Genomic DNA, 118,429 nt, shown 5'->3' on the forward strand with positions numbered 1-118,429 from the left:
AGAATCTGAATAACGATTCTCAAATGATCAGACACATGCAGGCTTACCTATGAAAGATTTGCAATTTACAGTCATGTGATTGGCTAATAATGGAGAGCGAGAGAAACACTGGCTGCAGCTGCGCTCTGAAGCTGCGGTCTGCAGTGCTAAACTGGTTACCAGCTATTTCAGCAAAAAGAGGGCGCTGCTGAGCAGGTAGAGTTTAAAGCTGTTGTAAACCGCTGCACATTTTTTAAATGGCACTATGCCTGTAGGTAAATAAGAGAGCCAGAACTTTTGCTAAGTGGAAGAGTGGGTTTGATAATAAAGTTGTCAGTGCCCCCACCCAGGACAGGGCGTTTAATCTAAACAAAGTAAATGAGAGCTGAGAACTACTGCAACCAGCATATAATATTAACCACAGGCATGTACAGTACTGTGCAGGTGTGATAAAACACTGTAAATTGAGAACGCTTTCAGAAATAGAAGTGCTAATAGTTTATTTTTATCAATTAACAGCATCAGTTCTTCTAGGTAGGCTTCCACACAGTTTTTGAAGGAACACGGCTGGTAGGTTGTTCCAAACATCTTGGAGAACTAACCACAGATCTGTGGATGTAGACTGCCTCAAATCCTTCTGTCACTTCCTATTTTTTTGTGCATAGGACGTGGAAACAAGCGACTCAGTTATGCGTGAAAACATAGGAACCGGGGTGCAGAAAAATGTCAGCAGGTGCTCTGGACTGATGGGAAATATTTGGCTTTATCAGGAGGCACCTTGTTGGAGAAGGGCTGGATAGTGGTACAAAAGGTGTCTGTAGGCAACTGTGAAGCATGGTGGACATTCTTTGCAAGTTTGGGGCTGCATTTCTGCAAACAGCGTTGGAGATTTGGTGAGGATCAATAGTGTCCTCAATGCTGAGAAATACAGGCAGATACTTATCCATCATGCTATACCATCAGGGAGGTATGTGATTGGGCCCAAATGTATTCTGCAGCAGGAAAAGGACCCCAAACATACAGCCAATGTCATTATGAACTATCTTCAGTGTAAAGAAGAACAAGAAGTACTGGAAGTGATGTCTTGGCCCTCACAGAGCCCTGATCTCAACATCATCGAGTCTGTCTGTGATTACATGAAGAGACAGAAAATCTGAGGTTAGCTCTCCAAGATATTCGGAACAACCTACCTGCCAAGTTCCTTCAAAAACTGTGTGTAAGTGTACCTAGAAGAATTGATGCTGTTTGGAAGGCAAAGGGTGGTGACACCAAATATTAATTTGATTTCAATTACTTTTCTGTTAATTTACTTTTCATAGTGTTAAACTATGAAAGCGATTACAGCCCTTTTTCACACCTGCCTAAAACGTTTGCATAGTATATATATATATATATATATCCTTTAAAGTGGTTCTAAAGCCTTAAAGGGTAACTCCAGTGTTGTGGGGAAAAACATTGCAAATAAAGAAAAAAATATATAGTGTATACCATTGCGACACAAATCATATTGTAATTGAATGTTATTAAAAATTACCTTTCCTTTTCAGTCTGGAGCTCTGTCACTTTCTGTAAAATGCAATGCAATATGGCCGCCTGGAGGTGTTCTGTACACAGAATGTATACTGACCACACCCCAGAAACATCATTTCCTGCTTGTGTGATTGGCTCACCAATTTTCCCAGAAGTCTGCACTAAGATACAAGTCAGATTTCTGGCATCCCCTGCAACAATAATGTCATTTTTGGTGAGATACTCCCAATAGGAACACGTCTAAAGGGATGCAGGCCCAGCAGCTTTCCTCATTAGTGCTCTACAGTGCTCTACAGCTGCCACAGCTGATAGATAATTATGAAACCACTCCAATTTGACCCACTCAGCACAGAAGTACAGAGGAGCAAACAATGATTTCTTCAGAATAACAAAAGGTAGGAATCTGCAACAAAGTTATTTACAATCCCTGCAATGTACAGAGATCACCCAGAGGGGAATGTTTTTTTCTCAACAAAAGTGGAGTTCCGCTTTAAGGGTTTTCATCATAATGCATTCTATGCATCAAGGTGAAAAACCTTCTGTGCTGCAGCTCCCCCCACCTTATCCTTTTTCTTAGCTTAGACCGATCCGATCCTGCAATGTGCATGAGCGCAGCGACTCCAGCCACTGTCTCTCTCCTCATTGATCAGACTGATAGCAGCAGGAGCCATTGGCTTCCCCTGCTGTCAATCAAATCCTGTGAGACAGGAGCAGGGCGGACTCCCGCTGTGTGTCAACAGATGCAGCAGCAGGCATGGGAGCGAACCGGCATGAGTGCCCCCAGGGAAAGCACCCGATGAAGGGGAGGGGCTTGGAGCATTGGTGGGGGATTGGGGCTGCTCTGTGCAAGAGTATTGCACAGAGCATGTTTCTTATTTTTATAAAAATAAAAACCGAAAGGTTTACAATTGTTTTAATGAATATTACCCAAGATAAAAAAAAATCTGTTTACAGATCATCAAATCATTAAAAAGTAATATTTAGATCCCTCCCAACTCCAAAACTATTTATTCAGTGTAAAAGTGAACATCACTCCAGCAATCAATCAACAGACTAAATTTCATCTGCAAAACTGACAAGATAAATAACACCGGATTCGATGCGTCAGACTGCAGAGTGTTCCAATATGGAATCATGACACCACTCACAGGAGCAGTAAAGTTATATAGGGATGTATTTATAAAAACAAATTGCACAGCAGTTACCCCAGTGAAAGTGCATGCACATGTGTTCTGAGCAAATGGGGCAAAAATAAAAGCAAATCAAACGTTATCAGGCAATTTGCTGTGCTGGACAAATGTTTTTCATTGATTTAAAATGCATTTGGCCACTAGAAGGTGCTAAGTACCATAGGCATCTTCTAAGACACTTGGAGCCATCTAGTGACCAAATGTTGTATTTTATTTTTTAAATGAATGAAAGACATTTGTCCAGCACAGAAAATGTCCTAAAAAGATTTGATTTTATTTTGCCCCATCACAGGATGCAGCAGCGGGATTTGGGATCAAACCCACACGAGTGCCCCCAGGGAAAGCGGCTTTCCGTGGAGGCATGTGTTATAGTCCTATAACATTATTTTTTTGCCTCAATTGCACAGAACGAATGCACTTTTACAAGCAAATTGCGATGTACATTTTTTATAAATACACCCTGTAATAGAACCGCGACCCACAATGCGCTTGAGGGCTTCCGTCAGAATACCGCTTCCTTCTGTTTTGAACATAGATATCAGATATTCTACCCGCCTCCCATACAAAACTAGCCGACAATATATAAGATCTGGAACTTTTATTGAACAGGAATACAGGATTTTTATACACTTGAGAAGTATGTCAGTGACCGCCCAAATATTTACCCAAAACCTTACACAATGGATAGATCAGCCATTTTCAACCAGGGTGCCAAGGCACCCTGGGGTGCCTTGAGGTTTATTCAGATGTGCCTTGGCAAAATGCTTTAAAATTGCCTCAAAAATGGTTTACAAGCCAGCAGATGCATGAAGCCTGCCTTTAGATAAAGCCACACAAAGCCACAGGTTTTCATTGTGCACCATTGCAACCTTCTAGCCGCCGGCATCCTAACAACCAATGACCCTCCCCTGCCCTTCTCTGTCAGCACTGGGGTCCCATTAGCTGAGTGATGGAGAAAAACTGAGGGAGAAGAGAAACATTGGAATACTAGTCTATGCTAGTGTGCAAAACTGTATTGGATTTGGAAGAAATGACCACCTTTAATGTTGGGTGGCCTACGTGTGTGGATGTATTATGTAAAACAATTAGAATAGTTTTTTTACATTTTAGAATGGGGTGTCCATCATTTTAGAGGGTGCCTTGACTGTAAAAAGGTTGAGAAACACTTGATTAGATAACGAGGTACAGCTGACACAAAGATAATCCCATCATAGAGCATCCTCCAAGAGTTAACCAAATTAGCCACCAGACAGAAACAATAGGTGAATGGGAATCCACACCTAAGCAATGCTTTGATTATTTAGGAGTCACAGACCTCACGGCAATGGTCTACAACAGGCCATAGGTCTCACAGTGTAAAGTGGGACTAGATCCCCACATATTTCTTGAGGTATTTTGTTGACAAATATTACTGTCCCATTTAAAGTAATCCAAACCATATTCTTAGTATCCATCAAGCAGCCGTCCATCATTTTCTTGGTCACCCTGTGCCCCTAATAGCCACAGGTTGACTTACACATAAGAGAGGCCCAGGGAGCTGAGAGAGGGATTTCTAAACCTCTGAAAGGAAAGCTGGGTTCTACAGGCCCCCCCACCCAACAGTGCCATCTTAAGAGCATTAAAGGGCCCCCGGAAATGCAGTGCACTGGGGCCCTGCCTACACAATCACCCACGAGAATAAAAATGCAAATTATCGATAAGTCGATATTTATTGGTACAGAAGTGCCAGGCTAATGACAGCTTCCAAGTTGGGCAGCTGGGTCCGGTGAACACACACAGACGGGAGTCAGACTCGACTGTCCTGTGTGTGCCTGTTCCCGTGGAGGCAGACAGGCATTCCTGTAGTTGTGGGATCCCCCCTCCGTGGCCCAAGTGGCCTGACAGCAGCGCCGGGCCGACAGGCGCTTGCCATCTGCTAAGTTCGGCGGTGAAATGAACAAGGGAATTGGGACTAATGCTTGGCTGGGGCTAGGTCGCTGGTCAGGTGGGGCCTCCCAGGCAACTGTCCAGCGTGAAAGAAGAAAATGGTCACACACCACCACGGAATCCAATGAAGAAAAGTTCTTTATTCACATAAGTGGTGCAAGGTACAGCGGGGAAGGACAGTAGACGCTTTTCACACGACTGCTACGTGCTTGTAGTGAACAAGAACTTTTCTTCATTGGAATCCGTGGCTGTGTGCGACCATTTTCTTCTTTCATGCTTCTCCTGGTGGCGAGCCGAGGTTCAGCACTCACCTTGAATCGCGGACCTTGACTAGCCTGAGCTAGTATCTCTCTTCATTGAACTGCCCAGCGTGCCCATTCGGTAAGATGGCCCTGCCACCCAAAGTGACTCCCGTCCCACACCCCATGAAGTAATATACTGTATATAATAATACACGGGAAAGTCCTTCTGCCTGAGTTGCATTGGAAATAATTGACACTTATGTAACTTTTCTATTGTTCATTAAGCTCCGGATTGCAGCTCATTACCAATGACTCCAGCGGCGGAGCACGTCTATACCCATTATTTTGTTTATGAAGGAATCAGTTTAGAGCCGTGATAAACAAATCTTGATTTGCATTTTTTGTCCTTTTATATGATGCTTCTGTCAGAATGACAGCCAACCCAACGGCTCTGCACCGACACGGCGGAATATCAGAGGTGACATCACAGATCAGTGGAGAAACAAGAAAGGCGCCTTATTATTGTCCGGCCAGATAACGCAGACAATGTTTTATCTGCCCACAAGGACACGGACAATTTATAGTGTGTTATTAGGAGCCTGACAGAGGAAAGCGCGTGATTTACAGAGCGGCAATGGCAATGCTTTGTGTGTACACAAGCAGCGGGAGGGCTGCACAATAGCACACTGATATTACATTAATAGAAGGAAAGAAGATGTGATTAAATGAGAGAGATTATCCAATCAACATGTCTGAAGCTCTCCCCGGGGGATTCACCGAAGAATCTATGTAAGGAGAATTCAATGATAGCAGATAAGATTGGTCAATGCCTCTAGCAGGCTTTTAGGAGAGCTTTCAAATACCGTACTATTCATTCAAAGGGCGAAGGGTGAAGTGCTGGAAATAAAGACTTACCAAAAAAAAAAAAAAAAAAAAAAAAGGACAGTTGATTTAAAGGAAAAAAATAAAGCCTTAAGCTGGACATACACTAGTAGATTTTCCTATTACATACAAAACGTCTTAATATATCCGAAGACTTGAGGAATGTCGTTTGAGAGTACTTCAAAATTTGATTTTCTATTAACATTTGATTTTGGAATAAATTGACTTTCCCGAATGAAAAACCACATCGCTCTTAGGGTTCATTTACACTAGCAATGGGGGGGGGGGGGGTAAAACCTCATGGTTGAGCCACACTTTTAAGGGCCTCCCCCCAACTGCTACCCCCTTTTGCAGCAGAGTCAGTGGCCGGGGGTGCTGCAAGTCATGATGCCTTGCCATGGCAGCCATGGCAGGAATTATACCCAATCAAATTTGGCCAACACAGCCCCCCCCCTCCCCCCAGATGCATCATCAATGTCTAAAAAAAAAAAATAACTGATTAAATGTATAACTTGAAGGAGCCCCTGCCCCATACATTCAGCGTGTGCACTTACATACAAATGCAACAATTGCACTACACAATACAGATCACCATAGTTACATAGTAGTTGAGGTTGCATAAAGACAATAGTCCATCCAGGTCAACCTGTGTAGGTGTGTGTAGCTGTAATCATCTCACATACCCCTGAATATTCTGATCCTTGAGATGTAAGTCTAAGAGTCTTTTGACAGCCACCATACTTCCCGCAGAAACCACCTCTTGTGGTAGAGAATTCCACAATCTTGTAGCCCTAACAGTAAAGAACCCCCCATGTTGCCTGAGGTTAAAACGCTTCTCCTCTAATCGCATTGTATGCCCTCGAGTCCTCATGCAATCCTTTCGACTGAATAGCTTTTTTTCTATGCTGAAATCACCATTGAGATATTTATAAATTGCTATCATGTCCCCCCTCAGGCATCTCTTCTCCAGGGAGAATAAATCAAGCGATTGCAGACGCTCTTCATAATTAAGGTCCTCCAATCCCCTAATTAGTTTAGTTGCCCTTCTCTGGACTCTCTCCAGCTCCAACACATCCCTCCTGAGGACTGGCGACCAGAACTGGACAGAATACTCCAGATGCGGCCGGACCAGAGTTTTATAAAGTGGAAGGATAATAGTCTTATCTTTGGAATACATCCCTTTCTTTATCCATGCCAATATTCTGCATGCTATTGCCTAGTCTATCCTCTACCAAGACTCCCATGAATGTAGGAATGTGAACAATTCTAGCACCATCATTCAAGGCTAACTCTAAAGTGATAATATGTAAAGGCTTTCAAAGGGTCACCTACAGACAATTTTGGGTACCATAGTTTGTCAGTATTTTACAGGAACATGCCATTTTAAAGTAATTGTAAAGCGAATTTCTTTCTCTTTTAAAAAAAATAAACACATTTACCAGAAGGTTTTACCCCCTTAATAACCAGACTATTTTTTGCGATACGGCACTGCATTACTTTAACTGACACTTGCGTGGTCGTGCGACGCTGTACCCAAATAAAAAGGTCCTTTTTTTCCCCACAAATAGAGCTTTCTTTTGGTGGTATTTGATCACCTCTGCAGTTTTTTTTAAAGAATTTTTTATGCAAAAGAAATACAGAGTAAAACCACAAACAAAAGGTTGACAGGTATGTAGGAAATAAAGCAAAGAGAACATTCGTACATAAATATCAGTATTACAAACAGAAACATTAGAGTTGTAACGGAACTCAGGAGTGTTGAGAGCAATATTAGGAACGGTTTATGAGGATTAAGGGGTCCCCGTAACCCAACACAGGAAAAAAAAAAAAAAGGCAAAAAGAAAGCGATAAATTGGGGGATTCACACACCAGTAACAATAACTTGATTATGTGTGGAAACACGGTGAATTCCATTTGGGTAATCCAAGGTGGGTGGTAACACTTATCCGAACCTAAATTAGACAAAATTGAAATCTTGAGAACATGTTGCGTCTGTAATATGCTTGATTTTGACCTCTGCAGTTTGTTTGTTTTTTGCGCTATAAACAAAAAGAGCAACAATTCTGAAAAAAAATAAATAATACTTTTAAGTGCCGGTTCACACTAGGGCGACCTGTGAGGCGACCTGGTCGCCTCACAGGTCGCCTCCCATAGGGAAGCTGCGGACCCGTTCTAATAGGAGCGACACAAGTCGCTCCGACCTAGAAAAAGGGTCCGGAGCTTCTTTGGGGCGACCAGGAGGCGACCGCCATAGACTTCAATGTTATGAAGTCCGTGGCGGCCGCTCCTAGGTCACGGCACGCTGCTCGCACCGCGACCTCGGAGGTCGCGGTATGAAGTAGCGTCGCTGCAGTGTGAACCGGCGCTTACTTTCTGCTGTAAAACATTCCCAATCTAATTTCTTCATCATTTTAGGCCAATTTGTATTCTGCTACATACTTTTTTGTACAAAAAATTGCAATAAGCGTATATTGATTGGTTTGCGCAAAAGTTATCGCATTTACAAACTATGGGATATTTGTATTTATTTATTTTTTACTAGTAATGGCGGCGATCAGCGATTTTTAGCAGGACTGTGTCACTGCGGCGAACAAATTGGACACCAAGTGACACTTTTGGAGGGCACCAGTGACATTATTACAGTGATCAGTGCTAAAAATATGCATTGTTACCGTACCGACACTGGCAGGCAAGGGGTTAACATCTGGGGGTTATCAAAAGGTTAAATGTGTCCCTAGGGAGTGCTTGCTAACTGTGTGCTTAGAAGGAACACAAGATCTTTATCTTCTCCCCTGTCAGAACGGCGGTCCACCTTGTTTACATAGGCAGACCACCAATCTGCCTCTCGGGAACGATCGCATCAAGTCCTCCTCTGTCCAAGCGTCGCACAATTGCCTCCAGAGACACGTGCACCCCCTAGTGGCTATAGCACAAAATGACATACAGGTACATGATTTTGCGCAATAGAGCCGACCTGCCGCAATACATGTACGTTAGGCTGTCGGCAAGTGGTTAAGCTTACTTGCTGGGTACAAAGGTTTTGCAAAGAGCAGCCCCAATCCTCTTCTTCTGGGGTCCCCTGCTGGTGCTCCTAGCTCCTCCCCCCTACTGAGCGCCCCATAGGAAGCTGCTCGCTATGGGGGCAGTCATGCGGGCACAATCCAGAGTTGGCTCTGTGTAGACATACACAGCGCAGCTTGGCCCCGCCCTTTGTTCTCTTCTCATAGACTGTGTTTGGCAGCAGGAGCCAAAAACTCCCTCTGCTGCCTCCATGTCCAGTGAGGAGAGCCACTGCTCTTGGGCACAGCGTTGGATCGAGTTTGGGCTCAGGTAAGTTCTTATGGGGGCATATTAACCACTTCTGGAGCACCTGCCAAATATACACTGTGGCATGGCAGTCTGGGTGTGCAAAATCACATACATGTACGTGATTTTGTGCAGATGTCGGGGCGCTGGAGCGCCACTCCTGCTGTGATTTGACATAGGGGGAGCATATCAGCAGGTCCGGTGGCCCCCAGCACCCGCCGATCGTTCCTCAGAATGACAGAACGGCAGTCTACCTATGTAAACAAGGCAGACCACCGTTCTGTCAGAGAAAGAGAGATCTTGAGTTAAACTGAAAACACAGATCTCTCTTTTCCTCTATTGCATCCACTGCCCCCTACAGTTAGAAAGCACTCTCTAGGAGCACACTTAACCCTTTGATCACCCCTGGTGTTAACCCCGTCCCTGCCAGTGTCATCTATACAGTAACAGTGCATTTTTTTTTTTTAAGAACTGATCACTGTATTGGTGTCAATGGTCCCCAAAAAGTGTCACTTTGTGTCAGATTTTTTCGCTGCAATGTCACAGTCCTGCTAAAAATCGCTGATCGTCGCCATTACTATTAAAAACCATAAATTAGTCCATAAATCTATCCCATAGTTTGTAGAGGCTATAATGTTTGTGCAAACCAATCAATATACACTTATTAGGATTTTTTTTTACCAAAAATATGTAGAATACATATTGGTCTAAATTGATGAAGAAAATTTTATTTATGTGCTTTATAGCAGAAAGTAAAAAATATGGTTTATATCGCAAAAAAAAAAAAAAAAAAAACAGCAGAGGTGATCAAATACCACCAAAAGAAAGCTCTGTTTCTGGGGGGGGGGGGGGAGGCCATCAATTGTATTTGGGTACATCGTCGCATGACCGTGCAATTGTCAGTTAAATCAACGCATTGCAGAATTGCAAAAAAGGGCCATGTGATGTGCCGCCGGCCAAGGAGAGCTGCATCATTCCGTCAGCTCTGCATTACTGTGTGAATACAACCTTAAGGTAAAAAAAAAAGTTCTACCTTTACAACCACTTAATATTTGACATGTTGGGCGTCTATTTAATCATCACAAGCTCATCTTTTATATTGTACCAAAAATTAGGTGATATATGGTGCATGCACCAAAATTATGTTCAGTGTATTTTTTTTTTTTTTTTGTGCACGAATATCACATGATATTAAAAAATTCAAATACCATCACTTTATTCTCCAGAGTCTCAGCTTTGAGAAAATATATAATATTTGGGGAATTTCCACAAATTTTCAGGCCCAAAATGTGCATTTTAACATGTGTGCAAAACGTGAAAAAATGGCTCTGGTAGAAAAGTGGTCAAATAATGCAACAAACAGATATGAAAGAGTTTAATTCTACATCAAAAACTTTATTTGTATTAAAAAAAAAAGCAATACAGTCACAACACAAAAAAAGTAATGTACAAAACTACTATTTACAATGATATAACAATGCAATATTCAGCAAACTACATTTTATTTCAATGTCACAGCAAACTAAATTAGGAATACTTCCACCGAGCTCCAGCAAAGGATTGTGGGAAACAATCAATATGGCCTCCTAGAGGCTATTTGTGAAGGAGTGGGAATACTGAATATAACAGAAAAAGGAGACAGCTGGGATGGAAGTGTTGTAGAATTAACCTGTACCTGTCACCTGCAGACAGCGGATATGACAATTGGAACGCTGCTCGGATACTCGATGCATGACTCAGGCCTCAATTACACCAATTATGCCTTCAGTTTCTCGTGAAGTGATAGGATAAATGCTGGGGAACAACACAGCTCCGAAATAATAAATTGGAGGTGATGGGAACTTTTTCTTTTTATATGTGAAAGAAGCCAAAGAGTGACCTAGATTGGTAAGAAAGAAAGGGAGAAGGCGCCTCTAAGGGCAGCATAAACTACTATGGATGTCTAAAAGGATTGGAGGCAATCAACAAGCCTTATCGGCGGAGACGTTCACATCGATGCATTCGGCTGAGCCAGCCTGCCTGCGCTGATTGGTCTGAGTAGGTGCGCGTGCATGTAAAGGTTAGAGGAAAGAGTGCAGAGCAGGTATCTGCACATAAACAGATCCCATCATAAAGTCATATTAAGGCTTCTTGATTGCCTCCAAGACTTTAGACATCCATAGTAGTTTATGCTGCACTTAGAGGCGCCTTCTCCCTTTCTTTCTTTCTTACCAATCTAGGTCACTCTTTGGCTTCTTAAACACATAAAAAGAAAAAGTTCCCCTCACCTCCAATTTATTATTTCACAGCTGTGTTGTTCCCCAGCATTTATCCTATCACTTCACAAGAAACTGAAGGCATAATTAGAGGCGCCTTCTCCTTTTCTTGCCTTGTCAGTTGGAGACGCTTCTACTTTCCAGAAGAGCTGCCCTAGTGTCGGCGTGGCACCCCCTGCATGACCACACCCCCCCCTTTCATCATGGAGGAAGCGCCCTAGGTTCCATGTACTAGATTGGTAGGAAGATCTCCATCTGCAGGTGGTGATCAGTCTACACTTCCAAATTTTACCAAGCACTCTGTAATGTTGGGTTTGAAGGACACAATACACGTTTTTGCTTGACTTGGCTGGTCTTGCAGCAATGCTTGGACGATTGTGTCATCAAATACTATAGCTGTTGACTAAGGACACTTACCTGTCCAGGAATCCAGCATTGTCCTCCTCCGGCCGGTCTTGGGGCCCCTGGTGCCACCATGCCAACGGTGGGAAGCCAGTAACTCCTTGCAGCTTCACAGTTGGCTCCCCAATTGGCATGCACCCTCTGAATGGTCCTGCAGACTCTTTGAACTTGTGATGTGTCCTAGGAGGCTACAGGCAAAGGAGGGCTGAACATTCACTTGAAGGCAATCTGGGCAGAAGTCAAAACCAAGTGCTGGCTTCCCCTAACCCCCCCCAAAAAAAAGTCTAAGTTGAAAAGGAGAAAGAATCTCCTTTTCACTTTAATGAAAAGGTCTCCTGTTTTCTTTGTATTGCTTCCTTCCTGTGAAATCCCTGGTGTTCCTGCCAGTCCCTCTGCTTTCCTATTAAAAACTGACCACACTAAGCTAGAGAGCACAGCGTAGTCAGTTCTTTAGCTATGCTGGGAACTCAGCCTGTTCCCCCTTTTATGATCAGACTTCCCCTGACACCCCCCCCTGCACAGTCATTCACTGGGAAGCTCAGTGTGCTTCTGCTTCTCCCCCCCCCCCCCCCCCAGCTCTTATGCAGCTAAGAACAGAAACAGAGGGAATGTGATCACCTATAAGAACGTGATAAAAAGGTTTTTTTTTTTTTTTTTATCTATACACAAATGTTTGCCTTTCATTTATGTTTCAAAGTGAATGGGATGTTTTACAATCACTTTAAGGCCTCTCTCACAGGGTCGGAAGTCCCTACCGCCCCTCTGAAAAGTGATCTGCTAAAAAGTGGTCAGTTGAGGGTCAGGAAGAACGCAGATCAATCACCTAAATTTACTGCCCCCTAGTGAAAGGGGCTTAAAGGTTTAGAGCAGGGGTGTCAAACTCAATTTGATGGTGGGCTGCATCAGCATTATGGTTTCCCTCAAAGGGCCAGTTGTATCTTTAAAATTAGCTGTCCAGAGCACGCCACTCCCCCTTACATCAGATATCAAGATCCCCCACCATCAGAATTCAAGAGTGCCCCACCCCCCTTACCTTGTGCTGCTGCTGGGGAAAATTTTGGGACCGAGCTGGGAAGCAAAAAGTGCAGGGTCTGGAGGAGGACCAGAAGAGGGCTGTAGTTTTCTGAATGCGGAGAACAGGGAAGGTGGAGACCAGTGAGTGTTGTGGCTGCACAGAATCTGTACGAGGGGTTGTTTGTTGCTGACTGCTAAGGAGGGGAGAGGAGTGGGGGATAGACAAGCACCTCAGCGTCTCAGAGAAGCACAGGATCTGGAGGAGTTCTGTCTCTATGATACCAACTGCTGAGACGAGGTGGGGGTCAGAAATGTGGGGGTTGCCGCAGCTGCAAGAGAGAAGAGAGGGCACTGCCAAAGCATGGGTTCACCTTAAATATTTAACACTTGCCAGGTGACTAATGTGATTTAGACTTATTCAATCAATTAAGGGAGTGTGTTGTAATAAAAACCATTTGGAGAGATCATCCCTAATAAAATACAGATTATACTAAAAAAAGAAAGTTTTTTCATATGTAAAGAGAGGGACTTTCAATATATCTCCAATGGTATGCATGAAGCATAAACATCATTTAAAAGTGATTATACATCTTTATTGATATATATAAAAAAACACAATATATAAAATCATTACAAGCCCAAATAGATTTATTAGGGACTTGTGTTGCAGGGTCCCTAGAGACCGTTCAATAGAGGTCAACGCGTTTCGCGGGCTACTCAGCCTCCTCAGGACCTTTGATCTCGACTTAGTAAGATGATGTTTATGCTTCATGCGTACCATTGCAGATATATATATATATATATATATACACACACACACACACACACACACACACACACACACACACACACACACACGTGGAAAAACCAATGTAATGTGATTTAGAGTCATTTAGTATGCACCTAATGTTACCACCGTCTAATGTTCAAAGACGGGGGTATGGGCAAATATGCAAGATGGAGACATCAGGCCCATGAGTGACTAATATTTTTTTAAACCCATTTTGATTATCTAAGTCAAAGCTTATTAGGCTGGAGATTATTAGCGCACACCATTTACTGGCAGATTAAGTCTAACCAATCTAACCTGACTGTGTATGAGGCAGAAGAACACAAAATTATAGCTGCAAAGGCATACTTGTAACAGTAATTCATGGGTTCGATCGGGTCTGCTACTGTATAATATAGATCTCATGGCCTGACCAAAAAGTAGACCCACCCAAATTTAGCAATCAGTCTGGGCTCACACTGCACATGATGCACACAGGAATCGCAGGGCATTCCTGTGAAAATCACATGCGATTCTGATTAGGGCCCATCCATTTTGAATGGCTCAAATTGCATGGCATCCGCATTAAAAGGGGAGCCGGCAGCTTTTTTTGTTTGCACTGGATCTGGATCGCATGGGTGTTTACACCCAGTGATCCGGTTCAGGCAAAACGCACTGCATTTTGCGACCTGCTTTTAGTAAAATCAATAACTTCTAATTAACACCAGCAGCAGATTGCGGGGAAACACGCAGGAATCACTGAGTTTCCCACACCACATCAGTGTGAACCAGGGCTAAGTTTAAATCAGCAAAACACATTTCAGGTTTAAGCAAAAGATGTTCAATGTTTTATAATTCTATCAATGCCCTTAAAGTCCCAAAAATAGGGGAACTCCCACTTTGTTTGAATGCCTTATAAGTCACTTTTTTTCCCTAAAGCAGCCACAGCCTAAATAGAAAAGCCTGTCCCCTGTAAGCATTCTGAAGAGTGGGACCCTCTATGTGGAAGCAGCGGACTCTCTACAGAAGCCTGTCAACTGTCAGACCTACAGTTTTGCAGGCAGCAAAGTTCATGGCTCCCTGCCAATTGTAGAACTCTCAATCAGCAGGAGGCATGTCCGACCTCTGTAGAGAGATCATGGTTGCTTGTAAAAAACTTACTGAACTCTATATAAAAGTTAAAAAAAACACAGGAGGTTGTGGTGCCACCACTGGGCAAACACCATGTGATCTAGGCCACCCAAGTTTTAGGTCTTAAAGTGTTACTAAACCCAGGAGCCTTCATTCACTATATCTGATGTCCCACAGTACACAGAACATGGAAATGCAATAGTTTTAGTAAATATAAACTGCTAAATACCTTTTCTCATCAGCAGTATATAGCAGTCTTATGACTATCAGTGTTCGGCTAAAGTTTGTAGGAGGAGTTTTTATTCTACTCCAATTGTCCTATGAGGCTGCAGGGCCCCTGACCTTCTGTCTGGACAGTGCTGATTGGCCCTTTGCTGATCACATGCACCCTCCTTAGACAAGAAAAAAAAAAACGCTCTAGCAATGCACACCAAACTGAGCATGTGCAGGGCGCCCCCAAGACTCTTTACTATCAGCAGTCAGATTGGGGACTGTAGAATAAGGGGAGGATCAGAGAAGACAGGATCAAACAGCCTTTTTACACAATGGGCAGGATCAACCCCTTAGGTTCCACAAGGAGTATAACAAGCATGCTTTACTGCATATAAAGACCGATTTTACTTTTGTGGGTTCAGTAACACTTTAGGACAGAGTTTGGGAACAGTATATTTTTTTTTATTCATGACCCTTATTCATTTTACTAAAAAATGTAAAAAATGATTCATATGCATTGTGTGATTGTTTTGATCGGTCCACTTTAAATCTGATGTTCACTTCTAATCCAAATACATACACAACCTGAGATTATGCAAATTCCAATGTAACGGATGTTCTCCTTTAAGGGATGCTGGGTGCTTCATCACAATGACAGATAAGGTGGGCTGAACGCAGGCAGATGATTGGTAAGCCATGGACAAAAGCATATTAAGAAAAAAAAAAAAAACACTTAGTAAGTATAAAATAATAAGGGGCCAGGAGAATTCTTTCTAGCATAAGGAAATAAAGGTTAATTCAGATGTATGTACAAAGATTCCTTCCAGGATGAAGCAGCTGAAGGTCTCCTTGGTCACGATTTGGAATATCTCCTCTTCACAGAGTCCCTGTAGAACTGGAAGATTTTTTGGGCAGAGATCTGGGCAGCGGCAATACACTGCTGGAGCTGGAAGGAGAGAGGAAAGCCAGCTATCTGTATTACACATGAAGTAGAAGACACATTATTAAACCCCCAGGCTCCCCGCACCCACCGCCCCCCTCCCCCCCTCCCCGTATCCACCCGCTCACTTTATGAACTGCCAGAGGGAGCTGCAGCTATTCGTTCAATTTTAATGATTCTCTTAACATCATTTTATTAAATTGTCTCTCACTCTCTTACTGCCTAGGGGGGGCGAGTTCTACTAACACAGGAGAGCGAGAATCTGTACACATGGCACACAGACAAGTGGGAAAGATGAATACCACAAGTGCCTCCCCCACTGCTGGGTGATGGAGAAAAAAGGTATGAGGCCAGCAAAATCAGCCCACTGCAGGGTGACATCGACTGAAAGGGGCTAAGGGACAGGGACTCTATACCCCCAATGCAGGGTGACACCCACAGAAGGGGGCTAAGGGACAGGGACTCTATACCCCCAATGCAGGGTGACACCCACAGAAGGGGGCTAAGGGACAGGAAATCTTTACCCCCACTGCAGGGTGACATCGACTGAAGGGGGCTATGGGAAAGAGTCTGTACCCCCACTGCAGGGTGACACCCACAGAAGGGGGCTATGGGACAGAGTCTATATCCCCACTGCAGAGTGACACCCACAGAAGGGGGCTATGGGACAGAGAGTCTATACCCCCACTGCAGGGTGACACCCACAGAAGGGGGCTATGGGACAGAGAGTCTATACCCCCACTGCAGGGTGACACCCACAGAAGGGGCTATGGGAAAGAGTCTATACCCCCACTGTAGGGTGACACCCACAGAAGGGGGCTATGGGACAGGGAGTCTTTACCCCCACTGCAGGGTGACACAGAAAGAAGGAGGCTATGGGACATGGAGTCTGTACCCCCACTGCAGGATGACCAACAGAAGAGGGCTATGAGACGTGTGTGTCTCTTTCCCTCTCACTGCAGGGTGACACCGACAGAAGGGGGCTGTGAAACGTGGAGTCTGTCCCTCCCACTGCAGAGTGTCAACGATAGAAGGTAGCTATGGGACATGGAGTCTGTAGCCCCACTGCAGGGTGACTCCAACAGAAGAGGGCTATGGGACATGGAGTCTCCCCCCCCCACTGCAGGGTGACACCATTGAAGAGGGCTATGGGACATGGAGTCTGTACTCCCACTGCAGGGTGACACCGAAAGTAGGTAGCTATGGGATATGAAGCCTATACCCCCACTGTAGGGTTACACAAACAGAAGAGGGCTGTGAAACGTGGCTTCTGTCCCTACCACTGCTGGGTGACACCCATAGAAGCCACCAGAGTCTGTCCCTCCCAGTGCAGGGTGACATCCACAGAAGGGGGCTATGGGACATGGAGTCTGCACCCCCACTGTAGGGTGACACTGACAGAATAGGGACTATAGGACATGGAGTCTGTCCCTGCCACTGCAGGGTGACACTGATAGAAGGGGGCTATGGGATATGGAGTCTGTACCCCCACAGCAGGGTGACACCCACAGAAGGGGGCTGTGAAAAAGTGGAGTCTGTCCCTCCCACTGCAGGGTGACATAGCTGTGATATATTGAGTCTATCACTTTCATCACAGGGTGAAGGAGGAAACAGTGACACTGAAGCTGTTCTGACCATGACAGGGTGACAGACAGAGACAGACACAGACTATGAGACATGGTGGCTGTCCCCATTCTGTACTGGAGGGTGGCACAGAAGGGAATTATTAGATATGGACTCTATCCCTCCCATTGCAGGGTGACACAGACAGTCTTTCTCTCCTACTGCCTGGTGACAGAAGCTATGATTCATGGTGCCTACACTCCCACCCCATTGGAGGATGGGCTATTTATCCTTCCCAGAAAGGAGCTTTAAGAAATGGAGTCTGTCTCTCCCTCCGCAGGGTGACACAGAAGGTAGCTGCGACATTGTAGTCTGTCATTGCTACTGCAGGGTGTCACAGGCCAGAGTAAGCATTCTTCTTGCAGCAAGGTGACAGCAGGGAGCTGTGAGACAGACTCTATGCCATCTGCTCAGGGTCACAATGACAGACGTGAGCTATTGCAGGCAATGATGGGCGCCACATACAGAGGTTTATGGTCCATGTAATCAGAATTCAGCAGGGACAATCTATAAGTTATGAGATAAAGCAAGATGGACTCTAGCAGAGAGAGATTTGTACAGAGATTACATATGATAGGATAGAAAGAGGCAGCAGTCATTCTGAATGCTATGAATTTTTTGGCACCCCACCAGGACTATAATAGGTAAAAACATGGCCGGTGTATTATCAGTCGGAAATTCATCAACAGCTGGAAGTCAGATATTTGGCAGAGATTATTTCCATGATGTATAGGTGTACGGACAGCAGTGTGAGGAATCAGAGGAGCAGGAGAGAAGGACTACAGTATAAAACAGAGGTCTAGGGCTACAAAGTGGTGCCAGCAGCACCAGTAGAGGAACTGAGTAGTCTAAAGCAGCCCATAGATTATGCGATTTTCTTTCCTTCCAAACTCGTTCGATTCCCCCATTACCATAGTCAGTGTCGATGTGGAAATCACTCCCTATTGTATTCTAAACACAATGAATACTGCAGTGGCTATAGCTGCCGGTAGTAATTGCATCTAAAAATCCAACAGGCTGGTTGTACCGAAGCCAATCGATAGATCGACTTGGGAATAGCCAGCCTTCTCATAGATGGATGGAATCCTTAGACAATCCCTGCTGAACCGGCCAAGATTCAATCTGTCTATGGCTGGATTTACAGTTCACCCAGGAACTACAAGTTCAGTTCAAGCACAGCCTAATCGGCCACCATTTACAAGGGAGACTTGTAATTACCTGGGTTTGAGGTTACCAGTTTGGGTACGTGAGCACAGACAGAGCTGTGTGATGTCAGTATGGAAGTTATATGGAGGTAAATGGTATTCTGCAGGTGTTGTAATAATGCTGCAAATGAGTAGGACAGATGGATGTAAAAATGTATGCATGGTCAGTACTGGAACAGCACATAAAAGCCAATGTGTTGCTCCAGAGCATAGTAAAGGAGGGAAAGATTCACTTTGAAAACAATACCCAATCACATGTGGGGAAAATAAAAAAAAAAAAAACAATTTTTGCTTGCACATGATTGGATGATGGAAATCAGTAGAGATTCTGCTCATTTACTAAGCTCTGGAGCAACTGCAAAGTGCAATCTATTTGCCTTTAGAAAATCAACCCCACTGTGTTCTCATACTCTCCATTGCAAAGATGTTTTAATTTTTGCTTTCGTATGCAGCTTCTACAAGTGTTCCATTTCGTACGGCTCACCAAGGACTGACCCAAGAAGTGTCTGCAGCATAGTGCATTCTCCAAACCACTCAGCAGAGCAGCCATGGGTCATCTGGAGACGGCATTACTGCGCCGACTGAGAGACTGCCAGAAATCTCATCACTCTATAGAGGCCACTCAGTACTGTCCAAAAATACAAATGATAGCATAATGCAGCACCATGACCATCCAAGCATTTCAAAACGACACATCCGTCTGCATAATACAGAGGAGCCATCCACACTCAGGAGCCAAACACTGCAGCTACAGATCGCTCACTTTACAGTTGTGCATGCTAGGATTATTGTTGCAGATCATAACCAAGGCTGGATGTATTAATACTATGGTAAGATGCCTGTGCATCAGAAGGCAAGGGGCCCCATTGGTTTAATAAGGGAAGGCGTGTTAGTGTCAGGAGCCAAACACTGCAGCTACAGATCGCTCACTTTACAGTTGTGCATGCTAGGATTATTGTTGCAGATCATAACCCAGGCTGGATGTATTAATACTATGGTAAGATGCCTGTGCATCAGAAGGCAAGGGGCCCCATTGGTTTAATAAGGGAAGCAGTGTTAGTGTAATAAGAGGACAAAGAGGGTCAGCACTTCCAGAAGTCTTGTGTATTAGAAGGAGAAGTCTGTGTCTTGATATCAGTGCATTATAGTACTGTGCGTTTTCTACAACATAAATGTACTAAGAGGAGGGCAAGGGGCCATTATGTGCTAAAGTCTGTATATTAGGGTTACATGAGAGTTCTGCAATGTCTGTGTATTAGGAGGAATGGAGAGCTCTACATTATGTCTGCATTAGGAGGAGGGGGAAGCTTGAACTCCCCTTGTAATAAAAAGAGAAGTATATAAAAATCATATAACCTTACCTCTGCAGGTGAAAACATGCCTCGGGAGGAAACCATTAACACCTTATTCTCTGTACTCTCTATTGCAAGGGTTAACACCGCACGGCTCTCCTGGTAATACAACATAACACCTAATATTACATCAAGTTTTTTAATACATTTCAGTTTACTGAATAAGGTGTTCGCTTTACAGAAAGGTAAAGGCAAACACAAAAACGACTTAAAGGATAAGTTCACCTCTGGGAGCATATTACACGTTACACAGGGTGTAACAAGCTCCAGCAGTATCCCCACAACACGCAACACCCCCCCCCCCCCTTCTGACAGAGGGCGGCGGTTCTTCTTCCCGCACTCACTGTAACAATTTAAAAACAGAGCGGCTGTGCAGGGCTCCGCCCACACAGCTGTGTCAATTATTCACAGAGTTCCGTGAATGAATGAACTACAATTAGCATTTTTCACTGCAGCAGACAGCTTGTAGTTCTCAATGAACTGTGAGGGCACTGATGGGTTAACTTCGCTTTTAAAGCCCAACTCCAGGAAACTTTAAAATTATCCCTTGCAATGGCTTTTGTCTAGGAGAGAGGAGAAGCGCTTTTACTTACCTGATCCTTTGAACCGTTAGCACATGGTGCTCCTCTATGCTCCGGTGGTGAACTGTCCCTCGGCGTCATCATGTCTGATGCAAGGCTATAGACATTTGGTTTTGAGGATGCCAGGACCATAGACCATTGGAGCACAGGGGATAAGATGTGGTGAGGACCAGTCTACTAGAAGGGAGAAGCAGAAGACAGGGTAGGTAAATCTCTTTTTACATCCCCTAGACCAGTGGTTCTCAACCAGGGTTCCTCCAGGGGTTGCTAGGGGTTCCTTGAGCAATGGGCAATTTCTGCCTCTCAGATAAGTTCCCCTGACACCATTGATCTTTTTAGCTATCTGGAAGAAGGTAATTCTTCCCAATGCCCACAAGTGTACGGAGCATTCTTCCCACGAACCATCACACTAATGTATCATGAGTTGTAAATAAAGTCATTTTTAGCAGGGGTTACCTGAGACCTGAAAATTATTCCATGGGTTTCTCTGTGTTAAAAAGGCTGAGAAAGGCTGCCCTAGACCCAAACGAGTGATTAACCTTTTCAGTGCAGGTGTAGCCCCACAAAGGATAACTTTTTAATTGCCTGAAGTTGAGCTCTAAATTTAGGGTGCTGAAAATATTCATCAGACAAAGTCTTACTTTTCTGGGTTCTTGCAATCCCTACTATCTTACTATATAAAGTACAAGTGTCTCAGCGTCCAGTCCCTGTCTCCGTGGGATTGCGCTACTGCGCATGTGCCTCACGGACAGCTGTTGGGACTTGCTGCGCAGAGACTTCGGGCGGCTGGGCGAAAATGTAGAAGCGGCGAGCGCCTTCGCCCCGCCCTACTTCAGTCTGTTAGGGCATGAGCTGAGCCCCGCCTCCCCCCGTAATGCCCCGCCCAGGCTGCCCGCGCTGCTCTCTGGGAGATGTAGTCCCGACACCTCGCTCCCCGGGGAGAAGCCGGCGCTGTCGGCAACTACAACTCCCAGAGTTCCCCCCACGCGGGGCCGCTCGGCCAGTGTGTGTGTGTGTGTGTGTGTGTGTGTGTGTGTGTGTGTGTGAGTGTAAGAGAGAGAGAGAGAGAGAGAGAGAGAGAGAGAGAGAGAGAGAGAGAGAGAGAGAGAGAGAGAGAGAGAGAGAGAGAGAGAGAGCGCGAGTTGAGGTGGGGGGGGTGGAAGGTGCACGGTGCTGAGTGTCAACATGGCGGCCGGGAGACAAAGACGAGTCAGGCAACTGGGATTTGAGCGGCAGGGGAGCGCAGAGGAGCTCGGGCGAGGAGGGCGGATATCACCACCCGGAGAGGGCCCGCCACCGCCCTGATATAGGGCTGTACACCTCTACTGTACAGGTGAACGACATCCCCTCCCCCTTCCTCCTGTCATATCATCACACAGGTGAGCGGCCCGACACAACTTCACCTCACCGTCACCATGGAGACCCCCCCCCCCATTACACAGACAGGTCACACCCCCTCCCCCCCATTGTAATCTTATCTTATACTATATAAAGTACAAGTGTCTCTGCGTCCAGTCCATGTGTCTGTGGGATTGCGTTACTGCGCATGTGCCCCACGGACAGCCCTTGGGACTTGGAGCGCAGAGACTTTGGCGGCCGGGCGAAAATGTTGAAGCGGCGGGTGTGCGCGGGCACGCGGCGGGTGCGCGCTAGCACGCGAGAGCCGCATGGTCAGCTCTGCGCATGCCCCCGATGTTGCTAGGGCAACAGGGACGCTACATATGTTCTAGCGCCCGTTAATTTAACGGGCTTAATGTTTAGTAATCTATAAAGTCAGAGTTAGAGCTAGTCAATCAGTAGCAAGCAGGAGCTCTATCTCCAATTGTGTTGATGGGGGAATAAAGCAATTTTCTTTACTTCAGCCTGTGGTTGCATAACGTATGGCCTGCCTTAAGCTGGATATCAGCACATTCAATTACTTGACAAATACTATTAAAAGTGCTTCAGAAAACGTTTGCTTTTAACATTCGATTTTGGAATGAATGAATTTCCAAAATTCACATTCCCTGTTAGAAATTTTCCATCCTGCTCCTTCAAATTTTTTCTTCACTATAGTTGAAAACAAACGTTAAAGTTTGACTCCACTAGCTACTAGAAAATGAATGAAGGTTCTGAAAACAAAAACGAAATTCTACCAACGCATTGGCCAAGCTTTACACAGATAGCAGTGGTCCTGTCTGCAGCCAGAAATCAATATCCTTAAAAAACATATTACAGAATAATTAAATGTTCACCAAAATGGTTTATTGACTGACCTTTTGCTGTTTAGAACCGGGGTCGAGGGTTAACTGATCATCGGCATCCAGTGCACATGTGATACCACAAAAAAGGGTGCGCATAGGGATCCCTGCATCCATCAAGCCCATGCAGGCCGCATTAAGACAGCAGGCAAGTAACTGGCAAGAGTTAAGGCTTCTGAATCAACAGTACAAACTGACAAAAGAGTATGAAGAAATAAAGACTATAAGCCAGAGCGTATATCAGTGCATTACAATATTTTTTACAGAGTCGGTGTTTTTCACTGCATAGGGCATAAAGGGATCTGGTGACTAGTAAGAAAATACTGTGCTCATAAAATCTTTATAGAAACTGTATTCACTCACACTGTCTTCATAGGCTGCATGGCAAAAAAAAAAAAAAGTCATGCAATCTTATCAATCTAGATCAGGGGTCTCCATACATCCTAAACAAAGGGCCAGTTTACTGTCCTTCAGACTTTAGGGAGGCTAGACTGTGGTCTGTGGGAGTAGAAACTTCCCCAGCGTCGGGCTTGGTGGCCAGAGGAAAAAAAAACATTACATAGCACCTATGGTCAGTAGAAGGAAATGTGCCCCACCATTGTTGTCAGTGTGAGGCATAGTGCCCCATCTTTGGTGTCAGTGAAGGAAGAGTGCCCTATTGTTGGTGTCAGTAGAAAGAATTGTCCCCCAACCAGGGGTGCCATCAGGGGGGGGGGGGGTAAAGGTGATATACCTGAATGGGGCCTGAGCGTCAGGAGGGGCCCGGACCCCAGCAACCAGGAAGTGTGCACAGTGCAAGAGAGAGGAGACGGGATGGAGGCGATAGGATTGGAGGAGGAGGACATGGGATGGAGAAGATGAGACTGCAGGAGGACTTGGGATTGGGTAGATGGGATGGAGAAGGAATGGGATGAAAGAGGACATGGGATGGGACTTGGTGGGACAGCCAGTGGGGGGTCCTGCGGAATATTGTTGGTCAGGTCCAGGCCTAAAGCTGTGTAAGGGGCCCCAAAATTTCCGATGGCTGCCCTGCTCCCAACAATGGTGTCAGAAAGAGTAAGGACTCATTTACACTTGCTTTAAAATGTGCCATTGGACATGCTTTTTTTTAAGAGTGGTGTGAGCAGGGATCTGCTAAACGAGGGTACCAATGAGCTGGAGATCTACTGAATGAGGGTACCAATGAGCTGGGGGTTCCACTGGGCCCCTTTAAAACAAATAGAAAATTAACTCTCACACACAGCATTTTTCAAGCTGCAATAAAGTTTCAAAAAAGCATCAATGAAGCATCACCAAAAGCAAAAAAAAGCATGTTGAAGCAGTAGGCGCTTTATGTGTGTTGAAGTCAAAGCAAGTGTAAATGAGCCCCATCTTTGGTGTCAGTAGGAGGAACAGTGACCCATCATTGGTATCAGTAGTAGGAATAGTACCCCATCTTTGGAGTTACTAGGAGGAATGGTGTCAGTGGAAGGAAACTGCCCCATCATTGATGCCAGTGGAAGGAATAGTGCCTCATTGTTGGCATTAGTAAGAATAATATTGCCCCACCACTGTTGTCAGTTGGAGGACTAGTGCCCCATGACTGGTGCCAGCGGGAAGAACAGTGCCCCACCCTTGATATCAGTGGAAGGAACAGTGCCCCACCCGTGTCAGTGGAAGGAATAATGCCCCATCGTTGGTATCAGTAGGAGGAATAGTGCCCTATCTTTGGAGTTACTAGGATGAACAGAGTCAGTGGAAGGAATACTTCTTTATCGTTGGTGTATGTGGAAAGAATAGTGCCCCACAACTGACGTCAGTGGGAGGAGCAGTGCCCCTTTTGTCGGTATCAGTAGAAGGAATAGTACCTCATCGTTGGTATCAGTAAGAAAAATAGTGCCCCATCTTTGGTGTCATTGGTAGCAATAGTGCCCCACCACTGGTGTCAGCGGGAAGAACAGCCCCCCAACTTTGATATCAGTGGAAGAAACAGTGCCCCGCCATTGGTAGGAGAAATATTGTCCTACCTATGGTGTCTGCGGAAGGAATAGTGTTCCTCTATTTATTTTAGAATTAAGTCCCATTGTTGGTGTCAATTCAAGAATAGTGCCTCATTGTTGGAGTCATTTCAGGAATAGTGCCTCAAGGCACGCAATGGGTCAAAGTTTGGAGACAACTGATCTAGACACAACGGTCAACTATGTATGTCAACAGAAGACATGCAGGTTATGGGAATAGAATTGAACTGCCTCTTCCAGCTGAAGTCTTACTTCTCCATGCTGCAATCTATAAAACAAAAGTAAAATATCAGCAGGGAAAGTGACACTCCAATGTAGAAAATGCACCACTGTAGTCCGTGTGTGATGAAGTGGGGAAAAAACAAAAAAAAACGATTTAACTTTTGTAGTGGAGGAAAAGTATCTTCTTATTGGCCACATATATTGCCTCATCTGTGATAGCAAACACTTGCAATGTTCCTGTGTACACATTTTTCTGCATGTAAATGAGTACACATGACCTGCTGGACAGCAGCCAGACTCTGAAATTTGTTGCACTCTTTGTACAATTGCTTCCATTTGTTGCAAATAATAAAATGCTAAGAGCGGTAATAAACATTGTTCCAGCTATCAGCAAACAATGCTTCACGCATAGGGGACAATAAAAAGAGCTTCGAGCTAACAGAGGGCTTTCTTATTGCAGTTGGGAGTCTAATCGTTTGCATAAAAACAAGATCTGAACGGGCAGGGCTCGATTCTCCAATCTCAGCACTGGCTGAAGGATGGTCCCATAATTCCCCACTGCCATTCTTAGCCAATGTTCTGCACATTGCCTACAATACTGCAATACTACAATCCAATGCCAGCAATACTGTATTCTCATTATCAAGACAGCAAAAACCAATATGCGCCGACTCAGCACTCTGGGAGGAAACGTGAATGCCAGAGGCGCCAAGGCCAGTAAGAATGATGGGAATGGCATTCAGACTAATTAGAAAATAACATTTCTGACAAGTCTCTCCCCGCTCCTATTTTAAGAGTGTTTACTGCTGCACAGACGTCTTCCATTCAGGAGTTTATGACATCCTAATTTCTCGCTCTACCTGTATGGTGTTAATTGACTTGCTAATTTGTGACAAACTGCAGGGAAAACGATTCTGTGTCTTATGGGTACAAGTCTAGAAGGACCTGGATTCTAAAAGTTTTCTATTTCACCAGAATCATCTAATGCACAAAGATCTCTGAAATCCAGGATACTTAAACCCAGGGCTTGACAAATGTGCTCTGAACCCAGCTAAAAAAAGTAGGAGTCAGTTTTTTTAACCACTTTTTTATCAATTTTCTTTCCACACAAATAGAGCTTTCTTTTGGTGGTATTTATTCATCACTGGGTTACTTTTTTGCTAAATACATGAAATAAAACAAAAAATTAAAAAGACAAAAAAGCCTTTTTCTTCATTTGTTATAAAGCTTTGCAAATAAGTAATTTTCCTTCTTCACGGATGTCCAGTGAAGAGGCTGCAGTGATGGGGAGTTACTAATGAGGCTGCACCGGCTTCAGGCTGTCCAGGTAGTAGCGGGCTCCTGGGCTGCCCAAACTGCACTCACAGTCAGAACCTGTCCGGGGAGGAACTGGAGCGTCCAGGGGTTGTCCGGATCACAGCCATTAGCTGACCCCATTCAGTGCCACCTGTTACTACTCCGAGGTGAGATTGAATCAACCGCGGACAGCTTGGCCTGGACTCGCACCCAGTGTATCCTGTAGGAGGAGCTCCAGAAGCCCGGAGCAGGAGGCTGGAGTCTACACCCCCATGGTCTCACTGAGAGCTACACAGGGGAAAGTTCCTGCCAGGGCCTCTGCTCCGCCCCTGTCAGCTGCGCTCTTGCCCCTTACTCACCCTTTCTACATCCTTACAGCCCCGCATCTCCCCTAAACCACTCTTGACAGTCTGGTCCCTCTCCTCCTTTAACCCACCCTCACAGTGCCCATCCCTGCCTGTTTCAAGAAGTGACAGAGGGCATGGAGAGAAGATCTTCGGCTCGCTGTCACATGGTGGGAAAGGGGAGGAAGAGGCTGTGGCTGCTGTAACATGTTCCGCCATAAATACGGGTGTAGAACGTTCCCCCATAAATACGGGTGTAGAACGTTCCACCATAAATACGGGTGTAGAACGTTCCACCATAAATACGGGTGTAGAACGTTCCACCATAAATACGGGTGTAGAACGTTCCACCATAAATACTGGTGTAGAACGTTCCACCATAAATACTGGTGTAGAACGTTCCACCATAAATACTGGTGTAGAACGTTCCACCATAAATACTGGTGTAGAACGTTACACCATAAATACGGATGTAGAACGTTACACCATAAATACGGGTGTAGAACGTTCCATCATAAATACAGGTGTAGAACGTTCCATCATAAATACGGGTGTAGAACGTTCCACCATAAATACGGGTGTAGAACGTTCCACCATAAATACGGGTGTAGAATGTTACACCATAAATACGGGTGTAAAATGTTCCACCATAAATACGGGTGTAGAATGTTACACCATAAATACGGGTGTAAAATGTTCCACCATAAATACGGGTGTAGAACGTTCCACCATAAATACGGGTGTAGAACGTTCCACCATAAATACGGGTGTAAAACGTTCCACCATAAATACGGGTGTAAAACGTTCCACCATAAATACGGGTGGAAAATGTAACATGTTCAAAAAGTGAGCTTCTGCTTTAACTAATTGCTGACTGAAATACGTATATATTACATGCAGATGGTTTACTGGGGTTATGGCTGAAGCTATCAGCCATAACCCTGGTATTTTTCTTTAGCTGGTGGCTGGCTTTTTCATGAAAGGGGGCAGGGACATATCAGGGGGGGACAACCCCCCCCCCCCTTCCGCCAGGCTTTCTCAGGCTTACCGTTTCCACCGGCGCACCCCTGAAAAGATCTGATGGTGCGGCCAGCTGGTCACAGAGGCGATAAAAGATTACATCATCTTTGATCACCAATATGGCCTTGGAGGACCGGAGCAACATCATGACATCAATTCCGGTACAAAGTGGAAGTAAACTATTTTTTTTTTTTTTAAAGCCAAAAGATCAAAAACATTTTTTTTTTTTTTTAATCTTTTGCTTTTAAAGGTAAAGGAGAGATTTGAGTTTTTTTTTTACCCTAGATGTCTCCATATAGAGGACCTGCCATGCTTATTTCTATTACAAGGGATATATACATTCCTTGTAATAGGAATAAAAGTGATCAAAAAAAAAAATGAAAGGGGCATTGTAAAAATAAAAAATAAAATAAATAAAAAAAAAAAAAAAATGTAAGGCACCCCTATCCCTCCGTGCTCGCACTCAAAAGCAAACGCATACATAGTTTGCACACAAACATGTAATTGATGTTTGCACCATCCATGTGAGGTATCGCCGCAAACAGAGTGAGAGCAATAATTCTAGTACTAGACCTTCTCTATAAACAGGTAACCTGTAAAAAAAATTTAAAGCGTCAACTGGGCAGGGCAATAACTGCACAGCATGAATCCGATATCCTACAGAATGACCTGGACAAAATAAGAGTGGACAACGACATGGCAAATGAGGTTTAATGTGGAGAAGTGTAAGGTTTTGCACTTGGGGACTAAAAACATAAAAGCACAATACACTTTAGGGGGGGGGGACCTTTGGGGGAATCAAAAATGGAGAAAGATCTGGGAGTCCTGGTAGAGGATAGACTAAGCAATAGCATGCAATGTCAAGCGGCAGCTGCTAAAGCCAGGAGAATATTAGCATGCATAAAGGGATCTATTCCAGAGATAAAACTATAATCCCTCCACATGATAAAACTCTGGTCCGGCCACATATGGAGTATTCTGTCCAGTTCTGGTCGCCAGTCCTCAGGAGGGATGTGATGGAGCTGGAGAGAGTCCAGAGAAGGGCAACTAAACTAATTAGGGGATTAGAGGACCTTAAAAGAGCGTCTGCAATCGCTTGATTTATTCTCCCTGGAGAAGAGACGCCTGAGAGGGGACATGATAGCAATTTACAAATATCTCAATGGTGATCTCAGCATAGAAAAAAAAGCTATTCAGTCGAAAGGATTGCATGAGGACTCGTGGGCATACAATGCGATTAGAGGAGAAGCGTTTTAACCTCAGGCAATGTGGGGGGTTCTTTACTGTTAGGGCTACAAGATTGTGGAATTCTCTACCACAAGAGGTGGTTTCTGCGGGAAGTATGGTGGCTTTCAGAAGACTCTTAGATGTACATCTCAAGAATCAGAACCTTCAGGGGTATGAGAGATGATTACGGCCACACACACCTACACAGGTTGAACTAGATGGACTGTTGTCTTTATTCAACCGCATCTACTATGTAACTATGGAGATTTTTAATTACCATAGTTTGGCGCCATTCCATAAGCGTGTGCAATTTTAGCGCGTGACATGTTAGGTATCCATTTACTCAGCGTAACATCATCTTTCATATTTTACAAACAAATTGGGGTATATATTGTGTTTTGTTTATTAATTCATTAAAGTGTTTTTTTTTCCCAAAAAAAATTGCATTTGAAAAGCCGCTGCACAAATACCCTGTAACATAGAAAATATTGCGATTTTATTCCCTAGGGTGTCTGCTAAATTATATATAAAGTTTGGGGGTTAAAGGTAATTTTCTAGCAAGAAATATGGATTTAAAATTGTAAAAAAAAGTGGCAGAAAAGTCTTGGTCTTCAAGTGGTTAAAGTAACCCTACTAATTCTAGGGTTAACTTTACATTATTTTTCGGTCCTTCGGCGGCGGGAACTCTCTTCTGTTGTCTGATGCTTTCAGGTGGGCGGGCCCTCAGTGTCCTTCTGTACAATGCAGGAATCCTGGCCCTGCATTGTACAGGTAGACATCAGAGAGCTGCGACTGGTTGGGCAGCCAAGGAAAGCGGCTTCAGTGGATCGGTCGCACAAAGAGAAGAAAGCCTGCAGGAGCGAGAAATCAGGCAATTAACCCCCGCAGTGGGGCAAAGGACCCACTCCAAGGGTACCCCCCCTCCAGAGTTCAGCTTTAAGCAGCCTTTTTTCTCCAAGTTTTTGAGTATGTAATAACTAAAAAAAATCTTCTCAAACTGTTCCAAGGATAATGTACCATAATTATATACTTCCCATCTTACCTTTGATTACGGTCTACACCACTGAAGTAGATTACACGTATTTGTACTAGAACTGTGTTTAGTGTGTGCATGAGACTGTATAATGGCGCAAAGCCCTGGATATTTCTAGAACACCTTTGAAAGAAGGGAAGAGGGAGGATTAGAACATTTCCTGAGCTATACTCCGATAACCTCCTATGAAAGTCATGCCGCATTTTACAAATGCTAATACTGTGGTGGCAATATTATACATAGTGAAGATATACTAAGTGCAATACAGGTTCACATAAATAAAAGAGAAGATAGCCAAAGCTCTTAATTCTGCACTCCTGTGACCCAGGTTCATCACTCAGCCGCAGCAGGCTCCGGAAGGATCCCGACAATAATGTCTGGATACGTCCAGACGCCGGACCAGCAGCCGGCTAAGTCTCTCAGCCCCCTGCTGAGAGCCTAAACAAGCCTCGGAGTGGACCCTTGACCTGAGCGATTAGAGATTTGTGATCACTCGGTTCTCGATGTAGAGCCGGCAGGGGACAGCTACCGCCATCTCGGTGAGTATATACGTTTTTGTTTAACTGCTGCACTTTTCTTTTAAAGAAAATTCACACAAGGCAAGTCCATTAGATCACATCTTAAGCTGGCCATGTGTTAGTAGATTTCCGTACAATGATTTGTGTAAATATTCTCAGTACATTTGATGAAAGTCATTCAAAAGTATTTCAAAACTTTGTTTTGCTTTTAACATTTGATTTTGGAAGAAACAGAATTTCTCAAAAAAAAAAAAAAAAAAAAAAAACCACATTTAGTGCCGGTTCACATATCTGCAATCACAGAGATCGCATGTAATTGGGAGCGCACTGCTCCTAAAATTACAGTGCCTTGCGAAAGTAATCGGCCCCCTTGAACTTTGCGACCTTTTGCCACATTTCAGGCTTCAAACATAAAGATATAAAACTGTAATTTTCAACAACTACACACAATCACTACTACAATCAAGCAACACGTGGGACACAATTATGAAGTGAAATGAAATTTATTGGATATTTCAAACTTTAACAAATAAAAAAACTGAAAAATTGGGCGTGCAAAATTATTCAGCCCCCTTAAGTTAATACTTTTTAGCGCCACCTTTTGCTGCGATTACAGCTGTAAGTCGCTTGGGGTATATGTCTCTATCAGTTTTGCACATCGAGAGACTAAAATTTTTGCCCATTCCTTCTTGTAAAACAGCTCGAGCTCAGTGAGGTTGGATGGAGAGCGTTTGTGAACAGCAGTTTTCAGTTCTTTCCACAGATTCTCGATTGGATTCAGGTCTGGACTTTAACTTGGCCATTCTAACACCTGGATATGTTTATTTGTGAACAATTAAATTTTTTGGATCATCGTCTTGTTGGAAGACAAATCTCTGTCCCAGTCTCAGGTCTTTTGCAGATTCCATCAGGTTTTCTTCCAGAATGGTCCTGTATTTGGCTCCATCCATCTTCCCATCAATTTTAACCATCTTCCCTGTCCTTGCTGAAGAAAAGCAGGCCCAAACCATGATGCTGCCACCACCATGTTTCACAGTGGGGATGGTGTGTTCAGGGTGATGAGCGGTGTTGCTTTTACGCCAAACATAACGTTTTGCATTGTTGCCAAAAAGTTTGATTTTGGTTCCATCTGACCAAAGCACCTTCTTCCACATGTTTGGTGTGTGTCCCAGGTGGCTTGTGGCAAATTTTAAACTACACTTTTTATGGATATCTTTAAGAAATGGCTTTCTTCTTGCCACTCTTCCATAAAGGCCAGATTTGTGCAGTATACGACTGATTGTTGTCCTATGGACAGAGTCTCCCACCTCAGCTGTAGATCTCTGCAGTTCATCCAGAGTGATCATGGGCCTCTTGGCTGCATCTCTGATCAGTCTTCTCCTTGTATGAGCTGAAAGTTTAGAGGGACGGCCAGGTCTTTGTAGATTTGCAGTGGTCTGATCCCCCTTCCATTTCAATATTATCGCTTGCACAGTGCTCCTTGGGATGTTTAAAGCTTGGGAAATCTTTTCGTATCCAAATCCAGCTTTAAACTTCTCCACAACAGTATCTCGGACCTGCATGGTGTGTTCCTTCTTCTTCATGATGCTCTCTGCGCTTTAAACGGACCTCTGAGACTATCACGGTGCAGATACATTTATACGGAGACTTGATTACACACAGGTGGATTCTATTTATCATCATTAGTCATTTAGATCAACATTGGATCATTCAGAGATCCTCACTGAACTTCTGGAGAGAGTTTGCTGCACTGAAAGTAAAGGGGCTGAATAATTTTGCACGCCCAATTTTTCAGTTTTTTATTTGTTAACAAAGTTTGAAATATCCAATAAATTTCATTCCACTTCATGATTGTGTCCCACTTGTTGTTGATTCTTCACAAAAAATTACAGTTTTATATCTTTATGTTTGAAGCCTGAAATGTGGCAAAAGGTCGCAAAGTTCAAGGGGGCCAAATACTTTCGCAAGGCACTGTACATGCAATCTCTGTGCGGTGCAAATTCAGCCATACAGTTTGTATGGCTGAATTCGCACCGTAATCACACCCATCTCGCACAGGACCCTTTTTTTTTGGTCCGCAGCAGAATCGGATCGCATGGTGGTTCACACCAGTGCGATCCGATTCTGTGCCACCTTTTCCGATCGCACTGCGATCTGATCTGGGGGTGTCGTTAACTTTTAATTGACACCCCCAGCGTATCGCATATGGCAGTGTTAACTGCAAGGGGTGCGGATGCGATAACACGCTGTATATTCGCAGCGTTCCCGCATCGCAGAAATGTGTACCGGCACTTACTCTTAGAAACTTGTTTGTTATAGAAACATTTTCTATCCTGCTCAACGTGGTCAAAAAATGAACATCAGTTTCATAATGAATAATAAATTGAACATACGTTTCTCAAACAAAAAAATTCAGACCAAAAAGCGTAAGTTCACCCTTTCTCCTCCCCTTTTGGACATTTAAAAATATTTTTTTTCGAGGGGGGGTTACCTAGTTTGGACAGGTATCCGCTCCCACTTCTGCCAAAGTGGTAATCTAAACAAAAGTTTAACCCCCCCCCCCCCCCCTCTCCTTGCACCCAGCAGCCTCCTGGGACACATCAAACGATGTAGGACCATTCACGAAGCAGGCATGCGCAGTGGGAAGCCGTCTGTGAAGCTGCACGGTGTCACAGCTGCTTTCCCTTAATATGCTGCCATTGGGGACCCGAAGACCAGAGAAAAACTGGCCTGGGTGAGGATGGCGCTAAGTCGCTGGACAGATAAGTGTCCTTTTATTAAAAAGTCAGCAGCTACAGTATTTGTTTTATTTTCAGGGGGAGACTGAAAAACTTTAAAAGTGTAGTTAACCACTTAAGCCCCGGAGGATTTGGCTGCTAAAGGACCAGGGGTTTTTTTGCGATTTTTTACTGCGCGACTTTAACGGACAATTGCGCGGTCGTGCGACGCTGTACCTAAACGAATTTGACGTCCTTTTTTTCCCACAAACAGAGCTTTCTTTTGGTGGTATTTGATCACCTGTGCGATTTTTTGATCACGCGCTATAAACAAAAAAAGAGCGTAAATTTTGCAAAAATAACAATATTTTTCACATTTTTTTATATGAAATTCCCCCAAAAAAAAAGTAAAAATCAAAATTTTTTAACATTTTTCGGCCAATTTGTTTTATGCTACCTATGTTTGGTAAAAAAAAAAAAAATCGCAAAAAGCGTATTTTGATTGGTTTGCGCAAAAGTTATCGCGTTTACTAACAAAGGGAAAGATTTTTGTCATTTTTGGTGTTTTTTTTTTTAACGCGTAATGGCGGCGATCTGCGATTTTTTTTTCGGTACTGCGACATTGCGGCGGACAGATCGGACCCTTGACTGACATTTTTGACACTTTTGGGGGTACCAGTGACATTACTGCAGTAATCAGTGCTATACATATGCACTGTTACTGCAAAAATGACACTGGCAGGGAAGGGGTTAACTTTATTGGACAGGGAGGGGTTAAGTGTGTCCTAGGGGCGTGCTTTCTACTGTGTAGGGACATTCCTATTGGTGTAAAAGCAAAGATCAACCGTTCTACATAGTAGAACGGTCAGATCTCCACTTTTACACAGGGAGAACTGACAGGCAGCTTGTTTACACAAGCTGCTCTGTCTTTCTCCCTTCACAGGAGCGATCGCAGTGTGACTGGCGGACATCGAGTCCGCCGGACACACGCACTGACTTGCCTGTGAACGAGCCTCGGCGGGCGCGCGCCCGCCCGCGATAGGCTCGCAAGTCAGTGACAGGCGAGTGACGTACCGATACGTCACTCTGCCTGGCCGGGGCTGACCGCCGCAGTATATAGTCGTGCGGCGGTCGGCAACCGGTTAAAGGCAAAAGTTTCCCCCCCCCCCCATTTTGGATGGAGTAAGGGAGGGTTATAGCCCATCAGTTTTTTTTTTTTTTTTTTGCCATCTTGTGTCACACTGGGGAGAATTCCCTTTACTTCCCCTCCATAGCCAAAATAGGAAATGAGAGGAAATCCCTAGTAAAATGAGGGAATCCTGCTGTGTCACCCAGTCAGCAGATTTAGTGTCCCCATTAATGTTCTGATATCAATCCAAACTGGGATTGTCTTTCACTTTCAATGAGAATGGTTTCACAACGGGTGTCAGAGAGCCGGAACGGATCGCAACACTTTACAATTACTTAGCCATACTATCCCCCACCCCCGTTTTTTTTTTTTAACCCCCCCCCCCTCTCTTGATTCCTTCCTCACCCTAACTTTATACATGCCCAAAATGACGCACCACCAAGAGTTTGATATCCTCTCTACAGACTTCGCTAACAGAGACCATAATGTACTGGAGAGCGCACTATACTCTAACTCACTGTCCCACCACTCCGTACCGCACTTTCACTCCCGTGCAGAAGGGCTCGGTTTGGTTATGTTCTATTTTGTTGTGCTTTGTCATGATATTTCACACACACACCTCTCGAATCAGAGAAAGGTACTATTGGGCATACTGTTGTTTTGTTATACTGTATTTGACCCTTCTCTTTATTCTTTTTTGTAATGTTTTAATATTTCAATAAAATATTTTTGGGGAAAAAAAAAAAAAAAGAGAGAGAATGGTAAAAACAGGACAAATAGAGAGGGTGAATCTGCATAACAGGGGCACAGACGGCAAAAAAAAACCTGGCAGGGGTTCTAATTATTGATCGACCGATATTTTTTTACCGCCAATACCGATACTTTGGTCATCGGATATCGGTATCGGCCGATATTTTCGGACATTAAAAATGTTTTTTTTTTTTTTTTTAATGTCTACAGGTACTCTTTTGGAGGGATCTGGGGGTCCAAAAGACCCCAAACCCCTCCTCTGCACTTAAAAGCATTCAAAACGCCAAGTTTGGCTGTTTTGAATGCTGTAAGTTTTTTAACTTTGGCGACGCCAGTACCCGAAAGTGATGCATGTCATGACATCACTTCCCGGATACTCGGCGGCGCCGTATTTAAAGAAATGGAGACCCGGTCAGAAGGTAGGATTCCAGGGTCTCCCGGTGGGACAGGAGACCCGGGCGAGCCGCGGAAGGCGGCGGGATGGTGGGGGGGGGGGGGACGTCCCCTCCCTCTCCTTGGAATGACAGCTGACCATCGGCTATGGACGCCGGTACCAGGGTGATGCCTCTAGCTGCAGGCATCACCCCGGTACAGCACTTTCCTGAAATATCGGCAATAATCGGTAAATCAAAATGCCGATTCCAATATATAGGGGAAAGTGCATATCGGCCCCCAATATATCGGTGTTGCCGATAATCGGTCGATCACTAGTTCTAATCCCTCTCCACTCTATCCAAAACTAAAAAAGAAAAAAAAAAAAAAAAGTCTTGCCTTTAGGCTACACTTTAAGCGTTTTAGGGTTTATCAAACTAAAATAATGGGGCACAGATTAGCAGTTTTCCACGGAGAGTCATGACACGATTTACACAGAAGTGCATATTCAGAAGGCTGAGCTATAAGCTGGGCAAGGCAGAGATTCTGCGCCACACCCCGGGGAGGATGTCAGCTGGCTCGATCATTAAAACATTTGCACCATGTGCATGCAGCAGAGAAGGATTTGTAAAATGGTACAACCAAAAAAAAAAAAAAAGCAGGAGTAGTCAACCTATATTGATAAGGGTTCATTTAGATGTGCAGCCATTGTTGCCGATCCTCTGAAAAGGGGTCTGTGGTGGATCCCTTTTCAGAGGCTCAGGGGTGATATGTTGCCTCCTCAATGCCATTGTTCACCACAGAGAGCCCACACGCATTACACGCAGTTGCAGCACAGTCCCATTCACTTGAATGGGTCATGTTTGGCAGTGGTAATGCCTGCCGAACGCAACCTGTAGAATACAACTTACCGCCCTACAACTATGGCAGTGTGTGCCAACATGGCCGTGTTAACTTGCAGCATGGCAGTCGGAGGGCAGGTTTCGGGTTTAATACTGCTTTAGGAAATATAAAAAAAATGTATAACCACTTGCTGACCCTGGCTTTTTCAAACATTTATTTAAAAATGTGTATTTTTTGCAAGAAAATTACTTAGAACCCCCAAATATTCTCTAATTTTTTTTTTAGCAGAGACCCTAGAGAATAAAATGGCGATCGTTGCATTATTTTATGTCACACTGTATTTGCACAGCGGTCTTTCAAAACACAATTTTTTGGGGAGAAATACACTTTGACCACTTCTGGACCGGAAGGTTTTACCCCCTTAATGACCAAGCCATTTTTTGCGATATGGCACTGCGTTACTTTAACTGACAACTGCACAGCCGTGCGACGCTGTATCCAAATAAAATTAATGTCCTTTTTTCCCCACAAATAGAGCTTTCTTTTGGTTGCATTTTATCACCTGTGCAATTTTAATTTTTTTGCGCAACAAAAAAAGAGGGACAATTCTGAAAAGTAAAAAAAAAACAATGTTTATTTCCTGCTATAGAACATTCCCAATAATAAAAAAAAAAAAAAAAAAAAAAAAAAATTACAAAATAAAATGTTTTCATCATTTTAGGCCAATATGTATTCTGCTACATATTTTTGGTAAAAAAAATCCTAATAAGTGTATATTGATTGGTTTGCGCAAAAGATATCACGTCTGCAAACTAGGGGAAAGATTTATGTTTTTTTTTTTACCAGGAATGGCAGCGATTAGCGAATTTTAGCAGGACTGCGACATTGCGGCGGACAGATCGGACACCTCACATTTTTTACACTTTTGGGGGGACCAATGACATTACTACAGTAATCAGTGTTAAAAATATGCATGGTTACTAATGACACTGGCAGGGAAGGGGTTAACACCAGGGGTGATTAAAGGGTTAAATGTGTCCCTAGGGGGTGCTTTCTAACTGTGTGGGGGGGGGGGTGGAATTGCTGGAAAAACACAGAGACCTGTGTTCCTAAATAGGAGGAACACAGGATCCCTGTGTTCATTACTGACAGAACAGCGGTCTGCCATGTTTACAACAGCAGACCGCCATTCTGTCTCCAGGGGGAGCGATTGCGGGTGCCGTACCCGCTGATTGTTTCCCCCAGCGCCCCCACTAGCTGTCCTGCGAAAAGACGTATAGGTATGTCGTTTCGCCGGACAGAGCCGACCTGCCGCAGTATAAGTACGGTGGCTGGTCTGCAAATGGTTCATTAAAAAAAACAGTAAAGTTAGCCCATTTTTTTTGTATAGTGTAAAAAAGATGATGTTACGCCCAGTAAATAGATACCTAACATGTCATGCTTTAAAATTGCGCACACTCATGGAATGGCGACCAACTACGGTACTTAAAAATCTCCATAGGCGACACTTTAAACATTTTTACAAGTTACCTGTTTAGAGTTACAGAGCAGGTCTAACACTAGAATTATTGCTCTTGCGCTAACAATAGCAGTGATACCTCAAAAAAAAAAAAACAGGATTTCTCATTTACCTTTAAAAAGGGGGAAAAAAAAAAGTCATTTTGACTAAGATAAAAGAAAATCCTGTTAATCTGCCTGAGAATCGGAACTGAGGTCGGAGGTCACATCGGTCCTCCAAAGGCATAGAGACAAGTGGGGGCTATCCTGCCCTCACTGGCCTTCCTGCCCAGGCATCAGAGGGGTCAGATTGGCTTTGAGATGACTGGGAAGTGGCGGGGAGGGGGGGGCACCTCTCCAGCTGCCTATAAAAGAGATCACGTTGAATGCGCCAATGGGACCACTCTTATCTGACCTGACCCGATACAGAGGCTTTGGCAGCAGCCATAACCCCAGTATTTACTGTCAAAGTAATGACATATATTTACACTTAGTTCAGTAAGTGGTTAAAAAAGAAGCAAAGCGCTGCTTTTTTTTCCCTGACCTACAAAAGTAAAGGCATAATGTGCTCGCATACTAGCACATAATGTACAAATTACCTGCAAACGAAGCCCTCGTCACCGCTGGATGCCGCATCCATCTTCACCGGTCTTCCTTACGGGTCCGCGGACTCTGGCTGTGTGACTGGCCGGAGCCGCGCGACATCAGTCCTGCGCATGCGCGCGGGAGCCGCCTTTCACGGCACAGAGCTCTGAAGAAATGGCACGGCTGGCCGTTCCTTCAGAGCGCATGCGCCAACGTCGTCATCAGCTACATATACAGTCAGTGCACGTTCAGGAGATATTTACAGTACCTATAGGTAACCCTGATTATAGACTTACCTATAGGCACAAACTATAGATGGAAGTTTACTTCCACTTAAAAAAATAAAAATAAAAGCTAGTCTAGGTTCACTTACCTATGTGCAATACTTTTAATACAAATCCCAGGTATCAAGAATATATCAACCAAACATTTTCTGCGTTTAACCTATATGGAGCTGAAATAATAATCCAAAATGTTTAACGGTAACCCAAGTGAAGTTTCTGCATTGAACATATTGCCAAGCTCCTATTACAGCATTCGCAGTCCCACTTACTGCCCGGAGTGGCAGAGGAGAAGAAGTAAGATTCTAATAAAATATTTTAGGCTAACAATTGAATGCTGAATCTCAGAATATGTCCATTGCTGCTCTTGATTATTCTCTCTAAGTTGATGACCTCAGGGACTGGTAAATCTTCACAATCTTTCTGCACTGTATCAATAAATTGCTAAAAATAAATCGAGACAAACGAGGAACTGGCAGCAGGAGGAAGAAGGTTCACCGACAGTGGAAGACATTAAAAAGAATAAAACATTGTGTGAATAACAAGGGGAGATGGACTAATAAGTAATTGAAAATACTGCAGACGCTCCATGTAAGTCTTTAGGGAGGGAAAGTGTGCCCTCTAGTGGCTGGAAACAGAAATAATGGCTCACACAAAGCCAGCATATTCAAAGGATACAGAACCGGCATCATTTATAATCTGTAGTACAACAGTGATCGATGTTCGGGGGTGCAGGGTGCCTAGAATTACAGACTCGCATGTCTCTCGAATCAACTGCTCCTGATTCTTCTCTTGTATTGCTGATTTGGAAACAAAATGAAAAAGTTAGAAAAAGTATATTAGTAGAGTATTACCATGTTATCCTTCTTATATACATTATCAGGTGTATATTCCTCAAAGTGGAAGAAAAACTAGGGATGCACCGATCCGATATTCGGATCGGATATCGGCGCTGATATGGCCATTATAGCTGGATCGGGGGATCGGTAACATTGACCGATCCACTGGCCGATCCGGTTTTTGCTAACGGCTCAGCCATCCCTTACTTGGTGCAGTAGTAGTATGGGATGGGAGCCACTACTTCCTGTATAGTCCCGGCTCACAGGCAGAGTGATATCAGATGCACTCCGCCTGTGAATGGAGGAGCCGTACACATGAAGCAGCGGCTTTGCTCTGTACTGAAGCCGCTTGCTTTGTGTGTAGCTCCGGATCGGTTCCGGTATCGGTGATTTCACAATGCCAGTTATCGGTATCGGTCCGAAAAAGTCAGATCGGTGTATTCCTAAACAAAATGTCCTGCAAAAATGCTGTGGACTACAAACACCTCCAAACAGTACTACTCATTTCCATCACAAATACAAAAGGACGTTATTTAAAAGAGATTTACTTTAGAGGAGCTCTATGGTCACAGCAAACACTTCCATTTTTTAACATCAGCATTGTAATAATGCAAACAATAGTTATTTTTCACAATCCAATATTCATAAATCAGCTACAACTTTATGGCCACCCACTTAATATTGAGTAGGTCCCCTTATTGCCATGAAGGCATGGAGGCCACTAGACCTCTGAGGTTGGGTTCACTCTATTGCGAATTGGATGTGGGTTTCCCCGCATCCAATGTACATGTCAGGAGCCTGTGACCAGCTCTCAATGGGATGGCTGCAGGGTTGTTTGCAAAGGATTCCTGTGCGTCTTTCTGGTCCGTTTCAGGTCAGAATTCAGCCAAAATTTCCGGCCGAATTTGGACCTGAAAAGGTGAACAGGAACGCACAGCACCTCCTGCTGTGAGCCGCTCTGCACGGAGCTGTGAACCCAGCCTGAAGGTATACTGTGGTATCTGACACCAAGCCATCAGTAGCAGGTCTTTAAAGTCCTGTAATTTGTGAGGTGAGGCCTCCAAGGATTGGATTTGTTTTTCCAGTATATCACACAAATGCTCGACTGGATTGAGATCTGAAAAATTTGGAGGCCAAGTCAACACCTTAAAATTGTTGTTGTGTTCCCCAATCCATTCTTGAACCATTTTTGCAGTGCGTCATGGTGCCAAAGGAGGCCACTGCCATCAATTAAATCCTTTTCCAAGAAGGAGTACTCTTGGTCACCAACAATGTTTGGTAGGTGGTAGGTGTCAAAGTAACATCCATACGAACGGCAGGACCCAAGGCTTCCCAAGCAGCACATTGCCCAAGGCATCACAATTCCTCCCCCAGCTTGCCTTTTTCCCATTCTGGTGCCATTTTTTCCCCAGGAAAAGTGATGCACATGCACCTGGCCATCCACATGATGTAAAAGAAAACGTGATTAATCAGACGACCTTCTACCAGTGCTTCGTGGTGCAGCTCTGATGTTCCCGTGCTCATTGTAAGCACTAATGCCTGTGAACACGAGTCAGCATGGACACCCTTACCGGTCTGCGATTATTGCAGCCCCATTCACAACAAACCGTGTTGCCCATTTTTTTGGCTTTCAACACATCAACTTCAAGAACAACATTTTTACCTGCTGTCTATTATATCCCACCATCTTTCAGATACCATAGTAACAAATGCTAATTATGTTATTCACTTTACCTGTCAGTGGTCAGAAAGTTATGGCTCATTTAAGCTTACTTGAAAAATCTTTTTTCATGTTGTGAATTCTGCCTCTTTATGGTCATCTCTTTCCACAGCTACCTGGATTTCCTGCATGCTTTGCAGTTTTTTCCCCAATTTCTATGGACTTCATATCCCATGGTACCTTGCTGCCTGCAAGCAGCGATTCCTGTAATTACTCCTCCCCCTGAAACTCCTGCTCTCAGCATTTCTGTAGCTCACCGGGACCCATCCCTGCACCTTCCTTATGGTCAATAAGGGCTCTAGTCAAACCTATGAGCCAATAGTGAGGCACAGGAGGTAAGCTCCGGGCTCTCAACTACAGATACCATCCGACATTTGCAAAATAGAGCATCCAAAGTGTGTGACCAACCATGAGGCCTCTCTGGTCCTTGGTATAAGGACTGATGACAGAATGCAAAGGGACTGTCTGTCGGCCCACTGGTACTCATGTTCCCTGCACTCATCTGCTGTTCCATTACCCCACTGAAGCGCCGAGTACTAACCCTGAATGAATTATGTACTGGATCTTACAAAGGTTTGGGACACTATTCAGGCCTGGCGGACCACTCAAACCCAAGCACTGCATGCTGGGAGGAGGTCATATACAGTGCATATAAAAAGTCTACACACCCCTGTTAAAAATGTCAGGTTTCTGTGATGTACAAAAATGAGACAAAGATAAATGATTTTAGAACTTTTTCTACCTTTAATGTGACCTGTAAACTGTACAACTCAATTGAAAAACATACTGAAATCTTTTTTTTTTTTGGGGGGGGGGGGGGGGGGGAATATAAAAAAATAAAATAATAAAAAACTGAAATAATGTGGTTGCATAACTCTCATAACTGGGGATATAGCTGTGCTCAGAATTAAGCAATCACATTCAAACTCATGTTAAATAGGAGTCAGTACAAACCTGCCATAGTTTAAAGTGCCTCTGAATAACCCCAAATAAAGTACAGCTGTTCTAGTAGGTCTTTCCTGACATAGATGGGCACCTTAAAGACCACAACATACAGGGGTATACAATGTACAGTTAACAGCAAACACACACACACATCATAGGTTGAACTGTATGGACTGATGTCTTTTTTCAACCTCACTAACTATGTAACAATGTAATTTTCTTAGTTGCATCCTACAGCAAAATCCATGGTCCGCAGAGAGCTTCCAAAGCATCAGAGGGATCTCATTGGTAAAAGGTATCAGTCAGGAGAAGTGTACAAAAGAATTTCTGAGGCATTAGATATACCATGGAACACAGTGAGGACAGACATTATCAGATGGAGAAAATATGGCCCAACAGTGATATTACCAAGAGCTGGACGTCCCTTCAAAATTGATGAAAAGACGAGAAGAAAACTGGTCAGAGAGGCTACCAAGAGGCCTACAGCCACATTAAAGTGGCTGAAGGAATAGCTGGCAAGTACTGGCTGTGTGGTATAGGTGACAACAATCTCCTTAATTCGTCATATGTCTGGGCTATGGGGGAGAGTGGCAAGACAGAAGCCTTTTCTTACAAAGAAAAACATTCAAAGCCGGCTATATTTTGCAAAAAAACACCTAAAGTCTCCCAAAAGCATGTGGGAAAATGTGTTCTGGTCTGATGAAACCAAGGTTGAACTTTTTGGCCATAATTCCAAAATACATGTTTGGCGCAAAAACAACACTGCACATCACCAAAAGAACACCATACCCACAGTGAAGCATGGTGGTGGTGGCAGCATCATGCTTTGGGGCCATTTTTCTTCAGCTGGAAAAGGGGCCTTAGTCAAGGTAGAGGGAATTATAAACAGTTCTAAATACCAGTCAATATTGGCACAAAACCTTCGAGCTTCTGCTAGAAAACTGAACATGAAGAGAAACTTCAATTTTTCAGCATGACGACCCAAAGCATACATCCAAATCAACAAATGAATGGCTTTACCAGAAGATGATTACATTTTTGGTATGGCCCAACAGAACCCAGACCTGAATCTGATTGAAAATCTGTGGGGTGATCTGAAGAGGGCTGTGCATAGGAGATGTCCTCGCAATCTGACAGATTTGGAGTGTTTTTGCAATGAAGAGTGAGCAAATATTGCCAAGTCAGGCTGGGCCATGCTGATAGATTCATACCCAAGAAGACTGAATGCTGTAATAAAATCAAAAGGTGCTTCTTTATTACTTTAAGGGTGTGCACACTTATGCAACCATATTATTTTATTTTTATTTTTTTTCCCTCCACCTAATAGATTTCAGCTTGTTGTTCAACTGAGTTGTACAGTTTATAGGTCACATTAAAGGTGGAAAAAGTACTGAAATGATTTATCTTGACCTACCTATTTATATTTAGCTACATTACCAACCTTGCCTCCAAATATCACCCAAACCGTCCTCTCCAGACCTTACTACTCTCAAGCTCCCTTGTTTCCTCCTCCCATGCTCATCTCCAGGATTTCTTCAGGGCCTCTCCCATTCTCTGGAACTCTCTACCACAACCTGTACGGCTATCTCTTACTCTAGCTGCTTTCAGGCGAGCCCTGAAAACTCATCTCTTCGAGGAAGCTTTTCACACCACCAACTAATCTTCCATCAGCTCATTCCCTACTGTTACAACCTCTTGTAACACCTGCCCCACCCCATTAGATTGTAAGCTCTTCTGAGCAGGGCCCTATTAATCCTCTTGTATTTTATTGTATTGTATATGTACTGTCTCCCTCTAATATTGTAAAGCACTGCATAAATGGCTGGCGCTATATAAATCCTGAATAATAATAATTATAATCTTTGTCTCATTTTTTTACATCACAGAAACCTAATATTTTAAACAGGGGTGTGTAGATTTTTTATATCCACTGTGCTGTTCCATACCCAGAAGTCACAGTAATTTTACAAGGGCTCAGACCAAGCATCAAAGTGTCAGTTAAAGCGGAGTTCCAGCCATTTACTCACCTGTCCAACGGTCCAGCGATGCGGCCGCCGGAAGCCTCGATCCTCTCCCTCGGCGCCGGCATCACTGCTGTGGGCACCCGGCTGTTACAGTTTGCGGCTTCACAGCCGGGTACCCACTGCGCATGCGCGAGTCGCGCTGCGCGCCGTGATTGGCCGGCAATCTTCTGGGACCTCTGACGTGCCCCAGAAGATTGCAGGGAGGGAGGGGGAGAGGAGAACTTCCGCTCAGGGCGCCGCGGCGCTCCGAGCGGAAGTGGGAGCGGGTACCTGTCAAAACTAGGTACCCGCTCCCAACCCCAAAAAATGACATGCCAAATGTGGCATGTCGGGGGGTCAGGACTCCCTAAAGCGGAAGTTCCACTTTTGGGTGGAACTCCGCTTTAAGCAAATGGAAGGGGAGTATAGGTGGGTCAAGGGTGAGCCTTTAAGTAACTGTCACTTTGCCCTGACTAGGCAATGAAAGATCTGCATAAGTACAGACAGTGCAACATGTCTGCTAATAATGATACCAGCCAGATAAGCTTCCTCTGCGCCTCTCACTAAACCTGTTCTATTTTGCTACTAGGACCCGAATTTCCCAAACCTAAAGTGGAACTAAACCCTTTTATCCTTTTCAGGGAAGCGGTCATCTTGGCCTCTGTTTGATTTGCAACTGCCGTGTGATCAGTTTGGTTGAGAGCACAAGCAAATGTGACAGTTAACATTCCTGGCATGCCGGAAATATAACTGTCTTTTGAAACCATTAGGCCCCCTTCACACCTGAGCGATATTCAGCTTAGAAAACGCTCAGCTCTGAAGCTCCAAAACGCCCAACAAGCAAAATTCTTAATAATTGCAATGGCCCCTGTTCACATATGAGAGTTCTGTCACCTGAAGCAAAATGCGTGAAGCTCAAAAAAGGAGTTCTTTTTGGCAAATTACAAGCGTTTTTGGCCCCGTAGACTTTAGAAGAAATACCTGACTTGAGCAGAAAAACGCTTGTAAGACGCTCAAATAGCAACTCTCCACCCCTAATTTCCTCTCCCTCTCCTCCCCTTGTGCTTTCTATTGGCTAAACAAAAACAACTTATGTATATTTAGGCCAAAATGTATTTAGCTGCATGTCTTTGACAAAAAATTCTCAATGAGTGTATTTTTAACCGCTTTAAGACTGGAAGATTTTACCCCATTCCTGACCAGGCCATATTTTGCAAAATGGCACTGCGTTAATTTAACGGACAATTGCGTGGTCGTGCGACGCTGTACCTAAATTGACGTCCTTTTTTTCCCCACAAATAGAGCTTTCTTTTGGTGGTATTTGATCACCTGTGCGATTTTTACTTTTTGCGCTATAAACAAAAAAAAGAGCGACAATTTTGAAAAAATAACATAATTTTTCACATTTTTTTAATATGAAATTCCCCCCCCCCCCCCCCAAAAGTGTAAAAATCTAAATTTTTTTAAATTTTAGGCCAATTTGTTTTACTGCTACATACTTTTGGTAAAAAAATTGCAATAAGCGTATTTTGATTGGTTTGCGCAAAAGTTATTGCGTTTACTAAGGGAAAGATTGTCATTTTTGGTGTTTTTTTTTTTTTTAACGAGTAATGGTGGCGATCTGCAATTTTTTTTGCGGGACTGCGACATTGCGGCGGACAGATCGGACCCTTGACTGACATTTTTGACACTTTTGGGGGTACCAGTGACATTACTACAGTAATCAGTGCTATAAATATGCACTGTTACTGTAAAAATGACACTGGCAGGGAAGGGGTTAATTTTTATTGGAGAGGGAGGGGTTAATGTATGCCTGGTGCTTACTGACGTGTGTGGGGGGGGGAGGTGACTGAGTGACACAGGGACAGATCGCAGGTTGAGCTATGCTGAACTCTGCAATCTGACCCTGCCTGTCACTTAGGAGATCCGCCCGCTTTGTTTACACAAGCGGGCGGATCTCCACAATAGATCCCTGACGATCGGGGAAGAGCAGCGGTGATCACCGTCGCTCCTCCCCTGGCCCGACTCCCGCTGTAACTGAACACAGCGGGAGCGAGCCTCCGGCGGCGCGCGTGCCGCCGAGAGAGGGGAATGTCTGGTGACGTAGGTCTACGTCGCCAGACAATAACGAGCCACTGTGCCGCAGTAGCAGCCCAGTGAACAGTGTTAAAGTGGTTAAGTAAAGGTAACAAGATGCATTTTTTGGTGGCAGCTCCTACAGCAGGTAAGACTTTACATTTAAATTTGGGTACAAGATCACTGTAAATGGACCTTGTCACTGTAGTTTTTTCTTTTTTGGGGGGGGGGGGGGTAATAACAGTACAGTAGGAATGGTAATATGTACCTCACCTATAGCCCCCAATGCTTCTCTGTTCCTGAAAAATTGCAGCTTGAAGTCAAATTAGAGATTAACGCTACTGCGAGTGTTGACCTCCTTGGTTGCCTGCAGCCCCCTCATGGATTCCTTCTGCTGACCTTCATATCACTACAAGATACAGTGGTGGTCAGTGCTGCATCTTGGCCTAGGCCAACAAGGCCCAGGCCTAGGGCGGCACTTTGCAGGGGGGCAGCAAAAAAGCTGCACCCCGCACAAAAAAAAAAAAAAAGGGCCTCCTCCTGGCTCCTGTACGAAAAGGGTCCCCGCCGGCTTGCGCTAAACTTTTAGTATAGCGACAGTTTTATGGGGTGAATTGGGCCAGAGAGCATGGTCCTGGAGGCAAATAAGTCTGGCACCCACATAAAGCGGTCACACTGCTACCTGCCGGTATGGTGAGAACAGACTGCAGGCCGCTGACCACACTTAATACAACTGGCCCTACGGCCCCCAATGCTAGTAAGTGTGGCACTGAAGCCTAATGCTCCGCCTACCCTCCTCCGCCCCCAGGTATGGCGGGCTTCATGTCAATAATATAATTTAGTTTCTTTAAACATCCTTGTCCTTGAGCGAGCATATTGAATTGCATCATATACAAATAAGACTTTTAATTGTATATGATGGCAATAATATTTTGGACCTGCTCACCTGATATGTACTATTGCAATATGTCACTGGGTTAGTAAGATTACTCTAATCTTATAAGATATTTGGGCTTGCGTTTGCTGCCACTGATTATTTCACTTATTTGTATAATGACTATGGACGTCCTATTTATTATACAAATAAGTGAAATATTCCGATAATTACAATCAGTGGCAGCAAACAAAAGTCCAAATATCTTAGGCTGCACTAATGGGCACTGATAGGCTGCACTGGTGGCCACTGATGGGGCTGTACTGATAGCCACTGATGAGGCTATACTGATATGCTGCACTGATGAGGCTGCACTGATGGACAGTAATGAGGCGGCACTGATGGGCACTGATGAGGCTGAACTTATGGGAACTGATAAGGATATGCTGATGGTCACTCTTACACTGTGGTTGTGGTCTGTGGTTTACAGACGACAGAACGGGTCAGAAACAGGCAGGGGTATGGCCTTTACAGGAAGGGGTGGGTCATATTTAAATTAGGGGGTGCACAAGTTTAGTCAGGCCTAGGGCAACACAAAACCTAAATACACCACTGGTGGTGGTATAAGGGTCAAAAAGAGGTTTTCAGAGTAGTGGGAAACTGAGGAGATCAACACTCCCAGAAGTGTAAGTTTTCAGAAGAGCTCCATTGAATGGAGCGATAATGGATGGCAGGAGAGTTAAGGTTTTCTCTCTTACCAGTATAGCTTGCCTTGAAAACGTTGCTTTAGTGACAGGGTCACTTTAGGGATAGTAGGGCCGGCCATACACAATTTGGATCCTGCTGAGCTGGCCCAGATTTGAATCATGTATGGGTAGGCTGAATGTACCAAGTTGATGGATTGATAAACTCGGGTGCACCATCCTGCCGGATTCCTTTAGTTATCGATGAAGGCTGCTATAGCCGCTGGCAATAAACAAGGTCTTCTCCCAGCAGGGGCGGCTTCCCCCACCAGGAGAAGACAATGGCTCAGCAGGAGGGATTCCCCTGTTAGCACTGTCTGTGTTGATGGGGGGGAATCGTGGGAGTTTCTTTCCTGCAACCACAAAATTTGCACCGTGTAATGTCTGCTCAAGCAAGACCATGAAAACACCGTACTGTACCCCTGTGACTAGCAAATGTAAAAAGCTGGCCACAAACTGGTTGAACGAACAAAAAACAGATTCCTTCTTCCACATTATACAGTGTGGATGGACGAATCTTCTGCTATTGTATTTTGACAGCTGGTCCTGCTGGCCTTCAAATTACCCAAACAGTCAGCGGCTACATCTGATTGAAAGCAGCTGATTTTTGAGCGACAATTTTCTATCTCATTTCAGTTTTCAATGAAGAGATGTCAAGTGGGAGGAGGCCAGACAAAAATGAAGATAAAGATACAGGCAAAAAAAAAACAAATGGATATGTTCAGGAAAAAAATGAGGACTTACCAGGTAAACCCACCTTGGGTCTAACAATCACCTCGATGGTGGATTTATCGTGCAACTCTCTGCTGATTTTAATTTCTGCTGGTCCATAGACTCCAGCCAGGACTGAGGTATCTCCTGCAAAATAAATAAATGAATGAATATGACATTATATTGTGTATGATCTCTGTATTGATGATCGACCGATATCGGTTTTTCGTTGCCGATACCAATATTTTGCACCGATATTTGCGTACATTTTTTTTTTTTTTTTTATTCGACAGGTACTCTCTGCACTTAAAAGCATTAAAAACGCCAAGTTTGTCTGTTTTGAATGCTGTCATTTTTTAAATCTGGCGCCGAGTACCCGGAAGTGATGTCATGACATCACTTCCGGGTTTTTGCATGGAGACCCAATCAGAGCCGAATGTGGCTATGATCGGGTCTTCGGCGGCCTACAGGCTGGTTGCCCGGGTCTCCAGGTGGGACGGGAGACCCGTGCGAGCCGTGGAAGGCGGCAGGAGGGGGGAAACACGTCCCCTCCCACTCCTTGTAATGACAGCCGAGCGGCTTCTCAGCCGCATCAATTGTCATTACAAGACAGCCGACCGTCTGCTATGGACGCCGGTACAGGGGTGATGCCTCTAGCTGCAGGCAACACTCAGGTACAGCACTTTCCCGAAATATTGGTAATATCGGTCACCTTGGTGGCCAATTCCGATATATCGGGGAAAGTGCAGATCTGTCCTCGATCTATCTGCTTTGCCAATAATCGGTCGATCCCTACTCTGTACCCTCACCAGCCGTATCCACATTGCCCAGTGCCAACAATACAGAACAGCAATGATTTTAAAGTGGAACTTCGCGGGGCCATCCCTCCGTCCATTGGGGCTGTCGTGGTGAGGCCTAGCGTGGGGCTATAACCTGCTCACGCTCACTGGCCAGACTGGGAGACCTTAATATATCCAGTCCGAAACCCAGTCCAGCTGTTGATTGCCGTTCTCTCAGGAACATAACTAGCTAAAAAGTTTAAATTTTAAACAAAGGTTCCCTTTAAAATAAAAAAACAAGCTAAGACTGAAGTCCCAGCCGGGAACTAGGTCCTACTCCTAAACTAGGCAGAAACAAACTGAATCCTACCTATTGCAGAGTGTGTGGGGTTATGCCTTCAGGGACTGCCCCATAGGGTGGTGAAGTTATTTCCTACCTAGTGTCCTACTCCTGTAGAGGGCAGCATAACCCAATGGTTAAGAAGAATATGGATCTGCGTCTGTCAATGAATGATAGAGAAACATTGATTATTTCTAATCCTCATGCTGCTAACATTACTGAATAGATAGGAAAGTATATAATATTTACTTGTCTTACACTTCCGGTTTTTTTTTTACATTTCAGTTACTTCCTAGTTTCTTGCCTAAGAAAAGGATGTCATACATCCCAGGAGTCTTCAGGGGGAGGAGAGGAAAGGTTTTCTAAGCTAAGCACACTCTCCTACATGCATGCTTGAGCTAAGGGCAGATGGATTTCAGGAAGTAAATGCTACATGAATAATTAGCCCTTACTCAAGATGGCCACGACCAGAAATGCTAGGGGGTGTTTTTCACAGTGATTTCTCAACAAAATAAAGCATGGAGACACGGATGGATGGGGGAGTTTGCTATGAATATTAAAAATGAACTAAATAGTGTTTTTGGTTTGTGGTGCTCAGATGCAGTGTAGATCCACTTTAACAAAAGCTTACATGCTAAACAAAAAATCTTCCTGTAATTTATAATATTTTACTTTTTAGATTTATAAATAGGACCAACCTACAAACATATACGACTCATTTTCAGAAACTGGAAGAGATGGTAAAAAGCTGATTCGTTGATCTCCTGAAGCAGACACACACATTCATTTGTCTATGCTCCACAAGCTTTCTAGAATAGAGCTATGCTCACAGCTGCCCATAACAGTAAGGCTGGTCTGTTTTGTAAGTACACTTACATTTTGCAAATACCTGTTGATCCCGCCAGCAGAATTAACTTAACTTTCTATCAAAAATCTTTATTCCTTATGCTGCTAGCCTTAACATAGAAACATAGAACATAGAAACATAGAATGTGCCGGCAGATAAGAACCATTTGGCCCATCTAGTCTGCCCAATATATCTGAATCCTATGAATAGTCCCTGGCCCTATCTTATATGAAGGATAGCCTTATGCCTATCCCATGCATGCTTAAACTCCTTCACTGTATTTGCAGCTACCACTTCTGCAGGAAGGTTATTCCATGCATCCACTACTCTCTCAGTAAAGTAATACTTCCTCATATTACTTTTAAACCTTTGCCCCTCTAATTTAAAACTGTGTCCTCTTGTGGTAGTTTTTCTTCTTTTAAATATGCTCTCCTCCTTTACCGAGTTGATTCCCTTTAGGTATTTAAAAGTTTCAATCATATCCCCTCTGTCTCTTCTTTCTTCCAAGCTATACATGTTAAGGTCCTTTAACCTTTCCTGGTAAGTTTTTTCCTGCAATCCATGTACTAGTTTAGTAGCTCTTCTCTGAACTCTCTCTAGAGTATCTATATCCTTCTGGAGATATGGCCTCCAGTACTGCGCACAATACTCCAAGTGAGGTCTCACCAGTGTTCTGTACAGCGGCATAAGCACTTCTCTCTTTCTACTGCTTATACCTCTCCCTATACATCCAAGCATTCTGCTGGCATTTCGTGCTGCTCTATTACATTGTCTTCCCACCTTTAAGTCTTCTGAAATAATTACTCCTAAATCCCTTTCCTCAGATAGTGAGGTCAGGACTGTGTCAAATATTCTATATTCTGCCCTTGGGTTTTTACGCCCCAGGTGCATTATCTTGCACTTATCCACATTAAATTTCAGTTGCCAGAGTTAGTATTGCTAGAGCCTTAGTATTGCGTCCTGGTTTATGGCCTTGGCCAAAATGATGTCATACATCCCAGGAGTCTTCATGGGCATTTTTTTTTTCTTTTATCTGGAGGAGGAGCTTTCTCAGCTACACACACCCTTCTGTCTGCATGCCTGAGCTAAGGGCAGATGAATCTCAGGAAATAAATGCTACATTATTCATCTGCCCTTATTCAAGATGGCTGCAATTAGAAATGCTAGGGTGGTGTTTTAACCGCTTGCCGACCGTCGCACGACTATTTACGTTGGCAGTCAGCCCCTCACAGGCAAATCGACGTAGGGTTACGTCGCTAGCCTGTGAGGCTCTGGGGAGCGAGCGCGCACCACCGGAGGCGCTGTCACGGACCCCCCCCCCCCGCGCACGTGTGCCCGGCGGATCCAATGTCCGCCGGGCACTCGCGATCGTCCAGTAAACCGGAAGAAAGGCAGGCGGCTAATGTAAACGAAGCTGCCTGTCATTCTCTCCTGTGTAAGAATGGAGATCACACAGTTCTACTATGTAAGACTGTTGATCTCTGTTCTTGCACTAGTAGCCACAGCCAATCACAGTAAAAAGCACGCCCCTAGGGACACACTTAACCCCTCCCTCTCCAATAAAGTTAACTCCTTCACTGCCAGTGTCATTTTTACAGTAACAGTGCATATGTATAGCACTGATTACTGTAGTAATGTCACTGGTACCCCCAAAAGTGTCAAAAATGTCAGTCAAGGGTCCAATCTGTCCGCCGCAATTTTGCTGTCCCGCAAAAAAAAAAAAAAAAAAAAAAAAAACGCAGATCGCCACCATTACTCGTTAAAAAAAAAAAAAAATTACAAAAATCTTTACCTTAGTTAGTAAACGCAATAACTTTTGCGCAAACCAATCAAAATGCGCTTTTTGCGATTTTTTTTACCAAATATATGTAGCAGAAAACAAATTGGCCTAAAATGTTAAAAAAATTTAGATTTTTACATTTTTTTGGGGGGGAATTTCATATAAAAAAATATTGTTATTTTTGCAAAATTGACGCTCTTTTTTTGTTTATTGCGCATGATAAAAAAAAAAAAAAAAAAAAAAAAAAAATCGCACAGGTGATCAAATACCACCAAAAAAAAATCTCTGTTTGTGGGGAAAAAAAAAAGACGTCAAATTAGTTTAGGTACAGCGTCACACGAACGCGCAATTGTCCGTTAAAGTCACGCAGTGCCGAATCGCAAAATAGGCCCTGGTCAGGAAGGAGGTAAAATCTTCCGGGGCTTAAGTGGTTAAAAAATGATTTCTCTACAAAATGAAAAAAATCGAGACATGGATGGATGTTTGCTTTTGACAAATTGATTGGCGTTTTCAGTGTGCGGTGCTCAGATACAGTTTAGTCCTGCTTTAATAGGGTGACCATGCTCATTTTATGCATTAAAATCATCGCAGCTTTGTCATGGCACCTTAAAGTATAACGGCAAAACTTTTTTTTTACGTTTTGGATAAAGTGGAGAGGAATTAAGATGGCTGTCAAAATCTTTTGCTGTCTGGGCCCCCGCTAGGGAGATTCACCCTCTCTATTTGTTCTGTTTACCATTATCATTGAAAGTAAAAGTAAATTCAAAATTTTCGGTTGTCCCCAGAAAAGTAATAGAGGGGAAATCTTCCAACTGGGGCACTAGGTTCTGGTGACCTGGGGTTCCCCAAAGAATTCCCTTAGTTTCCAGGGATTTCTTTCACTTCCTGTTTCTCTGTAGAACAGGAAGTGAAGGTAAATCTTCGAAATGGGACTTAGATGGTGAAAAAAAAAATCTGACAGGGATTATAATTCTCCCTTACTCTATCCAAAATGAAAAAAAATAAAAAATACTTTAACTGCTGCTTAGATGTTGGTATCACAGATTGCCACATCAGTGAACAGCCACATCTTAGCTTCACCCACAGCCCATTAGAATGACAGAACTATGCACTATCTGCAAGGGCTTAGGCAAGCCATAGACAATTACATTGAAAGGAAAGAAAATGGCTTGGTTCAGAGTGTGATGATGGGGAAATCACTCCCAGAGTTATTGTGTTCTGCCAGCAGGGAGCCTTCCCATCAAGCAGAACATAATGATTACTGCTAGCTGCTCTAGCCGCCGGCAGTAACCGCATGTATCGATGAATTGACTTGGGTACAACCAGCCTGACCATGGATGAATCGAATTGTGGCCAGTCCCTGCTAAACCAGCTGAGATTTGATCCATCTATAGCCGACTTTAAGGAAATTATGGTAAAGCCCCCCAAATCCTTCACACCTACTTGATCATTGTCTAGCAGGGTACAGGAGAACAGCTTCCCAGCTGCATTAACCATTAAAAAAGAAGTACATTACATTTTTTATGGGACATTTAACATGCAAACTTTAACTTGTAGCTCTCTCCTAGGAAGATGCTAGAAGAGTATAGTTTTTGTGTCTTTCTGGAAGAATTGTCAGGTAAATTTATAGTGCTCTCTGTCTATGAGGGAGCAGGGTCCATTGGTAGGGCCTGCTCATGGTGCTCAGGAGCAGCTAAGCTTGTCTGAATGTTTCCCACTGATCCAATAGGGAGGCATATTGGACAGTGGGAGGAAACCTGACAAATGAGGGCACCGGCATTGTAACAGCCCTGGTGATTGGAAGAGTAAAGTGCCTCGGTGCATGCTGGGTGACTGTATAAATGCCAAGGGCACATGTGTTTGGGGTCTTCAGCAGGAGAGAGGGTTCCCGGAGAGAGGGGGTGACTGCCCCCTCCTCTGCAGAAGCTTTTTTACCTTCATGCATTCCATAAAAAAACCTTCTGTGTGCTGCTCCACCCACAGCCCCCTATAATACTCATCCAATCCAGCGATGTGCATGGCAGCCTCGGCTGTCCCAAGACTCACTCTCCTCATTTCCTTAGACAGCAACGGGAGCCATTGGCTGCCACTGCTGTAAATCACAGCCAGCGAGCCAATGAGAAGAAAGTAGGGCCAAGCCGCAGCTCTGAGCATTTTATGGACACATAAAAAAGGGCTCAGGCGAGAGCATGCACCAGTACCCTCATGGCAAGTGGCTTGCTATTGTGGGCACTGGTCAAAGGGGGGAGGAGCTAGGAGCAGTGGTGGGGGACCAGAGAAGAGGAGGATCTGGGCTACTCTGTTCAAAACCAATTGTACAGAGGATGTAAGTATATGTTATATAAAAAAAAAAAAAACACCTTTAAGATCACATTAACGCTTCCTTTTACTTGCACTCTATGATGAGCTGCCCACAAGCAGCTCTCTATAAATTTTCGGCAATACTGGGAATGACGTCACCCAGGCCTGGCCAACGAAAACAGCCAAAGATACCGGTACCCAGAATAAGACCAGGCAGAAGTGTAAGCAGCCAATGAGGGAGCTACAGGATACCACAGTGCTGGATTAACCACTTGTCAACCACACTATAGCCGAATAATGCCTACAGTGCGGCCTGACAGTTTTGGGGGGCATCATATGACATCCTCCCGTGATCGTGCTCACCGTGATCACTGTGTCTTCGGGACACAGCTAATCACAGATCAGGGTAAAGAGTCAATCAGCATCTCTTTACCACATGATCAGCTGTGTACAATCACAGCTGATCACCATGAAAACACAAGCCGATTATCACCATTCTTTTCCTCATGCTGTTAGCGTGAGAAGAGGAGAGCCAATAACTGACTTGTGTGAAAAGGACATCAGCACTGATTATCAGCGCAGTCCCCACAGTGCCACCTCATCATTGCCCACCGGTGCTGTCTCATCAGTGGAAGTGTTTAACCGCTTGCCGACCGCCGCACGACTATTTACTGCGGCGGTCAGCCCCTCACAGGCAGAGCGACATAGTACTACGTCGCTAGCCTGTGAGGGTCTAGGGAGTGAGCGCACGCTCCCGCGCGGTCACGGACCCCCCCAACCCCCGAGGTTCGCCGGTCACTCGGCGATCGTCGGTGCAGAGGGAGAAAGGCAGGCGGCTAATGTAAACAAGCCTCCTGTCATTCTCCCCTGTGTATGAATGATGATCATACGGTTCTACTATGTAGGACCGATGATCACTGTTCATACACCTCAAGCCACAGCCAATCACAGTTAGAATCATGCCCCTAGGGACACACATAGCCCCTCCCTCTCAAAAAAAAGTTAACCCCTTCACTGCCAGTGTAATTTTACAGTAACAGTGCATTTGTATAGCACGGATTACTGTAGTAATGTCACTGGTAACCCCAAAAGTGTCAAAAATGTCAGTCAAGGGTCCGATCTGTCCGCCGCCATTACGCGTTAAAAAAAAAAACAACAAAAATTACAAAAATCTCTCCCTTTGTTAGTAAACGCGATAACTTTTGCGCACACCAATCAAAATACACTATTTGCGATTTTTTTTTACCAAACATAGGTAGCATAAAACAAATTGGCCGAAAATGTTAAAAAAATTTTGATTTTTACATTTTTTTGGGGGGGGGGGGAATTTCATATAAAAAAATGTGAAAAATATTGTTATTTTTGCAAAATTGTCGCTCTTTTTTTGTTTATAGCGCATGATCAAAAAAAAAAAAAAAAAAAAAAAAAAAAAAAAAAAAAATCGCACAGGTGATCAAATACCACCAAAAGAAAGCTCTGTTTGTGGGAAAAAAAAGGATGTCAAATTCGTTTAGGTACAGCATCGCCCGACCGCGCAATTGTCCGTTAAAGTCACGCAGTGCCGAATCGCAAAATAGGCCCTGGTCAGGAAGGGGGTAAAATCTTCAGGGGCTTAAGTGGTTAAAGAGGAGTTCCAGTCTCCTGTGAAAAAATAAAAGTCCGCATCTACAAAAACTGTAGCTGTTGGCTTTTAAAAAAACAGCCACTTGCCTATCCCAGATCCATCGATGTACTCATCCCAGTCGCTTTCACCCGATGTCTTTTCTTGGCGCCAGCATCTTCACTATGGGTAACCGTTTGTGACAGCTTGCATCTTCACAGTCGGGTGCTCACTGTGCATGGACGAGCAGTGCTGTGCATCGTGAATGGTGGATGTAGTCTTCTGGGACCTGTCACATGTCCGAGAAGACTGCAGGGGGGGGGGGGGGGGAGAAAAGGAAATGGGAGCGGGTACCTGTCAAAATGGGGTACCCGCTTCCCAAGCCTCTCCTCAAAAGTGCCAATCCTTCAAGAGGAGTGGTGGATGAGTCCATAAAGTGGAATTTCCCCTTTTGGGTGGAGCTCCGCTTCAAAGAGAAGAATAGTTCAGCTCTAACTCTGCAGTGGGTATGTCAGATTTCTTCAGAGAGACCACTGCTTCCACACAGAAAGCAAAGCTACTTCTCTGCAGCATGCTGACAGGGGAAAGGCCTTTCTACTCAGGCTGGGGCTGCTTTCTAAAGAAAAAAACCTTAAAACCTTGATTTTTATTTTTTTTGTGTTTTTAAAGCACCAAAAATATTTATCTGCTTTAATCTGAAGAGTAAATGGGGCTTTAATGTGAATAGGGTGTGATTATACAGATCTATGTAAAAAGCCTAGGCATCTACGAGAGACTGGGGTCCACAATATGGGTGTTTTGGTCCTCCCTGCTGTGACCCGGTCAGTGGGGACACCATGCACACTCCTCTCACAAGCCATTACCCTGCATGAAGTTAGCGGAGCCATCCGGCCGGCTCAGCAGGCTCTGCTCACAACCAATCTCCCGCAGACTCGATTCTGCCGCCTCCATCCTTCTCCTGACTACACGTGTAAGGCACTTCCGGGGTCCTCATCCCGCCCCGGGCTGCCCGTCTTCTGCCTGACCGGAGGAATAGTGAAATAAACCCTCCCTGGAGCACCTAGATGTGTGCGGGGAGTCTCTCTGTGCTGAGCTCGGAGCAAAAATGTCTATGTGGAGTCGGGGTCCTAAATGAGAGCGGGCGGGTCCGGGGCAGTCTGAGGAAAGATGGCGGCGCTGAGGGCACTGCTGAGGATACGGGCTCCGGCTGGATGGAGGGGGATGGTGGGCAGGCAGGTGAGAAGGTCTGGCCATGGCCTGTATGTGGGGTAGGGGTGTATAGAATGAAGACATTGGAGGGGGTCTGTATGTAGGGGTGACCATCCAGGCTCCTGTACTGCTCCCTCCATGGAGTGCATTGTATGGGGACATTGGGCCAGCTTGGCACGGTACATCAATTCCATATATCTGAGGGGAAGCTGTCAATCATTGCAGTAGTTGGTGCAACTACAGAGATAGCCGCTGTCTTCTGTGTCCTGTGCTGAGCGAGCGACCTCCCCCTGGGGTCGCTATGCAGCAGCACTGTAGTAGCACCAACACTGTCTTCTGGGCCCCCATGCCAAGCCAGACAACCCCATGGGGTCACTATGCAGCAGGAATCACTGTAGTAGCACCAATGCTGTCTTCTGGGCCCCCATGCCAAGCCAGCCACCACCTGGGATCACTATGCAGCAAGAATCACTGTAGTAGCACCAACGCTGCCTTTTGGGCCCCCACGTAAAACCAGCCACCCCCTGGGGTCACAATGCAGCAGGATACACCGTAGCAGTGCCAACGCTGTCTTCTGGGCCCCCACGCCAAGCCAGACAACCCCATGGGGTCACTATGCAGCAGGAATCACTGTAGTAGCACCAATGCTGTCTTCTGGGCCTCCAAGCCAGCCACCCCCTGGGGTCACTATGCAGCAGGAATCCCTGAAGTAGCACCAACTCTGTCTTCTGGGCCCCCATGCCAAGCCAGCCACCCCCATGGGGTCACTATGCAGCAGGAATCACTGTAGTAGCACCAATGCTGTCTTCTGGGCCCCCATGCCAAGCCAGCCACCACCTGGGGTCACTATGCAGCAAGAATCACTGTAGTAGCACCAACGCTGCCTTTTGGGCCCCCACGTAAAACCAGCCACCCCCTGGGGTCACAATGCAGCAGGATACACCGTAGCAGTGCCAACGCTGTCTTCTGGGCCCCCAAGCCAGCCATCCCCTGGGGTCACTATGCAGCAGGAATCACTGTAGTAGCACTGACGCTGTCTTCTGGGCCCCCATGCCAAGCCAGCCACCACCTGGGGTCACTATGCAGCAAGAATCACTGTAGTAGCACCAACGCTGCCTTTTGGGCCCCCACGTAAAACCAGCCACCCCCTGGGGTCACAATGCAGCAGGATACACCGTAGCAGTGCCAACGCTGTCTTCTGGGCCCCCAAGCCAGCCATCCCCTGGGGTCACTATGCAGCAGGAATCACTGTAGTAGCACTGACGCTGTCTTTTGGGCCCCAACGTCAAGCCAGCCACCCCCTGGGGTCACTATGCAGCAGGAATCACTGTAGTAGTGCCAACGCTGTTTCCTGGGCCTCCACTCCTTCAAGCCAGCCACCCCCTGGGGTCACTGCAGCAGGATACACTGTAGCAGCGCCAACGCTGTCTTCTGGGCCCCCACGCCAACCAGCTACCTCCTGGGGTCACTAGGCAGAAGGACAGCCGCTTGGCACAGGACCTGGAAGACAGCTGACTACTGCAACATCCACTTCCCCTCAGTACAACCTCCATTCACAGAGCACCTTGTATCTCTCTCAATAAATGCAAGACATTCTCTGATTGGATGAGGTGGAGATCGTGACATCACCACCCCACCTGCTCCAATTAGAGAACCCCCTTATGTTCATTGAGAATAGGGATGAGCTCAGAACACAAGTCCAAACCCCACCTGTGCTATCCTACTAAGAAACTGTCAAAGTAGACATCCAATCATAGGCGGTGGAGGCATTCTCCGCAGCGGCACATATACAAGAGGTGTGTAAACGTGCGTCTGCGGGGTGGGGGATGTCTCTGCTGCCTATGATTGGATGACAACTTTGACAGCTTTTTGGCAGGATAGTTCAAGCAGGGTTTGGACTTCAAATATGTATGAGCTCATCCCTATTCTGAGCGAATATAAAGGGTTCTTTGATTGGACCAGGTGGGGTAGTGATGTCTCCACCTCATCCAATCAGAGAATGCTGTTTATTCATTGAGAAAGATGCAAGGTGTTCTGTGAATAGCAGCAGTAACCCCCTGTGATCAGTGTGCAGTGGGGCAACCGCTAGTCACGGCACCTGGAGGACAGCAGCCATCATAGTGGTAGACTACTATAGCGATTCTCTGTTTTCACAGCAGTCCCCAAGTGGACCAGTGTAAGCCCTCGTTCACATTGAATGTGGCTTTGAAATCAGTGCAGCTTTGAAGACATCTGTGTGGCTTCATGCAAGTCACATCTGAAATAGCCAAAAGTAGAGCAGAAACTACTTTTTCAAATCGATGCCGCATCGCAAAGTCGGCGCCGCACTGATTTGAACAGCGCCATTGCCGACAATCGGGTTCGACTTGTCATGCGATCTGACCTGTCAAATCGCATGACAAGTCACTCCAATGTGAACAAGGGCTGAGAGCTGGTTTATACTTGCAGTTGGGGGTTTATTTACTAAAACTGGAGAGTGAAAAATGTGGTGCAGCTCTGCATGGTAGCCAATCAGCTTCTAACTTCAGCTTGCTCAATTAAGCTTTGACAAATAATCCTGGAAGCTGATTGGTTATTATGCAGAGTTGCACCAGATTTTGCACTTTCCAGTTTTAGTAAATAAACCCCCATGGTTGATCTGCATTGGACCACCCCAACTGTTCCCCCTAAGATGCCTTGATGCTTTGTGGCAAAAGTATTCCCCCCTTCCCATTCAGCAGGCGGTAATGAACACCTTGTACACCAGGGATATGCAAACTGTGGCCCTCCAGATGTTGCAGAACCACAAGTCCCAGGAGGCATAGCAAGACTCTGACAGCCACAAGCATGACACTCAGAGACAGAGGCATGATGGGACCTGTAGTTTTACAACAGTTGGAGGGCCACAGTTTGCATATCCCTGTTGTACACTAAAGCTGGATACACACTATACAATTCCCTTTGGATTTTTTTCCTTTAGATTTACCTTCAACTATGTAGTGCAAGGGCCTGTCTGATTGCATACAAATTGAAAGTTCTTAGGTTTGACCTCAGATTATATCATTTTGGTAAATCTAAAGGAAAAAAATCTAAAGGGAATTGTATAGTGTGTATCCAGCTTTAAGTGCAGCGCACACAACACACATACCAAGGCTTGTGGTTGGCTGCAATTTGAAAAGCCGTCCATAAATAATAAATGTTCTTTTTTTTCATCCAATTGTATTGCATGGGCTGCCTTACTGCAAGGCTATAATACTCTGCAGTGGATTGCTTTAGGCCCCTTTTTACACTGTAGAGTCCGTCGGCGGACTCCGTTTATCTCCGCCGATCCCCTGCTGAGCAGGCGGATGACAGCTCCGTCTCTGCTCTGTGTGCGGAAACAGAGCTGTCAGGTCCCCGCTGTTCTCTATGGGGGAATCGGATGGGAATGGCCCGTCTGTCCGTTCTCATCCAATCCAATCCGCTGGACGGATGGAAAATAGGGTTTGCATCTGTCCAGATTTGACGGACCGGATCGGATGTCAGCGAACATGTCTCTGCTGACATCCAATGCCCCATAGGAATGCATGGGGCATCCGTTCAGATCCACCTGAAAAACTGACAGGCGGATTTGAACGATCCGCTAGTGTGAAAGGGGCCTAAAGGCGCTTTTCCACTGCATGGAACCGAACGGTTCGGCTCGCTTTTGTGCTTTTCCACTGCTGGTACCGCATGGTATGGTGTAGGAACGGTTCGGTATGGTACGGCGGCGCTTTTCCACTGCATGGAACTGAACGGTACGGCTCTCAAAAACAGTACCACCTCGATTGTGGTTCCAAGAGGTACCATACCGGTACCATATCCCACAATCCTTTGCATGCAGCCACTACTAGCCACTGATTGGTCAGAGAATCCCACCCACCCCGTTGTTATCCCACCCACTTAACTTTAGTGGAAAAGCAAACCATACCGTACCGTACCGAACCGTTCCAACACCGTACCATGCGGTACCTGCAGTGGAAAAGCAAACCGGGCCAAGCAGGGCCGAGTAGAGCCGAGCCGGTACTTGCAGTGGAAAAGCCATTAGTGTGAATAGGCTCGGAGACAGTCCTACACCAAGATACAGTAATAAGTAAAAGGATTTTGTTTGTTTTTTGTTCAGAGCAAAGGATGATGCTTACATTCAATGAGAATCGTCCTTTGTGTTGGTGCTGCTCTCTTCCATCCTCTGACCCCGCCCCCCAATACTCCCAACAGCAGTAATTTTCTGGTGCTGGGGGGGGGGGGGTGTTATTATAGCTGCTGGACCCATCACACGGACTAATTAAGAGTACCGCTATGCCTGTCCTTTCCACCCCCTCCTCCTCCATTCATATAGGTTGTACTATAGCTTCCATCAGTGAAAAATTCTGTATGGATGGAGGACAAGTGGATGGATGATGGGTCCACCTCCATTCATAGAACACTTTTTATTGAAGTACAGCTTGTATGGAGGAGGGGGTGGAAAGGGTGTGATGAGACTTTCTGTTAGAGGACGGCTAGGGTCATTCTCCATGTTCCCACTGTATGTATGAATATAGTCAGCCACTCTTGCTCACTCCTGAGCTGGGTTATGGGATGTTTAGTGCGTAGAGAGCAGTGTACAGGACCGCAAATGATGTGCACTACTTGTTCTAAAAAAAGAAAAATGAGGGGGAAAGGGAGAGGTTCAGGAGCTCACATGGGGTGTTACAAGGAGGCAGAAAACACAGTAAGGGACATTAATGAGAAGTAGATTACAGGGCCATTAAGTAGTGTATGTGATTGGAATATTTTTGGAGAATAATGATGGTGTTTAGTGTCACTTTAAAGCAGAGTTCCGCCTTCCCCTCCAAAAATTAAGCCAGCAGCTACACATTCTGTAGCTGCTGACTTTTAATATTAGGACACTTACCTGTCCTGGAATCCAGCGATGTCGGCTGTTTCCATCGGCTGTCGGGTGCTGCCACTGCCATTGCCGTTAAGGGAACCCAGCGGCTTCACGGATGGGTCCCTTACTGCACATGCACGAAGCGCTGCGCATTTCTTGGCGGCGGGGAAGGAGGAGGGGGCCGAACTTCTGGGACGGACGGCCGCAGTGCCGTGTCCCGGAAGTGGGGAAGGGTTCCTGTCAAAAACAGGTACCCCCCCCCTGAAAGGAGCCAAATGTGGCACCGGAGGGGGGGGGGGGGGGAGGAAGCAAAAGAGCGGAAGTTCCACTTTTGGGTGGAACTCCGCTTTAAGCACCATTTGTGGAAACAATATAAAGAGCTCTGATGAGTGATGATGTAGTGTAGCCAATAAAGCAGAAGATGTACAGGAAGACAATATAGCCTGGCAGACATAAAATAAAATCACACAGTGACGGGTGCAGGCGTGTGCAGGATTTGTACATCTTTTTATTCCTGTATAGGCTCCATACATTAGATTGTAAGCTCTTCTGAGCAGGGCCCTCTTAATCCTCTTGTATCTTATTGTATTGTAACTGTATTGTCTCCCTCTAACATTGTAAAGCGCTGCATAAACTGCGGGCGCTATAGAAATCCTGAATAATAATCATAATAATCCATGAACTCCTATGGGAAGTGAATGTAAAGGGTGACACTGTGTATTGTGTACAGCTGTCAGCGTCCTGATAACAGGAAGGTCAGTTACTGCCAGAGGAGGCTCGTCTGCAACGTGAGCACTGATTGGCTGACTCCCAAGGGGCGTAGCGAAAGGCCGGTGTGACTGGTTTTGCCTCCTAGATAACAGAACAATGCTGCGTGTTGTGGGATGGATCGTTGGAGACGACTCGGCTACATACACAACACATGCATTGGGTTCGAAAAAACAGTTCTAGTGATATTCATGAGAAGTCATTTTGTTTTATGTTGGCTATTTACATTCTGAAATGGGAATTGCAGTTTCCCCAGCTGCCCATTCCCTATGAGATATGAATACTGAGTTTAGCAGAGACCAGCTGAGAATCAAACCATCTATGGGCAGGCCGAATGTACTTAGAGGTTGTAAACCCACTTTGAGATCTTTTACCTATAGGTGCGCCGTTAATAAGGCTTATGGCCGTAATACACAATAAGAAAGTCGGCCGAAAATTTCCGTTCAGCGAACGGTCGGCCGATATTCTACTCGTTAATGCCCAGCCGTCAATGACCGATATCGATATTGTGAACGAAAAATACAGTTTAAAAGAAATGAAAAATTCTGTTGTCTGGTTTGCGAATGAACGATATTCTATACGTTGGTGTTAAGGTCGTTCATTTGAAATCTGTAGAACATCATCACGCTGAACACTGTTTCGATGGTCAACGGTCGGGCGATATTCGGCCCATGTATGTTGGCAACGTTTTCGACCAACGAACACTTTTTCATAAGTCGGTGGTCGAATGATCGGGCGATATTCTAATCGTGTATTCTGGCCATTACCTATAGGTGCTGTAAATATCTCCTAAACTTGCACCGTTTAGGAGATGTTTACATTGCATGCAGCCGACAACGTCATTATGCGCTCTGAAGAAACGGCCGCCTGTGCCATTTCTTCAGAGCCCTGTGCCGTGACCGGCGGCTCCCGCGCGCATGCTCAGGAGTAATGTCACACGGCTTCGGCCAGTAATACAGCCGGAGCCCGGAAGGAGGACAGGAGAAGATGGATGCCGCCACCAGCACAGGCGCAGGGACAATGCAGGCTTCGTTTGCAGTTAAGTGTCACATAATGTGCTAGTATGCGATGCATACTAGCACATTATGCATTTACTTTGCAGGGGAAAAAAAACAGGAAGAGTTTACTTCCTCTTTAAGTTAATACTTTGGTACAACCAGCATGTTGGATTTTCAGATGCGATTATTGCCAGCAATAATCACTATATTCTCCCAGCTGGGACAGCTTCCGTGAACCACCCCGGTGTCCCCGTGATCCTTGTCATCAGGGAAGAAAATGATGGGAAATTCACAAGTTCTTACAGGAGCAAGAGGGGAAGGGAGCAACTGCCAATGGGGATACCTGCTCTGGTGACATCTGTCCAAGAGGGGAAGGGAGCCCTGCCAATTGGGACACCTGCTCTGGTGACATATGTCCAAGAGGGGAAGGGAGCCCTGCCAATGGGGAGACCTTCTCTGGTGACATCTGTCCAAGAGGGGAAGGGAGTCCTGTCAATGGGGAGACCTGCTCTGGTGACATCTGTCCAAGAGGGGAAGGGAGCCCTGCCAATTGGGACACCTGCTCTGGTGACATATGTCCAAGAGGGGAAGGGAGCCCTGCCAATGGGGGGACCTTCTCTGGTGACATCTGTCCAAGAGGGGAAGGGAGTCCTGCCAATGGGGAGACCTGCTCTGGTGACATCTGTCCAAGAGGGGAAGGGAGCCCTGCCAATTGGGACACCTGCTCTGGTGACATATGTCCAAGAGGGGAAGGGAGCCCTGCCAATTGGGACACCTGCTCTGGTGACATATGTCCAAGAGGGGAAGGGAGCCCTGCCAATGGGGGGACCTGCTCTGGTGACATCTGTCCAAGAGGGGAAGGGAGCCCTGCCAATGGGGACACCTGCTCTGGTGACATCTGTCCAAGAGGGGAAGGGAGCCCTGCCAATGGGGACTCCTGCTCTGGTGATATCTGTGCAAGAGGGGAAGGGAGCCCTGCCAATGGGGATGCCTGCTCTGGTGACATCTGTCCAAGAGGGGAAGGGAGCCCTGCCAATGGGGACACCTGCTCTGGTGACATCTGTCCAAGAGGGGAAGGGAGCCCTGCCAATGGGGACACCTGCTCTGGTGATATCTGTGCAAGAGGGGAAGGGAGCCCTGCCAATGGGGATGCCTGCTCTGGTGACATCTGTCCAAGAGGGGAAGGGAGCCCTGCCAATGGGGACACCTGCTCTGGTGACATCTGTCCAAGAGGGGAAGGGAGCCCTGCCAATGGGGACACCTTCTCTGGTGACATCTGTCCAAGAGGGGAAGGGAGCCCTGCCAATGGGGACACCTGCTCTGGTGGCACCTGTCCAAGAGGGGAAGTGAATCCTGCCAATGGGGACACCTGTTCTGGTGACATCTGTCCAAGAGGGAAAGGGAGCCCTGCCAATAGGGACACCTGCTCTGGTGACATCTGTCCAAGAGGGGAAGGGAGCCCTGCCAATGGGGACACCTGCTTTGGTGACATCTGTCCAAGAGGGAAAGGGAGCCCTGCCAATAGGGACACCTGCTCTGGTGACATCTGTCCAAGAGGGGAAGGGAGCCCTGCCAATGGGGACACCTGCTCTGGTGACATCTGTCCAAGAGGGGAAGGGAGCCCTGCCAATGGGGACACCTGCTCCGGTGGCACCTGTCCAAGAGGGGAATTCCCTTCACTTTGTAGCGATTTCCTCTCACTTCCTGTTTTTTCTCTAGGGCAGGAAGTGAAGCGAAATGTCCCCTTCAGGACACAGCAAACACTGACATGGGTTTTAACCATCACCCGGTCTATTACAAATTAGAAAATAAGAAGGTTTTTTTTGCTATAGATAAACTTTAATGCCTCTGTTCTGGTTAAATAAGCCATCTTATTGTTCCTGTTAGCAATTTGATCTCTATATCTTTATTTTACTTTTTCCTCCCAGGCTTCTCGCCCCCTCAGTGAATTCACATCTCTGGAGGAAAAGTCGCAGTTCCCAGGAGCCTCAGCTGTGTTTGTGGACTCTCTGGAGTTTATCCAGCCCAATGTCATCTCTGGGATTCCGGTGTATCGGGTGATGGACCGACAAGGGCAGATTCTCAACGCCAGTGAAGACCCCAATGTACGTGTGTATGCTTGGATGAGATTGCTTTTTGTTACTTAGGAGGACTTGCCATCTCCACATAACAGCTCTGTACACTTATATCAAAGCAGGCATTTGTATTGGTCCTTTTTACATGTTTGGACATGGACTAAGTATGCAGAAGCAGAGTTAAAGGAGCAGTATGGGCTTATAAAAAAAAAAAAATTAACCTACACACTCCCCTCCATGCTGCAGCATATATGTAATACTGTAGTTCTCCCACATCAGCTCTAAGGCCAAAAACTCATGACAGTTGATTGCTCAGTTCTTGGTAGAGATTCAGTTATTTGCTCTCTGCTTCTCTGCTGAAAGGAGTTGGGTGAAGCTGGCTCTGGCTCTCAGCAACACACTTAAGATCTGGAGCTAGCTCTTAGTCAGGCAACTGGGTGGATGCTGACAATATTGTCAGGATCCTACCAGAGCCTGGAGCGGCTCTGCCTCATCAATAGCTCGCAATCAACTAACTCTTGGTCAAAGAGCAAAAGTAAAGCGGACTATAGATGGATCAAAATATGTCCGATTCAGCATGGTCCGGCTGAATTTCAATCCATCTATGGCTGTTTCTGGCAGAATCGAATGATCGACTTTTCTCGGATCATGTGTGTGCTTGTTAGAAAATTTTTCTTCGATCAGCGCTGCAGCCAAATTGCTGCATTCTGATAGCAGAGGAGTCCCACTTACAGAATAAAATAACACAGCAGGGAGGATTCCTCTATGCACTGTGTGGATGGGAGAATCTGTTCAGTTTTTTTCAATCAGCCCACTGGCTGTAGAAAAATGGATCCATGTATGGCCAGCTTAGTGTACTCCTGTGACCCCCACAAGAGAAGGATGGCCAAACAAGCATTGGCAAAAATTCTGTTTTAAACATTTGTTAGACTTCACTGGTTACATGTTTGTTCCATGTATGTGACTCACTTGGTAGTGAACCAAGGTACAAGGCCTGTATCCAAGATCCCCTTTACTTTACTGATCACAAAATGATTTCTCTTCATGTCTAAAGGTAAACGTCTTTGTTACATGTACAATTTTACACATGAGACTTTAAGAAGTTGTAAAAGCAGAAGGTTTTTTTTATCTTAATGCATTAGGATAAAAATCCTTCTGTGTGCAGCAGCCTCCCCAGCAACCCCTGATACGTACCTGAGCCCCATCTCTATCCAGCGATGTCCATTGGCCGCCTGGGACTCTCCCTCCTGATTGTCTGAGACACAGCAGCGGCACCATTGGCTCCTGCAGCTGTCTATCAAAGTCAGTTAGCCAGTCAGGAGAGAGAGGGGGCAGGGCCGAAAGGCAGCTCTGTGTCTGAATGGACACACAGAGCTGCAGCTTGGGTCAGGTGCCCCCATAGCAAGCTGCTTTCTGTGGGGGCACTCAAAGGAAGGGGGGGCCAGGAGAGCCGAAGAGGAGGATCTGAGCTGCCTGTTCAAAACCACTTCACAGAGCAGGTAAGTATAACATGTTTGTTATTTAAAAACAAAAAACAAGACTTTACAATCGCTTTAAGCCTAGTACACAGGGGCTGAATGATGGGTGGCATCGTCCAGTTCAATAGAAACCGGCTGACTTTCAGGTCGTGTTCACTGCAGCGGGTCTGACAGGAGCCGACTGTTCAGCCAGCTTCTGACAAAGGGGCATGACCGAAAAAGGTCTGCCGATCGGCTTCCAATCAGCGCTCTCTTCTGTCTTTACAGATAGTCATACACTGAGATTTTTCTTGTTCAGCCCCCATGCTGAAGGAGAAAATAATCAATAGATTTCTTTATTTGCATTAAATAGGATGGAGGAATCTGAATTGCTAGCTATTGTACTCACACAGGCAGCACCCTGCTCAGTCGTTTTAGCAGGAATTAGACTAAATTTGAACCATGTATGGCTAGCCGATGGCTGTTCTTTTTAGCAAGACTCTGGTCTATTACACAGAGATAGCTGAAAAGATTACAAACATGTTCTACTTCCGCGCTCTGTGTAATGGTTTTGCACAGTGCAGCCCTGATCTTCCTCCTCTGGGGTCCCCCGCCGGCGCTCCTTGCTCCTCCTGCTTTCCGAGTGCCCTCCTAGAAAGGGCCTTGCTTGGGGGGCGGGGGACCCCCCCCTGCAGGCTTACTCCCAAGCCCCACTGCCTGAATTCGTAGACACAGACAATGGAGTTTTGCCCTGTGCCTCCTCTGTCATAGGATTTGATTGACACCAGTAGGAGCCAATGGCTCCCTCTGCTATCAGTCTACCCTGTAAAGAGAGAGAGGAGAGAATCACTGGTCTCGTGCACAGCGCTGGGTCGGGTTCGGGTAAGCATAATGGTGAGGGGGCGGGCAGGGGGTGCTGGACACAGAAGGGTTTTTACCTTAATGCAGAGAATGCTTTAATGGAAAAACCTCAAGGCTTTAGAAGCACTTTAAGCAGTACACTTTAAGCAGTAACCAGTTACAATGTTTGTTCTTATTCCTTCTTCCAGATCCCTAAGGAGCAAGTACTTAAGTTCTACCACACTATGACCCTACTTAACACTATGGATAGGATCCTGTATGAGTCTCAAAGACAGGTACGTAATTCTTTAGCTTGCATTGGGTGGGGAAGACCATACAATAGATGGAACAAGCTTATGCCTCGTACACACGCAACGATTGTTGGCTGTGAATTTTCGGCCAACGTTCGATCGGCCGATTGTCGGCTTGTTAGTATGATGCTTCCGACAACCGACTCCGACTTTTCGGCCGAAAAAAATCTGGTGTGCAGGCTATAAAATTTTTGTTGGCCGTCAACAGAATGGCCGATTTTCCGTCAGTCAGTACAGATTTCGGCAGACAAAAATCTGATGAGCAAGACTGGGCATGCTCAGAGAAGAAAAAACACACAGAAAGTAAACCAGCACATGACATCACTTCTGAAGTTGGTTTTTGTTGGCAGAGAAAATTTGTGTGCAGTCTAGAGCACATTTCAGCCAACACAACACTACTGGACAAAAGATAATCGTTGCGTGTGTACGAGGCATTAATGTTTGTTCTGCGTCACCCTGCAATGGGAAGTGTAGGCTGCATTTTTCAAAGCTCCCCCGTCTGTCTCAATCTGCACGGGGAGGAGTAAACTCCATGTGTTATATCTGCCTCATGGCTACTTTCTTTCTGTGTCACTTTGCTGTAAGAGGGACAGAATCCATGTTTCATAGCTCGCTTTTGTCTGTCATCCTGAAGTGGGAGAGACAGACTCCAATGGGGTTGATTTACTAAAACCGTAGAGTGCAAAATCTGGTGCAGCTCTGTATAGAAACCAATCAACTTCCAGGTTTTATTGTCAAAGCTTAAAGTGGAAGTAAACTTCCATTGTAGGTACCTACAGGTAAGGCCACCTGTGCCGTTTCTTCAGAGCCCTGTGCCTCGACCAGCAGCTCCTGCGCGCGGGAGTGACATCACGCGGTTTCGGCCAGTCACACAGCCAGCCGGAGTCCGCAGACCCTGGATGGAAGATGGGTGCAGATGGATGCGGCCTCCAGTAGTGACAACGAGGGCTTCGTTTGCAGATAAGTTTTACATAGTGTGCTAGTATGCAATGCATACTAGCACATTATCCCTTTACTTTGCAGGTCAGAAAAAAAAAAAGCTGCACAAAATTCTGAGTGATCCAGTTTTAGTAAATCTCCCCCCCCCATGTCTCACAGTACTGTTCTGTTTGTGTCACCCTGTGACCCTGTGCTGGAAGGGAGAGACTCCATGTCTGATAACTGTCCTCTTTCTGTGTCACACTGCATTGAGATTCACACTCTATATCTCATAGCTGTCCGCTCCTTTCTGTCTATAACAAAATGGTGGCCGTCTGCACACAGACACCGACTCCCTGTTGCATGAGTGTGAATAGACTGGGTAAAAGATGGCTTCCGCTCCTGTTCTCCACCTGTGGAGTACTCCTCAGACACGTTTCGCCCTTTTTGGGGCTTAATCATACAGGCTTCTATCTGTCACCCTGCAGTGGCAGGTACAGGCTCCATGTCTGTCTGCCCCGTTCCATCTGTGTTACCCTGTTATAGAAATACATGTACCAGTGAAATAAAAATGTATTTTGTTCCAGGGAAGAATTTCATTCTACATGACCAATTATGGCGAGGAGGGCACACATGTGGGCAGCGCAGCAGCTCTTAATGACACAGACTTGGTATTTGGACAGTATCGAGAGGCAGGTGAGCTACCTTTTTTAAATATACAATTCAATTAAAACATATAATATGTATTCTTTTTGTAACCAGTTTTCCTGTATTTTTCTTTCTAGGAGTCCTGATGTACAGAGGGTATCCTCTGGATCTCTTCATGGCACAGTGCTATGGTAATGCCTTAGACCCTGGCAAAGGGCGGCAAATGCCTGTACATTATGGCTGTAAAGATCGGAATTTCGTTACCATCTCTTCTCCATTAGCAACACAGATACCACAAGGTAAATTAAAGTAGACGGAAAGCCTTGCTTTAAATTACCTTCCTGCAATTAGTTAAACCTTATAAGGACCTCATTATGTGTAAAATGTTTAAAAGATGTTTGTTTCCACCTTTTTTCTTTAACCTCTTCCCGCCGGCCGTATACACATATGCGGCCTAAATGTAAACATTTCTGTGCTGAGAGTCCGCGCTCCCAGCACAGTTTTTCGTCAGGGATTGGAAAGCTCCCGATGCATGCTCATGATCCAGAGCTTTCCAGTCGTGACCACTGTGACTGCCAATCACAGGGGTCACACAACCCAAATGCCCGCCTCCTGGCATCAGAAGCTTTTAAATGGCCGGGGAGGCGGTGGTGGGAAGAGGTTAAAAAACATTTGCATTACATGACCGCTGGTTTATATAGGTGGGATGGCTTGTGGGCATATCTGTTTCCTTCTATTAGCGGAATTTCCAGATATGAAGTGGCTGACTGCTGGGTGTAAACAAAGGGTGGCTAAATGTTGCTGGGCAGGACAAGATGAGGGTGGGGCAAGGCTGAGTGGAGCTATGCTGTTCTGCTTCGGCTAACCATATATTATACACTGCTCCAAAAAATTAAAGAAACATTTTTTAATTGGAGAATAGCATCATGTCAATTAAATTCGTGAGATAATTGATCTGGTCAGTTAAGTAGCAGAGGGGGTTGTTAATCAGTTTCAGATGCTTTGGTGTTAATGAAATTAACAACAGGTGCACGTGATGGGCAACAATGAGATGAACTCCAAAACAGGAATGGATTTACAGGTGATGGCCACTGACATTTTTTTACCTACTCCTCTTTTCTGACTGTTTTTCACTAGTTTTGCATTTGGCTAGGGTCAGTGTCACTACTGGCAGCATGAGGCGATACCTGGACCCTATAGAGTTTGCACAGGCAGTCTAACTTCTCCAGGATGGCACATCAATACATGCCATTGCCGGAAGGTTTGTTGTGTCTCCCAGCGAAGTCTCAAGGGCATGGAGGAGATTCCAGGAGACATGCAGTTACCCTAGAAGAGCTGGACAGGGCCATAGAAGGTCCTTAACCCATCAGCAGGACAGGTATTTGCTCCTATGTGCAAGAAGGAACAGGATGAGCACTGCCGGAGCCCTATAAAATGACCTCCAGCAGACTGGTTTGAATGTCTCTGACCAAACAATCAGAAACAGACTTCATGAGGGTGGCCTGAGGGCCCAACGTCCTCTAGTGGGCCCTGTGCTCACTTCCCGGCACTGTGGAGCTCAATTGGCATTTGCCATTGAACACCAGAATTGGCAGGTCTGCCACTGGTGCCCTGTGCTTTTTTACAGATGAGCAGGTTCACCCTGAGCACATGTGACAGACGTGAAAGGGTCTGCAGAAGCCGTGGAGAACGTTATGCTGCCTGTAACATTGTTCAGCATGACCAGTTTGGTGGTGGGTCAGTGATGGTCTGGGGAGGCATATCCATGGAGGGATATCCAGACCTCTACAGGCTAGAAGACAATGGCAGAAAAGACAAAAAAGAAAAAGAAAGAAAAAGAGGGGCGCACTGACCTAGTGCATTACCATAAAACCATTTATTAAAATATTAAAAAGTGTGTACAAAGTACTCACAAAACTAGTGTGATACAACACACATCGAAAATAGCATATTCAGTCTCCAAGGTAGCCAGGTCCCAATTGTGACGAATGGGCATGCAGATGGTCGCATGGGGCTGCTGTGGCTAGGCTGACGCGTTTCAGGGGCGAGCCCCCTTCCTCAGAGCCTGAGGAAGGGGGCTCGCCCCTGAAACGCGTCAGCCTAGCCACAGCAGCCTCATGCGACCATCTGCATGCCCATTCGTCACAATTGGGACCTGGCTACCTTGGAGACTGAATATGCTATTTTTCGATGTGTGTTGTATCACACTAGTTTTGTGAGTACTTTGTACACACTTTTTAATATTTTAATAAATGGTTTTATGGTAATGCACTAGGTCGGTGCGCCCCTCGTTTTCTTTTTTGTCTTTTCTACCAGTGGTTCTGGATACCCTTGATCCTGAAGGGGGCAGCAAGACCAAACAGCTTTCTCTACATCTGAGTTTGCAGTGCACCTCTTTCTACTCCATCAGACAGCACTTGAGCGCAGGAGGTTTTGCTTTTTCTAGAAGACAATGGCACCCTGACTGCCATTATATATCTGGATAAAATCCTTGGACCCATTGTCAGATCCTACACTGGTGCAGTGGGTCCTGGGTTCCTCCTGGTGCACGACAATGCCCGGGCCTCATGTGGTGAGCATATGCAGCCAGCTCCTAGAGGATGAAGGAATTCATATCACCCAGGAAGAAACTTCATTTATTTCCTAATGTTTTCAACATTACAGTAATAATCTAAAACCAAATATAATATATTGCAGCTTACCAGTCATTAGATGTGGTGGCTGCATTAGTGTTCTTTTTTAGCCCCCCCCCCCCCCCCCCCCCCCCCCGTTTTCACTTGGTGATCTGACCAGTAACCCACCTTATTCCAGTGCCCCCATTCTGAATGAAGGCGTGCATAGGCACTTTTGGACAGCAGCACTGGTAATCTTTGGGGGAGGGAAATGTTAGGTATACTAGCAGATTATGATACACTAATAAACTGAAGCTGAACTCCAGCTAACACTTCATCAATCAGTTCCAGCAAACTGTTTTTTTTTTGTTTGTTTTTTTCCCTTTTGGGATAAAGGTTTTACATATATAAATAAAAGTCGACCATTTTAAACACTCCTGCCAGTGGTAAATGGATTTTCTCTTTCCTCTATCTGCTACATCTGCAAGAGAGCTTGTTCTTTTGAAAAACACTTACTGGCTGGATCACCAGGTGAAAATAACGGAAAGAAAGCCTTAAAAATAAAGGCATCCATTTCTGCAGCCATATCTAAGAATTGGTAAGCTGCAAAATAATAAATGTTTGGTTTAGGGTTTAATATTGCTGCTTTAAATTTACTGTTTCATCTCCTTACTTACTGGACAGTATATTGATGCTCTTTCGTTGTTCAGTGAACAGGCTGGAAGTGGGCCAGCGGCAAAGGAAGCTGCAATGCCGATCCAGGAAAATATATATATATATATATATATATCTATATGTGTCTTGACTGCCTGTGCAGTGTAGCAGAATTGTCAAAATAGCAAGTTTGGTTGAACAGAGTTTCTAATCCATTGGCTAGTAAATGTGCACAGAAATGTATGTCAGATGTATATCTAGCATTTTTTTGAGTTTTGTTTAGGACCTGTCTCCCCCCCCCCCCCCCCTTATATTTTTGTTGTTGCCATCATTCTGTACAGCACATAATGCTAGGTTTCCCATGTACAGTATATATTAAATTCTTATGATTTCCTTATAGCTGTGGGTGCAGCATATGCCATAAAACGTGAAAATGTAGATCGTGTCGTCATTTGCTACTTTGGTGAAGGTGCCGCAAGTGAAGGAGACGCCCATGCTGCATTTAACTTTTCGGCCACATTGGAGTGTCCAGTGATCTTCTTCTGTAGGAATAATGGATACGCCATATCGACCCCGACCTCTGAGCAGTACCGCGGGGACGGCATTGGTGAGTCTTACATGCGGACCACGCTGTACACCTGGATCAAAATCAGATACATTGAATGTATTCATTAACTTTATTTGAGGAGTACATTTTCTGGTGGTTGTGCTGTGCTAGTTAAGCCTTTCACTGCCAGTTCCGTACGGCCTAAAGGCCTACAGCAGTGCTTGCAGCTGGCCAGGTCTGTACGCCTTACGAACCTCATTTCTCCTTCTGCTATAAGCTCATGGTCACTTCAGTGACCATAAACGTATAATCAAATTGTTCACTAACCCTGCCCCCACTCCCGCTGCCTGCCTGTCTCCTACTGCTCTCTGTCCCTCCACCCAACCTGCTGTCCTGGCCACTAAAATGCCCCCCCCCTGCCACTGACATCCCCTCCCCAGCACATCTGTAATCCCCAACACCAGCCAATTCCCCCCCGTCCCCACCAGCACCGATCTCCGTGGTTGGATGCAATTGTCGGCTTCCCCTCCCCCGCTACCTCTCCCGCTGACAATTGCATCCATTTTGCCACAGTGCTAAAAGAAAAAAAAAAATTTAAATAGGCTCCCCCCTCTCTGATTCCTGGTATATGCAGCCTTGCTGACTGGCTCTCTCTCCACCTCCTCTCACTGGCTGCGGCCAGTGGAGGACTGGGGCAGGGGGGCAATTTCCCCCTGGGCCACTCTGATGCCCCTTAAAAAGGCTGCACTGCTTGTCTAAAGACATGCCTAAAGGATTCCTGGTAAAGAGAAGTAAAAAGTCTTTACCACTGACCTACTGAGTGCGGGTTGAAGACACCAGCATGGATGGTGTAAACTGTGCCTGAGCAGAGGCCGGTTCCAGGCCCCACTGGAGACTCTTCTGTCCCGGCCATCTCCCCCCCCCCCCCCCAACCGCCCCCTGCTGGCCAGGTCGGGAACCCGGATTCAGGCAGTAAGTGGAGAATATCTTGAGCAGGTCTTCAGCTTGGAATGGGGGTCAGGAGGAGGACGGGAAGAGGGAGAGTGGGGGGGGGGGGGGGGGCGAGTCGCTGCACCATGGGCCTCTGGTTTGTACTTGCCCCCTGGGCTGAAAGTTGCCAGTCTGCCCCTGGCTGCAGCTGCTGCCTGGGAGATTGTGACTATGTCAGGATAGGGAGGGCTGGTAAGTATGTGTTCTTTCTTTCTTGAATGAACAGAGCGATCAGTAGAGATTGCTTCTGCCCATTCATTACTGAAGTATAGTAAACACTGTTCACTATATTTCAGTTTGTGAATGAACAGAAGTCCCTATGCAGGCTCCTGGCTCATTCACTACAGTGCAGCTCATGCTGCAGTGAAAGGGACTGTCAAAAAGAGACATTAGGGGTAAAAAAATCAGTAAAAAAATAAATAAAATTGTGGCTGTTAAAAATAAATTAAAAAAAAAACCTATAATAGTTTTTCATGCATACTCAATCGGGACCTCCATTATCCTCTGTGGAGCGGCGTATGTAAACTGACTTGTGTCAATTTACACCACTTACATCCAATCTGCTAAAAACAGAACGATGGGAATCGCCATCCATATAGCGGATCGGATGGCAGTCAGGTGTAAACGGACCAGCGGTCTGTTTACATCCCACCGCCCGGAGAGGAAAGCGGGCTGTTTCTGTGTCTGTTCTGCATAAGCTGAGCAGACAAGTACCAGCCATCCGCCTGCTCATCGGTGACCGGCAGAGAGATTCCCCACTGAGCAAGCATGTGGAAGGGGCCTAAGGGTAGATTTAGACATGCATCTAAGTCTCCCTTGCCGCCGAAGCCTGATCCGCATTAAGTTAATGTTCTAGTGGCTACTGACAGGCAGGAAGCCACCCGCTGCTTTTTCACCGCCTGTTTTAACCCCATTTTTGCCGACAAATGTGCTGCAACCACATGTATTGCATGCAGTTACGGGGCATTTGCGGGACTTCCCTATTTACTTGTGTAGCATTTGGTGGGTTCAAAGCAACTTTGCCGTGGGCGCAAAGTGAGGTATTGCAGCTGCAGCATGTAAACAACCCCATCTGCTGCCTATTGCACTTTAAAAAGGGAAGGTTGGCTGGTGGCAGAAACGCAGCTTAACAGCACATTTTGTCACTACCCCCACCACAAGTCTAAATAAGGCCTAGGGTCTCATTCACATGGGGCATACTACAACAAGGCTGTGTTTAGCTGGACAGCGATGCTCAAGTGTTCCGTGCATCTCCATGCAGGCAGTCGCATCAATGTCAATTGGGATACAGCAGCTGCAGGGGAATGCACAGGTGTTCCATGCATTTCTGTGTAGGCAGTCCCATTCATGTCAATTGGGATGCAGCGAATATATGGACACAGCCACTGCTCCTAACTTGACATCCGTGTAGGTGCATGTCCCTGATCTCACACTGTTTGCGTTTTGGGGCCATGCATTTACACCTGAACAGATGTCAGATCTGTCCTTACAGCTGCTGCAACCAAACGGACATGAATGGGACTACCTGCACAGAGCGCCTGTGCATCCCTGTTTGGGTAAACACGGCTCTCCATATGGCCCTTCATGGGCATAAGCTTTAGTACTCCCCATGTGAACAATGACTTAGTAGGAATTTAGCAGGCATTTTGGAAGTTATATTGTGTTTTGTATGCTAGTAAGGATTTTAATGTTTTTTGAGTTAAAACAGCATTGCATTGCACAACTATTGTTCTACTGGTCGTGCTTTCAGAAAATATATGGTTTGGAGGCTGTTTTACAAACTCTGAAAGCTGTAAGTGAAAAATGAAAACCTCCAGATTTGAGAAATTTGGTTATTTACCGTTTTGGGTCTGTCCGATTTTCACCATTTTGTAAAAAGGCACAAATTTAATTTTACAAATATTTATTTAATAGCTCAATACAGGTTAAGCTTTTATATTTAGTAGAAATTGTGTAAAATTTGCTGTGTTTGTATCTGCCAATTATGATTTTTGGGTATTTTTAGCATAATATTGTTTTGAGAAACATTTGTGCAAATATCATGAAGTCCTAAAAATCAGTAGCACCTTCTTTTTATTCTGCTGGTCATGTGCTTTTAGAAAATATATAATTTTTGGGGTGTATTGCAAACTCTGAAAGCTGTAAGTGAAAAAAATATAAAGCAATGGAAAAATTGCAAAAATGGCCTGGCCAGCTGAGTTTAAAACTGGGGCACAGGGCCTGGCAGTGAAAGGGTTATTACTATGGGGTCAGTTCAGTAAGAAATGAATACCGCATGAATTTTTGAGTTATAACTCATGTGGTATTTATCTCAAAAGTAGCCAATGGCTGACCGGAGTCTTCTGGCAGCAGAGATCGCTGTACTAACATCAGGTAGTTAGTACAATGGCACCTCCTGAGCTGTCATGATTTTTTTACATTTAACCCTGCCCTGAAACTGTGTGTAGAAAGTTTTACACTGCACCAGAGGAAGAAATAAATGCACACAGAAATACTATGAAACTGAAAACTAATTCTAGCATGCTTTCATTCATAGAAACATCTCCCTCTGGTGAAATGTTACAATTTTATTTTCATTCCTGAGCTCAGGGCAAAACCTTTCCACACTTATACATTGTATACTTTTACCTTACTGGCCAGTTCAGTCCCCGTTCACACTGGTCGCCTCACAGGTCGTCGCAGGTCGCCTTCCATAGGGAAGCTGCGGACCCGTTCTAATAGGAGCGCCACAAGTCGCTCCGACTTAGAAAAAGGGTCCGGAGCTTCTTTGGGGCGACCCGGAGCGACCGTCATAGACTTCAATGTTATGAAGTCCGTGCCGGCCGCTCCAAGGTTGCGGCGCGCTGCTCGCACCCCGACCTCGGAGGTCGCCCCTGTAAGTCGGATCGCCCCAGTGTGAACGGGGCCTTAGAGTTCCCCCTCATTGTTATTTTGTACTTCGCTAAAATACTGACTGCCTACTGGCAAGTGATAAATAGATAATGTGTGTCTTTGGCCTTAAAACGCTTCAAAATCGTGCCAAAGTAGTGCAGGGACTACTTTGAAGTCGGTGCGGCTTCAAGTCGCACAGATATGAATGGTACTCATTGGAAATAATGAACGACTTCTCATGCGATTTTTGCAGTCCCAAATCAAATCACATGACAAGTCGCACATGTGTGAAAGGGGCCTTAAAGCGTTTGTTACCCAAAAAAAAAAACAAAATTGATCCTGTTCCTTCAAAGCATGAATAACAGCACAGGGCTTGTGCTGTGTAATTTTACCTTTTGTTTAATCTAAACTACCTGGTTGATCCTGCCTGGTGCTGCCCTCCCCTCTCTAAACTGACAAAAAAAGACACTAAAACAGCGCTGAGTGCCAATATCCTGAATGTTCTATAATGTAAAACATGGGCTAAATTCCCAATGAATATATATTAAAGAAAGAGAGTATGTGTATGTGTATATATATATATATATATATATACATATACACATCTATTCTAAAGACAAATCTATTCCCGGAGGTTAGGAAAGCCAGTATTTATAAAAAGAAAAAGTCTCTGGCCAACACTTAAAATACGTGCGAGGCTGCCTTCTCACGATGGACTGGGAATCCACAAACTGCAAGAGAAGAGGGGGGAAGACAGAGAGGCGCCAGGCAGGCATGGTTGTTAAAATATGAATATATAAACAACAATAGCGCTCACATATTGGAGGGGGAGACAGACTGGGGCCAGTGATACGTTCCAGGACAGTCCTCCTCCTAGAGAGCTACGGTCAGATATCTGGGAGAGATGTGATGTCCGGCAATCCAGGGAGAGTCTGCAATGCGAGGAATCCATCTGGGGAGAACCGATGCCGTAGAGACCAGGGACCACCGTAATGGTGTGTACAGAGCAGGGACGGATGTCCAGGTAGAATATCTTCAGCCTTCGTGGATGTGCTGTCAGCTCAACAATCGCAGTAGCTAATAGGGACGCGTTTCAGGAGGCAAGCCAGGCCTCCTCCATCAGCCTGTCTGTCACATATTTTAATAAACTGTGCTACCAAACTAGAACAATATTCCAAAACGTGGGATCTGTGGAATCATTTTGTCCTTTCAGCAGAAGGCGTGGCTCTTCTTGGAGCATAATCACCACCATATGGGTTCAGCCAGATACGACAGTCCATCTGCTCCTGGCTCCCCCCTTTTTTTTTCTTCTCTCTCTCTTCTCTCTTCTCGCTCCTCTCTCTCTCGCTTCTCTCTCTCTTTCGCTCCTCTCTCTCTCTCTTTCGCTCCTCTCTCTCTCTCTTTCGCTCCTCTCTCTCTCTCTCTTTCGCTCCTCTCTCTCTCTCTCTCTCTTTCGCTCCTCTCTCTCTCTCTCTTTCGCTCCTCTCTCTCTCTTTCGCTCCTCTCTCTCTCTCTCTCTTTCGCTCCTCCCCCTCTCTCTTTCGCTCCTCCCCCTCTCTCTTTCGCTCCTCCCTCTCTCTCTTTCGCTCCTCCCTCTCTCTCTTTCGCTCCTCCCTCTCTCTCTTTCGCTCCTCCCTCTCTCTCTTTCGCTCCTCCCCCTCTCTCTTTCGCTCCTCCCTCTCTCTTTCGCTCCTCCCCCTCTCTCTTTCGCTCCTCCCCCTCTCTCTTTCGCTCCTCCCCCTCTCTCTTTCGCTCCTCCCTCTCTCTCTTTCGCTCCTCCCTCTCTCTCTTTCGCTCCTCCCTCTCTCTTTCGCTTCTCCCTCTCTCTCTCTCTCTCTCTCTCTCTCTTCGCTCTTCCCTTTCTTCTTGAAGTGACAGCTCACCGTTGCTCCCCTCTCTTCTTTATAATACAGATAAAATGGTACGAGGTGGTGGTCAATCACACAACGTGTGGATTTGGCATTACCATGTGTTAGACCAGCCTTTTTCAACCAGAGTGCCCAAGCACCCTGGGGTGCCTTGAGGCTTCTTCAGGGATGCCTTGGCATGATGCCTAAAATCTGTCCAAAAATTGTACACAAGCCAGTGTGTGGATGAAGCCTTTTTAGTTACAGTAAGTCACAGGATTTCATTGTGCATCATTACAATTTTTCTAACTGTCGGCATCCGAACAACCAATGACATCATCAGTTGATAAGGAGAATGTCAGTCACCTGCAGAGCATCCTTGTTTGACTGTCCTGCGCCCCTACCCATCTGCGTTGGAATGACATTCGATTGAGTGCAGGAGAATAGCTGAGATAGAAGAAAAACATTGGAATAGTCAGTAGCAGTTTGCAAAAGTATATTTGCTTTGGAAAATGAAATCAACTCTAACGTTGGATGTCCTACTTGGACTTGTGTATATTTTAGAATGGGGTGCCTCGAGACTGTCCATAATTTTTAAAGGGTGCCTTGACTGAAAAAAGGTTGAGAAACGTTGTGTTAGACTGTATACGAGTTATGGGGAAGCCTTTTACCTTGCTTATGCTAATGTTGTATGTTACTTTGTTGTACCTACTTCATGCTTCAATAAAGTTTATATTTGAAAAAAAATAAACTGTGCTACACCATGCCTGCCTGGCGCCTCTTTGCCCTTCCCCTCTCCTATGTAAACTGACCACGGTATATCATGGCTGCTGAGCCCTGACACTGTGGTTAATGTGCTTCCGTCATCCACAGCTCTCCTCTATCCTCTCTGCTGGGTTGTTCTCAGAAAACATACTCATGTACCCAGTGCACTCAGCATTGTCTGATGTAATCTGCTTCTCCGCTTCTGTATGCCAGGTCCTATGACCCCGTCTTCTCATTCATCATCAGGGGACTGGCTGTCTCTTCTTGGTTCTTGTAGCCACCCCCCTTCACAATGCACTGCAGAGCATACACAATGTGGCGTTGATTGCCTTGAAGCCTTCTGGGATACATGACGTGAGCATCCTAGGTGGCTTCAGGCAGGAATACTAGGTGAGAAAGTTGGAAGCAAAGGGTGCGTTCCAAGAAAAAAAAAAAAAAAACTGTGTATGTGTGTTAAGCAAGCATAACCTGGTCTGCAGTTTTTCACAGAGAAATAAGGATACTGGCAGGATAAGTCCATAGATAGCAGGACAGCCAGCTACAGAGGATGAATGCCAAAATGATAAACTTGACAGGTATCCCGTGTGTCCCCTCCTTTCCCCTACCCTATTCTGTTTTTGAGCATTCTTATTTAAAAACCGTGTACCTTAAAGTTTACTCTATTATTACAGCTGCCCGTGGTCCTGGTTATGGAATCCTGTCTATTCGAGTGGACGGAAATGATGTCTTTGCAGTGTACAATGCGACCAAAGAGGCAAGGCGCAGAGCAGTAGCAGAGAACCAGCCATTCCTCATAGAGGCTATGACATACAGGTACCTTAGGAATATGCGTAAATATGTGAGAGGGATGGTTCCCCAGGGAACAAAACTGATCCTTATGCCATTGTTTTTGAAGGATTGGACATCACAGCACCAGCGATGACAGTTCTGCCTACCGGTCAGTGGATGAAGTCAACTATTGGGACAAACAGGATCACCCCATTTCTCGGCTTCGTCACTACATGGGGCACAAGGGATGGTGGGATGAGGATCAGGAGAAAATATGGAGGAAAAAATCCCGCAAACTGGTGAGATGGTTTATATCAGGCATCAGTAAATGGCCGATCACAGTCTGGATCACTGTCCCACCCAGACTGCCATTTAGTAGCTGGTTCTTTCTCCAGCCTCTGCCGCTGTCATTATCAGAGCAGCTAGCTGGAGACAGGACAATTGTGGATGGAGAGTGGGAGTGCATGCTGCCGGAGTTAACTTTTCAAGTTAACCAGCCTGTGATTGGTTGCTAGGATGCAGGGCGGTTCTAACAATCAATCAGCTTGTAAATATGAAAACTTTATTCCGGCTGCAGCTCCCACTCCTGCCCCCCCATCCAGAGCTGTCCTGCCTCCAGCACATGTGCAAAGGTAGGAGAGTGTGGTGGATGGCTGTGGGGGGCAGAGCCACAGGGAGACTGTGAATAGGGGGACAGAGCTGCAAGGGAGGTTGTGGTGTGAAGTGGCGGCAGAGCTGCAGGGGGGTGTGAAAGGGGGGGGGGCATAGCTGTGGGAGTCTGTGATGGGAAACGGTGGGCAGAGGACAATGATGTGGGGATGGAGGGGAACAGAGCTGTGAAGAATGGAAGAAGACATCGTTGTGGGGTGGGAAATGAAGAGAGGGGCAGAGGACGTGATGGGAAAGGGGAGCAGAAGACTATGCTGTGGGGGTGGTGATGTGAAGGGGGGGCAGAGGACACTACCGGGGGGGGGGGGGGGGGTTGATGTGAAGGGGTAGCAGAAGACACTGCTGTTGGGGGAATATGTGAAGGGGGTGAGGAAGAACACTGCCGATAAGGTAGGATTGGGATATAAGAAGAGGGGGGCGGTGACGTGAAGGAACTGAGACATTGCGCAAATATGTGGTTTGGACCTCTGCTAGAAGAACATTTTAGTGATTGGATTTAATTCAATACCCTTGGTCTATATACATATATGAGCTCATGGTCGTGCCAACTTTCCACTTCTTCATTTATATTACAAAGTTTTATTGAGTTTTATCAGAAGACAGAAACAATAACAATCTATGTCTGTCGTCCAGTGATAAACGACAGATAAGAACATACAAAGATAATAACAAAGTTGACATATCGCCTTGAGGTCGAAATAAGAAACAGTGCTAACAAGAATCATTCAAAACCGATGACTGTTGGGCCTATCTCCCAGCCTCAGACACCCCAAATGGGAACAAACTGTGTCGTGAAGGTAGGACGGCCCAATCGACAATTATACTTATCCAGTTACCTATATTAAAGCGATTCATGTAATACATTATATGCAAGTCAGGGTTACTCATGGTGCAAAAATTTTGAATTTGCGTAATTGCTAAAAAATAGCCCCAGGCTTATATCAGAATCGCCAATGAACTGTTCCAATTATAGCAAGTGTCAATACTATCAAGAAGCTAAACAGTTTGTTAGGTAGGATAAGAGAAAAAAAGAGATGGCATTGTGGTATATAGATCTTCCTAAATTCAGAGTTCCAGGAATCATTGGTACTTGTGTATAACAACTTTACACTGCTTTCTACATTTACAATAAACCTACTATGGAACTGGAACTGCCTCTAAGTGAGCTAAAGCCCAATGGAACTAACTAGTTCTATCAACTACTACCTACTAGTTTTCTAAAGCTCGCTGCATGTTTGTACATAACAGTGCACATTTGTGTGTTTTTTTTTTTTCCTCACAAATGTTTGCCATCTTTTTTAAAAAATATTTCTCTTTCGTTCATTGACGGACACAGCTCCTGGCATTCATAACCATTGTGTTATACTGCCCCCTATAGGAGTAGGACACTAGGCAGAAGTATACTCCCTCTCTCTCTGCTATAGCCACTCCGTTTTTTTCTGCCTAGTCAGGAGTAAGGACTTAGTTCCTTGCTAAGATCTTTTGTCCTGGCAAAATTTTTTAGATAGAAATTTTTTCCTCCTGGATTTTTTCTGTCAAATCTACAAACAACTGCCGGAGTGGGTGACGGGCTGGATAATCTAGATCCAGTGGTCACCCCAGTCTGGCCAGCAAGCGTGCACAGATTTCAGCTCCTCGCTAGGTCGGCCGCAAAATAACTGCACTGGACAGGGGCTGGTCTGTGAGTTAAACGCTTTGCAAGGTCGCATACGACCAGGTCTCGGCCTGAGTCGCAGCATTCCTTCTGGCTGACAGCCCCCCCCCTATTTCGATGGAAAGGGGTTCTTTCTAGAGCGGTGCCCGCCTGGTTCCTGGTATGATGAGTAGCTGTTTCCCACTGGAGGGTTTTGGGGTGGACATGGGCCCCCTTGCCGAGTCCCTCATCCTGCCATCCCCCTTCCACATATGCTGGGGCTGTTTGGGTGGTCTAGCTACTTTCCCAGGGTGGGGGGCAGGGCGCTGACTGGCTATTGGGGCTGGGGGGTGCGCCGTTGGCTACCTGGTGGGGGCCCCTGCTAGGGCCTCCCATCCTGCCTGGATCGGGTGGGTGTTGTCAGCGCGGTGGGGGTTGTCCCATAGCAGTGTTTTACACTTTTCTGTGGAGTCCCCCCTGGTGACTCATGGAGTCTTTGGAGCACGTTTCCCCACCCGATCCCCTCTCTGAGGCTGCGGGGCCCTCCGAGTCCCAACATTCACCCATGCAATGAAGGCGGTCCTCGAGTCCCTTGTGTCCCGGGTGGAGGTGACTTACGGGCGACAGGCTAGCAAAAAGCGCCTTTCCAAGGAGATCACCTGTTTGGAACTGCACTGGATAACCTCATTAAAGGTCTCGCAGGGGGGGGAAGAGTACAAAGGGCAAGGAACTTCGTTGTAGACGTGGGCCTTCTTTCTCAGGTCATAAAAAGTTTTTTTGTCCCTCGGGGTCTACTGACAAGTGCTTGAAGCCTTTCAGGTCCTCTTCAGAAGGATCAAAACGAACCTGGTCTGGCAAGCCAAGATCGGGCTTCTCCAGACCCGTAGACATGGCTCCTTCAGCATGAAAGTACACACTCGCGTATCAGGGGAGGGGGGATGTCTTTGCTGGTTTCCAGACCCGTGGACTTCCCTAGTGCAAGACAAGTGGGTCCACAAAGTCATTAGTTCCGGCTACAAGATCGAGTTTCACTCTTGTCCCCCAGCGAGGCTTTTTTCCTTCCAACGAGCGCCTGTCCCCAGACCGCTTACAGGACCTGTTTGGGGTGGTACATGACCTGTTCCTTCAAGGGGCGATTTGTCCCGGTTCCGACTTCAGAAAGTTTTCAGGGCTTTTACTCAAACCTATTCACAGTCCCCAGGAAGGAAGGCAAAGTGTGTCCAATCCTGGACCTCAAGGAGCTAAACTACTTTGTGCAGGTACAGAAGTTCAGAATGGAGTCTATTCGAACGGTGATGGCATCCCTGGGTAAGGGGGATTTCCTCACCTCTATCGATATCAAGGATGCCTACCTTCACATTTTAAATATGTGCCTGTCACCAGTGTTTTCTCACTTTGCTGTGGGAGAAGAGCATTATCAGTTTGTGGTGTTACTCTTTGGTCTCGCCTCGGCTCCTCGGGTCTTCACAAAAGTGTTAGCCCCGGTGCTAGCCTTGCTACGCCAACGAGGGATCGCGGTACTGGGCTACTTGGACGATTTCCTTCTGCAAGCTGAGTCTCCCTCTGCTCTGGTGGACAACCTGGAGATCCCAATACTAACTCTGCGGGAGTTCGGCTGGATTCTGAACTTTCAGAAGTCTGCTCTGGTTCCATCCACGCAGCTGGACTATCTGGGACTGACTCTGGACTTGGCCTTAGCCACAGTGCTCCTTCGTTTGGACAAACTCCAGAAATTGAAGGCTACAATTTGCCTCCTACTGTCAGACAGATGGTCTTCCCTCTGGACTTGCATGCGGATGCTGGGCCTGATGGTATCTACCTTCGAGGTGGTTCCGTTTGCACAGTTCATACGAGGTCCCTGCAAAGGGAGATTCTGACCAAATGTGGCACAAGGCTCCCCAGTCTCTGGAATATCAGATCCGGGGACAGACGGAGTCTTCGTTCTCCAGCACTTTGGCTGGGAAAATCCTTCCTCCCCTTGTATTGGACAGTGGTCACCACGGATGCCAGCCTGTCCAGCTGGGGCAACGTCCTCGGCAAGCATTCTGCTCAGGGAAACTAGACCCTGGAAGAGTCCAGACTACTGATCAATGTCTTGGAGCGATCAGACTGTGTCTGGATCATTGGACAAATCATCTTCAGGGTTGTCCAGTGCGCATTCAATCGGAAAATGCCATTGCTGTGTCTCATGTCAATCATCATGGGAACACAAGAAGTGTCCTGGCGGCTCTGGAGGTAGCAGGCATTCTAAGGTGGGCAGAACGGTTTGTTCCAGCCCTCTCCGCCGTACACATTCCCGGGGTGGAAAATTGGCGGATCATCCCAGTTGGCAGGCGTTGGACCACGGGGGTTGGTCCCTTCATCCGGAGGGGTTTCATCAGCTGTGTCTCCGGTGGGGCACTTCCGAGGTGGATCTATTGGTGTCTCGGCTCAACAGAAAGGTGCAGAGGTTTGTGGCTCAGTCTCCTCTCAAGCTTCTGCCCCCACTTCTACGCAGGATCTAGGCAGAAGGGATTCCGGTCATCTTAGTGGCTTCGTACTGGCTACGCCTGGCTTGATCGCCGATCTGGTGCAGCTGGTCGCCGAAGTTCTTAGGAAGCTTCCTCTCAGGGAAGATCTTCTGTCCCAAATACCGATCTTCCATTCTGCTTTACAGTCGCTGGCTTTGACGGCTTGGCTGTTGAATGCCAGGTGCTGAAAGATGGGGGTTTTTTTGAGTCGGTGATTCCTACCCTGTTGAAAGCTAGGAAATCTACTTTTAGGAAGATCTATTATCGTACGTGGAAGACGTACATCGCGTGGTGTGAGTCTCTTGGGGTTCTTCCTCGCTCCTTCTTGGTGCCTCGGATTTTTAACCTACCTTTTTAATGGAGGGTTGAACAGAAATTGGCCTTGAGTACCATCAAGGGGCAGGTGCCGGCTTTAGCGGTCTTCTTCCAATGACCTTTGACCCCACACTCCCTGGTGCATACCTTTTTTTTCAGGGTGTCCGACATTTGGTTCCTCCAGTGCGGGTTCCATTGCCGCCTTGGGATCCTAATTTGGTGCTTTCAGCTCTGTAGAAGCCTCCTTTTGAAAATATTCGGGAGATTCCCCTGCTTATTTTTTCTCAGAAGGTGGCTTTTTTAGTGGCTATCACTTCTGCGCGCAGAGTGTCGGAACTGGTGGCGTTATCCTGTCATTCACCCTACCTAGTGATTCACAGGGATAAGGTGGTTCTTCGCCCCCTGTCTGTCATTCCTTCCAAAGGTTGTCTCTGATTTTTATTTGAATGAAGACATTGTGCCTTCCCTATGTCCCAGGCCAAAACACCCAAAGGAAATTGCCTTGCATGCCTTGGATGTGGTCCGGGCAATTAGGGTGTACCTGGCAGCTACGGAGTCTTTCAGGAAGTCAGACTCTCTGCATGTTTGCAAGGCGGCCACCTGGTCGTCGGTGCACACTTTTACAAAGTTTTACAAGTGGATGTGTTGGCATCTGCGGATGCTTCCTTTTGTTTGCAAGGTTTTGCAGGCTGCTGTTTAAAAGGACCTGATCCTCTTTGAGGGTGTATTGTTTTTTTCAGGTGGGCTCGGGTTGTTTGGTTAAGCCCCTGTTGCCTGGTTGGCTAATGTTTAGCCTTGGGAATTTTTCGGTTGTTCCCACCCCTCATGTGTAACACTGCTTTGGGACATCCTATAGGTTATGAAAACCAGGATCTGTGTCCGTCAATGAACGAAAGAGAAAATAGGATTTTTGACTTTTGACTTTGCCTGTAAAATCCATTTCTCTGGTGTTCATTGATGGAAACAGCACCCACCCCTCTACGGAGTTATTATTCTCCTAAAGCTGCTTGATACAAAACTGAGTGGCTATAGCAGAGAGAGGGAGTAATCCTCTCCTAAAGAATGCAGCATTTGTGCTCATAAAAAGGGAACAGCTACAGATCACTGTGGAACCTTGCAGAGGCTAAAGCTGGCCATACATGTATTGAAATTCAGCCGGTTCAGCAGGGACCAGTTATATTTCGCTCCATGTATTGGCAGACAGGCTGTCTATCGATCAGCTTGTATACAACCTGCCTGTCGAGCTTCCTACTGTCGGAATACAATACCATAGCGGGAGGGATTCCACCTTGAATGTGCGGATGTGGGTATTCTTTTTTTTTTTTTTTTTTCGTACAAACTACTGGTTAAACAAAAAAAAAAATTATCAATGTATGGGCTGCCTATGGCAATGATCAGGTTAAAGGTTGCTCTTCATGCAAGACACCGGAAAATTAACTGGGGTTAAAGAGGAAGTAAACTTCCATCTTTAAGGCTTACCTATAGGTAGTGTAAATATCTCCTAAGCATGCACTGTTTTAGGAGATATTTACTGAGCCAGCAGCCAGTTACGTCACTGACGCATGCGCTCTGAAGGAATGGCCACCCGTGCCGTTTCTTCAGACCAGCATGCCGTGACTGGTGGCTCCCGCTTGCATGCCAATCCGGCTAATCACAGAGCGGCAGCCGCGAACCCGGCAGGAAGACAGGGTAGAGATGGCCGCTGCTTTCAGCGATTGCATCGCTGGAACCCTTCCTTTTCAGGTACGTTTGACATAATGTGCTAGTATGTGATGCATACTAGCACATTATGCCTTTGCCTTGCAGGTATGAAGAAAAAAAAAGAAAAAGAAAAGTGCAGCGGTTTACAACCGCTTTAAGACTTGAAAGCCCACTTTAAAGTGAATCTGTGATAGCAAGAGATATACAGTAGATGCTGCCATTTTTGGCTGATTAAAGTGCAGGCTCTGGAACTGTCATCTGATTCTTCTCTAATGAGCGACTGAACTGGAACTAGCACAATGGCAAAATAATCCACCTGGTCTCCCTGTCCAACCTACGCACCTAATTTCATCCTGTGTTCCTGGGCCCCTCTGTGCTAGGTTCTATGACGACCAAATGTGTAGGTATTGGTCATATGATCTTAGCCAAAGAAGCTCCAGGAAATTACATGCAGGCCCAAAATCTGATACTTCCTTCTAACAGACATCTCATGATCTGTGCCCAAGAATTTGGTTACATGACTTGCGGCCGTGCAGAAGCCTTTTTTCAGGACATGTATTTCAGGGTTTCTTTTTTACCATCTGTTAATTTGAAAGGCAGGAGTGCTATGGAAAGGGATTGTTTCTTCACTGTAGGCCGGCATGGTAATATGGTTGTTGTAGAGGGATTAGCGATGTACAGCTACTAACCAGATGCCAATGTGCAATGGAGTATGGAGGCTTCTAGAGTTTTTGCTGCAGAGTTTAGCATCTTTGCATCCCTATACCCATGACAGCAATGCATTTTCTTTTGTAGGTGATGGAAGCTTTTGAAGAGGCTGAACGCAAACGTAAGCCCAAAATCGAATACCTTTTCAGTGATGTCTATGCTGAGATGCCACAACATATAAAGAAACAGGAAGAGTCCCTAGGGAAACATCTGAAGGTGTATGGGGAGCATTACCCTCTGGACAGCTATGAGAAGTAACTGGACCTCAGACCTATCTGTATAATTACTGTTACTCTAAGATTTCTGTTAGCACAACACTCCGGGCCATGTCACCTCCTCAGGGCTGCCCATTCCACCTGTTCATTTTTATAAAAACTGTATATAAAGGTACATGGGGTGTGGACTTCTTTTAATATAATTAGGTATTTGGAGGTGGAGAGACTCTGAGCCGTGTCTGACAGTTGGAGAGAGAAGACCTGCTGCTCTGTGTAACCCATAGTACTGACGGACTAACGGTGGCGGTGAAGTATTAAAAATCTAACGGTGGAGGAACTGTAAGAAGGTTGCTGTGAATAAATGTCTTACAGTGCTTGTGTGTTTTTGTTTTAAAGCCCAGCTCAGTTATTTTCATTGTACAACACCCTATTAAGTGCAAAGTTCGCTTTAAGAGTGACATATAGCATATACCAGTTGCGGAGTTCCATCCAAAAGTGGAACTTGCGCTTATCTGATTCCTCCCCCTTTTCCATTTGGCACCTTTCGGGGGGAGCAGTTCAGGCCCCCTTTCTCTTCCCCATGGCTTCACTGCCGGGTTTCCATACCGGCAATGGCGGCGGCAGCACCTGACAGCCCATGGAAATATCGGCTGGAGTGCTGACATCGCTGGATTACTGATATTAAGTCAGCAGCTACAGTATGTGTAGCTGCTGAATTTTAATTTTTGAAGGGGTGGGGGGGGGGGGTGGCACTCCAGTTTAAATACAAAAAGGTTAGTGATGAATATGAGTAAGATAATCAAAGAAGAGGCCACATTAATTCTACGCAGGGGTCTTCTAACTCAGGTATTTCACCAGTTTTCAGTATGAGGGTCACATGATATTTTACAGACATTTTCAGGCTAAAAAAAAAAAAATCCGTATCAGAGTACCCCGTTACATCAGGGTCCTCATCAGAGTCCCCCTCTTGCATCAGCTTTGGAAACCATAAGAAGTCTCTGATGATCTTAATTCACAATCAGTGCACATTGAGGATATACCACTGCCCCTAGCTGTGGGCCAGACATGGCCCACAGGCTATAGTTTAGAGACTCCGGTTCTGATTAATCTCTCAAGGATTAGCATGGCAGTAACAAATATGATTCAAAATATCTAAAATAAAACAGCTGTTTTGCTGTATTGGAATAATTTTACTTCGTTACATTTTTACTGATTTTACTACAAATTTTAAATATTTGTACTAGCCTAAGTGTTAAAGCTAGACTCCAGAAACTAAAGATTGCCTTGCAGTGGTGAGGGGAACCCACCTACGTTGCCTAGGAGACAATGAATAAAGTTATCTGCTGTCATCATTCCCTACTCCCTGGCAGTCGGTGCTCTCTACTGCTGTCCATTGCTCTAATGGGAGAAGGCCTTGGGCATCACCCCCATACAATGCAGGACTGCTGGTCATGTGTTGTACGGTATGATGTCAGAGAGCTCAGACATGTCGGATGTTGATCAGTCAGACAGCAAAGAAAAAGACTTTGGCGGACTGACTGTATGAAGTGGAAGAAGCTGTGGGGATGAGGAATAAGGTAATTATATACATAGTTACATAGTTAGTGAGGTTGAAAAAAGACATCAGTCCATCCAGTTCAACCTATGATGTGTGTGTGTGTGTGTGTGTGTTTGCTACTAACCGTACATTGTATACCCCTGTATGTTGTGGTCTTTAAGGTGTCCATCTAATAGTTTTTTGAAACTATCAATGCTCCCTGCTGATACGACTGCTTGTGGAAGAGAATTCCACATCCTTACCGCTCTTACAGTGAAGAACCCCTTACGCACTTTAAGGTTAAACCGCGTTTCCTCAAGTTTTAGTGAGTGGCCACGTGTCTTATTGTATCTCCTCTCTCTGAATAGTTTGTTCCTTATGCTCGGGTCGCCAGTACAGTATTTGTACATTGATATCATATCCCCCCTCAATCTTCTCTTCTCCAGAGAGAATAAGTTCAGTGCTTGTAGTCTTTCCTCATAGCTGATGTCCTCCATTCCCCTAATTATTTTTGTTGCCCTTCTCTGGACTTTCTCCAGTTCCAGCACATCCTTCCTGAGGACCGGTGCCCAGAACTGGACAGCATACTCCAGATGTGGCCGGACCAGAGACTTGTAGAGTGGGAGAATAATCTCTTTATTTCTGGAGTGAATCCCCTTTTTATACAACCCAGTATTCTGTTGGCTTTGCTTGCGGCAGCTTGGCATTGCATGCCACTGCCAAGCCTGTTGTCTACCAGTACTCCCAAGTCCTTTTCCATCCTAGACTCACCCAGAGGTTCCCCCCCCTAGTGAGTAGCTTGCTTTCTGGTTTCTGGCCCCCAAGTGCATTACTTTACATTTTTCAACATTAAATCTCATCTGCCATGTAGTTGCCCACCCCGTTATTTTGTTCAGGTCCTCTTGCAAGGTTTCCACATCCTGCATAGAAGATATTGGCATGCTTAGTTTAGTATCATCTGCAAATACTGAGATTGTACTAGATATCCCCTCCTCTAGATCATTTATGAATAAATTAAACAGGATTGGTCCCAGGACAGAACCCTGGGGGACCCCACTTTCCACACCCGCCCAATCCGAGTACTCCCCATTAATCATCACCCTCTGGACTCTACCCTGGAGCCAGTTCTCTATCCAGGTACTCACCTTATGGTCCATACCTACCTTCCTTAGTTTGTACAGTAAGCGTTTGTGGGGAACGGTGTCAAAGGCCTTTGCAAAGTCCAGATACACCACATCCACCGGCTTACCTTTATCTAGGTGGCAGCTCACTTCATCGTAGAAGGTTAATAGATTGGTTTGGCACGAACGATTTTTCATGAATCCATGCTGATTACTACTTATAATACCGTTTTCATTACTAAAGTCTTGTATGTGGTCCCTTATCATCCCCTCCAAAATTTTGCAGACTACTGATGTTAGGCTGACCGGCCTATAGTTACCCGGGATATATCTCGGCCCCTTTTTAAATATTGGTACCACGTTGGCTTTTTTCCAATCAGCTGGCACCATACCCGTCTGTAAACTATCCTTAAAGATCAAGAATAATGGTCTGGCAATCACCTGGCTGAGCTCATTAAGAACCCTCAATTATATCACCATATTCATAATCTCCTAGGCAAATCAAGCTTTTAACCCTTGCAACTGGTAGGGAAACCCACTGAAATAGTTACTTTTTTTAAGTCAGCAGCTACAAATACTGAAGCTGCTGACTTTTAATATTAGGGCACTTACCTGTCCATGAATCCAGCGGTGTCCTCACCCGAGCCGATTTGTCAATCGGCTTTCGGATGCTGCTGCCACCATCTCGGCTAAGGGAAACCAAAGTGCGCTGTGATTTGTGAATGGCCCAGCGGTGGGGGAAGGAGGAGGGGGACTGAACTTCTGTCTGAATTCACCCCACTCCCCCTTCCACCCTGAAAGGTGCCAAATGCGGCAGCGGGGGGGGGGGGGGGGGAGGAGGCAGATAAGCGGGGCTTCCCCTTTTACATGTTTGTTCTTTTTACAAATCACAGAAAATACTAAACAGAAAAGAGATATACAGATACTCTTGGGTCCTATAACAAGGAAGTAGTGCAAAGACATGTTCAGCAGTAATAAGTCATTCATCAGCAGAGTTACACCGTGACTTTTTTTTAACTTGGGCTGCAGAGTTTGGCAGGCGGCACCTCCTGTCAAACTCATCCATTGAGATTAATGGTGCCACACTGCAAATACAAGCCAAGTGCTTGGCTTGCAGTTGCAGTGTGGTGCTGCAAAATATATTTAACATTCTGCAATTTAAAAAGAAAAAAAGGCATCAGTAGGTGGCAGTAGTGCTTCCTAAATGCTTGTCAGCTGCTCCTATACTGCTCTCCAAAAAACGAACCGCCACAGATCACTTTTTGGAGGGCGGTAAGCATTACCATGAGTGTAAAAGAACCTTGACTGATGGATTCAATTGAATCTTAGATAATAAAGTCAAAGGACAGAGCTTCCAGTGCTAGAATATAGATTTGTCTGCTAAAGCCGGCCACACAAGGAGCAAATTTCTTTCCTGCAACCACAGCTTGCAGGAAAGAAATTTGCTCAATTCCCCCATCAACACAGACAGTGTAAATGTGGAAATCCCTCCTGCTGACCCATTGTCTTCTCTCAGAAGGCAAGAGAAGCCGTCCCAACAGGGAGAAGACAGTGATTATCACTGGCGGCTATAGCAGTCGCTTGTAATAATCGCAAGCCAATCCAGCAGGCTGGTTGTACCCAAGTTGATTAATCGACCAACCCGGGTACATTCAGGCTGCCCCATTAATGGTTTGAATCTCGGCCGGTTCCTGCTGAACCAGCCGAGAATCAAACTGTCTGTGGACGGCCTTAGTAAAGTTGGAAGCATTGATTGCAAATTAATTGTTTCTACCAGTCTGCTACTAGCAGCCAATGAGTTTTTGAGGAGCAGTCTAGTGAACCGGGTGAATAAAAATAAAGACAAGAAATAGAACTCCTTTTTATGATTTGGAGTTTGACAAGAATTTATCTTCAGGAAAGTATGGGTTCCCGCTTTGATCACCTAAGCATAATAAGATTTGTAATAAACAATTAAAGGGATTGTATAGGTTTGTCTTTTTTTTTTTTTTTTTGTGCAAAATAACAAACCTGTTATACTTACCTCCTCCATGCAAGGGTTTTTCACAGTGCTGCCCCGATCCTTCTCTTCTGGGGTGCCCTGGCCTCGCTCCTGGCTCCTCCTCTTCATCGGATTCCCCCATGAAGAGCTGCTTTCCATGGGGGCACCAGTACAGGCGAGTACACATGAGTCCTGCTGCTGCGTCCATTAACACAGACAGCAGGACTCGGCCCTGCCCCCCGGCTCTCGTGTCACTGAATTTGTTTGACAGCAGCGGGAGCCAATGCTATCAATCTGTCAAATGAGGACCAGAGACATCGGCTGGAGCTGCTGGGCTCATGCTTGTCGCTGGAATGATCGGGTTCAGGTAAGAATCTGGGGTCTGGGGGGCAGCTGCAGCACCAAAGGTTTTCACCTTAATGCATAAAATGCATTAAGGTGAAAAACCCTAAGAGCCGGTTCACACTGAGGCGACACGACTCCTTACTACTTCGGGGGCGACTTGTGCATTACAATGCACCACGACTTCGGAGCGACTTGCAGGGACTTCACATAATGGAAGTCTATGCAAGTCGCTCCGAGGTCGCCCCGAAATAGTACAGGACCCTTTTTCTAAGTCGGAGCGACTTGTGTTGCTCCTATTAGAACGGGTCCTGTAGCGGTCAATGGACTGCGAGGGAGCGCGACTTGTCAGGCTGACAAGTCGCGCTAATGCGAACCGGCTCTAAGACTTTACAATGACAGAAATGTATTTTATGGTATCACAAAAAGGCAATACAATAATAGTAAAATCAACCACAACCACAGTGCCAAAATGTAAATAATAAAAAACAATAATGAGCAATATTAGAAATAACACCTATAGTGAAACCATAACTGTCTAGCTGCTGCCATTAAATAAACACAAATGAAGGAACAAACTGCTGAAAATTGAAAATCACCAAACAGCTAAGGCAGTGCTGTTAAAATAAACTAAATGCATTAAAACAATGAAATCCATGCATAGTCCATAAATGTAGCAATAAGAATACGGCCAAACGTGATAGGTGATAAGCAGAGATGAAATTAATTGCCTATTATTGGATTTAGTCCTGTCAGTGCCTTCACCACACCTCGTGTGATCCTCTCCCCTTTGCATAGAAAACTCACCAGATTACGGACATAAATGCGCCTTGATTGAGTAATGGTGTAAAGGAATCACCCAGCGTCATAAATCCACCTTGCATCCAAATAGGCAGCTCACCCATCAGTCCATCTATAAACTGTGATTGGCATAAATGGTGTATCTCACCACTGCTTGCTGAGCGTGCTGCAAGCCTAGTGATTCCGGGGTTCCTCCGAGTCCACCATCACACTCCACTCGTCACTCGTTTCAGAGGCCACGTGATCATGCGTCGGACGCGTTTCATCATTCCGTCTTCTTCAGCAGACGTGGTCACACGACCTGGCCTCTCCTATTTAAGCCAACAAAAGCAGGAGTGTTAACCCCTTTCGCCTGTTAGCTATAAATCTATCAGTGACGGTAATACTCCATATAGGAAAGTACTTTATGGCAGATAGCTGCCATAACCCTGGTATTTTTTAAAACGGCGGGCGATCGGCTTTCAGGTAAGGGTGGTCCCAGTGGCGGATTCGCCGCGGGATCACCCTTACGGTGCTGCAGAAGAGGTGCCCCCTCCCACCGTGTCCCAGTCCTTTTCCCCGCTTGCCGGATCCGCCGGCAGTGGGGAAAACGATCCGGTCCCGGATCCTCTTAGACAGGAAGTCGAGTGAGGGCAAGATGGCCCTCACTCGACTCTATGGTCTTGGAGGACTGGAGCGACGTCAAATACCGTTGCCTAGCAACTGGCTTAAAGAGCCGATTTTTTTTTTTTTTTTTTTTTTTTTTTTACCGTTTTTCTTTTTTAGTGTACTTGTGAGATCTGAGGACTTTTTGACCCCATATCTCACAATAAAGAGGTCCTGTCATGGCTATTTCTATTACAAGGAATGTTTACATTCCTTGTAATAGGAATAAAAATGATCAATTTTTTTTTTTTAAACTGTGTAAAAATAATAAATAAAATTTAAAAAAATTAAAGCGTCCTGTCCCCGTTAGCTCGTGCACAGAAACAAACGCATACGGAAGCCTGCTCACATATGTACACGGTGTTCAAACCACACATGTGAGGTATTGCCGCGATCGTTAGAGCAAGAGCAATAACTTGAGCCCTAGACCTCCTCTGTAACTCTAAGTTGGTAATCTGTAGACATTTTTAAAATGTCCCCTATGGGATTTTTACGCACCAAAGTTTGTCGCCATACCGGCGAGTGTGTGCAATTTTGAAGCATGACATGTTGGGTATCTATTTACTCGGTGTAACATTATCTTTCACATTATGGGAAAAAATTGGGCTACCTTTACTGTTTTCTTATTTTTTATTTCTAAAAAAAATGCGCTTGGAGACCGCTGCACAAATATGGTGTGATAAAAAATATTGCAACGATCTCCATTTTATTCTCTAAGGTCTCTGCTAAAAAAAATATATATATTGTTTGGGTTTCTAAGTACAGGCGGTCCCCGGGTTACAAACACAATAGGGACTATAGGTTTGTTCTTAAGTTGAATTTGTTTGTAAGTCGGAACATGTACATTTTTAAGTGTAACTCCAGCCAAAAAAATCCATGAGGATTAAGACAACAGTACAAACCTCATACAGTACTGACCAACTTCAGTATAACAATAAAAAATGGTTTCAAAGCACACATAATTGAATGGAAGGTCCACATGAGCTTATGCTGGGTCACAGGGATAATACTGTACGGTAACAAAGTCCTGCTACAGTATCATAGAAGGACAAGTACTGGGCATATTCCCAATACAGTGGTACAGGTAGTGGGCACAGAGTAGTACTGTAATCTCACCAGTTCCACAGGTCCTGGATAGTAGTGGGATGTGAGTGAGATGCTTCTGGGCAGTCCTGTATGTGGGGCATACAGTACATGTAGTACTGCAGCGTGCGTTGTGTCTCTGGCACAGGAGCGAGAGGAAGAAGCCGGCAGTGACATCACGCGGCCCCCGTTCGTAAAGTAGGAGTCGTTCGCAACTCGGATGTTCGTAAGTCGGGGAATACCTGTAGTTTTCTAGCAAAAAAAAAATGATTTTAGCTTGTAAACACCAAGTATCAAAAATAGGCTTGGTCTTAAAGTGGTTAATGTCTAAACCGCTGGCAACAAAAGTGAGTACACCCCTAAGTGTCAATATTTTGTGCAGCCATCATTATTTTCCAGCACTGCTATAACCTCTTGGGCATGGAGTTTCACAGGTTGCCACTGGAGTCCTCTTTCACTACACCCCTAAGTGAAAATGTCCAAATTGGGCCCAATTAGCCAATTTCCTTTCCTGGTGTCACGTGACTCATTAGTGTTACAAGGTCTCAGGTGTGAATGGGGAGCAGGCGTGTTAAATTTGGTGTTATCACTCTCATACTGGTCACTGTAAGTTCAACATGGCATCTCATGGCAAAGAACTCTCTCTAAAGGATCTGAAAATAAGAATTGTTGCTCTACATAAGGAGGGCCTAGGGCTAGGCTGTAAAAAGATTGGCAAGAAACTGAGCAGCAGCACGATGGCCAAGACCATACAGCGGTTTAACAGGACAGGTTCCACTCAGAACAGGCCTCGTCATGGTCGACCAAAGAAGGTGAGTGCTCGTGCTCAGTGTCATATCCAGAGGTTGTCTTTGGCAAATAAACTTATGAGTGCTGCCAGCATTGCTGCAGAGGTTGAAGGGGTGGGGGGTCAGTCTGTCAGTGCTCAGACCATAATACTGCACACTGCATCAAATTGGTCTGCATGGCTGTCATCCCAGAAGGAAGCCTCTTCTAAAGATGATGCACAAGAAAGCCCTCAAACAGTTGTCTGAAGACATGCAGGCTAAGGACATGGATTACTGGAACCATGTCCTGTGGTCTGATGAGCCCAAGATAAACTTATTTGGTTCAGATGGTGTGAAGCGTGTTTGGCGCCAACCAGGTGAGGAGTACAAAGACAAGTGTGTCTTGCCTACAGTCAAGCATGGTGGTGGGAGTGTCATGGTCTGGGGCTGCATGAGTGCTGCCGGCACAGGGGAGCTACAGTTTATTGAGGGAAACATGAATACCCACATGTACTGTGACTTACTGAAGCAGAGCATGATCCCCTCCCTTTGGTGACTGGACCACAGGGCAGTATTCCAACATGATAAGGACCCCAAACACACCTCCAAGATGACCACTGCCTTGCTAAAGTAGCTGAAGGTAAAGGTGATGGACTGGCCAAGCATGTCTCCAGACCTAAACCCTATTGAGCATCTGTGGGGCATCCTCAAATGGAAGGTGGAAGAGCGCAAGGTCTCTAACATCCACCAGTTCCGTGATGTCATCATGGAGGAATGGAAGAGGACTTCAGTGGCAACCTGTGAAGCTCTGGTGAACTTAATGCCCAAGAGGGTTAAGGCAGTGCTGGAAAATAATGGTGTCCACACACAATATTGACACTTTTGGGCTCAATTTGCACATAGGGGTGTACTCACTTTTGTTGCCAGCGGTTTCAATATTAATGGCTGTGTGTCGAGTTATTTTGAGGGGAGAGGAAATTTACACTGTTATAAAAGCTGTACACTCACAACTTTACATTGTAGCAAAGTCATTTCTTCAGTGTTGTCACATGAAAACATATAATAAAATATTAACAAAAATGTAAGAGGTGTGTACTCACTTTTGTGAGATACTGTGTATTAATAAGATTACCCACCATATATTACCTCACAATGACAATGTCAAAACATCAATAATAAAAACACCTCTGAAATTATTCAAGGCTAATAGATTAATGAATTAGAATAATGCACAAGTAGATGTTGATAAAATTATAATCATATAAAAATATACTTTATAAACATTATACAAACCCGATTCCAAAAAAGTTGGGACGCTGTACAAATTGTGAATAAAAACAGAATGCAATGATGTGGAAGTTTCAAATTTCAATATTTTATTCAGAATACAACATAGATGACATATCAAATGTTTAAACTGAGAAAATGTATAATTTTAAGGGAAAAATAAGTTGATTTTAAATTTCATGGCATCAACACATCTCAAAAAAGTTGGGGCAAGGCCATGTTTACCACTGTGTGGCATCCCCTTTTCTTTTTATAACAGTCTGCAAACGTCTGGGGACTGAGGAGACAAGTTGCCCAAGTTTAGGAATAGGAATGTTGTCCCATTCTTGTCTAATACAGGCTTCTAGTTGCTCAACTGTCTTAGGTCTTCTTTATCGCATCTTCCTCTTTATGATGCGCCAAATGTTTTCTATGGTGAAAGATCTGGACTGCAGGCTGGCCATTTCAGTACCCGGATCCTTCTTCTACGCAGCCATGATGTTGTAATTGATGCAGTATGTGGTCTGGCATTGTCATGTTGGAAAATGCAAGGTCTTCCCTGAAAAGTCTGGATGGGAGCATATGTTGTTCTAGAACTTGGATATACCTTTCAGCATTGATGGCGCCTTTCCAGATGTGTAAGCTGCCCATGCCACCCCATACCATCAGAGATGTAGGCTTCTGAACTGAGTGCTGATAACAACTTGGGTTGTCCTTGTCCTCTTTAGTCCGGGTGACACGGCGTCCCAGTTTTCCAAAAAGAACTTCAAATTTTGATTCGTCTGACCACAGAACAGTTTTCCACTTTGCCACAGTCCATTTTAAATGAGTCTTGGCCCTGAGAAAATTCCTGCGCTTCTGGATCATGTTTAGATATGGCTTCTTTTTTTACCTATAGAGTTTTAGCCGGCAGCGGGGAATGGCACGTGGATTGTGTTCACCGACAATGTTTTCTGGAAGTATTCCTGAGCCCATGTTGTGATTTCCATTACAGTAGCATTCCTGTATGTTATGCAGTGTCGTCTAAGGGCCCGAAGATCGTGGGCATCCAGTATGGTTTTCCAGCCTTGACCCTTACGCACAGAGCAGTGGCGGCTGGTGCTCAAAATTTTTGGGGGGGCGGAAAAAGAAAAATGCAATAGGTATTGCTTCGCGGCAAAAAACGCGGTAAAAAAATTGCGTGACTTTGAGGTCATGGTACAGGCATGGCACAGGCATGGTACAGGCATGGCACATGTGATGGTATAGGCATGGCACAGGTGATAGTACAGGCATGGCACAGGTGATGGTACAGGCATGGCACAGGTGATGGTATAGGCATGGCACAGGTGATGGTATAGGCATGGCACAGGTGATGGTATAGGCATGGCACAGGTGATAGTACAGGCATGGCACAGGTGATGGTACATGCATGGCACAGGTGATGGTATAGGCATGGCACAGGTGATGGTACAGGCATGGCACAGGTGATGGTATAGGCATGGCACAGGTAATGGTACAGGCATGGCTCAGGTGATGGTACAGGCATGGCTCAGGTGATGGTACAGGCATGGCACAGGTGATGGTATAGGCATGGCACAGGTGATGGTATAGGCATGGCACAGGTGATGGTACAGGCAAGGCACAGGCATGGTATAGGCATGGTACAGGCATGGCACAGGTGATGGTATAGGCATGGCACAGGTGATGGTATAGGCATGGTACAGGCATGGCACAGGTGATGGTACAGGCATGGCACAGGTGATGGTACAGGCATGGCACAGGTGATGGTATAGGCATGGCACAGGTGATGGTATAGGCATGGCACAGGTTATGGTATAGGCATGGTACAGGCATGGCACAGATCGGCTTCAATCACTTACCTGCTCTCCTGGGCTGCCTGCGAGACGTCCACGGCGCTGCTCCTCTCCTCTCGTCCTCTTCTTCTGACGGCGGCGGGATTCCGTGAACCATCCACGGCACTGCTCCTCTCATCCTCTTCTGTCTTCTTTGACGGTGGCGGGCTCTCTGGGTCTTCCGATCTGTCCGGCGGGAAGGAGATCGGGCGGTGACGGTGCGTGACTGACGCACACACCGGCACCGCCCCCCATTGCGACGTCAGCGGGGTCAGCAATCGGATGTCCTGGATGATGATTGGTCCAGGCTGGAGACTGGACCAATCACAGCCTGGATATCACGAAAGTGGGGGTGTCCTAGCGCTATGACCTGCGCCCAGGTTACGCCCCAGAAGGCAGCCAATCGGCGCCTCTTCTGGGTCGTAACCCCCCCATAGCCACCACTGAGACCGGCGACGGGGAATTTTTTTTTTTTTCTTTAACTTTTTTTTTCTTTTTTTAATCTTTTTTTTCTTTCCATTTTTTAGGGGGGGCGGTTCCCCCGGCGCCCCCTATGCACAGGCCGCCACTGGCACAGAGATTGTTCCAGATTCTCTGAATCTTTGGATGATATTATGCACTGTAGATGATGATAACTTCAAACTCTTTGCAATTTTTCTCTGAGAAACTCCTTTCTGATATTGCTCCACTATTTTTCGCCGCAGCATTGGGGGAATTGGTGATCCTCTGCCCATCTTGACTTCTGAGGGACACTAACACTCTGAGAGGCTCTTTTTTATACCCAATCATGTTGCCAACTGACCTAATAAGTTGCAAATTGGTCCTCCAGCTGTTCCTTTTATGTACATTTAACTTTTCTGGCCTCCTATTGCTACCCGTCCCAACTTTTTTGGAATGTGTAGCTCTCATGAAATCCAAAATGAGCCGATATTTGGCATGACATTTCAAAATGTCTCACTTATACTGTATATTATATTGTGAATAAAATATAAGTTTATGAGATTTGTGAATTAGTCCATTCCTTTTTTACTCACAATTTGTACAGTGTCCCAACTTTTTTGGAATTGGGTTTGTAGATCACCTCAATGCAAATTAATATTCGCTGATAAAACAATTGAAATCTAGCTCAATATTCATGCCCTTTGGATTCATCGGCCAGATATATCCACTTGGTCTCGAGTTTAGATAATTCTCGTACCCGATTAGACCCTCGCCAGTCTGGATACATCTTATCTATACCCCAAAATTTGAGTCCAGAGAGATCCTGGTTATGTTTACGTTTAAAATATAAGGAAACACTATGATCTTTGTATCCCTTGCAAATATTAGCAATATGTTCAGATACTCTTTTACCCAAAGTTCTTTTGGTCTGCCCAATGGACATGAGACCACGTGGGCATTCCAAAGCATACACTACATATGTGGCGTTACAGGAGATAAAGTCCCTAATATCAAACTGCCTACCATTAGCAGTTGATCTAAAGGAGGTCAAACCCTTAATATGCGTTCCCACTCGTTGACAATACCTGCATCTTCTGCATGTGAAAAAAACCAACCCTGTCCCAAAACATTTTCTGTCTTTTTGGTGGGTCTAGTATTTTCTTGACCACCTTATCCCCAAAAGAAGGTGCTTTACGATAAATGAACACTGGTTTATCCGTTAGAGCATTCCTCAAACATCTGTCCATACCTAGAACTGGCCAATATTTGTTAAAAATCTGTTCTACTTCTCTGAACTGAGAATGATAGTTAATTATGAAACCTCATTCATGTTTAATATTACTTAACTGTGACTGATCCCTTAGGCAACTATCTTGTGATTCATGGCCCACTAAATTAATCATCCCATCTAATGCATCTGCCCTATATCCCTTCTCCACAAACCTGTTTTTTAATTATCTGTGATTGTGTTAAAAACTCAGAATCAGAGGTACAATTCCTCCTTACTCTCATGAATTGTCCCTTTGGGATGTTCTTTAACCAAACAGGATGGTGCCCACTATAGATAGGGAGATAGCTATTGCGGTCGGTTGGTTTAACTACTTGCCGACCACTGCACAACTATTTACTGCGGTAGTCAGCTGCTCCTGGGCAAAGCGACATAGACCAACATCGCTCGCCCACAAGCTCCTGCCCCCACTCGTTCCCTCCCTACCCCGCGCGTGTGACCGGCGGCTCCAATGTCCGCCGGCCACTCGCGATCTCGCTCAGGAGAGGGAGAAAGACAGACGGCTGATATAAACACAGCCCTCTGTCATTCTCCCTTAGATCATGACAGAGGCTATGCGATCCTGCTATGTAGGATCGTATGTCTTTGTGATGATCTAAAAAGCCATGCCCCCTAACAGTTAGAATCACGCCCCTAAGGACACACTTAACCCCTTGATCACCAATAAAGTTAACCCCTTCCCTTCCAGTGTCATTTTTACAGTAACAGTGCATATTTATAGCACTGATTACTGTAGTAATGTCACTGGTACCCCCAAAAGTGTCAAAAATGTCAGTCAGGGGTCCGATCTGTCCGCCGCAATGTCGCAGTCCCGCAAAAAAAAAAAAAAAAAATTGCAGATCGCCGCCATAACTAGTTAAAAAAAAATCAATAAAAATGACATAAATCTTTCCCGTAGTTAGTAAACGCAATAACTTTTGCGCAAACCAATCAAAATACGCTTATTGCAATTTTTTTTACGAAAAATATGTAGCAGAAAACAAATTGGCCTAAAATGTTAAAAAATTTAGATTTTTACATTTTTTTTGAGCATTTCATATAAAAAAATGTAAAAAATATTGTTATTTTTTCAAAATTGTCGCTCTTTTTTTGTTTATAGCGCAAAAAGTAAAAATTGCACAGGTGATCAAATACCACCAAAATAAAGCTCTGTTTGTGGGAAAAAAAGGACGTCAATTTCATTTGGGTACAGCGTCGCACGACCGCGCAATTGTCCGTTACAGTCACGCAGTGCCGAATCGCAAAATAGGGCCTGGTCTTTGAGCAGCCAAATCCTTCGAGGCTTAAGTGGTTAATATAAACCTTAGTGATAAGGTAAGTGAATCAGTCTGTCTCATAATAGTTAAATCCAAAAAATGAATCTGGTTCTCACTCCATTGGTACTCCAACTTTATGTTATTTAGATTATTGTTAAAATGTTGCATAAAATCCTCTAACGTCGCCTCTGTCCCAACCCAAATAAAGGTTAAATCATCAATAAATCTTTTTTAAAACAAAAGTTCATCCCTGTTTTGATTAAATTTATCTTCCTATTCGCTCATGAAAAGGTTAGTGAGGCTCGGGGCAAATTTATCACCCACCACACCCCGATTTTGCATATAGAATTTATTGCCGTACCAAAAATAGTTCTGGGATAAACAAAATTCAAGCGCTATCAACAAAAATTTCTTCTGAGAGTGTGGTAAGTCATCGCGTCTACTAAAGGCCCAAATAAGCACCAATAGTGTTTCTTCATGCTGAATAATCGTGTATAATGATGACAAATCAGCAGTAACGAGAAACTTTCCTACCTGCAAGTAATTTTACTTCTCTTATTATTGCAAAAAGTTCTTAGTATCCCCTAAGTAAGCCTTTGTACCAACCACACTTTTCTGTTAGAACTAACATAAATATTGGCCAACATGTGCCATAACTGCCCTTTTGCCATTAACAATTGGTCTCGCTGGTGGATTAGTGGGACTCTTGTGGACCTTTGGCAAAGTTGAAATCGCAGTGATGTGAAAGAAAACTTTTTTCCTTTTTTGTAATTGTTCTATTATAATATCTATATTAAATCAAATTATTAGGTTCCATCCTGTAACCATTAGTAGGATCTTTATTAAACTGTATGTTGAGTTGTCACTCAACAACTCTGATAATTGTGTGTGGTAAAAAATGCCTATCATGCTTATTATGCTTTTTCTATACCCTTGTATATATATCTGGGGTTGATATTTTTCTTAGGAGTTATTTTTTTGAAAGTCATTAAGAACAAGTTGTTTAACCACTTAAGCCCCGGAAGATTTTACCCCCTTTCTGACCAGGGGTTTTTGTGCGATTTTTTTACTGCATGACTTTAACGGACAATTGCGCGGTCGTGCGACGCTGTACCTAAACTAATTTCACGTCCTTTTTTTCCCACAGACAGAGCTTTCTTGTGGTGGTATTTGATCACCTGTGCGATTTTTTTGATCATGCGCTATAAACAAAAAAAGAGCGTAAATTTTGCAAAAATAACAATATTTATCACATTTTTTTATATGAAAATCCCCAAAAAAATGTAAAAATCAAAATTTTTTAACATTTTCGGCCAATTTGTTTTATGCTACATATGTTTGGTAAAAAAAAAATCGCAAAAAGCGTATTTTCATTGGTTTGCGCAAAAGTTATCGCGTTTACTAACAAAGGGAAAGATTTTTGTAATTTTTGGTGTTTTTTTTTAACGAGTAATGGCGGTGATCTGCGATTTTTTTTGCGGGACTGCGACATTGCGGCGGACAGATTGGACCCTTGACTGACATTTTTGACACTTTTGGGGTTACCAGTGACATTACTGCAGTAATCAGTGCTATACATATGCACTTACTGTAAAAATGACACTGGCAGGGAAGGGGTTAACTGTATTGGAGAGGGAGGGGTTAAGTGTGTCCTAGGGGCGTGTTTCTAACTGTGATGGGACATGTCTACTATTGTAAAAACAGAGATCAACGGTCCTACATAGTAGAACCGTCTGATCGCCATTTTTACACAGGGGAGAATGACAGGCGGCTTGTTTACATAAGCCGCCTGACTTTTTCCCTCTCTCCCGACGATCGCAGTGTGACCGGCGGACATCGGGTGCTCGCCGCTATTGGCTCACAAACCGGTGACAGGCTAGTGACGTATATATACGTCACTTTGCCTGGCCGGGGCTGACCGCCGCAGTATATCTACTTGCGGCGGTCGGCAAGTGGTTAAATACTTCAGTATGGTGGTTAGAATTTGGGGTGGATTGAACAAAGATTTGTTCTTTAAACCGCTATCAACACCTATACAACCAGTTGTTGTGCGTTATACTTATGTATATCTATGTACACGTTAAATTTCTTAACAGGTTTTTTTTAAAGAACATTTTAAACTTGCATTGAGAATGTTTCAGAATCTCCTTATCTGTTAACTGGACATCAGTCAGATTATACCTCTCAATCTGTCTCCCTTCTCCTCTTTCTTTTGGACTCGGCATCCTGCCCTGCGGCCCCTTCTTCTCCTCTCCTGGACAGATCTAATGGTGGGTAGGTTCTTTCTTATTGGGGAGGCTCTCTCGATAGTTCCCCCCTGGGGGGTTGATGATGACCCCGAGATAGGTAATCCCTCCAAGGTCTGCCTCCTCGCCCCCTGAAAGTGGCTCCCCTGACTCTCCCTAAAAAAGGAGCAAACAGAGAAGGCACTGAGAGTTGATAGTTTGGGGAAGATTGTCCTCTCTGTAATTAGACAGAGGTTCAAATCAATTGAAGGTAGTTGGGTAGGTCGTCTGATAACCACCCCTCGAATTAGACATCTGTTGCCCACCACCATGCTGATTGGTAGTGTAACCTCCATAATTCCCTCCTCTCTTGATATGTTTACCCCCTTTAACGCTAATCCAATTTTTTGAATCAATGTTAGGGGTGGAAAACCCTTCCACTCCATTGAAACTTACTGTTTCCTTACACTATCTTTTCTGACATTAGCATTAGATGGTTTATTGGTTAATACCCCCTGGTTGGCTAGAGATGGAACATTTACATTATTGGAGGCATTTTGCCAAAGATAGACCGAATTCTCTTTGAAATCAGTCCTATCTCTATGTAACTTTTTTAATTTCTTTTCCTGTGTCTCCCTATCAACCTTTTCCAAATGTTTTCTTTAACTCATTATGAAAAATAAATTACTGTGTATTTTTTTTCAGAATCCAATTTGACAATTAAATCTGCTATTTTTTTTTCTTTTCTTTTTCCTTTTTAAAACCAATTCCTGATGTTGTAAACCCTTAATGTTGAAACATTCAAACCACTCCTGAGTGGATTTGCTATCATCTAAACCATCTTGTGGACACACCTCCCACCTGAGACTACGCATAATGGTCTTCTCTTTCAAGTAGTGCTCAAAGGTGACGATGTCCCACCATGTTTTAATTTGTTTCTCTAGGGTATTCCCTAAAGATAACAAGGTACTATTCAAATCTACATTATCAGCAACATTCGCCTCAATCGAAAACAAAGTATCTAAATTCAATTTGCGATTATCCAAAAGTTGGATTGCATCCATGGCTGCTCGAGGTAAAAATGATCAGAAAAATACAGAAAGGCAATACAACACTAGTGAAACCAACCACCGTGCCAAAATCTAAAATAATAAAAAACAATAATGAGCATTATTAGAAATTACACCTATAGTGAAACCAAGAAGTGAATTTGAATTACACCTATAATGAATGACGAAACGCGCCCGCGACGTGATCACGTGGCCTCTGTAACCAAGTGACGAGTGGGGTGTGATTACAGACTTGGAGGAACCTGGAAATCACCAGGCTTGCAGCAGGCTCAGCAAGCAGCTGTGAGATACTCCATTTACGCCAATCAGAGTTTATGGATGCACTGATGGGTGGACTGCCTATGTGGATGTAGGGTGATTCCTTTACACCATTACTCAATCAAGGCACATTTCGGTTCGTAATCCGGTGAGGTTTCTATGCAAAGGGGAGAGGATCACAAGAGGTGTGGTGAAGGCATTGACAGGACTAAATCCACTTATCAATTTAATCTCTGCTTATCACCTATCACGTTTGGCCATATTTTTATTGCTTCATTTATGGACTATGCATGGACTTCATTGTTTTAATGCATTTAGTTTATTTTAACAGCGCTGCCTTAGCTGTTTGGTGATTTTCAATTTTCAGCAGTTTTTTCCTTCAAAGTCCTTGGTGTTTTTTTTTTTTCTTCAATACACGTGCATGCTGGTACAAAGCCCATACACATCCTGCAATATAGATCAATACCTGTTTATAAAGTATTCTCTTTCAAACCTCTACTGTACAGATAACTGACCAAATAAACCTCTGGCACAAGCTGAATGCACTTAGAGGTATCTGCACGCATCCTTCAGCCCCAAAAACCAAGAACTTTATCATGCCAATTTCAAGACCTGAGACTGAGATGAGGCCTGCACACCCTGCTGCCCCTCATTCATTTTTTATTGCTATGATAGATCCCCTACTGACAACCAGAGAAGCATAGGAGATGGGAGGGGGCCAAGCTTGACATTCGTCCCTAAAGATAGCTAAACCTATGTTCGTTCAGTTACCTTCTTTCCGCAGTTTATTAATCTTCAGCATGGGTACTTGACAAATTTGCTTTGAATCTAGGAGCCATTAAAAAATGTTAGTAGCCAATTTTTAGCTTTATTTTTAACCACAAAACCCCTTCTTTTATGTAGCCCTGATGTGTATCTTTTCAGATGCACGACATAACAGGTTTACACACAGTTATGCCTCTCAGCTTTTGCCTATTAACCTTTTTAGGATCCCTAAAAATTTAGTACATTTAAAATCATAATAAGTGAGGTACAGCACATGCTGGGAATTGTAGTTCTATCACAGTCTACACAGACTTGTAGTCCCCAAGCAGTCCCTGCCCCCCCCCCCCCCAGTGTATACAAACCCCGGAGGTATTCCTGTACCATTTGGCAGCACACAAGTGTGTATTGCCCCATCATAGATGATACGACACCCCTCCAACCCAGTGTCCAGACCCCTGCCCAACCATCTGCCACCCGCTCTGGCCCCATTCCTGTCCCCAGGACCCCTCAGGTCTGCCCTATTCCCCTGCTTTACTTGTCAGGGACCTAACCTCACCACAGACACCCAGGCGGAAGTGCGCACCAGGCCCAGTCAACCCTGTCTCAGCCAATTCCTGCCCAGCTACTCCAGACTGGCAGGCTGCTCAACTAATGGCGAGGAGCTGTCAGCAGCCTTAGTGCTAGGCTTGGAGCGTGCAAGCTGGTGTCAGCTCAGGATGTGTGATCCCAGAAAATGGGCTGACAAAAGCCCAGGCGCAAGGACACAATTTCTAGTCGCCATTGCGACCTGGTGCCTGGGATTTGTCGAGTCTTGCTCTAAGCAGTTGTTAATGGTGGTGTAATGACTGACCGATACTGCATAGCAAGGCCCTGAGATTGATTAAAGGAAACGTACAGCCAAAGCTCATTTGGCTGAACTTTTCCTGCGGATCACTGGAGTGCAGTTCATTCTGCACTCCTGTGACCTGTTTTTTAGCAGACAGCTGGCTGAAGTCATAGAGCTGGTCCAGGCTCGGGGCAAGATCGTGACAGGGGAGTCGGGATTCGCCCACATGCTTGGATTGGCACTCGGCTCAGCCTCTCAGTGTGCCGCTGAGAGCCTGAGCCGCCTTCTCCCGCCCCTTCACAGCCCAGTGCATCCACCTAGGTAAGTATGATAATAAAAAAAATAAGAAACATCCTCATACTTCTCTTTTAAAGCAAAATGGAGCTCTAGGCATGGTAGAAGGTGTGGCCCCGTGTCTTTGATTAGCATTGATAAGGATTGCAATAGACACAGGGAAGCCACCAAATTTGGATTGTCAACACTGGAATGACTTCATTACATTAGATACCAGCTGCCTACAAGTTCACCCTCCCATGTAAAGCGACAGGCAGGTGCATAGCTTAGACCAGTAGTCTCAAAACTACAGCCTGCAGGCCAGATGCGGCCCTTTGCTTGCCCTTGGATTTCACTAAATTTCTAATACTTAACAAATGCTTCTATAGCATTTGTATAGCGTTAGTATGGGTGTCAGACTGGCGTCAATGAGTTTTAGTATAGGGCATTTTACAAGTGTTAAAAACATTCCCTAAACGCCCTATGCGTGGTTTTGAAGCGTTTGATGAGCGTTAAGGTGTGTTAAAACTGCTTCACAATGGAAAGTGACAAAAATAAACTAATTTTAATGGCCCGCAACCACACTGGAACTGCGCTGCAAATTCCTGCCAGAGTGTTTGCTGAGCGTTACCATAGACTTGAATGGGCTTTAAATGCCTCCCGACTCAACATGAGGCTTCAATTTTGAAATCGACTCTAACGCTTCATGTTTTTTTGTAACGTGAACAGCATGGTGTGCTGTCTATTGTATCTTGTGCATAGGCATTTGAGGGGCGTTTTTAACAAGACCTTAGCCTTAGAGAACTATTCCTTCCACGGACACCATTACGTTCACTGATATAAATGATGGAACTGGCCATGGTTACTACAGCAGTTTGAAGGTTGTAGTTGGCCCCCTGGACTTTCCCCAAGCCCCAAGCTCCTACCTAAGATGCCTTGTGAATGATCTGGCTCTGGCAAGGCCAAGTAGCCACAAAAGATGCACACAATGGGAAAATGAAGAGTAATCAGGCAATGCATAAAGTGGGCCCTAATGCCCACATAGATGCTTTTTGTGGCCAGGGTTTCACAGACAGCTCCCCATCTGTTGATGATTGGGAGCCAATTGGATGGGCTCTCTATCATGTGACAGCCAATCACAGTGATCCTGTGATCAAGAAGTTCACCCCCCCCCCACTCCAGCGTAAAGTCCCAGTTAAAGGGTTACTGGAGGGGGGGGGGGTTTACAAGGGGTTAAAGGAAACTTATTAAACTTATTGTGTAAAATAAGGCTGGACAAGTCCTAGGATCCAGGTAACCTCTGCTCCTTAAAAATTACAGCTGGCATCTAACTTCTCTAGTTGTTGATGGAGGTGGCTTCTAAAAGAAATCCTGTGGGCTCCTGGATTGGACAGGCTGGCTTCTGAGTTCCATTTTATTTGTCCACTGTGGTGTAAAAACATGGAGGCTGCTAATATTGACCTCTGCTTTTAAAAACTGTGGGGAACCCCGCTGACGAAGTCACGCCCACCCGGACGTAACGCGTACGGGGGAAGGTCATGTGATCCACGGCCATCTCTAGCAACCAGGAAGTAACGCAGCACGCTGCACGCTCTGCAAACTACCAATGCTTTTTACAAAGGATACAATGTAAGTCCATTTCTTTTTTGACTAATAAAACTAGCAAATATACAGAGAGCACTAGATCCCTTTTGGTTTTTCTTTCATAACCCGTAGGAGACACCTTGGATTATCGCATTATAGCAGCTTTATCTTGCTGTGAAGATTTGTTTGCATTACCTGATGATTGAGTGTTTGGAGCTGTGTTCCCTGTGAATTTGATTTTATAAGTGTTTTGACCCTGCAGGGTCTTGGTATTGAGGTGAGAGGCAGATATTGCATGGTGATGGGAAGCTGCGAGCACTGAAGTCACATATATTGCTTTGTTCACCAGACCACGTGTGGACTCTTCTCTCCTGCAATGCTTCAAGCTATGGACTGTCTCTCCTTCTTATTTATCTGACTCTGTTATTGGGTCATTTTACAGTTATTAATTTGAATATATGAACAATAAGGAGTGATAAATATGTGAAAATAACAATCTCATAAATACACTCACCCTGCGCTAAAATAAATAAGAAGGCACAAGAATAAAATCAATAATACCGACTTGACGTCAAAGCAGCTGCTATAAAAGAAATGATCAACTACAAAAAGGTGTCCGATAATATTAAAAGGCAAAGTAATATATTCAAACACTAGCAGCGCTATAAAACCAAACTGAAGAATAAAATCCAAAATCCTTAAATTGATATTTCCAGGTCATGTGGTAGGTTGGTTAGACACAATCCTTTATCCCAGGAAGGGTGTGAGGGGTCCTGACCGTAGCACCAGATTTCCACCACCACTTTGTGCTCCCCCCCTATTCTTAAAACTCACCAGAGGATGGTGAATCAAGATCCTTCAAGGGACTCCACCACTAGATTACAGCATTGGACACTGGACCACTTTTCCTCTATTAGCTGTACAATCTCCTCCGTTGCCAACAGACCATGTAAGTGAACAGAGTGGGGCAACAAATAGTGTAATTCCGCCAATGACGTTTATTAAACACTAAAAACAACAAAATGTAGCCCCTCTCCCCTCAGGATGTCTACTTACAGGAGGTAGCATATAGTGAAGGCATTGAGTAGAAATGTAAATTCTGCTGGATCACTCTGTACCAAACCTTATACAGTCTGGAAAGAGCTCCAGAGCTCAAGAGCCGTTGTGCGCGGTCGCATAAGGACATCTACATACACGCTGGAGCTCTTTCCAGACTGTATAAGGTTTGGTACAGAGTGATCCAGCAGAATTTACATTTCTACTCAATGCCTTCACTATATGCTACCTCCTGTAAGTAGACATCCTGAGGGGAGAGGGGCTACATTTTGTTGTTTTTAGTGTTTAATAAACGTCATTGGCGGAATTACACTATTTGTTGCCTCACTCTGTTCACTTACATGGTCTGTTGGCAACGGAGGAGATTGTACAGCTAATAGAGGAAAAGTGGTCCAGTGTCCAATGCTGTAATCTAGTGGTGGAGTCCCTTGAAGGATTTTGATTCACCATCCTCTGGTGAGTTTTAAGAATAGGGGGGGAGCACAAAGTGGTGGTGGAAATCTGGTGCTACGGTCAGGACCCCTCACACCCTTCCTGGGATAAAGGATTGTGTCTAACCAACCTACCACATGACCTGGAAATATCAATTTAAGGATTTTGGATTTTATTCTTCAGTTTGGTTTTATAGCGCTGCTAGTGTTTGAATATATTACTTTGCCTTTTAATATTATCGGACACCTTTTTGTAGTTAATTTGAATATATGTTCCATCTTTAGAGGGTTTATATAAGACTGCGCTGCACTATGTTTTATTATTTATGTTAAAGGTGTTCAGATTGCCCTTGAGTGTCAGCTTCTGGTCTACACATTGTTTATGCATTCAGCGCTGAATCTTTTTTATAATTTTACTACTACATAGTTGCCAACATTTGATAAAAATTTCCAGGGACACTTTGCAGCACAGCTATCAATTATTTACCACACCCACTTCCCTGAAGCTCCTCCTACTCCACATAATTAATCTCTGCCTACTTATCATCAGATTATAGGGTCTACTCAATAAAGAGATAATTACAGGAAACTGAAAAGGGAATTTCAAACTTAAAGCGGAGTTCCGGGCACAAAATCAACCTTTTTTTTTGTGCCCATCCGCTTGGTCTCCTTCACCTGAAAAGGAGTTGGATAGTTAGGCATTTTTTTTTTTTTCACTCACGTTGTAATTGTAGATTGAAAATACTCACCTATTCTGTACTTCCTCCCTCTGTTCCGCGGCTCCGCCGTCACTTCCTGTCTTGCGATGATTCCTGGGAGCTGAACGTCATCGCTCCCAGGAATCAATGCGACGGCACCGGCCCCGCTCGTCACTTCCGGGGCGACGCCGCATTCCCTGCTAAACAGCTTCTGGGCATGCCCAGAAGCTGTGGAGGAGTGCGGCGCCGCACCGGAAGTGATGACAGGGGCCGGTGCAGGCGCATTCTGGGAGAAGAAGACGTGGAAGAGGACGCAGAAGAGGATCGCGTAGGCTTCAGCTGCCCACAAGAGAGATGGCAACGCTGGAGAAGAAATTTTAAAAGTGAGTATTTCTTCTTATAGGTAAGTGCGAACCGGGACAGATCAGAGGCTAGCCATTGTGGAATGTACTAGCCCTGACTGTCCCGGGGGTATGTTCACTGAAAAAAAGTTTTCGTGCCCGGAACTCCGCTTTAAGGCCAAAGTAGCAGAGTTGGAATATTTCTCCCATTCAGCTGCACTACTTCTGCCTAAAGTTTAAAATTCTCACAATTCCCTGCAATTCTAAAGTGTGAAATGTGCTCAGGTGTGACCATACAAAAAATGTAACATGTAAATATAAATAAAGTGCAAGGTGTAAATAAGTATCACAAAACCTAATTATACTATCTGGTATAATTAGGTTTTAATGGCGCCAGGAGGCGCCATTACATAACTGCACATGTGCTCGCCCGGCCGAGCTTGTACGAGCTTTCCAGAGCCTGGCAGGCATCGGTACGGTGCATGCGCAGTTACAATGTCGGCCCACAACCATTTTTTTTATGGGCACAGGCTGCCCGTAACGGGCATTTACGGGCAGCCCGATTGACGGGCGCTTGCAGGGCCAATGTAAATTACAAGGAACAGGCTCCTATTTTCCGGGACTGTCCCTGCAAAAATGGGACAGTTGGCAAGTATGCTACTATGAGCCAAACGACTGGCTCATTGTTGCAGCGCGGTGTTTCACTGCAAAATCCCCCACAGCAAAAAAAAAAAATAATAAAATCCTTCTAAATGCCTGGTAGCCCCTGCTCTAACACAATTTGGATGAATCACTTTTCAGAGGTTCAGAAGAGATTGCTGCGTGTGTAAATGAGGCCTTAGGGCAGCACCCTCTGAAAGGCAATCATTCTTCAGAGGGCATTTTATAGGCAATGAGGAGGTATTATGTTGCCTCCATTAAATGCCACACTGCAATTGTGACCCCAGTGTTTGCATCGGTCTCTTCCGACGGCGGTAACACCCGCTAAATGCGAAATGCTGTTTATTTTTGCTGTAGCTACCAAGTTTGCGTAAGCATATAGATTGACACCAGTATAGAAATAATACAAGCTTTATGTAAGAAAAGAGTGATTACAGTACATACATCAAATGTACAAACAAGTATTACCATCAAAGGGCCCGATAGAAGTCCTGAAAATTGTGGACATATACCTGGGTATATATGGGTTATTAATAGAAATACAAAAAAAAGATGAATACAAAAATCAGATGAATGTTGCAACAAAGTTCAGTTGCAGGGGCCCCTGAGGATGATGTGGTGTCGGTCTTTGTGTTAGAGTCCTGAAGACAAGATCAGCAGTCAAGGGGGAATTCTCCAACTGTTTGACCAGCCTGGAATGGAGCTTCTCACCTGCAGGCAGGGCTGCTGTTAGAAATCACAGGGCCCTATACAGCCTACCTGGCAGGGCCCCCCTGAATATGTCAAGAAAATATTTTCACTAAAAATACACTAGAATCATTATTAGTGGACACAAAAATAACAGAGAAGCTGTGTGAATTAGCCCTTTTTGATTGATATAATAATTTTTTTAAATGTTAACAATGTTTACAATTTTTTTTTTTTACAATTTTTTATTATAATGTTTTATTGTTTTTTTTTTTGTTTTTTTTTACAATTTGTTTTTTTTACAGGACAGGGAAGCCTGCATCGCTGCGGGAAGGAGGGGGAGTGGCACAGTGAAAGAGGGCACACAGGGAGGGGGGGGGGGGCAATCAGAAGCAGGCAGAACAGGGAGGGGGATTGGTGTCAGAGAAGCAATTACAGGAATGATGCCGTGTCTGTGTCTCTCCCTGCAAAAGCTGAAAGCTGGCAGAAGGAAGAAAAACTGGCCTTGAGCTGCTGCAGAGAGCCGCATAGGGATTCCTTCTGTAACTGCCCCTCTGCCCAACCACACTGATTCCCCGTGCTAGTGGGGCCCCCCTGTGTGCCTGGGCCCCCTACAGGAGGACTGGTGGTCCCCCCCTATCAGCAGCCCTGCCTGCAGGAACCATGGTGGGGCACTGGAATACAGAATCGGCCTATCTACTCTATGCATTAGTCCCTTCCTAGTAGTGTATAATTGTCTCTTCTGGTCCAGGATTTAGTAGCATGGACAGGACATGTAACTGCGACATTCTCTCTCCACTTCCTACTTCTGGGGCTTCCAAGCCAACAACCAGGGACAGAAAGTGCATACATATATTTACAGGTATGTACAAATTCAGACAGTGAAGCATAGGGTCTCCAAACTTTATAAACAAAGGGCTGGTTTACTGTCCTTCAAACTTTAGGAGGCCGGACTGTGGCCAGCGTGAGAAGAAAATGTCCCGGTGTCACTGAAAGTAAACAGTGTGCCCTCTTTGTTATTAGGGGGGTCAGTGAAACTAATAGTACCCCCATTAATGGTATCAGTGGGGGAATAGTGCCCCATCGTTGGTATCAGTGGGAGGAATAGTGCCCCATCGTTGGTATCAGTGGGAGGAATAGTGCCTCATCGTTGGTATCAGTGGGAGGAATAGTGCCCCATCATTGGTATCAGTGGGAGGAATAGTGCCCCATCGTTGGTGTCATTGGGGGGGAATGGGTGCCCCATTGTTGGTGTCCGTGGGAGGAATAGTGCCCCATCATTGGTATCAGTGGGAGGAATAGTGCCCCATCATTGGGGTCAGTGGGAGGAATAGTGCCCCATCATTGGTATCAGTGGGAGGAATAGTGCCCCATCATTGGTATCAGTGGGAGGAATAGTGCCCATCATTGGTATCAGTGGGAGGAATAGTGCCCCATCATTGGTATCAGTGGGAGGAACAGTGCCCCATCATTGGTATCAGTGGGAGGAATAGTGCCCATCATTGGTATCAGTGGGAGGAATAGTGCCCCATCATTGGTATCAGTGGGAGGAATAGTGCCCCATCATTGGTATCAGTGGGAGGAATAGTGCCCCATCATTGGTGTCAGTGGGGGCAATAGTGCTCCATCATTGGTGTCAGTGGCAGGAATTATGCCCCACTGTTCCTGACAGTGGGGGGGGGGGAATAATGCCCCAAGGGCCAGATAAAAGCAAGCAAAGGGCCGCATCCAGCCCCTGGGCCGAAGTTTGGAGACCACTGCAGTAGAAGGTAGCACATCCCCACACATGCTTGTCCTGATTTAGTGAATAACTGAAGCCAAAGACTGACAAGCAACTACCTCTTAGAAGTCATGGCCGCCCATGTATCTCTCCCAGCACAGGTTCCCCTTCAAAGGCCATCTGCACCTTTAAGACCATGCTACATATCACACCCATCTTTATGGTATAACAAGTGACATGGTGCCAAGCAGACACCCCCTCCCCCAACATCGTGCAGAGGTTCCTTTCCCCCGCAGCAGCTGTCAGATTTGAAATGAGCGCAGCTCTGTGTGGCTTCATTTGCACAGCTGTGTCAATAATTCACAGAGATCTGCGGATGAATGAACTACAATTCCCATCCTCCACCACAGCAGACAGATTATAGTTCTCAATGGAACGCAAATGTAGTAATCACCACACTTGTAGTTCATTGAGACCTCCTCCACACAAGGGCAGCTGGGGGGAGGGGGGGGGGGCTATCCATCTAAACACAGCAATGCAGCCACTCAGGGCTGTACCAATGCCGTGGTCATGAATCAATGCAAAAAATTAAACCGCATGTCAAATTCAGAAAGTGGTATCTCCAACAAATTAATGGCAACTGGATGCAATGCATACAGTTGCAATGCCGAGGGTTGGCATTTTGAGGATTAAAGCATATAGTGAGGAGGCCACATAACACCTCCTGCCAAATGTTCTCTGAAAAGCAATCCACAACACATCACTTTCCATAGGGCAAACGATGCCACATGCTTAATCAAGTGTATTCCTGCCCCACAGTCAAATTGCACTGCCTTTAGCAGAAGCACTGGGGATCTTAATGGCAACCTCACGCATCGGAAAAAAAGAGTGTTTTCATGTGCGCAAAACTGTACGACAAATTTTTAGAAAAGATTCCAGGATTTCTTTACTCAAGTTTCTTACAGGTACAGCAGCCCATACAAATGAATGAGCTGCCATACCCTCTGCATACCTGTCCAATCGCACGCGTGCACACACACACACAACCAACACATATGTGAACCTTCTCTTACTGTAAAGGGCCATACACACTATAAGATTTTCTGAAGACTTTTTCCTTCAGATTTACCTTTTCTATGTAGTGCAAGGGCCTGCCAGATTGCATACAAATTGAAAGTGTTTAGGTTTGACCTCATATTATCTGGTTTTGGTAAATCTAAGGCTACATTCACACCTGAGCGTTTTTTACCGCAATTTTACCGCGATTTTTACAGGCGTTTTTTGTGCAGGCGTTTTTAGATTGAATAGAAACCAATGGAAAACGCCTGTAATCTGCCCAAAAAGAAGCTCAAGTACTTTTTTGAGCGTTGGGCGTTTTGCTTACAGCGTCAAAACGCTCAGATGTGAACAGGGGCCATTGAAATGAATAGGATTTGTCTTGTTGGGCGTTTTGAGAGCTGATCCTAGAGCAGAAAAACTCCCCAAAAACGCCCCAAAATGCCTAGATGTGAACGGAGCCTAAAGGCCCGTACACACGTACCGATCGTCGGCATACAAACGTCGGTGGACGAAGGATCTGCCGATTGTACGCGTGTTAGTATGGTGCCTCCGACAGATGTCTGCGCACAATCCGCGGACAAAAGTCTTTCTTGCAAACATGAAAATTTTTGTATGCCGACACCAGAACGGACGATTGTTCGCCTGTCAGTACACAATTCGGCCGACAGACCGCAGATTTGCAAGACTGGGCATGCTCAGAAAATAGAAAACACAGGGAAAGTTAACCATTACATGACATCACTTCTGCAGTCGGCGGACAAAATTCTTGTGCTGTCCTTGTGCTGTCTTTGCACTTTTCAGCAGACACCGACATCCCGGGGAGAAAAGAGGAACATTTGTATGCCGACCATCGGTACGTGTGTACGGGGCTTGAAGGAAAAAGTCTTCAGGAAATCTTATAGTGTGTATGGCCCATTAGGTTATCCCTGGAACTAGGGTTGCCACCTCATCCCTTTAAACCAGGACACATATTAGTTACACTAACAATATTGTGTCCCCAGTTATGAGAAAAAAAATATTAGTTAGTCCCCATTCACACTAGCGCGACTTGTCAGGCGACTTGGTCGCCTGACAAGTCGCGGTGGGTCGCCTGCCATAGATTAGCACAGGACCCGTTCTAATAGGAGCGACACAAGTCACTCCGACTTAGAAAAAGGGTCCTGTACTACTTTGGGGCGACCTGCATTGACTTCAGTTATATGAAGTCCGTGCATGTTGCGGCGAGGTCGCGGTGCACAGCGTGCACCGCCACTTCACAGGTCGCCCCAGCAAGTCGGGTCGCCCCTGTGTGAACGGGGTCTTACACAGGTTCTGTCGCTGATTAGGGTGGTAATTACCCACTTCTGGA

At 45.2% G+C, this 118,429-nt stretch overlaps 2 protein-coding genes across 2 annotated transcripts; one reads left to right on the top strand and one right to left on the bottom strand.

Moving 5' to 3' along the window:
• Window positions 1-15,568: 15,568 nt before the first annotated feature.
• EXOSC5 (exosome component 5) lies at window positions 15,569-57,170 on the bottom strand. The gene is made up of 6 exons (XM_082263762.1): window positions 57,033-57,170; window positions 48,556-48,669; window positions 39,290-39,411; window positions 22,796-22,936; window positions 19,969-20,058; window positions 15,569-15,785 (listed from the first exon to the last, which is right to left on the bottom strand). Exons 1-6 carry the CDS (start codon window positions 57,118-57,120, stop codon window positions 15,693-15,695), a joined length of 648 nt encoding a protein of 215 aa, XP_082119888.1. The 5' UTR covers window positions 57,121-57,170; the 3' UTR covers window positions 15,569-15,692.
• Window positions 57,171-57,279: 109 nt separating this feature from the next.
• On the top strand, window positions 57,280-89,439 carry BCKDHA (branched chain keto acid dehydrogenase E1 subunit alpha). The gene is made up of 9 exons (XM_082263761.1): window positions 57,280-57,405; window positions 65,940-66,116; window positions 68,593-68,679; window positions 70,200-70,308; window positions 70,398-70,559; window positions 73,927-74,133; window positions 81,218-81,359; window positions 81,442-81,613; window positions 88,938-89,439. The coding sequence occupies exons 1-9, from the start codon at window positions 57,337-57,339 to the stop codon at window positions 89,106-89,108; spliced, it is 1,296 nt and encodes a 431-aa protein (XP_082119887.1). The 5' UTR covers window positions 57,280-57,336; the 3' UTR covers window positions 89,109-89,439.
• The last annotated feature ends 28,990 nt before the right edge of the window (window positions 89,440-118,429 follow it).

This window comes from Pelophylax lessonae (assembly GCF_965119305.1).
Source record: "Pelophylax lessonae genome assembly, chromosome: 7".
Taxonomy (NCBI): domain Eukaryota; kingdom Metazoa; phylum Chordata; class Amphibia; order Anura; family Ranidae; genus Pelophylax; species Pelophylax lessonae.

Coding starts and splice junctions, on each gene's coding strand:
- EXOSC5 (XM_082263762.1), bottom strand. CDS start 57,120: ATGGAGGCGGCAGAATCGAGTCTGCGGGAGATTGGTTGTGAGCAGAGC. Junction 39,412..48,555: donor ACCCAAGGTGGGTTTACCTG/GTAAGTCCTCAT, acceptor TTTCCAAATCAG/CAATACAAGAGAAGAATCAG. Junction 15,786..19,968: donor GCATGTTTTCACCTGCAGAG/GTAAGGTTATAT, acceptor CTCTCCTTCCAG/CTCCAGCAGTGTATTGCCGC.
- BCKDHA (XM_082263761.1), top strand. CDS start 57,337: ATGGCGGCGCTGAGGGCACTGCTGAGGATACGGGCTCCGGCTGGATGG. Junction 81,360..81,441: donor ATAGAGGCTATGACATACAG/GTACCTTAGGAA, acceptor TTGTTTTTGAAG/GATTGGACATCACAGCACCA. Junction 81,614..88,937: donor GGAAAAAATCCCGCAAACTG/GTGAGATGGTTT, acceptor TTTCTTTTGTAG/GTGATGGAAGCTTTTGAAGA.